This window comes from Pseudochaenichthys georgianus, chromosome 13 (assembly GCF_902827115.2).
Source record: "Pseudochaenichthys georgianus chromosome 13, fPseGeo1.2, whole genome shotgun sequence".
NCBI classification, from domain to species: domain Eukaryota; kingdom Metazoa; phylum Chordata; class Actinopteri; order Perciformes; family Channichthyidae; genus Pseudochaenichthys; species Pseudochaenichthys georgianus.
In genome coordinates this window covers 24,104,802-24,233,804 of record NC_047515.1, presented here as the reverse complement: position 1 = coordinate 24,233,804, position 129,003 = coordinate 24,104,802, and the positions used below count along the sequence as shown (strand labels likewise).

The following is a 129,003-nucleotide window of genomic DNA, read 5'->3' as shown; positions in this document are numbered from 1 at the left end:
AGACCGAGTCAGGCTAGCTGTATACTCTCTATGCCAAGCTTAGATCACAAACTGGTTCTTTTACCATACAGACATGAGAGTGGTTTCCATGTTCCGCCTACTCTCAGCAAGAAAGTAAAACAAAAGGTTGTACTTTACGTTTAACTGTCATTAACAGAAATAGGATGGAGCTGTCTGTGTTGTTTTCGATAACTTATATTTTGTAAGCATTTTTTAAGTCTACTGTCTTTGAGACTGTTGTGTCTGGGGCGTGTTTCATTATCATAAACAATGTTCAGGTGTGCTTTGTTGTTTAATTTGCAAGAGACCATGCTCAGCAGATCTGTGTTCATTATAGAAGAAAGATTAAAGTCACAACAACAAAGGGATTCATTTTCTAGAGTCACCACTTTATTGCACATAATTACATTAACACACACACTGCACCGCAACCTCACAGCGTGGCGAGACTGTTTACAGGCAGAAGCCTCGCTGCTGCTCCTCCTCTTCCTCCTCTTTCATCCTTCTGTCTCTTCTCCTGCTCTTTGTCCTCTGCGTGGGTGATCATGTAGTTAGGGCTACCAGGGACATCCAGAGGGAAGTTTAAAACATCTGATTCTACTGCAATCAACCAGGTATTTTGCACTTTTCTTTTTTTATCTTCAGCTCTGTGATGATAAGAGCTGTCAGGTTGGCAGATAAAGAGATCACACATGCTATTACGTCTACAGACAAATACAGAGCTGGCTTTTGCCATTTCAATTAGCTCATCAGAACGGGGAGATAAGTGCGGTTATGTATCATTGTCATATATTCCACTGGCCTCTTAATGCACCCTTTCATCTGTGCTTTGCCTGCCTGTTTCTGTCTTCCTCCTGATGTTCCCCCTCCTCCTCCTCTGTCTGTCTCTCTTCTCTTGTTTTTCCTGTCTACTGAACAGAGACATGTTGATATGAGGCCCGCTTGCACGGCCACAAGGGAACAAGTCTCTGGTGCTTTTGATCAGCTGCAAGATCAGACATGTCCACCGCTCCCCCGTGTACACTCCAGTGACTGATCATGCAGTATAATGGGAAGGCACAGACAACCAAAGATGCACACCCACACACATGTTCTCTCTGTAGATGGTATAACCATGAGTACACACACACACAGAGGCATACATACAAACACACACGGTACAAGTGTTGGCTCTGCTCACAGTGGGGTGGCTTGTTTGCTGGGCACGAGGGAGTGAGAGAGAGATGGTGTGTGTGATTTACCCTTTCTTGCCCCCTTTTTTTGCCTCTGACAGTAAGATGGATGATTGCAATCACAGGAGCCATCAGTGAGACAGAGTGGAGGTCTATGGGGCAGTGAGACACAGCCATGGGAAACCAGCCGTCAGATTACTGCACCGCGCTGCCATGGGAACACTGCGCTGTTTATTTGTCTGGGGGTTTGTTGTTTCATATGCATTTTCCTCTCTCTTTCACCTTCCCTCTGTGTGGCCTTTTGATGTGCAGAGCGGGGAAGTCAATATGTCTCTTCAAACCAGTACAAATGTGACTGATTTCATAGCGATTAGACTGGTCTCTTTGATCCCATGAGAGAATGAGAGGCAGACTTTTCACTCCCCAGTCAACTGATGTTTTTAAGAGAAACATCTGTTGCTGTACAAATGAGATTACTGTGTCTTTCGCCAGGGGCCATGTAGGTTATGAATGGCACTGTTACTGAGGAGGGGGTCTGGACAAGAGCTGAGAAGGATATTTGTAATAAGCTGTAGCTGGTAGTTAATGGCTTTAAATCAAATTAAATTGCTTCAGATTCTGGGTATTCATCAGTGCTCACCATCAACTTGTTCAATGCAATCGCCACCGCAGGAACCTTTGAATCACCCTCTAACATTGATAAATCCAATATTTCACCATGTTGCCAAGCAACAACTCACCTCATCTTCTGTAAACTTGTCATCCTATGACACGGGGTGATATGTTATCCTGCAGGAGAGAAACAGGAAAGATAAATAACTGTTCCTATCTCTTTGACTTTGAATTCAATGTGATCTGTATTTTACTGACCATGACAATCTGCATCCTGATTTTATTTGATGTAGTTATATCGTAATTGACAGTGGCCTGACTGATTAATTCCTGTGAGGGGCATCTTTAGCCACAACGTAATTTATGTTGTTTAGGTGGAGACAGAAGAGCAACACACACTTCTTCTGTGCAGAAATATTGCACACTGCACTGATTTATGTTCAAGTGATTTTATGTGTCATTAATGACTGTTCTTAGTTGAATTGCCAAGTTTCTACTTTAATACAAACGCTATAGCTGAAATAACATTATGATACTGTATGTGTCGGTTTTCATGCACCAATTCCTTCAATCCAAGACGAGTCCTTTGGGAGACCTTGAAGCAATGCTTGACTTTAAACATGACTAGAACTAAGCATGAATAAATGATCAATTTTGCTCTAACCAAACTAAAAACACATTTTAAATATTCATTTAGATTCCGAGTCAAAGTGAACTACCAATTGTATAGTATTCAAGAAAAAATGTATTAAATGTAACTACTTAGAATAGATTTCCATGATGTGTTCATGCACACTTGAAAATACACAAGTATTTCTGTAAAGAAAAATAACAATCCCAAACTCCAAATCCAAAGATAAAGAAATAAAAAGCACACTTGCATCACAACACAACCTCGGTACTCGCTGAACTTTGACCTTTGTCCAAAATGTTAAAGGAATACAGCCAAGTTGAGCAGTCCTGAACAAGCACCCATCATCTCACCTTGCTCAACGTTACGTAACATTAATATGCCATTGTATTACGATGGCATGCAATAGTTAATGGCAGTCAATGAGGGTAAGTGCACAGCCTCTTAACCATGATGTGATTTCTCCTTGTTTTCTTTAATGTGTACAGATGAGCGCTTGAGGAACAACAACTGGAGCTCCCATTTCTGTCCAGACAACAGACGCAATGCCTAACATGATTCAATCTAAAGGCCTGACTCCTTAAATAAGGACAAGTAAAACAACCTTCGAGACATGTCGTGGATCTATTTTGAAAGCGTAAAGTGTGATTTAACTCCCAGTATAGATATGCCTATAACTCCCTCGTGTACATGAATAGGATTATGACAGGGATGAGGGGTCTGTCTGTTCTGGCCGTCTGAAAGCATTATTGCTGATAGACGTCAGCGGTTTCAACAGCTGTTGAGGCATCAGCTCATTATGAGGAGCAGCAGTGTTCGCTGCCCTTGTGCCTGCAGGAAATGTCTCATTTGACAGGCTAAAGTGTTAATTCTGTGTCAGGGCACTAACTCAGAGGTGTACATTTAAATGATCCACATCACAGCTTCTGAATCCTTCATCAAGTGACTCATAAAGCGCATGTTTTCTTCCTTCCTTTTCTCATTGTTACAAGGTTTTCCTGCCCTATTGCTGTAGCCTAAGATATGACAATATATAAAGGATAGAACAAACATCAGCAAAATGAGCATGGCTGTGTAAATAGAAACGTTTAATGAAACAGTAGAGGATGTGTGTTAGTACAGCTGTCTTTCTCTCTAACAAGTCTACAAGAGGCATGAACAGCACTGAAAAAAAGGTTTGGGGTCTAACAACACCTTTAGGGTCTACAGTATATAACACATATAAAAAATCTCCTTAAAAAAGATCCAAGGCATATTTCAGGGTTTATGCAGTATTAAAATGTCTTTTTTTTGTTTACATTGCAGTGTGTATATAAAATAAGCAATGTGTTGTGACTCATGCAGATCTTCATCAGGTTCATTGTCAGCAGTAGGTAGGTACTTGGATTATTATTAAAGGAGACTTGCATTTCATATATTTTCAAGACCTTATTCCACCCATGTAATTAGCCCTTCACAAGCTGGAATAAGCACAGTATGATCCAGCACCTGTATGCCACAACAAAGACACAGCTGCATTTATACTGTCAACACCTTTAATAAGGTCATTCAGTCCAGCGCTGCAATGAAGCGGTCAATGATGTGCAGAAACAGAATGCTATTTTAGGGATGCTTGGCACAGGCATCGACCATGTATGGTGATAAGCTAATAGCAAAGCAGATCCAAGATGATTAACATGGCTTTGTGCTAACCCCTCATAATGTACTTTGGAGATTGGCTCAATAATGCCTCACTGAATCAAACACTCACACCCTGAAAACATTCATTATCTCAATCATACACTCGTTGAACATACTTGATTTTATAATATGAAATTATATTTTCTTGATATTATGTATGACTACTTTTAAGACAATGTGTTTCATTCAACCATTCAGGCCCTGATTTCCATTGCAATTCTGCATACTTCGTGCCAAGATTGACAAATTGCATAAGTAAATTGTATCACCTTATTATTAGTCAGTCTTGTAGCACCATATAACTAATGACATAACATGATTTACTGTGATAAACCAGCTTCTCAAAATCTGTCAAACACTATGCATCATTATACAACATAACTGCATTTTAGTGTTATGATTGAAAGTGAAAGCTGTTGCCTATATTTAACTATACAATGTGCGAGTAAAAACCCATGAGACAAGTGGAAAATAGCAATAAAAAAAAGCAATAGCTATACATTCTCTGTGCGGAAAATCAGTGTAAAACTCTTTAATTGAATTGTGTTAAATTGCATCATCCCTATCAAGAAAGACAATCATTCAAAAAGTTAAAATAAATAGTTTCCCAAACAATAATGGTTGCTGATAAATACAGGCATGTTGTAAACTTTGACAGCTACAGGTGGGCAGTGAATCCCACTGTTTCAGAGTCTCTCATGAGTGTCACGAGTGGAACCATCGTGTCAGGTCTTGGACCGAGTCTGCCCTGCCTCTGGTCCTCCTCACCGCCCTGCAGACAGTGCAGTAGTGTTCGGCCCAGAAGGCGGGCTGGTGCAGGCTATAGTCCCCTCTCCAGTCCAGGTGCCGCCTCAGCCGGGCCGGATTCCGCCTCAGCATCAGCAGGTACCGGGCCAGCCCGCGCACTGTGGGGAAGTCGTCCACGTGAATGAAGGCCTCGGGGGGCAGAAAGCGCTCATAGTTCTGCCGGGACGGACCCAGCACCACCGGGACGGCACCGGCCCGCACCGCGTTCCACAGCTTCTCTGTGATGTAGTCGGTGTGCTGCGAGTTCTCCAGCGCCAGGTAGAACTGGTACCGACCGACCAGCCGCACCACGCTGCCGCCGCTGTCCTCCGGTAAAGGCCGGCCAGCTCGCCCGAACACATCCACCCGGATGTAGCGGCGGAGCTGATGGTAGAGGGCCACGCGCGCATGGGACTCAGACCAGTTGCTGACGACCCAGGCCACGAGGCGGGGCCGGAGGAGGTGTGAGCGCGAGGGGGCGAGGAGCGGGTGCGCAAACCGGTCTTTGAGACCCTCGGTTTTTCTCCCCCGGGGGAGTAGATACCCGTACGGCAGGAAGATGTCTGAGTCTGTCCGGTAAGTCATGGTGAGGTTGTAAACGCCCTCAAAGCGCCACAGCCCGGAGGTGTGCGAGGGGGACTCGTAGTTCATCCATACCCACTTTTGTTCCAGTGGCCGCGGTTCCGGTGGCAGATCAGCGGTGCCGGTTGCAACATCCCGGTGATGGATGACCACCGCGTCAGCCTGCGGGTATACATGCACGTCGTCTGTGAGCGTGCACCCGCCGATCTGATAAAGAGCAGAGCAGTTCGGAAGTTTCCGGTTCCGTCCAAACGGGTGCGTCCATATCAGGAGCGTTACCGCGTGTTTCTCCTCGGGGACAAACTGTTCCGGCTTGTACGGGTCCGGTAAGTACAGCAGACTGACCCCCAAGAGAAGCACAAAACCCGCGGTGGCCACACACACCGAGAAGCAGGTATTTCTGAGAACTGGTCCAACACATTTCCGCTGCTGGGACAAACCTGAGCGCCTGTCTTCCCGGGGAGCTGCTCTCCAGTCAGCCCCAGCTCCCATCGACTTCAATTTACAGTTCCCATCAAAAATCTCTCACAACACGTAGTGCAATATCGCAGGAAATGTGGCCTGACGACTGTAATAAAAGCTGTATGATGGCACACCTTTAAGTCGGCACACCTTTAAGTCGGATAAAAGTCATTGTCTCGAGATAAGAACTTAACATGAGGTCAGATTACGGAGTTTACACAAGCTTCTCCCTGCATTGTCGTTTATTGCCCGATCTGTCCTCTTCACTGGACAAAACCGAGTAAAACATTTGGACCAGTGCTCTATGTTGAAACATTTCGACGTGGCAGCGTTAGTCTGGGGTTCAGTTACCGGTGAATGGGGCTTTTGTGCGACCTGTTGACGCTTGGTTGGCCTCCCAGGCACTTTCAGGTTGGGTAAACACTTGTCCTATGAAGTAAGCAAAGGGCATAGCCTACAAGGAATATTTTAGCTTGTAAACAGAGGCATATAGAAGCAAAATGTTACTCTTTTTTTTGCCCATTTTAGAATAATATATTATGTTTTGATTCTAATTATTGATGCATTAATATGCCTATCAAAGCTGGTAAAGGTGCAGCTTTGCATTGTTTAGCATTAATCTAAAGAACAAAATATATGAAATTGATGTAGTGGAGCAAAATGTACCTCTGAAGTACAAAGTAGCAAACTATTTGAATACTTAAGTAAAGTACATGTCTCTCAAAATTGTAATTAAGTACAGTAGCCTACTTGAGTATAAGTAATTTACTATACCAGTACTTGTAAATCTCTGTTTGTTCAAAAGCATATTATTTGAGGTAAGGGGTCAAATCAGATTTAACACTCTTTTGTTAAACTAATCAACAAATTATACCTCAGATTTTATGGGTATACACTGCTGAATATTTCTGTACTCAAGATGTCTAACAATGTTAGAGGACACTGAATCTTCTATGAATCCCCTTAAACGCTACACATTCCCCACTAGGTGTCTCCCTACACAAGCCCAAAGAGAAGCGTCCTGTGCAGCCTGTGTTGTATAGTGACATTAGGATTTTCTCAAAACAAGCATGAGTAATTCGGCCAATGAATAAACATTTCATCTCAAAATTAGGCAGGCAGCAGCAAGGCTTTAAAAACGTTTGTCTTGAATGATTTATTTATTAGACATTGGCCAGCATTGCAACACCCTCTAACTAGTCATCTTAATAAATGACTCAGTTTTAATTTAATGATCTAACCTAAACCTATACAACAACAACAGAAACTCAGATAGTGACATGTTTTCCTTCCTGAAAGAGGGCCAACTGTCCAGGTCGTCGTTATATGAACGCATTCTCATAAAAACTCATGAAAAAATGATGAGGTGGCTGGGTTGGAAATCCTACACTGTGTGTTGTGTCTGATCTCTGGTGGGCAGGAAAAACACGGCGTGACTGGGACAACATTATTCCTCCCCACAGACACACAGTATGTCATGAAGTCTGAGCGTGAGCGGAAAAAAATGGCAGGAGGAGTGGGAGGAGATGAAGCAAGAAGCATGTGTGTCTCCACAGGGTCCTCCTCCTTCCTGTTACATCCATTCACTTTTCTTCACTGTGGAGCAGAAAAAAAATCTCTTTGTGTGTTTGTATGCGTGTGTGTGTGTGACTTGTTATCCCCATAAGAGGTTTTGTATTCTTTCTGCATTATTTATCCTTCCTTTCATCTGAACAGTTCTATTTTCAGCCGATCATTTAAGGTCCTGCCCGGGGGTTGTCTTGAGCTGGGAAACTCAGCAATCTCATAAATTACCTTTCTCCGAAATAGCAGAGGTGGATGAGGTCAGGAAGTGACACAGGAATGCGTTTTGTTTGTCTTCTTTCAGCTCGATTTTTGTTTATTTTAACCCTTTTTACAAGGTGGCACAAATCCATGCAAATGTTACTGGAAATGTTTCTTTGTTTGGTGATGTGGTGACATTTTGTTCATCTCAAATTACAGCTAGGGTAACATTTTTAATTTTTCGCATCTCTCTTGCTGAAAAATTACTTTCTTTTGTCATCAAGCTCTTTCAGTTGCGGATCCAGACCTTGAATCTCCACTGAGGGATCGATATTGTGCATTTCTCTGTACAAACATCACTGCAGAAACCAACCACATATGGGGCATCTCAGGTCATTTTATATGGACAAAGTCAGCCATTTTAAGGTGATGAAACTGCACTTTTTACAGGACAAATACATAAAAAAACGAACTACATATTTTGCTACTTTACACATTTCTTTGTACATTTTCCAAGCCCTTGTTTACTGCTACCTTCCTGTTTGTCAGAAGTAATACCACTGTGTACGTGTATTTGTGTGTATGTGTGTGAATCATACCAGCACAGGGAGAAGCATTCCGTTTTTGATGGGACCCCCAGGTCTTCACTCATCTTCCCTATTGATTTTCTCTTGCTTTCCTTTTTACACTCCCAGGGGATGGGATGTCTCAATTGGTCCCGGCCGGTGAAAGAGAGTGTGAGCGATAGGCAAACAGATAGAAGATGAGGGACTAGAGAGAGAGAAAGAGGCAAGAGCAGGGGGGGGGGAACGTAAAACATTGAGAGAAATAGAGGCAGGAGAGGCCTCGAGCTCGCTGATCACAGAGGCCCTGGCTGACCCCTGACCTTGATCATGACCTCTGAGGTTACCCCACAGGTCAGAGGTTGTGTGAAAGTGCCACTGCAGCGATTCACTTCACTGCTGGGTGATGATGATCTTATGCAGCCTCCCCAGCCTGTCTGACATGATCAGTGTTGCTCTTCGCCTGCAGCTCCCAAGGGCCACGCATCCATCTCTAACCCGGCCACACAAGGCCCGCTAAAAGCACCTTGCAGGCAGAGTCAATGAGCAGGAGGAGAAGGGACACAAACTGAGAAAAGTGGGAAAGCTAAAGGACAGAATGGCTGTTTTATTTTCTACCCTGTAGCACTGTGGGTATATAAGATTTAGTTTCATAATGGCACTGAGACAAAGCATGTGTGTTTATCTCCCCATGTTTAAACTAAATGTACATGAGATGATGAGGCTTTTAGGAGGCTAAATCTGTTGGGCCCCAACATGTTCCCTGTTGTCCTTATCAAGAACAATTTACGCTGTGTTTTTTCCCTCCTTTCTAATTTTAAAATAGAGTGTAATAAAAGATGAGTGAGGGAAAAAACCCCTTCCAAGTCATTCATGCCAGACGTGCACAAGCCACTGTGGCAGAAAATTATAATTTGTAGGTGGATTGATAACTTGGAATCTTACTTGTTCCGACTTACACTGTGTACCCCCTCCCGCTTCAAAGTAATCCAGAGCCTAGTGAAGCTCCACTCACATCCTTATGGAGATACTGTGTGCTCAGTGAGAGAAAAGTGCCTGGCAGGAGAAAATACACTGATTTATAATGTTCACGATGACGTCTTCATTAAAATAATGTATCAATATTTAAGTATTACTTGAAGGATACAATCAAATCAATCAAAAATATGGAGAAACAATGTAGTCGTAGCCTGACACATGATCTAACTAAAAGTCAATCATATCTTAGGTAATGTACCAATAGCTACATATTTAATTATCTCTGCAAAGAGAAAATGTGTTGTCTCTTGTGTGTTTTACATAGTTTGAGGATGAAGTCCATTTCATGTTTTATTGTTCATTGTATGATGATTCAAGGGTTGCACTTGAATAAAATGTACTCTGTTTCTGATGATTTCTTTGAATGGATGAAAATGAAAACCGTGAACTGTTTATAGGAAGGACATTCTTTTTTCTTTGTTTGCACTGAAATGTTTTATGAAGAAAGTTATATTCATGTTTCCCCACTGAGCAGGTTTCTTTTAAGCAGGGATCTTTGAAGTATGTGAATAAATAAAGTCACTTTATATATTTGAAACATTGAATCACTGTGTAATTTTATTTTTTGTATGAAAAAAGTTAAAACATGCAACATTTCTCAGGACAAATACTTTGCTTTTTGGAGTCACTTTTTATTATATGTTAGATAACATTTTGTAGAATACTTTTCATTTTATCAGTGCCATACACATATCTACTGTGTTCCTTTAGTTGTGTGTTTCCTTTGTGTGACAGTAAGAGAAAACTATACAAACACATCATAATGGACACCGTGCAAAACTACTAAGCCTGTAGGGATTATCTCAGACCTGTATTTCTGGTTTGGCTTAATGATAGGTAGCATCACAAGTCATGCAGGCCAGGCCAAGGAAACCCTGATTAACATGGCGGAAAGGAAAATAAATGAGAGGATTAAACCCAGGATCCTCTGGTTCATGTGCAGTATTTTGTCTAAGAAGTATTTATAATACACTGAGTACTTACTTATGCTAATGAGCTCACTGAATAAGCTCACACATTGCAGATCATTTGTTCATTTTTTTAAGATGATCACGATGGAGAAATAGTTCAAACAGAAACACAAATCTATCTATCACTTTTTTTTCATAAAGATTATTTTAAGGCAGCTGTTAGTTGTGATTGAAGTGCAACTCAGTACATTTTATTAAAAGGCATGTGACTAGGTGCCATGGTTAAACTGAAGCAAGGCTTTAATTCAGTGTATTATGTCTATAAATGATGTATGAAATAATGAAAACACAATTGAGACTACAAATCAGTTGAGCACTGAGCACCATTCATACTGTTTTAAAAGGGAGACCAAAACTGCTTCAAATCAAATCAAGTAATGACCTGAAATTTGAGCTAATTTAAAACATAAAAAAGGCCCACCTTTGTGTAGTGAAACAGACGTTATTATCTATGGCAAATTCTTGTGTTATTTTCAGTACATGCAATTAAAGTTCAATGGCAGTGAAGAAATGAGAATGATTGTAGGCGGAAAATAAAGTTTTAAAATATTTATTTTAAAAGGCTGTAGCCTCTGGGGGAAAAAAAAGCCTAAGTGTAAATGCAGGCGTTGACTTTACCCAGGCCTCACGACACACTCGGCAAGTCACATTTGGGAACCCACAAAATGCTAAAAATGAAAACAACATGTAGAACAGATGTGTTGCCCTGATAAACCTGAGCAGCTCGGCTCCTCTTTGCAGAGCAATTGGAGGCTAAATCGGATGCATGATGTGTTTTAGGGTGAACAATCTGCACAGTTTGACGCAGGAATTTAGGGCACTCCATATACAGTACAATTAGAAATGCTTTGCATATCCACAAGCTGAAGGGGGGCTGAGGACATGGTCAGCAGGAGTGAGGCCTCAGGAGCAGCCTGGGTTCAGTGTGTTGCTGAAGGTCACTTCAACAACAGATATGTATGCATGCTGACATTCTAACCACTGGGCTGCCCTGCTGCTGCAATGATCTGACTAGATTAACAACCATCTTATTTGAATAACTAATCTGATTAATATCTGTGGAGCAAAAATAATGCCTCAAAGCAGTATGTAAGGATGTCTTATTTATGATACTTATCTACAGTGTAAATCCACTCCATCCCCTGTTTTGTAGGCTATGAGTTTGTATAGATCCTTTATTATACTAAAGGATAATATAAAATACATGGATTATGAAATGTAAGATATTATGGATACTTTTTTTTGTATTATTGATTAGATGTGAATGTTTTTGTTAACAATTTAGATGGACACTTTAATCCTAGATTATATTTAGTTTACAGTCATATTTAACCATTCCTTTTAAATTGCAATTGTCCTTCATACACTTCCACAATGGAACAAACATAACATCATTTCAATGGGATCAGTAAAACAGCTACAAAACACAAACAAAGTATTCATACACTAGATTTAAATGGTGTTCCTAAATTATGTAGGCTAGCTGTTATGGTATAAATGAGCAGATACAAAAAATCCAAGTGTATGAAACAGAAATCAACTCTTACCGATTGACATTTTATATTAAAGGTGGGATAGGTACGTTTGAGAAACCGGCTCGAGATACACTTTTTGTTATATTCCATGGAATGCTCTTAACATCCCGATAGCAATGAATATCTTAAGTGCTTTGACAAAAAATCCATAAAAAAAATGTCATCTGTGGAAGCCGTGGTACTGTAAAAAGAACGATCAATCATTTTAGCCGGTCCGGCTAAAATAACTGGATGGCCTACCTGCCTGTCAGCCTTCCATCTGTGCACAAACGTATCTAGTGCCCTCATTGGTCATGTGCGCGTTCGTGTGTGTTGGAGGAGGGGCTCTGTAAGGAAGTGGCAGATTTTTTCCGGCTGTGTATTTTCAAATTCTAGCGCACTCGAGCTGGTTTCTCCAAAATTACCTACCACCTTTAAATCTATCAGTAAATCAAATTTTGGAGGAGTAATTATGATTATTGGTGAGATAAATGATAACATTGTCTAAATTATCATTTTGCACAGCTCCACACAGCTCAAATGAATCATTGCTCCTGCATGCCCTCCTGGTGTGTTTCTTTCTTTTTAGATATGGCTTCCAAATAGCCTCCTGGCATTATTTTTGGTATGATATTTGCTCTCCATAAAAAACATAATGATCACTTTAGCTACAACACCAAACATTGAATTGACTCATCCGGCTCTCACAATTGCGTGTATTTCAAGGTAATAAAATGACGAGTAATTTAACGTTCGCTCTGTTATTTACCTGTAATATCTTGATGTTGATAAAAAGCTATTTAAGCAATTATAATGGCGTTATTAAGGCAACACTGCTGTGAGCTGACTCCGTTCCGTACACAGGCTGATACCCGGATGGAGGTGGATGTGATCCGGTCCGGGTGTTGCGGCCGCCCGGTCCTCTCCACTGAACTCCAACCCCCGCGCTCTCTATCAGCATCTCATTCCTGTCTCAATATGTCTCAAGATGGCGGCCAATGCAGGATCGATGTTTCAATATTGGAAGCGCTTTGACTTACAACAACTACAGGTCAGTACAACCTCTGTTTTAACCGTCTCTCCACTATTCTCTTCGGACGCTTTGCCTCTCTCGGCCGCTGTGTTTTGTGTTTTTTCCGCGGTCGCCTCGTAGGTGTTTCGGAAGAGAATTCAAGACCTCTTCCTCACATTGATGAAAGTGGCTCTCTCGCTGATCAGAAATTGATCCTCTTTGTTCAATTCAACATCGATCGGACACTGCAACTGGGCAAGCCGGGGCGACGCCGCGGGGATGCACCGAGATGAAAACAAAACGGCAGGGCTTTTACCGGAGAGCATTCGGTTAGCTATCTTTATTGCGTGTTCTTCAACTTTTACCGGAGCGAGTAGCCGTAGTTAGCCCGACGCTTAGCCGCTTTAAGGTTGGATCATTTGGGGGAAAAATAAGTGCGACTCATTATACGGTGGCGCTGTGGTGACACCAGCCGTTGAGACGGGCAGACACACAGCACCGCTTCGCTCGTGTGTTTTTATGCTTTTCACTGACAAATTGGTAAGTTTAGTAACAGGCGAATGAAAACATTAGCAACCTTATCGGCTAACGGGTTTGAAGCAGTTTATACTGAAGTCCGTGATTATGGTTGATCAACTCGGCTTTTTCTCTCGCTTTCCCCTGACTGCAATTATACACTGAGGTTTTTTTTTTACAGACATTGCCACGTCTGTTGAAGTGGACGGGACGGGACAGTGTTTGTTGATGCGATGCAATTAAATGAAACGATAGTAGAAATATGAAAGATCGTGACCTTGTTAATTATGATGAACTCCAGAAATGTCCCCAGCCTCACGCACGTCACTTATCTCGGCGTGCACGGAGGAGGTCCACGGCACAGTGCAGGATATGAGGAAAATATTGGGCCTATTCAGTGTGTGTGAATATAGCCTGTGTATGTTAGAGCCTGTTTGACCTATCACAAGACATGTAGACAATGGCACTGTTGTGTTTTCCCGTGGCATTTAACGTGCATTGCTGAATTTCAAATCACAATTTATGAATATTAGTAGACCAGTCGCCTTGGTAATTAACATAAGATTGCATTATGTAGGCTAGCCCAATTGTTCATACATCATTTTGTACATGGCACAGGCTTGGGATTTAAAACTTTTATTTAGGTCATGATGCCCCTATGACTGGGTAGACAAAAGGACAGTGAACAAGTCTTCCCAGCGGGCTTTGTGTTGCACTTATGCCACATCATCAAGGCTTCACTTCTCCTATTTATTTGATCCTGTTTGGTCCTCCTACTCGTGCCCCCTTGTTCATGCATTATGTAAAAAAATTGAGACTGCTTTCTCTTTTCTTTCCTCACTATCTATCTCCCACCCCCTTCCTGCCAGCCCCCCCTCACATCTTCCTCTCCCTCACTTCCCCCTCCCCTCCTTTTAATTTTGTTTCCCTCTCACTCTTCTCTGGCCCTTCACCCTGCTGTCACCCATTTCGTCCCGTCTGAACTGGTGTGTGTGTGTGAATTTTTCCGAGATCGGTCTTTTTCGTAGATTGACTGCCAGCACGGACAGTGAAGGCACTGCCAGCAGCCAGGACATGAAAAATGCATCGCATAAGTTTGTGATAAGGCCCTGGGTAATTATGGCAAAGGCCCCTATCACAAGCGATTAGTCAGGACAGTGAATCTGAGCGTGTGCAAAAAGCCTGGCGGTTGGCAGGCCTGTCTGCAGGATAGGAATCAGTCGGAGCTTGTGTGTGTCTGTGTGTGTGCGCAGAACTGCTCAGAACATTCACTGTCTATTATTGATGACATCTTATTTACTCTCCCTCCCACTGAGAGGCTCCTAGAGGAAAGCCTTCAGAGAAGACCTATTTTTGTTATCTGTTTTCTGAGGATAATGCAGGGTTAGTATGATATGATCATGGTCTATGTATGGCCTTGTCAGCCGATTGCTCTCTCAGTTGCTTCTTCCTTGTGATCCAATGGACATTGTAGATTCACAGTCTGTTCTTGTCTGTGTGCGAGGTACCAGCAAAGGAATGTTTTCTTTTTTTTGTTCCGTTTGATGATGAAAATCCAACCCAACCTAAGATGTCAGTAGCTTTAAGCCATCCTAGTGTCTACTCCTCAGGCTCCAACTGCTGATGTTCATTAAAATCCTATTTGATCAGTGTGTCCCATTCCCTGTGTGAGAAACTAGCTAGGTGGTTGTTACAGGACAGAGAGTGCTTTGAAACAGCACAGCGAGCTGTTAACTTGTCTTTTCTGCATGCTTTTTTCCTGCTCCTTTCACCCCCCCCGCCCCACCACCACTACAAACACAAATGGGTGCAACAGTGATGCTTTTAGCAAGGTCTCGCACACTTGCAAAATGGATCAGTGATTCAGTGATGATGGCAGTGTGACAGTGAATTACAGATGGAGGAGGTTTTAACGTCTGTAATCCCTGTCCGTCCATTACAGAGTTGAGTTTCTTTAGAGGGGATCATCACTCTTCTCTCCTGTTGTTTTTTTTTCTCATTTTTTCCCCCATTTTTTTTTTCCTCTTCTTTTTGACCCAGTCAAGCAGTTTGCTGGAACATTGTGTTTCTACTTGAGAGACTGCGCTTCATTACAGGCAATCCTTAATAAGAAATGAGCGAATAGCTGAGCCTAAACCTATATTTTATATTTTCCGCGTAAGCTCGGAAAATTAAGAACAGACCTTTCTGCTGTACACAATTCCCAAATTAGGCCTAATAGCTTACATCTCACTTCATAACATTTCCTGGAACAAAGCACCCTAGAGCCATTTTGAAAAATAGTACAGCTAAACAGTGACTTAGGTGAAAACGGATCTAGAACTCGTTCCCGTTCAGCACCTCCTAATGGGTACATTTAGGAAAGGGGTTTTGTAAGCTGATCCCAGAGCTGTGGTCAGTGGCAACCTGAGTGGTTTAAATCTCTCAGTGTCCGGCCCGCTGTTGTCTGCAGGAGTTTTAGTGTTAATTTATGAGCCGGTTGTCTGAACTCACTGGTGGGATATTTTTACCCCTCTGTTGCTGCACAGGCTGGGGGAACATAGAGGAAGGGGCATCACGTCATGCTTTTACTGTAGCCAACCGCTTCTCTGCCCAGTGACAAAACCTGGCATTGGGACTGAGGTTTCACTGTGTGTTGGTGGGTGGTGAGCGACTAAGCATGAGCGACTATAAGCATGAGTCAGAGTGAAGGACGAGTGCATGTCAGGTCTTTGGTCTGCCCTCGGTCTACTTTGGTCATGGCCATGTCATCCCACTTTCTAAGACGCTCTAGTGTATCCTTCTGAGCGATACACTCCACAGGACACAGAGGAATGTGCAGCCCTGGAAAAAAAACTTCTCTTCATCTACCTTATCAGTGGCTAATTCTCACCGGAGGCCCATACTCCCCAAATCCTCAGCGATTTATAGCACGTCACACTCGGCTCAGTTTCTTCACCCTCTCTCTGCTTTGAGTAGTGTCTACACTAGGCCCAGTTTATCTGATTTTACTACCAAAAGAAAAATGCATTTCACCATCTTAAGTTGATACTAGAACATTGAATTAAACAATTTTCTCTGTCGTAAAATACATTTTAACCAATGTCATTTGATGTTTGACCAAAAGATAAAAAGCACTTAACAGAAATCTAAAAATAGGGCTATCCAAACAGATGGAGTCGGCAGCTCTTAATGCAGGCTTTATGCAAACGTGTGTGACAAACGGACATGTTCCATATAAAACTTGAAAGTGTGGAAGTCTCTGCTCAGGATAAAAATATCACACAAATGTGTTTTTCTTTCAATAATTAGCAATTTTATATTAGCAACACTAAACATTTTTCCTGGGCTGGGTCTCAGATAAACGGTCTGTCATTAACAAGTTACAAATGAAGCAATGAAATACCTCAAACTTCTTTCCCTTGTCGTACGATTTAAAAAGTCTTAATAATCCCGTCCTTAATAATTATTCTCACTCGATTACTGTGAATGTGTATTTTTTATCCCAGAAAACAACTCTTTCGTTTTTCTTTCTTTTACTTTTTGTTGTACTTACTCTTAGGTAGTTTCACTTTAAAATGAATCATCGTAACACATTTTAATTGCAGAATTCCTTCACAGGCCTTTTGTGGACTTAACTAAATACGAGAGGGCCCATGTTGAATTTCAGTGTTATAATTTTCTGCAACTTTTAAACATACTAAACCATTTCAGTAATACCAATATTTCATACATATATTTCATTATCTTGTTTAATATGCTATTCAACACTTTACATGCTACAGTGTACAGTTGCTCTACATTACCAGCTGGGATCAGTAACTTTAGAAACAAATTGTATTTGTTGTTGCTCATAATCGTCCAAAAATGTTGCTATATTTTTTTCGATTTGATCTCCACTAAATACTTAAAAAACACTTAAATGCAATTACACAGACTCTCACCCAACAACCAGTAACAAAAGCTCAGACGGCAGTTTCCAGAGACCTATTTTCAAGTGGCAGGCATTATTTACAGACCGACTTGGAGTCTCTCTCACCTACAGCATCATGGAGCTTCACGGTATCTCGTGACAGAAGCATCCATTATTCTGCTGCTCTGTATTCCAGCAGAGAAAGCCTGGGCTTCAGTGACTGGACACTTCAGGCTCACTTTGGATAATACTGGCTGTTTCCACTTGTAAGTTTGAAGATGATGCCCACTTTATTTAGAAATAAACCGTAGACTTGAAACAGCACCTCCAAGGCCGATGTAATCTTGTATAGTCTATTTCTCATCTTGTAATATTAAGCCTACGGATTTCAGTAAACAAAGATCTTGCCTTCCCAAAAAAATGTCTGTTGTAATCTATAGTTGACTGGTAAAGTAAGAAGGTGCAGACCAGCACTGAGCTTAGCTTTGGTCTAAACAAACAACACACACTCTTTTCTGGTTGCTTTTGTGTTAATTGTTTTATTTTTCTTACACGTTTTCAACCGTTTCACCTTCATAATGGGGAAGTAATTTAAAATTCCAGCTTTTTCCAGTTTGTTTTCAGCGGTATGTGACCTACAAATAACTATTATACTACTACTATACAACTTTATTGGTCACACAGTGTAGTAAACAGTTTAATTGAAGCTGGAATTAAGGATTATTAGTATTATTGATTTATTTACGTGATAATTGAATAGTTGTTAAAAAGTAACAAAAGTAACCCCTCTAGCCTTCAATGACATCTACATTGCCCTTTTTTGTCCAACAAAAATCTAGAATATAATAAAATCCTCACAACTGGGGACCTTAAACTTAATGACTGTACTGTAAATGGTCTAGAAAAACAATATTTGTCAACATTTCCAATTTATGTTATGTAATTTGAGTTAATTAATCTATCTGTAATAAATCATTCTTGCGTTTATTTTCCATACTACAGAGTCATTTTACACTATACATGAAGAACATGAGGATTAGATTTAAGTGAGGAAACCTAAGAAATGTGTGGTGGGAATAACTTTGAATAATGACAACTCTGGTGAAAAATTAACTTAAAGCAGTGGGGGAATTTTGAGCTTTTGAAAATGTTTGTTTGGCTGTTTAAGGTGCAGATTTCTGATGATCCAGCAAGCCGGGCCTGGATGAGAGTTAACAGTATTTTTGAGGCGCTATACAAGATGTTAACATGGAAATATAAACAGAGGCAATGGACCAGAAAACGAAATGGAGTCCCATTTCCACAAGGTACCACAATGGGATAATTTAGACCAACTGCAGGCGGTCACACACTGGGAGCCAGTGTTCGAAACGTTTTTGACAAGTTTGGCTGAGCGCATAGCTGAGTTTGAAGCTAATGCAGGGTTTCATTTTGTTCAACAAAAGTGTCCCTCAGCATAAGCCTGCCGAAATGTGTTTCTGCAGCAAACACTCTTGTGGCCTTCAGCGTCTGGTGTAGCCAAGCTATTGGTGAACCACTCGCCCTGACTAATTTTAGTGTTGTTTATCCCACTGTTATCAAGGCGTCTTGACTAAATAAGGCCCTATGTGCAGTCCTCTTTCCATGTCAACCCATGACTCCAGTATCAGTGTCCTATTAGATCATTGACCATAGGTATTGAATTCTAATAGGCCTATTGGTGCGTCTTAATGGTCTGAGTATTGAATTATGATATTGGCAAGGGCTGATGGCCTCAGGATTGAATTATGATATTGGTGTGCTGCAGGCTAATGGTTCTTGGCATTGAATTATGATATTGGTGCACTTTGGTGGTGTCGGGATTGAATTATGATATGGCCTGCTATCTGCTAATAGCTCACTCTGTGTAATTTTCAATGTCAATCATGGCTTCAGTTGCCAGATCCATAGTCGGCCTTCAGGCTCAAGCCATCAGTCACAACAGATCGGAATAGCCTTCAACCTTTATCCAAAGTTCTTACTCCAAGTTACTCTCTCCCTTTTTAACATGTTTTTGTCTTGTTTTGAGTCCATCAAGGAGTTTGTGAGTTGCTACCACAAGGATTTTATTAGTCTAAAATAAGTGGTTTTTCTGTAGAATGCTAAGGCAAGCAGTTTATTGTCCAATCCGCTCTCTTTTTTACACTATTACACGGTAGACGGTGTGAATCCCTTTTTTTATATTGACTCGCAGTGTTAATAGTTATGTTATTCTCCTATAAGTGTGAGCATGTATCATCACAGCTATAAAATGACGAGATGTTTGATGGTTTAATGTGTATTATAATAAGGAGCCTAATGTCAAAGTAATGGTTCGGAATCGGAGCTAACTTTGTTTCTGTAAGTGTCCACACCTTTTGCAGTGTTTATGTTGAGATCATTCCCATTTTGGTAGTTTATAAGCAACCAGAGCTGTGATGGTCCTGCTGCCAGCTCACAGAGTAAATGGACGGCTCGCTTCTGTGTCAGCCCTCTAAAAATAACACAGACTGCTGGCTGGGCTCAGCAGAAAACTACCACCGATTATATGATGATTCAACTACCCTGTATTCACAGGTGCGTGGATGTGTGTGTGTTGGATGGAGGTGGTTTTTGCTAAACAAATGGTTCATTGCTTTCAGTAAGATATTTCACTGCTTTAGTTTTGCATCATAAGTTGGAGAACTTTGCCCTGTTAGAGGAACTCAGTTGAGGCAGTTCACGTTTGGCTGCTTATGTATTTCAGTAAAAACAACTTTATAACTGACTGTTATCCAAATCAGTGTAATGCTTGAAATACTAAGTTACATTTACAAATCACGAATCAAATTAAGTAGTTTGAACTACCTGCACCCTGTTTTTATTACTGCATGATTAAGAAAAGTAGTAACTGGTCCATGGCTTTGTCTCCAAAATCGTTGGGTATTCTCTTCTATCTGTGAAATTCATTGGACGTCCTCAGACGATACCTTAACCTCTCCTTGACATTTGACCTGAGCAGCTGTCCAGCTGGAGTCAGGGTTCAGAAACAGTCTGACCCCGCAGACCTCAGTATGACCTGGGCTGTCTGACTGGTCTAACCTTTACAGCCAACAGATGAGGACTTTGCCATCTGTTTTGCCTTTAATGGGTCTGGCATCCTTGAACTTGAACTTGTTTGGATGTCGAAAGAAGAAAAAAAACAACTAAAGACGGTAGAAAATGTTCTGACAATTAGCACAGGCTGCTTTCCTATGCATTTGTTTTAATTTATAAGGATGAATAAATGCAAGGTCAGAGTTTCAACCTCCTACTCTTTGTTTGCTTATTTTGGAACAAGTTGTGAGCTACTGCTTTAGTTGGAGGATTCAAAAGTGTTAAACTAAATGTACATTTCTAAACTCTGTAGCCTCATTTTAAAAAGTGAGAGTTGTCCTCTTGGGGAAGGGGGGGAAGGGAATATGTGTTTAGTAGACACAGGCTCATCCGCTGACTGCTGTCTGACCCTGAGTTCAGCTGTATGGTTATTAATAGGCCCAGAGGCCTCAACTTCCAGGAGGCCCTCTGATCAGCTCCAGATGTGGAATGAGAGAGGACAATTGTACGTTTAGCCTATATGTTTCACGTGAAGCAGAAAGTAGGGAGATAGGCATTTGGTGAGACTGATAAAGAATGAGGGAGAGAGGAAGGGAGGGACAGGAGACCTTTCCACAGCAGGAGCGTGTTTTGTGAGTCTTTGTTTTCATGTGTGTGTGTTTTTTCGTTTATTACACTCTCTGCCCTCAGACCAAAAGACCATTAAAAATGTATGGCATCACCATGGTGACCATAATAACTGCCTATAAAACAGCGTGTAAACTGTGAAATAAGACAAACAGACCAGAACAGCCCTGACTGGCTGGCTGGCTGAATGGCTGCCTTCCGCCATAAAACTATTTGAGAGCCAGACTGAAGGAATGCCTTGGAGGCTGCTGTGGCTGTCACGACACATGAAAGGATTAGGCTATGTGTTTTATCTCCTCTTTATCTGATGGTAATGGATAAGCTGAGTGTAGCCTATCATCTGACGCTTGGGCCGGGGGTTTGATGTTTTAGTTGGGTGACGGTTTGTTGAGTTGACCGCTCTGGTCTATTGATTGCTGTTTGATGGTTTTGATATGTAGGCTGTGTTGAACAGGTCAAGTCTTTTATGCAGTGGAGGCTCCAAATAGCTTTTAGCTGTCCTTCACTCCTCCCATTACTCCAGCGGTTCGTTTGATGTTTGGATCAATCAATAGAAAGAGCTCTTACACATGCTCCATCCTACGTCCCACTGAGCTCAATTCCTCTTCCTTCATTGTGCATGCTTTATATCACATTCTCTCAACACAGAATAAATGATATAATTACCACCCATTACATGGCCTAATGCAAGCTAATTATTCTGTCATTACTGTATGGGATTAGCTATGCTCATTCTTTCTTTCTCACTGTGTTTCTCTGCCTTTTTCTCACAAAACTCACGCAAGCCGAGCAGAAAAACTCTTACTCATAAAGGCTGAGTAAGACTTAGCCCCAGGACATGCTCTGTTGACGTTGATCGTATAGACCATGGGTGTCAGACTCAGTCAGAAGGCATGCTAGAAAAAAAGTGACAGCATGTGTTGGACACATTAAGGCGTCTAGATTTATCTAACCTAATGGAGCATTTTCATACATGCTTTTGATTAATGCGTGGAAGTCAACATGCTGCTTTTATAGGCTGTGGCACAACTCCCGCTGATGTGTCATCATCAGGCGTCTAGAAAATTACTGGCTACAACAGATAGACGAGGCTAAATTAAAATGTGGAAAAGGACATCACGTAGAGCGGGGATTTAATGTACCAGAGGCGCATGGGAGTGATGCAGACCCCATTTCACCGTACAGTCACTGTGCCAATAGCATGAAGCTGCGTGTAGTCCTTAAATGGAAATCTTAGTGAATTACGACAAATCAAATAGGCTAACGAATTGTGAGCAGATCAAATCTTAACCAAATTAGAGCAGCACTAAACACTGCTCCATTGTTGGGGGTCAAAGACTTTCTAGGCCAAAAAGACTCACATAGTGTAGGATGGTGTGTGGATGTCTACACCATTACTATCCTGCACCTGTGATCCTGCCACATGGTTACTTGCACTTGACGTTACTTAAAGTAATAGCGGCGGCATCAATTGCTTAACCGAGTCCTTGAGACACAGGCTTGTGTATGTGCTACAGGGCCTGGAGAGCCCCACTCTTCTTCCAGACTTGATTAATCCCTATCGCCCCTCTCCATGATCGCAGTTTCCATTTTTTAGTCCGTATCTGTGCACTCATCCCCTCCCCAATCTCCTCTCACTGGCACAGAGAGGCTGGCAGAATGGAGGCATTAATTCAGGGATGAGAGGTGTGATACTCTCTCTCTCTTGCTCCCTCTCTCTCTATCTGTGCTCTGTTTGTAATGCGTGGCCTTTATCGAAGCTGAAACAGCTCACTACCCTCTGATCCTATCTCAGATCTCAATATCCTAGCCGTTCCACCCTGTAAACGCAGGGATGAAAAATCTTGCCCTTTCACCAATGCATTACACCCTAGCATATCGCTGTACCCCTATCCTCCCATTGCACCCTCCACACCACTCACCCTTTGTGACACAGGCCTCTAGCTAAATTCCAACTCTGTAAAATGAGACCAAGCGAGTTCTACGTCCTCTACGCCAGAAACCATCTTAGTCTCATTATCTGTGTATTTAGGCTCAGGCCTGGCCTCTGAAACCCCTCGTTAGACAATAGGTTGAGCAAAAATAATGACTAGCTCTCAGTAAGCTTCGGGAGAGTTCAGGCTTGGATGTTGGGGAGATAAAACAACAACAACAACCAGTCTCTCAGCAGAGAAACACGGATCAATACAAACGAGGCTGAGGTGTAAAAAGCCTGTTTTTGATCCAGGCTTGCATCAGTGAGGTGAGTCTTGACAGCTCCTGTGCTGTTGTTAGATATGGATCTGTGTTCAAAAAAAGGAGCAAAATGCTCAGGGACCACAAGCGCCTTGTTAAGATGTGAAGAGTGGTGGGCTGACCCCCGCCCCCAACCCTTTGCACACGCACACACACACACTATCGCACACTCGCGCAAAAAAGCGTTAAGACCTCAGATGTCATGGTGAAACTATTGTTAGCTCACGGATAAGAACACTTAGTGGCTTTGACTCCAAAGGGTGAGAGGTAAAACAAAAACAGAGATTCAGGAGGATATGACTTGCGTCTTCAAACCCTGTGTGGTTTGTGAAAACAGCGTCTGGCTTCTGTTGGCACATTTTAAAGTTGTGCCTCCTGCTATGGCAGAGGTAGCATGGCAGACAGGCAGCCAGGATCCTAGTGTCTTATCTGTGCGGTGTTCTGAGGGGGCGTGCCTGTGATCATGTACCGTGTCGTTGTAGCAAGCGCGGCTGTCGCTCCTGACTGAGCTGCCACCCTGCGACTCCACCCCCCCACACCGTAGGTTTGGCATTCAGAGCAGTCAGCCGCATAGGAGCTGGAACGCCGGGAGGGGAGATGGAGGGGGAGTTTCAGAGGTAGACCTCGTAGATTTCAGATAAGACATCTTTCCAGACACCTTTTGACTGTTTACTATCATAACCACATAACAGCCTCAGACATGTCGAAGATAAAAGGAAAGATTACAGACTGCACGGGCAAGACAGAAAACTTCATCTAAACATCTGTGTCATGTAGCCGAGTACAGAGGCTGTACAAAAAAGGCTTTTCACTCTGTAAAGCACACAGCAAAGTTTTATAACAAAATATCAGCCTCTTTTGTACTGAGACTAATACGCTGTTAGTGTAACCAAAAAGAATGAATGAAATATTGTCCGTCTCTTTCTTAGCCTGCCATGAATTCAAGAGTAGATCTCCATTAGATGAATGTGTAAAGCATGCACCGATTGTGAAGCAGTTAACCTACATTGTGTTTGGACTAAAGAAGTGGTGGCAGACTACTTGGCATGAGGAACTGCAGTCTATGTGTAAACAAAGTGTTTCTAGCAGTTACATTCCCAATTATTCCACAGAGAATGAGATCTGAAGCAAATCCTTGTGTGGTGTTCTCCCCTCTGCGTGCACTCCTGGTCACTGTGGCGGCACGGACGGCAGCTGCAGATTGACTTCATACTGTGTACATAACAATAACTTTGTTGTCATTCCACTAGTCTATCTGTCTCGGCATCGTCGGAGCGTGAGGGCAAAAGGAATTCCATGAAGTTTTGATACCTCAATTAAAGTGCGTCTGTCTCCTGTTATCTCATTTAGTCGGTAGTCAATGTGATTGGCATAATCAGACATGCCTGATTGGTGCCTCCCATTTAATTAATCAGTCTCACTGTATCATCACCTGTGGCTCATTAGAGTAATTAGAGCGAATTAGTCAGATAGAAGGCCTCTCTCTGCCTGCAGACGAGTGGAAGGAATTTCATTAGGAGAGATGAACACACACGTACACCTTGGGTCGGATGGCCAGTGGTAACAGGATTTGTTTACCCGTGACTGTTATCAGTGATTAGTATTATTACCACAGTTGTAGGACAGGGAGAGAATCATTTCCGTTTGGCCCAACCTCCCCTCCTAACCGAGAACATAGCTCCCTATGCCAAATTTCACTAGGCTAACATGTTAGCAGATTTCCCTTTTTGAAACGCAGTTTAAAAGAATGTGGAAAGACTGGGCTACCCAAGTTACTGCAGTGGCTTGTCTGTGCATTCATGTGAGAGCACACGCGTGTGGAGCAGTGTGCGGGAGGCTTCTTGGCCAAGTCGGTGTTGATGTCTCTCTAGGGAGTGTTGGCAATCTGTTCCAATCGTCTTTACAGCTGACCAGACGACCAAATGAACCAGGACAGGGACTGCTGCTGTGGGCCAGTCCAGCCAAGGGAAGCAGGGGCTGTTACAGCATTCACAAGGACAGTACAGCACACTTAATGCTCCCCTGCACACACCATATTCCATCCTCTGCTTAACTAGACAGTGCGGTCCTAACCAGCCATTCCAAGATTTTAAAGTAGTGCTGAAGTGAATGTGAAATGGTTAAAATAACTAATCATTGGTTAATTAAACAATTTTTTAGATCTAGAAAGTAAAACTCTTGACAGGCATGCCAAGGAGAGCCAGAGAGGGTTGACCTCAGAGACCCAGGCCCGGGCACAGAGTACACAAGTTTTTCATGCATTTTGACCGGGGCTCTGTGGTGCACTGCGGGCGTTACATTGGAGCATCAACACGAGTGCTAGTATTTGAACCTTGCCCCTGTAATTAATTATATTTCTTGTTACATTAGTCATGTACTGTGAAATGTAGACTTCCTGCATTTGCATGTTGGATTTTGTTAATTAGTTTCTTCATGTCTTGGCTTCTTCTCCTAGCTGTCAATTTGTAAGTTTTATCAAACTAGCAAGATGTTAATCATTGATGTCAAACATGATAAAAAATAAATTCTCAGTGGTATGCCAGATGGCAGAGCCCCTGTAGAGCAGCCTGGCCTAAAGTTAACAATATTCAAATCCAAAAGTTTGGAGTTTGATGAAGCAATGCTATATTTACTTGCAGCTATGGGATGCTGCTTCATAATTCTGAATTAACCCTGTTATAAATGTTTACTCATCTTAACTTAATTAAGGATCCATAGATATGCATTATTTTAATTTTGATTCTGAAACGTTATAGTTATTCAATATTTAACAAGACATGTTTGCACTGCTTACCTCTTTGATCAAACATGCTCAGTCCAGTGTTTCCCCTAGGATGGAGTCTTAGCAGTGGTGCTAAGTCACGTGGGCCCAGTATAATGTGAGCGCGGAGTGCGTGGAACTTTTTAGTGCGTGCAAAGTGCACCCCGCCAATTTGTTTCTATGAGTCTGCCAGCACAAGAAAGGCTCTTGAGGCCTAGTACCAGGGCCGGTTCTAGACAATTTGCTGCCCTAGGCGAGATTTTATATATAAAGATTAAATGAAAAATCTCTACAAAAGACAAATACACTACAAAACAGAAACGTATTGACATAGGTAATATACGTCATAAATGGCTTCAAATGTATTCAGTATTGTATGAACATGTTTTAATTGGGGGGTGGACGTCACATCCTCTAGGGGGGTCCGGGGGTATGTCACCCCGGGAAGACATTTTAAAGTAAAATGCTTCAATCTGGTGCACTTTGAGCACAAAATTACTAGAGACCTGATCTAGGGTGTACTGTACAACTCTAAAACACCCATATGAAAGAGACTGGTTTACATTTTAATAATCAAATAAGTATGTGAACATAACCAATAACCTACCATAGCCAATAACAAATAAATGTAACTTTTATTTTTGTTGTTCATTTATATCTTATTTTACCTTAACATTTATTTATTTATGCATATTTTTGTATCTCTCCAACTTTAAAGGATATTTTTGGTTTACTGTCCTATAGTATACATTGGAATGATTTCCAACCTCTTTTTAATTTGTAAACACATATTGGTTTGAGACCCACTGAGATAACTTGGACTAAAATGAACTATCTAAACACTCAGAGTCCCTAACCTCACCTGAGCTGTTTATCTCTCTCAGTCTGACAGCAGAGGACTCTCCTCCACCTTGTTGTTGAAACAGCTCCTTATGTCTTTTAGAGCGGCTAGCTAACCAGATGCTAACAACAAAAATACAAGTAACCGGTTCTCTCTCTCTCTCTCTCTCTCTCCTCTCTCTCTCTCCTCTTCTCTCTCTCTCTCCTCTTCTCTCTCTCTCTCTCTCTCTCCTCTTCTCTCTCTCTCTCCTCTTCTTTCTCTCTCTCTCCTCTTCTCTCTCTCTCTCTCCTCTTCTTTCTCTCTCTCTCCTCTTCTCTCTCTCTCTCTCTCTCTCTCTCTCTCTCTCTCTCTCATTAAAAAAAAAAAAATCGTGTGATTTTGTAACAGATGTCATCTTTCCAGTCATTATAAAAATGAAAGGTCTTCATCTTTCTATTTAGCCAGCTATTAATCTAGCTATCTGCTATCTTTAGTCAGGGCAGTAATATTAAATTGCGATGTGGATGCTAGCATGGATCAGGTTGCCGGGCTGATCCTCACTGCAAAACATTCAGACAGATGATACATATTGAAAGTCCCCATTCTCATATTAAAGTAAAGCTACCCGTTTTTACAGTGTAACCGTATTAACAGAAATTGTTGTAACCTTGAGCATATCACCTTGTGAAGAAGTTGCATCTGTTTTTCCTATGTAAATGTTTTGCAACCAGTTTCAGAGGAAGCAGAGAGTCTGTTTGACATAATTAATTCAGTTCACATTTGGCTATTAAAACATTTTTTGCATAGGAAAAAGCCTGTTGCAATCTTTTTTTAGAAAACTTGTGGTGTTTTATAGTTTGTCGACACAAAGAAAAAAGGTATAGGGTGAAACAGAACCTCTCCTGTGACCATAGTTGAGTCAGCACCTTTGTTACATGTAAACTGACCACAGAACCCACGTTCTACAAAAACAGGGTTCAGCAGAACAAATACCCAAACATATTTGTTCAGTATTTCACTTAAGGTACTTAAATGTGACAACCTATCGTGCTTATATGTGGCATACAGTGGGAATAGGAGCGGTCCCCTAATGGTCGGTGAGATTTGATGTGTGTGAACAACAAGGGGTAGGCAGCAGGGATTGTGCACTTTCGGATGTTACGCTCTATCAGCAAGATGAGTGTAAAGTCTGCCCGTGTCTGCTGATGTGGGCAAAGAGTTTGCTGCATAGTCAACATCTGACTGAGTCTGAGGATCCTTTTTTTTTTTACTGAGAAATAATTACTTGCCCACTTGGCATTGAATCAATCCTCTTTCATGTGTGATGTGTTTATTTAGCTTAGCAGTGAGAATTTTTTTGGAATGGGGATTTGGTAACACAGTGGGATATGTGAAGGGTTTTGAAAAGGGATTGGACAGAATCAAGGGCGTCAGGGATTGGCACATGACCTCATAAAGCAAGACTATAGTGGAGGACTGTGTTTATTTCTGTTTGCTCTGAAACGGAGCACACTAATCAATTCATAGGAATAGATTATTGAATTTCTTTTAACGTTTGGAAAACTAGTTGAGGATAAATGTACCTGAAGTTGGCATATTTACTCATTTGCATATCAAAGATAAATCTTGCGAGTTTAATAAAGAGGCTGTTGTTTTCAAGGTTATTTTCATTTTGAGCTGTGCTTTTCTTTCACCGTCAATAGAAAGAGGTTGTATGAAGGTTATTTCCTTTTTTCTAAAAACTCATAGCTGATATGAGAGCATTTTTTTAGAGGCAAGACAGACGATGACAATAACAGACAAAGATATGCATGCCAAACTAAAATGTTTACACACACACACACACACACACACTCTCTCTCTCTCTCTCTCTCTCTCTCTCTCTCTCTCTCTCTCTCTCTCTCTCTCTCTCTCTCTCTCTCTCTCTCTCTCTCTCAAATCACAAATCTGTACTAATCGGCCATGGCATTTAACTTGCTTGGTGAATCAGATTATATACTCTATATTTTCAAAATACATTCCTAGTGTTTAATATCACAGCTTGAATGATTAAAGCCATTATCTCCTTGTATTTTTGGATATACCTAAAATTTTCCTGGCTGTTGCTGATGCCTTCTAAATTCTGATCAGGCTTTAAAATCAAGTGTTCCAGTGAGTTATATTTTTGAATGATTTAAAATGTATTTGCCCTTAAGGCCTAATACTTTACATTTTGATTAATATCTGACAAGTTTAATGTTAGTATCTTTAACCAACTGGGCCTTATATCCGTGTTCCTGTAGCTAATCTTTACCAATATAATAATTACACCTCTGTTCATGAACTGGAGCATTACTTTTTTGACAATTAATTTAACGTGATTAAAATTTCGAAGGTTCCTCCTTTCATCAAGCGCTGCACAAGCTTCTGCGCACGCTCAAATTCACTAACAGATAGTGCAGCTGCTCCATGGCCATGGGCAGGCAGGCTGCTACATCAACTGCTCCATGGGCAGCAAGAGCAAGATAGCATGTAAGCAAGCGAGCATTTTTTATTATTTTTTCAAACGTCCTTTGCTAATGCGTAAAATCCATTGCAGTCAAAAGTCGAACAACATTTGTTATATATTGTTAATGGTTTGTGGATAAAACAAGATCACGGCTGGTCAGGGAATTAAAGTTAATGCTGATGGGGGGGGGGAAATCTACTAATTAGTACTTGATCACACTATTTCTTTAGAGGGTTGTATTTTCTTGTGTGTTGGGGTGTGGGCGATGTGAGGAGGTGGGCATGTGTGTGTGAGTGTGTTTTGGGACCTTGTCAGCAGACTGAGCCACAAGGGCCCCTGTGGTAATGTGTGTATTAAATGATTAGTGTGTTAGTTAGCATAACGGCCCTTCAGCAGCGTTTAATCACTCTCAGGGGTGGGCGGCCTCACAGGAGGTGGATGGGAGGGGGCAGACAGAAAGGGGGAGGCGGAGTAAAGGGAGAAGAGAGATTTAAACGGGGGAGAAGGTTCTACTGGTTGAATGGGTGAGTGGATGATCTGTAGAGAGTATGAAAAAACGAGGGGAAAAAAGGAGTGAGCGTGACAGGAGGCAAGAATCCAACAGAAACATAATCCAGCAACACTCAGCAGAGAGAGATACAATCTTTACAAGGCCTGAACGTCTTGTTAATGTCAGCACTTGGCCCATCATCTGGAAGTCCCATAAATAGCTATTAATAACAATGCCAAATGGATATGGATAAAGGCGGGCCCTGCTTCACTCTTGACAACACTGATGTTGTTGATAATTGTGCAGTTGTAATGGGGAGGGGTCGGGTAGTCTGGTGCAGACAGTTAATAATTGTTGTGAACTGTGTGTGGAGTAGTAGTAGTCAATTCTTGCAAGCGCTCTCATGCCCGTCTCAGTGGTAAAGACATGACTGACAGGCTGAATGGCTCCAGATACGGCCTGCGCTGGTAGCAGATCAAACTATCGGTGTAGACGGGTTTTTCTTGGCGGGGCATCGAAGTTGTGGTACTGCTCTCGGCCTCTGCTGCTGCGATGAACTTGCCAAGTTCAGCTGAGGCAGGATGGGTAGTCTGCAGCACGCCAGATGGTTCAAGTAGTCTGCTGTCTAGTCAGAAAACTGCTCCTGACTTTTTATTCTCAATGATAACAACAGCGCTGTTTATAACGACTAAAGCAGTAATGGTAAATGTGATAACATTTGCCGCTCTCTTCTTAGCAAACTAAAAAAGTTGTGCGTTTGTTTTGCAGAAAGAACTAGACGCCACCGCCACACAGCTTGCCAACAGACAGGACGAGAGTGAACAGTCCAGGAAGAAACTAATCGACCTGAGCCGCGAGTTCAAGAAGAACACACCAGAGGTGAGAAATCAGATATTCACAGACACGCACCAACACACACAGTCATGCATATATCCCACAATTATTTTGACAATCATAGTGTGCCTCGTTGTTTCTCTCTGTCTCTTCTCCTCTTCAGAAGTGTAGACGTTATTATTTACTGAGAAAGCAGGGGAGGAGGAGATGGCGCAGAGATGCGGGCTTGGCTCCCAAAAATAGTCTCTCCATTAGTTTCCCTGAAATCCTAAAGAGACAAAACAGAAAACCCCTCAGGAGTTTGTATTATCTGACCTAGTTTTTTATGCGTGCAGAAAGTGTGGTCTGTGATGGTGTGTGTGTGTGTGTGTGTGTGTGTGTGTGTGTGGGGAAGAGAGAGAGAGAGGCAGAGCAGGAGGGAGAGAAAGAGGGAGAGAAAGAAAGAGTGTGACAACACTACTAAGTGGGATCAGGAGGGAATTCTGTCCTGTTCCTGTGTTCCTATCACTCCTCCTGGGAATATTTGTTTCATCTCCGTTACCAAGGCAACACATTTTTAACCACACAGCGAAAACAAAGTATTGTTGTGTTATTATTGGTAATGTCACCATGGTGAATTATTGATGGCAGTATGAATTATGTATGAACAGAGTAGACTGTGGATAGAAAATCGTCAACTCTCGGTGGAGTTGACAGTAGGCCTATTATAGCTACCACAGGGTGAGGATTGTGACGATTGACTTCAGCTTGTAGCCCACCCGGCGTAGAGGAATATACACTAGAGGAAACTGTACCTGCATACAGAAGATGTTCATTTCACTTTGCCCTACACATTCATCTCTAATCTCCTTTTCAAGTTTAACCACATGCCTTGCAACACACAGAGGTGGAGAGACACACACACACACACACGCACGCACACACACGCACACAAAGAAAACATGCAGAGAAGCAGAGGCTCGTGCAAAAACACACAGAGGCAGATAGCCTAGATCAGAGAACAGGACACACACATTCATCAGTGTAACAAGGCTGTGATTTAGGAAGGCTCCTCTGGCGTCTGTGTGGCCCCTGGCATCTCCCTGGTATGTGGAGGAGGAATCTGAGCCAGGCCAGACGAGCGACAGGATTCATTACAGGGCTGTAACGGGCTCAATAGGAATCGGCATTAAAACGCCTGCAGTGTGGAGGTGTATTAGCACCAAAGATGCCTACTAAATAGGCTGGTTCATAACGTGTGATGGCCTGATTAAAAATGCCTCAATCGTCCTATGTGCATTCACAGGGCTGTGTTTTCTGTCGTGTCGTGGCTGTGTGCGTGTGCGTGGTTGACCAGCATATAGAGCGAGCTGTCAGCTCTCTGTGGTCTGCACCAGTCAGTGGAGATCACAGTCACATCAGATCAGACTGCATTAGGCTGAGCGGGAGTCCGTCTCTGATCCATTATTCAACAACCAGGAGACCAGCCCATGTTGACGGTGTCTAGTCTGTTGAGCTGTACTCGACGTGAACTGCACCCATGGTCTGCACGCACGCACACACAGGCAGGCTTTTGTAGCATTTTAAAAGTAGTGCAAAGAAATGCAGTGTGAAAACAAAGTTTTCATAATTCATCAGTACTGACACACTGTTGGAATTTCTTTTTAGGCTACATCTTACTGTGCTTCCTAAGTTAGTTGCCTGAATTATTCATCCAGTTCTTAATTTCCTTTTACTTAGTCAAGACTCCTATAGCACACTGTTATGAAGGAAAGGGTGGGAATGGTTGTAGCATGTCCCAAAGATTGCTAGCCAGAGGCAGCGGTAGTAAAACAACTGTGTGTGTGTGTGTGTGTGTGTGTGTGTGTGTGTGTGTGTGTGTGTGTGTGTGTGTGTGTGTGTGTGTGTGTGTGTGTGTGTGTGTGTGTGTGTGTGTGTGGTGTGTGTGTGTGTGTGTGTGTGTGTGTGTGTGTGTGTGTGTGTGTGTGTGTGTGTGTGTGTGTGTGTGTGTGTGTGTGATGTGTGTGTGTGTGTGTGTGTGTGTGTGTGTGTGGTGTGTGTGTGTGTGTGTGTGTGTGTGTGTGTGTGTGTGTGTGTGTGTGTGTGTGTGTGTGTGTGTGTGTGTGTGTGTGTGTGTGTGTGTGTGTGTGTGTGTGTGTGTGTGTGTGTGTGTGTGTGTGCGTATGCACACACTCACATTTGTGTTTAGCTGCAGGGCAGACAGACAGCGAATGGGAGTTCCATACTCCCCGGAGGATTCCTCGGGCTGGCCTGTCTGCTGTCTGCCGGCAGCTCACACACCAGCCAGCCATCCATCTCCCGCTGCCTGGCCCCCTCCACTACACACACACACACACACACACACACACACACACACACACACACACACACACTCTGACCATGGTGTCTGTGTGCATTGTTATGTTATACGGTCATAAATCTTTGGAAGTGGCGGGGGCCGGGGGGAGGAGCGCTGCAGAGTGGACCAACAGGGTTCAGAGCTGGGCTGAGACAGCAGTGGTTCGCCTCTGCATGTTATTTGAATGTGTTTTTGTGGGTTCTGTGTGTTTTCTTGAGTGTGTGTGTTTGTGCACAAGCTTGTCAAACTGCACTGTTTAGTCTAGAAAACTGCAAGATAAATGATAATGATAAAAACATTAAATGTCTAAAATCTAATAACATGAGGAATTACATTTAACTGTAAATCAATACAGAAACTTAAAACTAATATGGAATTGTAGCAGCGCAGTTATGAGTTATACAAACATAATAATTATTGCAGGATTATACTGCATTCCATTGCACAGAGGTTTCTTTTTTAGCCATAAATATTAACATACGTTTTAAAACGCAATGATCATAACACAGGTCACAAACATGGATACTGCTCACCAAGGCTGACAAAACAATAGAAACTAAACTTAAAGAAAATACAATTTTAAATAAAATAAGAACTTAGTTTATGATAGTTAAACTAACCGAAAGGAAACTGAAACCTGAAATGGAAAATTAGAATATAATCTAAATCTAATGCAAATGACAAAACGGACAGCAGTATGGTGGGGTGTCGTTTTGTGCGTTTATTGTGTATGTGAGAGAGAAGGCAGAGCTAGAAGGGGGCCGGGGGTGGAGCTGGGGGCGGGGTGGAGGTCATTATCCCCAGCAGGGGAATATTGAATTGGCCCAGACAAACAGCCACAGCGACCCCTGATGAGGTAACAATGGGGCAGGGTCACCGAGGTCATGACCTGTCCTCAGCCCCAGACAAGCGGCCTGTCTGGACCAACCTGGGATTAGGCTGGCCCCAGACACTGGTCCCAGACACTGGTCCCAGACACTGGTCCCAGGCCAGTTTGGGATGCACGCTCTCTGTAGCATCGGTTAGGCTTTTAGGCGGAGGTTTCTAAAAGGCGCCGAGTCTCCCGAGCACACATCTGTCGGTGCCCTACTTCACATCTTCATTAGGCAGCTTTTTGAGTATGTGTGTATCCACAAACTGTGCAAATGAAATGCGCTTGTACAGAATGTCCTATTCTACCACGCTTTTTACCGTACGCTCCAGTTCAGTTTGTCCGGATGTAGGCTCAGCTACCAGCATGGTGATTTGCATGTTCCCCTGATACATACTCGACTGGCTATCTAATCTGAAACCGCTGACTCGTACTGAAAAGTCATGCAATGGGACTCGCGGGATAAAAAGCATTTGCTTTATAGTAAAAACTTTGTGCACGGAGACAATTTGCATGAACTGTAGTCCTCATTCACTCCCTGTCTCACACGCAATAGGGGTGCCTCTGGGTGGCCCAGGTGGTGCTGCACCTGTTCTTATGAGAAACGCAGTCCGCCAGAGCACCTCGGGGTGCAAACCTGGCCTCCTCCCTACCCTCATGTTCATCATTCGCTCACGCATCACTCATTATTCATCAGCAGTTGCAAGAACGTCCGCTAGTTGATTTCAATGATTGACCCAATGCGGTCTTCTTCTATATCACTCAGGAGGTTTTCACAGCTTCTGTACATCTCTGCCACATACTCCTGTGTATTATCTGTTGTTAAAGCAGTGAACATGATCGGTTCATTATCTCCTTTTGGAGAATCGCTAACCTCTTCCTCTCTTTGTCTTTTAGGATTTCCGGAAACAGGTTGCCCCTTTGCTCAAAAGCTTCCAAGGAGAGGTGAGTGTTGAAATTCCTATTGACACACATACTCTAGCACAGCATTTATCTTTGCATTTTATAAAGCCTGTTTGACATTCGTTGAGTGGTCTTGTCGTGCCTTCACTCAGTGCCCTTCTCTCCTTATTCCGCCTTGGTCTTTCCTCTTTAATTGTCATCTCTTCCCTCTCTCCTCTCTTCTCTCTGCCATCTCCTGTTCTTTCTCTTACCACTATCTAATTTCCTCTCTTTCCTCTCCCTCTCTTCTTCGCTCTGCTCTGCTCTTGATTTTCTGTCCTATTCATGAAGTCCTGTAGCCCGAGGGTGTGTTTAAATTGCATCCTGCAACAAAAAAAAAGGCACCACAAAACCCCGGCTCCAGCCAGTCACAACTCACCAATGCTATTTCCTCAGACTTTGTTTGTCTGCATGATTCGGTGGGGTTATTTGTTGATCTGGTGATTCAAAAGCCATTTTGGTTCATTGTGGCTCATATATTTACTTTCAATTTAATGTAGCGCCTTAGGTTTCTATGTACCTTGACCTATAAGAGGTGACTTGTGTGTGCTATATTATACTCCCACCGTTCGCCTCTATCTCCTCCTCCATCATTTTGGCCTATTTCCATCATGACTCCTCCTGTCTGGCAGCCACCCATTTCCAGTTCACTCCCATATGTGAAAGTCAGAGGGTAGGAGTGGAAGCGGCTGGTTTAGACTGGGGCGTTATTTGGGGTTGGAGTGGGTGGACATTACGCTCAACAGTATCTCTTCTCTATAAACACACACACACAGAAACACACATGCTCGCAAACAAAATCATCTCAAAAGATAGTGATAGGGTTTCTTAGCTACTGGCCATAGAATATTACAGTTTAACACTGGGTTAGTTTCCATATTCTTGTGTTAGAGCAGCACCCACAGCCAGTGGTTATGTAAAAATGCTGTAATTTATAGTGGTCCCACCATGTTCTGCTGATGATCCAGTCTATTTAGAGAATAGAAACGGCAGCAATATAATTGTGGCTTTGTCAGCTGTTTCCACCATCCTCGTGTTGACACACCTCGACGCCGTGCACACCAGTACACGCTGAGACACATAGTGGGTGGTCGCGGAACTGAGAAAGACATTATCTTATGATTATTGAGATAATACTGTACACCCGCGCCAGTCTCAGAGCAGCCCATCAATCAGTCGACTATTTTGCGCGCTTGCATGCCACAACATGAGCAGCGCTGAGAATGTGTAATTTTAGCCTGGCTTTGTTTGCTTACCCCTCCGTGCTTTGATCAAGGACAAGACAGGCACCAGAAAGCAGAGGGTCTTCCTGTTGAACTCATCCTTAGGCTTTTTACCCTGTGAGCCTGAATCTTTACTAAGTGAATGTGGAACTCGGACAGAACAATACAAAGTTTTATCCCAGGAACTTGGAGGTCTTGATACCGTGTTTAATCTTTGTCATTGAAAGGTGGATGCCCTCAGGTCACAATTATTACCAATAACAGTACTGTTTCCACAAGGCCTTAGTCTGGTAAACGGGTTGTGTGTGTGTGTGTGTGTGTGTGTGTGTGCGCGTGTGCGTGTGTGTGTGTGTCGGCATGCTCAGTGTTCCTTGTTGGTCCATCGATCAGATAAGCTTTTCCATTATCCAAGGCTTCAGTCTCTGCTTCCCATAGCCTCCCCTTATCAGACTCCACTGGGGCCACACACACACACACACACACACACACACACACACACACACACACACACACACACACACACACACACACACACACACACACACACACACACACACACACACACACACACACACACACACACACACACACACACACACACACACACACACACACACACACACACACACACACACTCTCCCAGGTCAGCCTGATGCCCTTCACACACTATGGGTTAGATAGGGGAGCGAGGCGGTGCTGAGTGATGGTGGCACAAGGTGCTGACGTGTGTTTGTGTGTGTGGATGTGTCAGGGATACCTTCTGCAATTGCAAGCACTTCTCATTGGTAACGCACTGATACTGGTGAGGTATCATTTGTGTCACTTCATTTGTTTTGCTTGGTCTGTGTGTACGTGTGTGTGTGGGATGGGGGCAGGGAAGCATGTAATAGCAGATGTCATTGGGATTGGTTGAAAGAGCTGCAGTTTGGAACAGCAGGGTTGTATTTGCAAATCCTGGGTGGTCTTCTAATGGCTCTGGTCCTGCAGTTAACCTGCCTCTAACTGTAGGGTGTGTCCTACATTAAATGTCTATTTCCTGCCTCCCATGTTGGGCTATATAAAGCGGCTGTACCACTGACCTTGGCCCAGTCATTGTACAGTCACGCAGCCAGCTTCCTTCATTGCCATCGACAGATCATTTTGTGAGCGTGTGTTTCTTCTCTATCATGAGATTGTGTTGTGGTGCTCTGATCACATATATGTATATATTTACACACACATCGCACACACATTTCGGCACTGATGAACAGGTTTGGTGATTGTGTGTGAGAGGTATTAGTGCTCAGCATCAGTAATCCCCCATTAGTGGCCTTGCATTTGAGGATCCTGATCGCTCAATGTCACCCAGCCCATCAAGAGGGTAAAGTACATGATGCAGCATGATGTGAGAATGACATATATTAGTGTGTGTGGTGTGTGCCAGGGAGGCAGAGAGGCAGAGAGGGGGAGAGACAGAAGCACTGTATATGCCAGATAGACATGACTGTGTGACACGTGAGAAAGACTGACACTGAAAAAGATTGAGCGAAAGAGAAAAAAACCGAGTCAGAGAACATGGAAGTGACAAGAGGGAGAGACTGAAAGACGTGGATAAATAAGGGGGGTGGGGGAGGGAGGGGTGCTGGCACCAGCCTACTCAGGGCCAGATGTTTTGCGGCTAAAAAACTAGAGATGAATCAAAGCCATGTGAAGAGATTTATTAGGTTCCCATAGGAGCCCAGGCAGTATTACATGAAGCCCGCTCTGTTTACAGTGGCAGGAACCCCTAAACCACCCATCAACTACACTACTGGCTTGGCTGGGAATGTGAAGACTTTATATTTGGACTTATATAGGCTTTTGTCTTTATTCCTTTTCTCTCAGTGAATGTGCTGGAGGAGTTGGAAGAGAAACACAAGGCTGTTTAGTCTGAGTGCGTGAGCCAGAGTAGTGAACTGTAGCTCTGCCCAGTACAGTAGCACCCGCTGAATGTCTTTATTTGGCATCTGTTTCCCTCCATTTAGAGTTGATTTCAGATGCGTTTCGCCTACTCCGTCTGCTTCACATATTGAAGTTTGACACAGAGACTGCAATACAACTGGCTGCCTAATGTTTCAGGATTTCATTGACAGAACAGTGAAAAAGTTCCCCCATTTTTTAATTTTTTATTAATCTCTTATGGATCCAATCTAATGCCTTCCATTTCATAATATTGGTGAGAGAATGCATGCCGTGCCCTCTTGTGTTAATGGCTGCATCAGTAATGGATCCACACTGTATTGCTGCTAAGAGCTGACTGAATAATCTGCCCCTGCTGTGGCTGGAAAGACTGAGCCAGCTGTTTAATGATGTCAGCGTGCTGGAGGGGAAACAAACGAACACACACACACACACACACACACACACACACACACACACACACACACACACACACACACACACACACACACACACAGTTAGGCACACACACTTGAGGACAGACAGACGCGGACACGAGGCAAACGAAACGCATCCGTCATCAGCTGAACAGCTGAACTGACTTCACGGGAAGGAAACACCAACGCAGCCACCGTCAGGAGAACCGCGATCATATGCAGCATACCGACGCATAGTGAGGAGAGACAGATATGTAGAGGAGTCCCACTGTGAAATTAATGGGCCTGCCTTCCAAGTGTATGGATGTGACTCTCAGTTGTGAGGAGGTGTAACCAACAATTAACAATTGTTTTCCTTTGTTGTTGCAGATCGATGCCTTGAGTAAAAGAAGTAAAGAAGCAGAGGCCGCCTTCTTGAACGTGTACAAGAAAATAATCGATGTCCCAGGTAAGACTACACTTTATGTCTGTGCTGCGTGTGTCCTTTGTGTCTCTGTGTGTTTGTCTAGACACCTCCTGAGTCCAAGAACATGATCAAAAGAACCACTTCTTACATGCAGACGGTACCAAAGGAGGAAAGGGAAAAGCGCACGCCACCGTACCTCTGGTGCTTCTTCACTGTGCATCCAGGCGTGTGCAACGCCTTAATGTGTCCCCACGAGATCTCATCCCCACTGGTGAAGCCTTTATAGGGTCTTAACAGAAGGTGCGTCCTGATATGGATGACAAGTGCGCCCACGATTGGCTGGCGTGAAGTGCACACATGAGCAGTCACGTTCAGCGCACTGAGGCCGAGGAGGGACACGCAGCACAGTGAAACAGAACACACACCGCCACAGAGCCACTGGGTGGAGGTTTCAGCTGTATGGGAGCCCTGGAGAGGCCGTGTATGTAGAAATGAGAGAGGAGCTGGGTTCATCTATAGCGTAAGGAGGTCATCATATTCCCACATGGATAGACCTACAGTAATATCTTTGGATTGTACTGCTCCCAATAAGTCAGCGCCAGCTCTGACGGGGCTATTCTTAACTTGCAGCGAGACAATGATGTAATGCCTGATGCACACACGCACACACGCACACAGACACAGACCAGCCTGACTAATGCAGCAGTCTTGAAAGAGGAAACAGTGTGTTTTGTTCTGTCTTCTATCAACTGAGGGCCTGGTTAGTCAGCCCAGTGTGCTCTGCTTTAGATTAAAGGTGTCTGGCGAGAGCGCTCAGCACCAGTGGCCCACAAGTCAAACTGCTTTTAACAGGCTGTAGAGTTGATTTGGAGGGGGGGTGGGCTATGTGAAGGACAAAGGTTTGATAAGAGGGAGAGAAAGTTGATTTTCAAGGGCGCCGCAGCGCTGAGTCCAAATTCAGCGCATCGCGTTATGTTCCTTAGTGTTTGTTTGTTCTTGTGTGTATTTGATTGAGACTATGCAAGTGTGCACATGATGTGTGTTTGTGACAAGGTGTGTGTGCCCTGCATGGTGTGTCACCTTGACAGCACAAAATCAGCATGAAATTCCCCAATCGTTCTCCGCTGATCTCTCATTAGCATAGTTAAGATATCTAACTGCGTCAGACACACACACACACACACACACACACACACACACACACACACACACACACACACACACACACCCCTTACCCCCAGCTGTAAGTTGTCAGTTCCTGTTATCTATACAACACACACGCATAAACACACACACACAAACTGCTCTTTTAGCTGGCATGCTGATGAGCGTCGCCTGCGTCTCTTGGCTGCCTGTCACCAGTCTGCCACCCATGAGCACCAATCAGATGTGATTGGCCTGACTGACAGGGCTCTCTTCATCACACTGACAGTTAACCCTGCTGTGTGTTCACAGAGATGTTGGTGAAATGCCTCGAGAAATGTGTTGTCTTCCGTCTGTCTCGTGTTCCTTTAATCTCTTATTTACCTTTTGCCTTGCCTATTCTGTACGGCTCCACTTTGTCCATCTGTCTGCTCCAATGTTTCTCTTTTTTTCTTGCTTTCAAGCTGCATCATAGCGAACGCTTTCACTGATCATAGCCCAGTAATCTCTGTTGTTAATGTGTCTCATCCGCTGTCTGTGTGTATCTACGAGTATCACTTATCCAGTCCTCCTGCCGTGTCAGCAGTTGACGCATTTCCCCCACATACAAAAACAAAGTTATCTTGCACACCGACAATAGTCACTGTTGATACAATGCTTGATAGTGTATCATTCAATAACCTTTATGGATAAACAGAATGTGGCTGAACTGACTTCGACCTTTCATTGTTGTAGCAGGCCAAATCTCCGTTCTGTTTTTCTCTTTCCGTTCAGTGAAGTGCACAAGTGTTTTATAAGTATTTACAGTACAGCATTGCCAATAATGTACTTAAGTCGATATTTGAATATATTTGAAATTAACATTACATTAGCAATGTTAGAATGTATCTATCAAGGTTTGTTAGTAACGATAGGTCCAGTGTAGGACATTTAGCTGTTGAACATTAATCATACTTATTTACAAAAAACAATTGGCAGCTATGGCATCATGTAGAGTTGTCATCCACCTATCCGACCGGTTGGTAGTTTTAAGTAAGAAAAATATAGCAGAAAGAAACCAGCAAATGTGTCATCTGAATTTACTGCAGTACAGTTTATTTTTTGCATTTCAGATCCCTCTGATGAGGAATTTAACCACGATAATCCAGTATCAAATGATAATGTCAGTTCTGTAAATAAAGTCAATCCCTGACCTATAGCTGTGTGATGCATTAGTGACGGTAACATATAACTCTCCTTGTCATATTATTGCTAGTATTTGGGATATGTTTTGGTCCTAGCAATAACCAGTCATTCTCCACAGGGAGATCAAAGGTCAGGGTCAGCTGCAGAACAGTTCTCCTGGAGCTGCAGGAGATTCATTGCCTTGCTCAAGGACACTTCACCAGGGCAAACTCCCGCTCTCACAGGGCCTTGGATGTAGTTATTCCTAGCTCACTAGGCCACCTCTCCGCCCTTGTTTGGGTAGTCTGTTTTGCAGTTTTCAGTGTGTTTAACGCGGTGTTTTTTGTCTCTGCCAGACCCTGTACCTGTGCTGGAGCTGGCTCAGCAGCTGCAGCTGAAGCTCCAGAGGATGCATGACATTGAGACAGAGAACACCAAACTTCGAGAGACACTGGAGGACTACAACAAAGAGTTTGCAGAGGTTAAAAACCAAGGTAAGGGACAGGACACATGCAGAGCCACACATTTGGGGGTTTTACTGACTCTGAGAGGGGCATGGATGTAGGGCAAACAATTAATCATAGAGGAGCACATATCACCATTCCTTATTTCCATATTTGTGTGTGTAGTTTGGCAGGTTTTTAATATTCTCTTCTCTTGTATTCTGCGTTTGCTTTACCATTATGGCCAGTGAAAGTGCAGAGTACACTTGTGTGACCAAAGCCAAACTAAGATGGTGTAGCAGGCTGCTTCAGTGAGGAGGGAAAACAGCCTTTTGGCTAGGAAAGGCACATTTACACTGATTAATAGATGGGAAGAAAAATATACAGACGAGAAATGAAGGTGAAAAGACGGGATCTGTCCTAAAAATGGAACATATTGTTTAAGGTCATCAGTGTATTGTAGTTGGAAATATAAAAAAACAACAAGATGAAATAAAAATATTTTAATCAGTTTGGTAATTGACCACCACAAAAGTAAATATTTGTTAAGACATTCAAACTGCTGCTACTCTGAGAACACTCTCAAAAGTAAAAGTAAATAATGATAAAAATGTTCACATGCAAGATAACAGCAACAATGTGTTTGTTATGCTTGAAGGTAACCTCACCATTCCCACCAGGAATGGGATTTTTCTTGATTCCTCTAGATTGAAGACAAATATATATATTTTGGCTTAAGTAACCTTAAAAAAATGTCTGTCAGACGGAAATGTAGAGCGGTGAAAAATATTCTAAATAGATTTAATTGTTTACAGTAATAAGTGAAGTTGTTTTTTTAATAATGTGAACTAATGTGGCTCAACTGGTTTTGCTGCTGCCAACATCACAGCTTTGCTATTGTTTTGGTACAAATGCCTGCTGGGGTGTGCGCAGTGTTGGGAAAGTTCACTTTCTACATGAACTAGTTCAGTTCACAGTTCACAAATTTTAAAATGAACTAGTTCAGTTCATAGTTCATAATTCAAAATGTTGAACTAAAGTTCATGGTTTCAAAAATGAACTAATTTATAGTTTATAGTTCTTTTTTCAATACGTTGCTGCGAGCTATTATTTGTCTCCTGTACGATGTTAATGGGCTTTGGGTGGTAGTGGATCTGTTTTGGCTCTCTTTTTTATTCGCCACTCACACATACTGTGAAAGTACAAATTATTGACCTCTGCTTAAAAAAACTAAAATCACAGCCCATTCATTTCATTCTGTGCAAAGACAAAGCAACCTCTTAATCCAGATATCTCACCATGACTCGCGTATGCATGCACGTGCAGGGTGTGGCGTGCTCCCCTGGGAAGATTTTTTTTAAATGTTGAAGTTAAAAGCATCAATCTGGTGCACTTTTAGAGCAACATTAGGAGATCTATGGACACATCTCTCAACACCCAAACACAACTGTAAGCAGATTTTCTTTTAATTTATGGATATTTGACAAATCACTCTCCTTTCAAACTGTATTCTTCTTTATTAATAACTGTCATATAGTATTTTATACCCGTTTACTTTATTCTCTTATTTTTTTTATAACTATAATGATCATATAAAGATGTGCCTTTACCTCACTGGTTGTAGAAAAAGCTTCTTATATTCGTTAGCATAGCTAGCTAACCAGATGCTAATGATAACAACACAGTTATTGACTGTCTGATCAGTATGACAGATTAGCAGATCGCCACTGGGCTTTCAACTAAAACACAGACACGCAGAAACTGCGGCATGTGTATGGACTTATCGGTACTGCAATTTCTGAAGTGCTGGAGTGGCGTTCTGGTGCTCTCCGTCAGAACTGCACCCCTGTCAGTCGAGACCATAGACTGTATATATAGACATATCGAGACATATACCACGTGATGACACGTTAGGCTCGTGTTGTGTTCAAGGACCCTGATCTTGGCCAGGAAAAACAGGTACTCGCTTGTTTAATTTTGTTGCGGTCTAGATTTCTTTCTTTTTGCGTGTGTTTATAAATTACCTCGAGGGCCGTACCAAATTGTCTCGCGGGCCGTATACGGCCCGGAGGCCCGAGGTTCCCCACCCCTGCCGTAGAGTCTCACTCTGAGCGAGTACTGCTCCAGCTGCTCTCGGCTTCGTCCATACTAATTCATTCATTCATTCAATGCTCGCCGGTTCCGCGGTTCCACATTGTTTGTTGTGAGGAGTCTGACATATTTAGTATATTTATATTTTAGTGCGACAGCCAGGGGTGACAGGCGCGTACGCGTCACAGGCAGCTTGCTGTTGCCAGATTGGGTGGTTTTCCGCATTATTTTGAAGCCTGTTTACGGTGTGTTTTAACTGGGTTTTCGGCTGAAAGGCATATGAAATCTGGCACAATTTTGAACGCCGTTATAATACAGTGCTGAGAATGAACGCACTTTTGAACGCCGTTATACAGCGCTGAGAATGAACGCGTTCTCAATTACGTTCATCTAGCGGAAATACAGTACGTTCAGTTCACGTTCGCCCAAAATATGAACGCGTTCATGAACGATCGTTCATTGAACGCGTTCAGGTACATCACTGGGTGTGCGTCATACACGGAGTATGAGCAATTACGTCATACAACCCTACTTAAGAATTTGGAACTATCCCTTTTATATTGAGCTCTAAGAGTGGTGCTCCAGAGGTTTAATAATTGCTTCTTGCAAGTTTCTCCACTCAAAGAAAAAACTCAATAGGGCTTTTTGTTTGTGGCGTGGGAGGATACGGACACTCCGTATATTTTCTTGCTTATTTGGACCTTTGCCAATCACATTTCTGCATTATGTTTGCATGTTAATGAACTGAAATATAAGGTCATGGAAACATATTTAGCCCTTTTTCAAAGATCAAGGGCAAATTTGAACATATTCGAATGCCTTATAAATGTTTCAAACACACAAAATGTACAAGGTTTTACATTTTCAAATAGGTTTCAGGGGGAAAGCAACACGAGGCGCAGTTTCATGAATAAAAAACGACAGGCTACCTCGGGGTAAAGAAAGACGGAAAAACTGACAGAGGCAAGAGATGAGTGAGAAGCAGCAATAAAAGTGGTATAATTTTGGTCGAAAAGGAGGAGTGAGCGAGCGAGCAGGCAGTGTTTTGGAATCCCCCTTTCCTCAGCGAGAGTTAATTGGAACAGCTCGATAGCGGCAGGGTTCCATTTTGCCATTGATTTTCCTGTTCCCTCATCCTTTATCCCTCCTTCCCGCCTCAATAGATGGGGGATATTAAAACCCCAAAACACACTGTGGAACTCCCACTCCTGTTAAACGCAGACCTGCTCGCACACACAGAGTGCAGGGGCCATTGATCCCCGCAACCTAAATGTTTAAAGTTCAGTTAAGCAGTTAAGGGGTAAGAGGGCTCTGAGGGGACTCTCCTCTATTGATTATGTGTCAGAGCAGTGAGACTGGAGTTTAAATCACACACACACACAAACGCGCACACACACAAAGTGCTAAGAGCCCTCAGTCAAAGGCAGCAAGCAGCAATGCTCTTTATCATTGTCTCACTCACTTATATCTTTCTCTGTGAAACACACACACGTACACACACGGAGGCCTATTTATTACCCCAGTTATGTGTTAGATTTATTTCAGGCTGCCCCATACAGACCTCAAGCCGTCAGCAAGTTATGGGGTTTCAGCACTAATGCAGTCCTAATGAATACAGCATATCTGCTGCTGGTGATCGGTGAATATCCTATACCAGTCATGGGTGTAAAGATTAGGCCGGAGCCATAGGGGCAAAGGCCTTAGACTGTGCTGACAGAGGAAGAATGTGGGATATGAAAAGCTGTTCCTTAAGCAAAGGTCAAACCCCCCCCCCCCTGTCAGAGGGATTATTGTCATCACTGCCATTTAGCACATCTAAGAAACAGCTATAGTCTGGTGTCTATATATTTAGCAAATTGTCTGTTTTTTAACTTTTCCTTTTTGTACGTTCTGCTTCACCCTCTCCAGAGGTGACCATTAAGGCCTTGAAGGAGAAGATCCGTGAGTACGAGCAGTCTCTGAAGAATCAAGCCGAGAACCTGGCCCAAGAGAAGCAGCTCCAGCTACACAACGACTATGCAGAGAAGGAGAGGTGTGTGTGTGTGTGTGTGTGTGTGTGTGTGTGTGTGTGTGTGTGTGTGTGTGTGTGTGTGTGTGTGTGTGTGTGTGTGTGTGTGTGTGGTGTGTGTGTGTGTGTGTGGTGTGTGTGTGGTGTGGTGTGTGTGTGTGTGTGTGTGTGTGTGGTGTGTGTGTGTGTGTGTGTGTGTGTGTGTGTGTGTGTGTGTGTGTGTGTGTGTGTGTGTGTGTGTGTGTGTGTGTGTGTGTGTGTGGTGTGTGTGTGTGTGTGTGTGAGATACTTGTGGGGACCTAAATCTGTTTACACAGTCACGTGTGGGGACTCGCCTCCCTTATGGGGACAAATTGGAGGGGAATCATTAATTTTAGGTTGAAGACTTGGTTAGGGTAAGGGTTAGGCATGTGTTGGTTATGGTTAGGATAAGTCTCCAGGAAATGCATGTAAGTCAATGTAATGTCCCCTAAAGTGTGTGTGTGTGTGTGTGCGTGTGCAGTGGTGTTTCAAGTAATAACCTCTGCATTCTTTTTCATTTAAAACCTTTGGGTCATTGTGCCCTTTGAACAGATCTGCTATGATTCCAATCTTTGAAGGATTTAAGAATTCTGGCTTTTTTTCATTTTATGCAGAGCTATTCATGACTTAATTACTTCTTCTCAGCTAATAGTTCTTGGACTTGTTCCTCATGGTTATCGGTTCAATCAAGAAATTGCTGCTTGTTGGCACTGCCTTCCTTTAAAACATGAATGCAGGGATGAAAATACTGAAAAGACGAAGCCAGCATTTTTGTCATGTGGGTGCTTGCCATTGTTGTCTTGATGGGAATCAACACCTCAGACTCCTATTTTCTGTCTTTACCACATTATCTCCAGCCTTTTTGTTCAGAATAATTGCTACCACAAACCTCTATTGTCTCTGAATATATACCCCACTGAATGAAACCCACTAAATGACTATGTAATGATAGAAAATATGCTTAGGTGTCATTTAATTTTAATCTAAAGTAATTTATTCTGATTTAATAGCTTACTTCCTATCCAACCCCATTTTCCTGGCATTTTGGAGTCTTGTTTTTTTCAGATGCACGGGAAGCCTGTGGCAATAATAAATAAGCTCTCAATTACTGCCAGATAATAAAAAAAACATGAAAAAACAGTGAGTACGGGAATGCTGTATTAACTCTTTGAAAGGCTAGACAGTCACAGGCAGGCAGCATCATAATGTTGCTTCACTTATAAACTCAAACGTGTTGCTCAATGAATCAATAATATTATGCTGGCCAGGCCAAACTGAAAACACGAGGTTCAGTTTTTCAAATGCAGGTGGAGAATTGACAGGTCAACCTTAAATGAAGTTATCTCTGATAGCAATGATGCTCCTATTTGGAATTAAAGGGATGTATAAACGTGTGCAGAGTCGAAGAGAAATGATGAGCACTCGTGCGATTTAGCTGGAGCAGCCTCGGGGCTTAAAGAGACGGCACATCTTCACTGAGGGTGAGCAGGAGTTAAAGGTGGTGATGGATGCATTAAAGCTGAACATGTTTCTAAACTTGGAAATGAAGCACTGCCAAAATCAAGAAATCAATAGAAAAGTCAATATGGTGGGTCATAGAGCTCAACAACACATGGTAATGTTCAGTGTTGCTCACGCGCAGATATAATGATATGTTAAGTGTTGTAATACTGGGTGATGGAGAATGATTTCTGAATGACGGCAAACAGAACACGGTAGTAGAATGCTCTGTCTTTTCAAAGGAAAACAAGTAAAGAGGAATATATTTTCAAATGTTTTCCACTGCATTACTTTATTTGTTTGAACAGGAAGATACTTTGTTCTGTGCTGTTTGATCATTTAGCTGCATTTTGGATAACACTTGCAATCCCGTTTTGACAATCATTACCTGCATATGGGTTATCCAAAAAGTTTGTCATTGTGAAAGTTTTCCTCAAGACAAAAGATCACTAGTTTGGATTTCTTCCAGTTGCATCATATTCTCATTTAACATTTCGAGACATTGCCAACAAATGCTACAGAGTTTTTTTTTCTTCCACACACTCCCTACAGTCATTAAAACACTTAAGAAACTTTCTCAGTGATCCTTTTTTTTTAAAGTCTCTGGCCCACTTGCTGTGTGTTTATTAAATGTTCAGTACAGAGCTCATATTTCCCCTCGTGTCAATCATCATGTTTGCCGTGAAGCCATGTTAAAGCTCACTGCTCCTTTCAGACGTGCAGCAGAAGATCAATTGTCCAACTGTATTTCCTTTACGTCAGTGTTTTATAGGCCTCTTCCTGTCTGCAGAGAGCTGACTTCCTGTGTCTGAGAGGGGCAGTAAATGGATGGCACCTCTGATGCATTTTATCCTGCAAGGAGTGAGGGAAGGAGGGAGAGGGAGAGATGAAAGGATGAAGGAGAGGGCTGAAAAATAGAGATGACAGGAGAGACAGATTGGCGGAGAAGGGGGGCATCAAAGAGTGCCATAAAGACTGTCTTTTGTGCTAGATTATTGATGTTTTTACACGCAGTGGCAATTTCTCAGCAGAGCCCAACTTTTTATATGCTAAGAATGAATCTATTTTATCCTTGTGGTTTCTGACACCCCCTTCCCCCTCTCTTACTAAACCCTTGCTCTCCCTCACTCTCCCCCTGGGTGCAGTGTGCCCCAGTGGCCAGACATTCCTCCCTAATAGGGCTGCTTAATGAGGAGTGGGTTGTGTTGGGAGGATTTTAGTGGGGAAAACACTTCAGAAATGGTGGGAAAATAGAGAATAGTTGCAGTTGCCACAAAGTGTGAAAGCAAGATGTACTGATACAGTACCTCTAGCTGTGACTTCTTTCTCCAAACTCTTATTTTCCACCTTCTGTCTGCCTCTGTAGGAAACTCCAGGAGAGCCAGGACTCCATGTCCTCACGGTTGGAAGAGTCCGAGCACAAGGCCCAGTCCCTCCAGACAGGTACGAGCCTTACACAGACCTGAGAACTGTTTTAGCCCGCTCAATTAAAATGGCAACCTTATCACTTAATATTAGGTGGAGCTGGCTTTAAAGACTTGCTTTCAACTCTTAGGTATTTTTCACGGAATGTACATGTTTGAAAAAGTTTTGAAGTTAAACACTTAATCTGCTTCATCTGAACCAGGTGGGTGTGGTTTGATCAGATTGACAGTGGCCTAGCAACATGGGCAAATAACACCTTGACGTCAGGACAAAAGCACAAGCTGTACAGAAATCTAAGGAAAAATATAAAGTTAAAAAAAGTGAGGTGAAGGAAAAATGAATCGGAAGAAGATCTTTTTTCTTTAGACAAAAACGTCTAAATCTAAATTTTAAGAATAAAGTTGATATACCATTTAATAAACCTCAAACTACCAGGGGTATCATATATATTGTACGTTTTTATTTTAAATAACCATAATCTTTATTTACAGAATGCGTAGAAGCAAGCAGTTTTAGAAAATATGTTTTCAGGGTCTTTGAAAAGTATTGTTCCTACTTGGTTATATATTATTTATTTGAAAGTCGACGATTGAAATTCACAACCGACTCTTTTTCCGTCTTTTGCAGCACTTGAAACAACTCAGGCCGAGCTCTTTGATTTGAAGACCAAGTATGACGAGGAATCCACAGCAAAGTACGTGTCCTGGTGATATATGCGTGTGTTTGCTGGTGACTTCTCCCCTCTGGCTCCTCCATATTCTGTTCCTGCCTGGAAACTCCCCCTTCTCTCCCCAACAGCTGGATTGTCTCCCACAACACTCGGCAAAATCCAAATCCCAGCATTACCCAACGCACTGTAAATACTGACAGGGATTGTAATGCGTTCTGCAGCCACAGCAGCACCGAAATAGGGATCTTCTGTGTGTGGTGTAGGCTAAAGCACTCTCTGATTCATCAGGGTCCTGAGGAGGAGGAGAAGCTGACGAGGGTCGCTTTGAGATCTCTGACTAAAAGCCACGCAGGCTTCTAACAAGACCTTTAAGATAAGGTGGCTTCAATTACGTGAGCTGTAGGCATCTATCATTATCGATCTTATAGTAGTGGCGAGGATGAGAACAGAAGCTTTTCCATGTCAGCACTCCTCACTGTGAAGTGGCACTTTATGACATTCACACTCTTTGTTCCCTCGGGGTTAGTAGCGAGAACCAGAGCCACTCGAGCACCCAAACCAGCATTCAGAAAGTTAAAATACTGACAAAAAAATGAAGCCTTTTATGGTGTTTTATTGGTAATTGGTGAAAAGAACAGATCACTGTTTCCTTAAAACATCAACTCTTTTTTTGATATCATTTATACTATTTATAGAAATGTTCAAAGGTTCCGTGCGTGCGCCCTGCCTACAGAGAACTATCAACTTAGCTTTTAAGGTTCCCCCCCTCGCCATTTACCCTTCCCCAAACTCACTGTGTGTCTCTCCATTAACAGAGTTGTTAAATTGATTGGCTGTTAAAAACAGATCAATCCCTCTCCTCTCCTCTCTTCCTCAGGATACTTTTCCCCCTCGTTTCTAGCACACTGTCTTTTTCCCCTGCACTGCGAGTGTAAGAGGAAAGGCTACCAGAAGATATAGCATGCAGTATAATGGCACTAATCAATAGGCTCATAGTTTATCATAGAAGCCCCCCCGCTTTATTTTTGATTTTTCATGACTATATATCCTCTACTTTCTCATTTCTTTACACTTTCTTATTTGTTTTTGCGTCCTTGTCTGTTCCTTTCATGTCAGAAGAAACACATTTTGAAAAGACATATACAGAAGGTCCCATTTGCTTACAGAAGCTAATAAACACATGCCAACACACACACACACACACACACACACACACACACACACACACACACACACACACACACACACACACACACACACACACATCCTCATACAAATACACACACACACTCGTGAGCCTGAGGCAGTCAGGGTCCTTGACTATGTGGCGTGCTGTGATCTGAAATTTTAATGCAACGCTTTAAAGCACACACAAACCCTCTCTAACCCTGCACCCTCCCAGTCCTTGGAGTCCTTCCCCCGTTTACTGCTTGGCTGAGCAAATCGCCAGTGTTTGGCTGAACACAACTTTTAACCCTTCGACTGCATATATTTTGGCCCTGCAAAACGCAAACTCCATACATATCATGCACTTTTTCCACACATACACACACACTTCAGCTCTAAACTTTCCACTAAGGAGGACATTGCGTGACAAATCCCCCATCCTCCTGCTGCATTCGGGTAATCTGCCTTTTAAAATACATTTACACACACTCAGACACGGACGTACACACTCAGAGAGAATTTGGTCGATGTTGCAGTGCCCGGAGTGTGTGAGCGGCAGCGGGAGGCGGGCCTGCCGATGTAGCGTAGCCCCCTGTGTGTGTTTGCGCTGTGAGGGTCTGGCTGGCCGCATTTTACCCGTTTAGTCCCTGTTAAAGATTAATGATATATTGATCCAAATACAAAAAGGATTATATATATATGTGTGTGTGTGTGTGTGGTGTGTGTGTGTGCTGGTGTGTGTGTGTGTGTGTGGTGTGTGTGTGTGTGCTGTGTGTGTGTGTGTGTGGTGTGTGTGTGTGTGTGTGTGTGTGTGTGTGTGTGTGTGTGTGTGTGTGTGTGTGGTGTGTGTGTGTGTGTGTGTGTGTGTGTGTGTGTGTGTGTGTGTGTGTGGTGTGTGTGTGTGTGTGTGTGTGTGTGTGTGTGTGTGTGTGTGTGTGTGTGTGTGTGTGTGTGTGTGTGTGTGTGTGTGTGGACTGATAACATTTTGGGGAAAAACATTACATTTCTGATAATTAAGAAAGAAAAGCCTTTTGACTGTTGCCTGTGTCCACCACAAACAAACACAAAATGGCGCACAACATGCAGACACACTCTCACAGCTAGCTTCTTTTTAAGCCTCCTTGAAATCCCCAAGGTAACACGCTGTGAAAACGCAATGTGGAGAAAGCTAAGGAAAGAAAAGGAATGGAGTGATGAAAGCTAGAGGGCAAAAAGCGAGTCAGAGGCTGGAGGCTCCAGCGAGGAAGAGGGGATAAGAGTGTGATAGAGGAGGGAAATGAAAATCTAAATCAGGGGAATATCCTGCTGGCACTGAGGACAGAGGCCGAGGAAGAGAGGGCGAAAGATGAGAGAGGGGAGGTGGAAAGGGGGGAAAAAAGATGAAAGGAGGAAAAGTGGAGGGGAACGGGTTGAGGAAGGCAGGCAGAGGGTGAAAAGGAGGGTTGAGTGAGGAGCAAGCGAGAGAAGATGATAAGAGATGAAAAGGCCTGTCTGCGATAGAGGAAGTACAGTAGGGGCTTAGAGGCTCTGGGCTTGTTCTGAAGTCCTACAGTGCTCACTGATGTCACTTGTGCAGCCATTGGCTTTCATGATACAAAAGCGTGTTGTTTGTCTATGTGATTTTCCAGTGCAGCTGTGCGTCTGCTCTATAGCTCCTCCCTGTGGCTGCTATATTAAGCCGTGTAGGTGTGTTTTAGTGGATTTAAATCAGATGTTTACCATTAATAAGGACACTCCCTTTACTGTTTAGTGTTTGAATTAATTCCAGCATCAGCTGGCCAAGGACAGTTCCTGCCCGGCGCAGCGACTGACTGACTGTATCAGGATATGGAGAAAATCCCTTCCCTGTGATCTGCTTTGGCCCTCAGCCTCTAGCTTTGCCTTTTATAATTCCCAAATACAGCCAAATCCAAAGGTTATTTAAGAAGACTTTGTGCATCTGTACTTTGATTAAATGATCACATTTGGAGCAGGAGCGGTGGTGTATTTGGGCTGCATTACTGCCCATAAACGCTCTCCATTACAAGCTTTTCTGGCTTGTTGGCTCTCTGACCCTACATTTGTGTGTGCGTGAGTGCGAATGAGCGCGCACACTATAGCTTAAGACAGGATAAAAGCCGCCGAGGTAGTGTATTATAATGTTGCTTAAATGCATACTAGATCCTTTTAACTGTAAGGGAAAGAATAACAGCGTAGAGTGAAAAGCTCTCCCTCCCACATCTGATTCTTTTTGCTGCATTGCCTGTGGCACAATGTTGACCTAATATCAACTGTGTCTGTTTTGTTAAACATATTTAAATCGGTAGTACTCAAGCCTATGGGACATAACGCTGTTTCTCATACTGTGACACACAAATACAAAAGCTGCGTGGGTTATTGGGTTCACTATCAAAAGATTGCAGGGAAATCAAAAGGTCTTAATGGACATGGCGGTGCACATATGCGCTCACATCTTTGAACTCAATGCCACTCTTGTGTTCTTATCAACATATAATGTCTTGAATAAAAACTCATGCACACACTGTGTCTTTGCACGGCATTCAACACAAACATGTTCATGCATTTTTTTGTTGTAACCTTATACGGCAAAATGTATTCAACATTTATCCTGGAACGCACGCTGACTCACAACTCATTAGCAGAAAGGGCCATCTTATTGTTTAACCATGGTGCATACCTATGCTTTTTGTAAGTCTTGGAAGAAATTGACTTTCAAAGTTTGCTTTCATTCATTGTTAAGTGACAGGGTTTCACGTCACTCATGAAAGAGGGTTATACATTTTTTTTTTTCAAGTTCAGAAAGAGGTGGTATTATGGGGATGTATTCTTGCTGTGTGACCTCTAGCAAGTGAGAGGTGAACCATGGCCCCTATCCAGACCATTAGTCAGACACAATCACACAGCTTCATAGCAGATTAGTCGGCTGTATTAGGACTTAGAGCTCTATTAATGTAATCCCTCTGTTTTAGTGTAGCCTGGGTTTAGGGGCTTACATGCGCACACACACACACAAATACATCGATGCATGCACACATACAAGCTGTTTGGGTTATGGAGTTCACAATCGATGGATTAAGGTGAAATTTAGACTGTAGCTTAATGGACACGGCATCAGCCTCCTAAATGAGTTCTCTAAACAATTGCACTCACACGTGATGTGTGCAGAGTGTACTTCCTGGGATTCATCTGTCCATTTATCCATTCTTTCATATTTGTTTTGAATTTGTTACAAGCGCTGTCACTTCCTGTGTTTTAACAGTACATGTCTTTCTCAGGGCCGATGAGATTGAGATGGTGATGACAGACCTGGAAAGAGCCAATCAGGTAAACTTCATAGCTGAACATTTTTACACAGCATTGTTCAAATACTCCGTCCCACTATCCTTCAATATTTGTATTATTAAAATATAGACAAATAAACTGAGAGAAATGTGTTTAAATTGATGCATGTACATTTTATATAGAGATTCTAGTGATATTCTATTTTTTTTCTTACCGTCAACAAATTTCACAAAAAGACCGAAACCAAATTTTTTTCAAATGTCTTTGAAAGGTCTTATTTTGCTGATTGCTCTGAGACAAAGAGCTCCATTGTTGTCCAAAACAACGTTAAAAACACATTAGTAAGCCACAAAGTTGCACTGGGTGACGTGTTCCTGTTTTTAAAAGGTTAAACATGGGAACTGCAGTTTTGTTTATTTGTGTAGTCAATCCCACGTACACCATCATGCTGTTGTATATATCCACTAGAACAGCAAGCATGTTTTCATTTGGTTGTTAAAGTAGTCCTCGACGTAAGCACTATTTACTCCTGTTTGAGTTGCGTTTGTTTGAAACGACATTCTACTTTTAAGTATTGATTGATGGACTACACACTGGTGGTTTGGATCTTATTTTAAATCAAATATGTTTCAGAAAACCATCAACATAGAATATCCACAGGCTTATCCGTTAAAATATAATTATCCGTCTCTTCAGAATCTATGAAATGTGGCTTCCATGAACAAATAGTGACTTCTTACTGTGAGGGCTGCTGTTTGTTTTACATGTTTAATACACACCTAGAAACCCACCCTGCTGAAATAAGCCCCCTGGCGTGCTCTCTGCCCTTGTGTTGTAAACATTCCTGTGGTATCTGTTAATGTCATTGTTGTTAACTTTCATTATTAGCCCAAGAATATGATTTGTGGCTAAAGGGGTAGCATAGGCATGTAATGTTAATATTAGCCTAAAGGTTAGCGCTCCAACTATAATGCCACACACACACTATTCACACTTCTGATTTGAGGTTTACAGAGGATGACAGCATGGCCTCCAGCTCAGTCAGACTTTTTATACGCTTTTATAAAGAGAAAATGGAAAACAGGATTTCTCTCTTACATCAAACAGTCCAATTCCCACCCAGTCAATAACCGCTCTCAATATGGTTGCAATTAGGAACAGTGTGGAATCGGCTCCCTGTGACTCTTAATGATGGCAAGTTGGCCGGTGTTGCAGATGATTCTCAACTGGAGCTTGGCGGTTTGGCCATAAACACAAAGCAGCGGGTATCTCTATCCCAGGACTCATTTAATATTTTCAATTAAGGAAAAATCCCCCCTCCTCCATCATCACACACTTACTTTGCGTTCTCTCTGCCCTCCCTCCACTTTGTAGTGCATGTTTGTTTTTGCTGCGATGGGGTGGACTTCCTTTCCATAAAGACGCACAGTAGGCCGTTAGAAGGTGGTGGTCTATTTGAAACGTTTACTCCTTCAATCTGATTCCCTATTTGGTATGCCAAACCCTTGTGCAGTGTAGTCCATTCATCCGTTTACTTTGCCGAGCCTGAAAACAAATGTTGAGCTAATTATTAGTAACGTTTCATCACCAACATCAACCTCCAAAGTACATTAAGTTGCTACACATGACGCTCTCTCCCTGTAAATGTTTTGGATTGGTTTTCAATTGCTCTTGCTCATGTGTGTATGCCAAAAAAGAACATTAGCTTTTAATTGACCATTAGATCGATCATTTATGACAATGTTTGAACCTCTTGTGGATTTTCCCTAAACTTATCCTCCTCTCCTCCCAGCGAGCAGAGGCAGCTCAGCGCGACATGGACTCGCTCAGAGAGCAGGTGTCCTTGAGCAGCCAATCCCTGCTGGGCAGCCCGGCCAAGGCCGACCCCGACACGGTAACACATCTCTGACACTCTGATTTACTGCATGGCTGACAAATAGGAATTGATAGTCTAAAGATCAGCTGGGCCTTTTTTATGCTAGAGGCGATCAACTTATCTTAAAGGTCACACATCGGTGTCATCAATGGTGTATTGATTTGCAAAGGAAAGGTTGCCAGGGTGGCTATAAGTGATTGGTGTATTGATTTACTCATTTATTGGGTCAATTCAACGACTGCTGAGGTGAAGTTTAGTTGGTGACAGACGGCCACACCAAAGTATTTGCTTCATTGATCCTCAATTTTGGGTGGTCGTTATTAATTAACGCATCACAAATATGTATTGATCTAAAGGAAAGACCTTTTGAAACAATAATCAGTACATTGACCCGCTTCGGTAATGATTTCTGTAATGATTTCTGTAATGATTGTTTGAAAGTATCTGAAAGCAGGACTTCATCTGGCTGTGGTATTAGTTTTATTTTGCTCATTTGATTAAATTGCTTTCTATTTGGCTTTATGGAACAGCAGACGGAGGGGGCATCCAACTCAAGTCAGGAGGCGGAGCTACGGGCCAAAGAAAGGGAGACAGCCCAGCTGGTGGAGGACGTCCAGAGACTGCAGGCCAGCCTGACCAAACTCCGAGAGACCACCAGCTCTCAGATCGCACAGCTGGAGGAGCAGCTCAGCAGCAAGACTGCCACTCTCAAGGTACAACCAGGAAACACCGCTGCAGTTTTTAGTTTGTCATTAGATTGATTTTAAATATTAATTTTCGCTTATTTTATGAACTATTTAATTCATTTCCATGTCATTTATCTACAGGAATTGGAGGAGAAAGTGCTTAAGCAAGCTGACTATGAGGAGGTGAAGAAGGAGCTGAGGTGAGGAGAACACACGTAGAGGAGTACACACAGACATATATATTGCATTAGTCTGATGTCTTAACAATGTTAAACATGATGTGTGTCTGCCCTTCCATTCTTTCTTATCCTCGAAGAGATACAAATAGAAAAGCTAGCACTGTCGATGTGTTTCTTTAGTAGGAGGTTCATGTGTATTTTCTCTCTCCTCAGCATCCTCAAGTCCATGGAGTTTGGGACATCTGACTCTATGCAGGTAAAGGTTACAGTTACAATATACCTTCACATAATTTTGTAGCAATAGTTATTTAAATAATGATGAAACAAATCATACAATTTCACTTTGAACCAGGACTCCTCCAAACCTCTGGAGGTGCTGTTGCTGGAGAGGAACCGCAGTCTTCAATCTGAGAGCGCCGCTCTGCGCATCGCCAACTCTGAGCTCAGTGGTAAGTCTGCCAACATGTACGGTTATAGTAAGGGCCGGTACATCAACACTGCCCAGTCTGTCTTCCCAAAAACCTTCACGTAGACCAGCACAACATGCCAACAGAATGGGAGTCCAGTGTTTATTGGAGCTTAGATGAGGGGCCAGCTGCAGGTAAGGCTGTGCAGGTACAGCTATAACAAGAGATAGCAGTTTAATGTATACATACTTAATGTATGCCTATAGATTCTGTTTCTCTGAGAATACTTAACCATCTAATAATGTTTTGGGAAATGATTTGCAACATTTGGTCCACAGTAAAAGGTGTAATCCTGGTACAGAAATGTCGTTGCTTTAGTCACTCACATCATGGAGAGGAAGAACGTTTCTGGTATCTTTGAATACCGCAGCAGGAGGTCAGCCTGAACCATAACAAAGTTGCAGTACACAAAATCGAGGACACCGAACGTTCGCCCCGAGATCGAGAATCTTGCCCTCTGCAACAGTGTTTATACGTTTGAAATGTCATAGCTTTAGGCTTGAATAGTTGAATAGCTTTGAATTGATTAACATTCACAGTAAGGGTTGCTTACTGTCTTACTCAATCATGTCTCAATGGTTATGCATTAGAATATTATTTCTCCCAGCGCTTCCATCAAGATGGGTTCTAGTAGTTAAAAGGCTGAGTAAATTCAGTTTATCTTTCTTTTTGTTTTGGTGAATGTATGAATGTCTACCCATTGAGGAAAGAGGTGAAGTAAGGCCTAAGAGTCAGCAGAGCTGTGTAGTCACTGTTTTTTAGTGACATGCGTTTTCTGTTCAGCCATAAACACTGTTTTTCAATTCAGTTGTATTGCTCTGTTTTCACCTGGATGTATTTTTAATGAAAGACTCTGATACTGCATCTACGAGCGGCAACATCGTGGATGAGGACTTGCATGCTGTATTGGCTATCTGTGGATCATTGTACCCTGTCCACTTACTTCCACTTTGCCTGCGAGAGAGTGAGAGAGGGAGAGAGGGAGCCTGAGCCCTGGGCCAAGCTAATCTGCCTCAGTGGCACAGTGTCAAATGTTTTTGTTTGTCCTTTTTTTTCTTCCAGGCTGTGTCTTACAAGAAAGGTTGAAATCACAAATGCATGGGCACTTTGTCTGGGGGGCTTGGCAAAAAAGGAAAACAAAGTTCACTAATTTGGAAAAGACTTGATTAAGATAACTTTTGTTATTTTTTTTCTCTCTCTTTTGGAACCCCTTTTTTGTTGACCCCCCCATAATGCATGGTGTGTTTGACCTTTCTTGTAGGGTCAGCCGGGCGGAAAGGGACAGAAGAGTCCACAACGAAGGAGGAGACCATGCCCAGCGATCCCTCTTCCTCGCCCCCTTCTCCCCCTCCCTCTCTTCCTTCCTCCTCCCAGTTCCCCCTGTCTCGCACTAAGACGGACACCCTAAACACTGCCACCAACACCAGCAGTGGCGAAGCGCACCCTTTCAGTCCTACGGGCATTGGACAGGATTTCTACTCCCCTGTGTTCCCTCTGGTGGGTGGTAAGATGGCTTTGAACTCCCTGATCCAGCGGCAGCTGCTTCAGACCTTCTACTCCAAAGCCTTGCAGGAGTCGTCTGGGATCCCCAGTGGCGCTCTGCTGTTCACGCCCTTCACTCCAACCCTCAGCTCCATCCCTACCTCCACCCCAGGCTCTGGGTCAGCTGCCATCCCTCTGGCGGCCAGCAGCCCCCAGCCACCTCCAGCCAGCCCAGACATGGCTCCTGTGAATGGGAGCAGCACCGCTGGCAGTGCCCCGTCCCCGTCACCCAGCCACTCTGAGGCCACCACGGGAAGTATTTTGGACGGGGAGGACATGGACACGGGTGAGATTGCCCGACAGGTGAAAGAGCAGCTGATCAAGCACAACATTGGCCAGCGAGTGTTTGGCCACTATGTGCTGGGACTGTCCCAAGGATCGGTGAGCGAGATCCTGGCCAGACCGAAGCCGTGGAACAAGCTAACCATCCGGGGGAAAGAGCCTTTCCACAAGATGAGGCAGTTCCTCGCCGATGAGCAAAACATCCTCGCACTGCGCAGCATCCAGGGACGGCAGAGAGGTGAGTCAGTGTATCTTTAATGTGTGTGAGTGTGTGTGTGTGTGTGTGTGTGTGTGTGTGTGTGTGTGTGTGCGTGCGTGTATGTCTTGCATGTGTGTACAGCCCTGCACAGAGCCATTGATTTGCTTGTCAATATGGACTAGCTTTATATTTTTCTTTCTCTTTCCTAACTCCCATCCTGTGCCACACCTGTGTGTTTTCAGTGAGTTCCTAGTCACGCACCGATCCCAAGAGCCTCTCCTAGCTATCGTGGTCAATAAAGAAACCTTTCACACATCAATAGTATTGATCGTGGGAACCAGGAGGAAGGCAAGGGTACTGTTAACTACGGGTAGATTCGATTAGCCTGGGCTTGCTTTTGTTAACGCGTCAGGACATTTGTGATTGAAGGTGGTCTCAGTGGTACACACAAATATAACCACCCTAGTACTAGAAAAAAAAGAATGCGTTAAAAATAAGGCTGCAGTTAGTATGTCCCTGTTTAACACTTCTCTTTTAAATTATTTTATCTCTCACTATTTTGCACTTCTTTATAATTCCCGATAGAGGTCGAGTTCTACTAGGGGCCACAGATGCTAAAGATCAATGCATTTATGGTACTATAATGTGCACTGGATGGAAGTCCCAACAAAATTCCATATATTTGCACAGGATTATAGGGCACCATATAGTCTAGCGGTAAAAGACGATAAAAACACACCAGAGCTGTAACATAGTGTGTGGTATATTGTTTTTAACAGAGGGCTCAGGCCAGCCCCAGCTTAGCCGAATGTTTCAGGATGTTCCGAAGCGGAGAGCCCTCTCCAATACAGCTTCACACACAGGTCTGTCCCCTTACACAAACAGATTTGAGCACGTTCTGTCTGTGTGGCATGTTCGTGTTGGGGTGAACCGTGTCTATGATGTGTGCGTGTGTGTATGTGAGTTGGCATTTATTAACTTGTGGGAGGCATGCATATATATATGTGTGTGCCTTGAAGGTAACCGCACAGTTCCAGTGACTTGCGTCAAAGCAGAAGCCAGCATGTGTATTTAGGGATTTTATTGATAGTTGTTATTCTGTGGGGAGCATTTACTAAACAAACCCTGTAGCACGTGTGCATGTGTGCGCTCCAAAGGGACCAGAGAAAAGATGAGAAACCCTTCAGTGTAGTTGCCTTGTCGCTCAGTGGTGGGAATGTTGTTCGTTGTGCTATGGTGTCATTATTCAATGTTCTTATATCGACTGTTATTGATCTCTTCACCTGCTCTGTGCTTGGTAATCTCTGCTTCCAAATCTGACATGAATGTTCACCTCCTCCCATTCCCTCTTCTCTTCCTTCCAGGTAACATTACCGCCCGGGTCCGCACCCCAGAGGCTGGTTCGGATGAGGCTATCAAGTCCATTCTGGAGCAGGCCAAAAGAGAGCTGCAGGTGCAGAAAGCTGGTGAGTCGCAGTTTTCTTCTCCTCTCCAGGGGACTTGAGGCATTGAAGATGATGTATTGTGGCTGTGAGTGTTTCTCGGTGTGACTTATGATGCCCTTTCTTTCTCCTCCCTCCACAGACTTGTCCCATGCTCAGCCTTCATACACAGGACTGAAAGGCGGGGGCGGCATGGGCGGCCTGGGTGGCATGGGCGGCATGGGAGGAGGAGGGGGCCACGGGTCAGATGAGGCTATCCGCTCCATCCTAGAGCAAGCGCGCAGAGAGATGGAGGCCCAACAAACTGCAATGGAGCCCCTCCTCAAAGCGTCATCTTCGTCTTCCTCCTCACTACTATCACAGAGGGACTTCCTAAACTCCTCGCTGACCGCTCCCCTTCCCCCTTACAACCCCCTGGCACTCTCCCTCAAGAAGCCCAGCAGCTCCTTCTTGTCCTCCCCCTCATCCCCATCTCCCATCCTGGACTTCAGCTCCAGCGTGAAGAGAGAGGGCAGGGGTTCTTCAGGGATGGACCTGTCTGTTGAGGGAGCTCTCAGGCTGGGTCGGAGCTCTGAAGGGTCCGGCCGCTCTGGAAGTTCTGGAGGAGTGGGTTACTGGAGAGAGCAGTGGTGGAGCAACATGCACACGGACCCCCGCAGGGCCGCAGTCAGCCAGACGGGAGAGGACAACCACATGCAGGAGGACTCCAAAGAGGTGAGGCGGGGCGCAGCCAAAGGAAAGGATTGTGTGTGTGCCCTTCTCTGCTTTTACTCTTCAGTGGTTGCATGTCTGAGCCATTCTCTGTCTGCGTGTAACAGGGAATATTGAGTGACAGTCTGTCTCGACACAAGCCGTGGAACAAGTTGAACCAGAGGAGCAGAGAGCCATACCTCCGCATGCAGCCGTGGCTCAACGGAGACCAGGGGCAAAACGCACACATCCAGCCAGCTCAGCACCAAGGTAAACAAATCACACACACACACACACACACACACACACACACACACACACACACACACACACACACACACACACACACACACACACACACACACACACACACACACACACACACACACACACACACACACACACACACACACACACACACACACACACACACACACACCAGCTCATAGACTACATGGATTCACATAACCAGGCTCTGTGGGCTCGAGCATTTCTCTGAAAGCCTGATTAGAGCTAGTGGCTAGTTGTTACTGTCATTTTGTCACTCACACAATCCACCCCCCTTCACCCTCCCTCCTCCTCCCACCATCCCCCCATCCTCAGTGCTGTGGCAGTGTCAGCCAGCAAGCTGCTGGTTTGTCATGTCATAGACAAGTTAGTGTTGCAGCGCCAGATGGCAGCTCTGTGTGTGTGTCAGCGTGCACATTTGCGTGTCTCTCTTTCTCTCTGGGGGTGTAAACAGCAGCTAATGTACACTGACAGCTCCTCATGACTGCTCTCTTCCAGCCTGCTGAGCTGCACAGCAGTACTACACAGACACAGACAGGGAGATGAAGGAATAGGAGGAAGAAGCCAAAAAAGCTTCAAACTTCAAACTTAAGCACCTTTAATGTTTGCTTAACAGGAATTAAATGAGTTGATTTAGTATAAAGGAAGTTCCTCCCAAACCCAGCAGGGAGAGGAGATGAACCTGTGCTACATGGTGACATGTCTTCTAACCTGTGCGACGTTCTCACCCTGTCTGTTCTCCTCAAGCAGAGGGTACTCCCAAGACATCTGCCAGCTGCAGCCCTGCTCCTGAGTCCCCCCTCAGTTCAGCTGAGGAGTCTGTCAACGGTCTTGGAGGGGATCCACTCGCTTCACAGTCCTCCAGTCTCAAACCTGCGTCTGAGGATCCCTCAGGTGGGGAGTCCCAGCCCGGCACCCCGCTGCCTGTCCCCGGTCATTCGGGTCTCAGTATCCAGGAAATGGTTGCCATGTCTGTCGAGCTTGATACTTATGCCATCACCAAAAAGGTTAAGGAGGTGCTGACTGATAATAACCTAGGTAAGAAACACAGGAGGTGCTGTCTGTGCAGTTTAGTTGCTTATTCTTTTGCCCTTCCCCTGCATCATGATGAATTATTCAGCCTTAGAATCAGTTCTCTGAAATGACCATTCCATTTTACTCTCTCTCGCCCTAACCAGGCCAGCGTCTGTTTGGGGAGACTATCCTGGGTCTGACTCAGGGTTCTGTCTCAGACCTGCTGGCCAGGCCCAAACCCTGGCACAAGCTCAGCCTGAAAGGCCGAGAGCCATTTGTCCGTATGCAGCTCTGGATCCAGGACCCACACAGTGTGGAGAAACTCATGGACATGAAGCGCCTGGAGAAGAAAGGTGTGTGTGCTAAAAGCTCAATCATGAGAAATATAGAGCAGCGTGTCTCCCCAAATAATGAACAAAAGACCCTGACATAAAAACGTTCATGTTATCTGCTTAAGCAGGCATTTATTTTATAAACAGTCACAAAAAGACAGCAGCCTTTGAATTACACATGCACATCTGCACACACAATATACTTTGTGCAGGACAGCAGAGCATGTTGTGCAGATCACAGTCATCTTGGTGTGATGTCAGTAACAATCAGGACTGTAGACATCACATACTGTATTAGATGTGACAGCTCGGGGACTGCCGGGGGCCTGCTTACTCAGTCATCAGCACTCCTCTTCATCATCATCCTCATCATAATAATCATCAGTGTCTATAAGTTTGTATTTTTATAATTTGTTCCTGCATCGCCCACTCTATCACTCCATCATTATGTATTCCCCTCTGTTTGCATGATGCGGTTAAGAATCAGCAAAGCCAAAGGGCCTCACCCCGCTCGCTGCCTCACAGTGACCCCCGATGCCCACTTGAAGCCCTCTCTGTAGAAAAGAGATACGCCTATTTGAACCAGCCAGCAGGCAGCAGCATCAGGGGTCAGTTTAGCCTCCTGATATCGCAGATAAGGCACAAGGGCAAAAAACAGAACTGACCTTACAACAGTGAGTTTGGATTGTGGGTGGGTGGGGTTACTCTCCATTCAACTTTGTTTCAGATTACTGACCCCAGAGTAATGTATCTGAATAGCAACAGGGAATAGTCCTGGCTGACAGCACAGCCCAGAGGAAAGACATGGACCTAGTCCAGAGTAACCGCATTTGACCTCTCACCCTTGTGGCACAAGCCTGCGAGGCAGCACACAACTTTCAGAGTGGTCTAACCTTGCTCTGAGGGGTCTTTCTCTGCAACACTAATATATCCGGCAGCATATATTGGGGTTGAAAAAATGTCAACCTCATGCAAAGCTGCCATGAGCTGTTGGGGTTTAGCTGCTGGTGCTCCGTGTGAATGGCTCTGCTTGTTCGCTTTAAAATGGACGAGATGCTTTCATTGTTAGCTCCGGAGAAAGACAATAGCACCACCTAGTGGCTGTCAGAGAAGATAGAAGAAGAGTGAGAAACCGGGCTGGATAAAGAAAAACGATTTAATGTTTTTGCTTGGAATATTGCCGTAACAGTTATTGATCATACATGTTAACTAAATAATAACCTCTTGTCCATTCAGCTGATCCATAGTAGTTTTTCTTCACATAAAGATTGCTTGTCATTTGTCATTCTAATTCTAAACAACTAGAACTTGGTGATTTAGGTGAGAGCCTCAATCTGTTGCAGATATAATGTAATATTGTCATTCTTCTTGATTATTTATATATATATATTTATCAAATCATGTATTTTCTGAAGCACTGATTTCCACTTCTTGTTTTTTATTTGCTGTTTAGCTTACATGAAGAGGCGGCTAAGCTCCCTGAGTGATAGCCATCCTGTGGACGTGGGTTTAGTGGGGCAAGATTACATGCAGGGCTCCCAGAGCCCGGTTCATCAGCATCTGAAGAAAGCCAGGGTGGTGCTGGGCCCCGAGGAGAAGGAGGCCCTAAAAAGGGCCTACCAGCAGAAGCCCTATCCCTCCCCAAAAACCATTGAGGAGCTGGCCTCCCAGCTCAACCTGAAGACCAGTACTGTCATCAACTGGTTCCATAACTACAGGTGACCTATTGCATATCCTTACATAAACCTATGTGTGTATGTGAATGATGGATCCATATTGTATTGTTAAATAAGTGGACATTGTCTAAGGAAGGGCTTTTGTGCCTGCCCTGTTTTAATAAACATCACATCAGTGCACTCATGCAGTATTTTAAGATTAGTTAAATGTAAAATGTGTTGCGTCTGACAGATTTAATTTCAGGATTTGGGTAGTGTGACTGACTTCTGTGTCTCTCTTTAGGTCACGCATCCGGCGAGAGCTCTTCATAGAGGAGATCCAGGCCGCTGGAGGGTTAGTAGGGCATGGCAGTGAGGGGGGCTCCCCGTCCCTCCGAGGGTCCAAATCAGGAGAGGGGGACAGCTGTGATGGGACAGAATCTGAAGGCACAGTGGAGACACGCCAGGGACTGGGTATGGGCCTGGAGGATCACAGAGGAGCATGCAAAGACGACATGGAGGTGGAGTCTGAGGCAGGGGGATCTAATAACTCCCCTGACCAGCTAGACTGCACCGGGCCAGGCTCCAGCTGTGGTCTGGGGCTCTTCAGCCTCACAGAGGCATCCTCCAGTGGCTCTGCCTCTAGTACTAACATCCCAGCCTCTGGCCCTGCCAGAAACCCCAGGGACAACAATCTGCGCAAGAAGAAAGCTGCCAATCTCAATAACATCATCCACAGGCTGGAGAAGGCTGCTAGCAAAGAGGATCCCTCAGAGTGGGAGTTCTAGCTACTCCTGAGCATCCTGCACCCCTCTTGTCTCATAACCTCACGACCTCTAACCTTGGACCCCTCCTGCTCTGTTCCAGTTGGAGAGTGGACACAGCCAAAGTCAAGCTCAGCAGCCATTTTTATTACAGAAAAGCTTTCCGAAAAGAGGAAAGAAACAAAGAGCGGTTGGCAAAACCCTTAAAAGAAGATTTACTGAATACCTAGAAGAACAAAATAAGAGGACCTATGCGTCTCTCCGTTTTTTTTTAAACTGAGTTTTGTTTTTGTACTGAGAAAAGCACTTAGCCGTCCTGCTGGCCTCTGGCCCTGCTGTACCTTCCCCTATCACCAGCCACTGGTGCACCAGACTGGTTCCTCCTGAGCGTGGGTCTGACCCACAGCTGAGGATGAAACCTGGACTCAGAAACACAGGCAAGGCCTGACACAGCAGCTGTCTCAGTGATAGACACTGTTAGATGATAGATAGAGACAGGAACTCTCTTACAAGAACTCTCACTTTCTTAAAGGAGATTTTTTCCGCTCTTCTTCTCACCTCCCAAGTGTCCACAAACCTCCCCTCACTCAGTGAGACGCCTCATTTTTCACACTGTAGAGTGACTGTTACAAACCCTTTGCCTTTTTCACTCACTGCGTGTGTGTGTGTGTGTGTGCGTTTTTGTATGTTAGGGGTTGCGTCAGTGTGCACCTGTTTGTTTGTGTGTGTGTGTGTGTGTGTGTGTGTGTGTGTGTGTATAAACACACCCAAAAATGGTGTGTGTGTGTTCTCTTCTCAATCGCATTCACACCGCATTCACACCGCAGTACAGAACGGCAGCATGTTTTCTTTTTCATCTCACTCCTACCCTCTTAAGAGGGTAGTGGAAGGCCTGCCGGCTGAGCTGCCATGGTTACTGATGTAAGAGAGATGAACTTTGACCTGTTGTGTCCCATATCCTATCCTGCTGACAGCCATGTGATGGCCAGAAGGATCTCTAATTCCTCACAAACACACGCTCATCTGAAGAGGAAGGATGGAAAGAACCCTCTTTTGCCTCCTTAAACCCGTCTTTAAAGGATGATCTCTTTTTTTTGATATTGCAATTTGGTTGCCAATAAGAGATTGCACAGTCTATTGACTCTAAAGAGTACAAAATAGGGAATTCTAGGAAGCATTTTAATTAGTACAAAATAAGAACAGAAAATAAGAGAATAACAAGTTACTGTCTTTTTAAAAAAAAAAAAAACCTGATTAGAATGGAATAATGTTGCGTTTTTAAAATACGATACAATGAAGTCACGTAGTACTGTAGCTTTCTGACATTGATACTTCACGTGTCTCTTGTTGTTTGAGGTCGTGCACGTCACAGCTTTTGCCCAGCACTGGACCTGCTGGGTGTGTGTGTGTCTGCACCACCAACACATTTTCTCTGTTCACAAACACATCTTTTTATAGGCCAAATCAGGAAGAGTGTGTGTGTGTGTGTGTGTGTGTGTGTGTGTGTGTGTGTGTGTGTGTGTGTGTGTGTGTGTGTGTATGTTTGTCTGTGTGAGCGTGTGTCTGTGTGCATTTGTATTTGCTTGCATGTAAGTCAGGGTCGAGGTCAATTCACTCAGAAGTAAAAAATTAAGAAGAAGTTTATCAAAGACATTTTTGACTGAAATAATGGGTTTTATGTAGAATACTTGATTAATCTGTACTTTCTGGTGTCTGCCGTCAAAGTGAATTCACCCCCACCCTGGTGTGAGTAGTTTCCACTCTCCTCCAGTCTATCCTGTATCCAGGGATGTTTTGCATTGAATTCTACTGTATACACTACAAATTATAAGGCATATCACCTCCTCCCTGTCCCACACAAGCCCTCAGTGCCTGTCAGCCTACTGCCTCCCCTTGTGTGTGTGTGTGTGTGTGTGTGTGTGTGTGTGTGTGTGTGTGTGTGTGTGTGTGTGTGTGCGTGTGCGTGTGCGCGTGTGTATGCGTGGGTGCATGTACACACATGCCTGTCAATACATGCGTGTGCACAAATGTGTGCGATTGAGGAGTGTTCAGTGTTTCCAATGAGTGGGGTCATATTTCTTATCTACTTGCACACACTACTAGTGCACAACTGACACCCTTCTTTAAGCTGTTTGATGCGTTACCATTACATTAATCTTCTCACAAAGTAGTGTAATACTATGATTTACTGTAGCTTGGTTTTATTGCTATTTTGCATTTATAGTTTGGTTTTTGTTCTGCTTATTTATAGGTGCTGTATGTTTTTCATTTAATGTCTTATCATTTGAGTTGTCTATTTTTTAAGGGATTATACTGTTCCTGAGGGCAAGTAACATTTTTATTAGACGTATAGACTGCCGGCAGTATTGGTTAATATTTACAAAGATGTACTAGTTCTCGTTTGTTTGTATGTTCATGAATCCTAAAGTTTAGTGTCATTTCAATAGCTTTGAAAAAAATGTGTTTGCTACAGTCCATGCTCCCGTAAGCATTAAGCTTTTACCACAACAGTTATGCTCTTACATTGCTAGCTAGAGAATCAAAGGACATATCAAGATCGGTGAATATATGATGGCATATCTCTTTTCCTGTTTTCTATCCTTCTACAATGTTCATTTTTGTTTGGCTGTTTCTTGGGCAAGCCCGGCACCAACGTCCGGCAGGGCATGCAGCTTTCTTTAGATGGAGGTCGCCCACTCTGTAATCACGTTACCATAATTATGCAGGTCCCATTGTTTAGACTTTGTCAAATAGGACAAATGAAATTACCTAAACTTGAAAACAGAAGTAACTTGAAAGAGGTCATATCTGCCAAATTGAGATTAGAGAAGTATACCAGCTAGCAGGGGTGCTACGTCAGATTGAACAGATAGCCAGCCTATGATTATGCAGAATATATATTGCAGTCTGTAACAAAGCACTTATTAGGATCTTTCTGAAGACTTACTTGGGACAGGGTCTGTAAACACTACGACAGAGTACGAGCCCGGGATCCTGGGAAAATGTTTGCCTTTTTCAAAAAGTGGTTGTGAACCAAGCACAGACTCTTCTCCGCATCCGAACACTAAAATTAAAACATAAGATTGCTGTATCCATGTTTTCTAAATGATAAGCTGTAGTCTATTACAGTAGCCCCTATTTCAAACTCCCGATAACTGCGTGACAGAAAGGGCCTTTGTCCTGTACAGTTGTAGATATTATGAGTAAACTCCTGTTATGGTTTCTATCCAAAATGTCCTCAGTCCATCCTTAAGCCTCCCCTTTCCCTGAATGTACACCCAGATGTATTGGCAGCCTATCAAAAGACACTGATAACCTCATTGCACTCTATTAGGATGCATTAGGTAAAATTGGATTTTCCAGTGTATCTAATAATTGTAAATTCCGCAAACATTGGCGCTTCCTGTGGACGACTGATGTGAAACATCTGTCTTCTGCAGAATACTGAAGGCTTCTTGCCTTCTGTTGGACTGCTCGGATTGGACAACCACAGTATGTTTAATTGTGATGAATAGCTACTGTAAAGTTTATAAGCACTTAACCCATTTGCCATTTTATAGCCAGATCCATCAACTCACCCAATCCATGTGAGATCATCAGATTTGTGCCTTTAACTGCCAAGCAGGGCACCAAACTAGTGATGTCATTAGACGTAGATGATTTCACCTGATTTGTTCATAATATATCCCACATCTTGACCCAAATTAATTTCCCATGTACTTCATAAATATTGGTACTTTTGAAGTTGACTTGTCTCAGCTCTCTGGAGAGGGTTGTATATAATTCCTGGAGTGTAGTGAAAGAGTAAAAGGAGAACAGCGAGCTTGTGTATTCTTATGACTGACTTGCAGACATGTTTCCGTCCGGGTCTTATTTCAGACAGTTGTTTTCCCACAATGCATTTCTTACGTTGTACATAACCTGATCTAGCAGCGAAAGGCCAGAGCATTGAATGAAGGAGGAAGCATGCAGAAAACAGCATACACTGTAATAACACTGAATTTATTCATAGGGCATTTTGTATTTTTCTGTTTGTGTCAGGTTTGCTGTGACATTAATAGTGGCACTACAGGTATTGATTATGACGTGTGCCAATTCAAATGGTTATTTGGAAAAGAGACGTGTAAATACAGTCGATCAAGTAGCTATTGATTCACTTTTGTCACAGTATGCTTTTGTTTGAAGGCAGGAGGAGAGAAGGGACGATTCAGGACTTTTCCATGATCCACAGATATTTTTCTACAAATTTAAATCAGATGATTCTATACACTGTTGAATAACATTGTAAAGGTGTAACAGATGCTGTATGTCATATCATGTTTTCTGAAGTCGTAAAGCTTTACTGTATGATCTGTTGAAGTAGTGGTTATTCATTTTGACATATTAGTTGTAATGGAAGCCCAAACAGCAGCACTGGTCACCATATTCAGGAAAAAAAAAGAAAGAAAGAAAAACCTCAGATGTTTTTTGTAATACTTTTAGAATATATCTTATGAAGTGGGTTTTGTAAGGAAACACTTTCGGAATCAGTGGTGCTGTATGCATAGCACACTCAGTAATACATACACACATAATACAGCACAATACACTCACCCCCCCCCACTTTACTTGCGTGCTTTTTTATGTTATTTTTCGCTCATCTCTCACATTGGCTAATTTTTAAGTCTTAAACCATTTCCTCTTATCTCATCAGTTATTTCATGCTTAACTGTACAGTTTTTATCACCCAGAGACCGACTCCGGAGTGCTAAACATTTCAGCGACTGCTTGCAAGACTTAAAAGAGGAAGCATAAAGCCAAATAGTGAAGTTAGTTATCCACCACTGTTGAAAGGTTGCTGACAGTTTTCTGAATGTTGCTACCTTGTGTCGTGGCTTCAGTTCACCCATAGCGAAACCACAGTGTAGTCTGACAACCAAACGACCTGGGGAGATCTTCTTCCCCCTCCTTTTGGAAAGCTTTAAGATGCTTGTTGAGGCTTTAGCAATTCAGAGTGGTTTTAGATGATTTTTCCAACCTTTGTCATCAACAATGTGGAAGTAATAATTCTCATAACTTCTCCCACTGCTTATTTTGTGAGTGTGAGTGTGTGTGTGTGTGTGTGTGTGTGCGCGTACATGTGTGTTGTAGTACAAAAGGCTGCATGACTGTAAAGGGATGGTTAAGATGTTTTTTGAAAGATGTTTCCCTAGCACCTCTGTCACTCCTGAGATGCTTTTTTCTCCTTGTTGGGGTCTCCTTCCCTTTTGTTTTTCCTCATGTATCATTGTTTCTTTATCTTTCTATTTACTAAACGTATCATGTTGTTTGTTCTCAGCACTGTAAAACAGTCCCTTCTACAACATTGAAAAGCAATATCACTGTATGAAACGTTCACAATGTATTTGTTATGATTGACATTTGATTCATCATCATCATTATTATTCACATGCACCCTAGGTGTGATAATTGAAGTAAATCTCTTTTATACAAATACTAAAAGTGTACTGTGGTAGTTTTTTTTTCTTTGCGAAATGTCTTGTTGGAAATGTCTTTGTTGAACCTGTGCATGGTTGATAAGTATTCTCAGAGAAAGAGATCACTTAGAAAGTCAGGGAAGAAAGTAGGTGTAGCGGGTTTCAGTCATGTTGGGGATGTTGGACAGCTTCTGCCATTTACAGCCACCACAGGTGAGTTACTTTGGGAACTAATACAATCTAAAAGAAACGGGAATAAAACCATATTCAAATTATATTTATCTCTCCTCTACACCCTCACAGGCCGCTATGCAGAGCTGCAGTTGGAGTTTTCAGCTGCGGTTTGCACCAGTGCGGAGCAGAAGGAGCTGATCCTGAAGCTGGAGCACGACCTGAGCACCATCCAGGACATGTCCACCCTGCAGCGGCCCGACGCCGACGGCTCCGAGTTCAGCAACATGGAGAACATCCCGGACCCCGTCAAAGAGGCCTCTGCAATGTTTAGTGGTATGTCCCCGGGTTAAAAAAAGCTGTTTAAAGGACTGTACAAAAATGATTTGAACCCTCCCTGTGGCTTAATACCACAATGTGATTGAGCAGTTTGCTATTGACACAGTTAAGTGTATACGGTGGTGGCGAAGTCGATAGGGACTTGGCTTGGCAACTGAAAGGTCACCAGTTCAAGGCAAGACCAAGTGCCACCGAGGTGTCCCTGAGCAAGGCACCGTTCCCTACACGGCTCCCCGGGCGCCGTTCAAAATGGCAGCACACTGCTCCTAACACTAGGATGGGTCAAATGCAGAGAAACTATTTCCCCACGGGGATTAATAAAAGTCCATCTTATCTTATACATCATTTTAATCGACATTCCACTTTATTTAAATGAAAACCTTTCATTTAAAACTTAAAGGTTCAGCTAGAAAAGTAATCTTTCCCCAAGAAGCCAATATACTGTATCCATGAAGCAAACTCATAAGAAAGGTAATGTAAAATGACCTAAGCTAAAACATTTTTGCTTGAGTTCAATTGTGTCTAAAGGAGTCTTTACATCAACTTTGTAGTAACTATTGACACACTTGATCCGGAGAATTATTATATTATATAATCCCTAAAACCATTCCACACTTTCCCCACAAATGTAGACTACTCTATACAATTCTAAATGATTACTTAATAACACACTATTAAGGTTATCGCTGGTAGTTATCATTTATTGAGTCATAATCTGCTCCATAAGGACAGTGTGGATGGGGTTTGATGAAGTAAAGGTCCCCAGATCACTTCCTCATTGAAAATGCTTTTTTCTTAAAGAGAGGAGACCCCGTGCATGTGGTGTCAGTCTGAAACAGGAACACTTCTCTAACTGTAATGTTTAACCTGCTGAAGGTTTGTCAGAGTTAATACTAAAGACTAGCCTGACCAGAGCGATTTAATAGTTACATTTTCTAGATATAGTTGATCATATAACATGCCCTTATATGCATGTTAATAAAGGAAGTGACTTATGGCAATCGGGTAGGGATTAGAATTTCCCCTTCCGGCTTTTGTAAAGTATGCATTTATTATCTTTGTTATTATTATATAAGAAGTGTATTTTCCCTCCAGGTGCGGGCCCCCACCCTGAGCTGCCTCAGGGCCAGATGGACTCTCTGCTCGCCATCATCTCCAGCCAAAGGGAGAGGTTTCGCTCCCGCAATCAGGAGCTCGAAGCTGTGAGTCATGATCACGCACACACATACACACATACACACACACTTCCTCTATTCCTGTGTTTTTTTCTGGGAAAGACTAATTTCTCATCTATTTGTTTTGTCCCCTGCAGGAGAGTCGCTCCGTGCAGCAGACCATGCAGGCGCTGCAGAGCGAGCTGGACAGCCTGAGAGCAGATAACATCAAACTCTACGAGAAAATCAAGTTCCTGCAGAGCTACCCTGGCAGAGTGCGTGCGTGTGTGTGTGTGTGTGTGTGTGTGTGTGTGTGTGTGTGTGTGTGTGTGTGTGTGTGTGTGTGTGTGTGTGTGTGTGTGTGTGTGTGTGTGTGTGTGTGTGTGTGTGTGTGTGTGTGTGTGTGTGTGTGTGTGTGTGTGTGTGTGTGTGTGTGTGTGTGTGTGTGTGTGTGTGTGTGAATGATTGCACTCTCCATGGGTGATGTTTTGTTGATTTGTCTAAAATATTTAGCAGGAATATTAAAGTCAGTGTGTGTGTGTGTTCTCTGCGCTGCAGGCTGGAGGTAGTGACGACACCGTGATGCGCTACTCCTCCCAGTACGAGGAGAGACTGGATCCGTTTGCTTCTTTCAGCAAGAAGGTACAAGACACACACCTTTTTAATATTTACACAAAAACACTCTTCCCTTAATCATTCTGAAACCAACTGCCATATGTTGCATCATTTTGTTTTTTACTGTCATAGCTTCTTTCTCTGATATCTGACCAAAATATTTAAGGCCTGATGAAAGTTGTTATTTGCTGATACTGTGGTTCAACATTCATCAAAAACAATCAAAAGGATTTTTGAGAATAAGAGCCAAGAGCGAAACACAACATGTTGTGACCTGAGTAAGGGCATGATTCAAGAAGCTCCTGATTGATTCTTCAAACCAGGAAATTAGATACCGTTTTGCACTTCCTGTTGTTGTCTTGTAGAAAATGTATTGACATAAGGTCTGTGGTTAACACAATACTACATATTCAGTAAATACCACTAAGATTATTTTAAAGAGGTTTTATTTTTTTACTTTTAGCCAATTGCATTTATGCTTAAAACTCTATAACATTTGTGTTCAGTTCAGGTTATCTTTAATGTTGAGCGCGACTCTTCTGGGTTTCAGGAGCGTCAGCGCAGATACCTGAGCCTCAGCCCCTGGGATAAAGCAACTCTGAGCCTTGTAAGCCTCAAACACACGCACACAAACACACACACACACACACACACACACACACACGCGCACGCACGCACGCACGCACGCACACACACACTTGATGTGTTTGGTGCAGTCTCTTCACTAATCCTCTTGTTTTTGTCTCTCAGGGTCGTGTGATTCTCTCCAACAAGATAGCCAGGACCATTGCTTTCTTCTACACTTTGTTCCTGCATTGTCTGGTCTTCCTGGTGGGTCTCCTTTCAACGCAGAGGAGCTCCTGAACCTTAATGAAACAGATCCTTTTTTTTATATTCAACATTTCTTTAAAAGTTAAAACAAGGCGACCCAAACAGACAAGGACACATTCACTTAAAAGGATATCTATCAGAAATAGACTCCTATATATATATATATATATATATATATATATATGTACAAAACAAAAAGGGAGTTATGGTTAACAGCAGTTCATTAGTCGTAATGTATTACTTAATTGATCTCTAAACAGATTGCCAAGCAGGAAATGTTTAGCTTTATTATGGCATATATCAATCCAGTTTTTCAATAGAGAGTATGACAGCCTCTATTAGAGAACCGCAGTGACGCGTCCTAAAACCCGGAATTAAACTCCTTCCGATTCCTTCGACAAAAGCCAATGCAATTTCTCCATAGGATTTTGGACAATAGCTGGAAATAAGGTCTGTGGTTGAAACACATTTAAGAGACGGATCACGTTTTGTTCAGCCGGATAATATCCACATGTCTATCCTACTTTTATAATTTTCGAATCATAAATGTAGTCGCCAGAAGCAAAATGATAACGTTATGCTATAAACGAACTACAGCAGGGTCGCTGCTTCAACGTCACGCCGACTTAAGATCCATATTCAAACATACAGATTGTAAATGGTACAAGTTGAAGCTTTTGTTTTAACAGTTTGCGAGAGCGCAGGTACTTGCTTTCAAGCAGAACAGGGCAAACAAACTTAGCGGGAGTGTTTCCGTGTTCGGTGTAATGACGTAAAACGGCCTCGACAACTTCTGTAGTCCTATTCAGCCACATGGTTTTTCAGACACGTAAAATCTTCAAAAATCACCAGCGTGGTCACTGCTGATGTATTTAATGTCGTAGAACAAAACGTGATCTGTCTCTTCAATTTGTGTCAAACACAGACCTTATTTCCAGCTATTTTCCAAAATCCTATGGAGAAATTGCATTGCTTTTTGTCGAAGGAACCGGAAGTGGTAAAAATGCTAACTTACTTCCGGGTTTTAGGACGTGTCACTGCGGTTCTCAGAGCCACGGTTGCAGCCCATTTGTAATATATGTGTGTGTGTGCTGTTCCTCGTACATTAGGGAAACATCCTTACTGGTATTTATTTATTTTCAGGTCCTGTACAAGACAGCCTGGAGCGAGAGTATCGGCAGAGACTGCTCCGCTTTCTGTGCTAAGAAGTGAGTGTGTTCACCTCAGGGTTTTAACATCTCTAACATCTCAACACGTATGATTTGATCATAGTATCAAATACTTAATGTAATCTTTCCCATTTTTCTTTTATTCCTCTCCCAGGTACTCTGACCACCTCCACCAATTCCACGAGAACGACCAAAACCTTTGAGCTGGTTCCACATTCAGCAGCATGCATGTCCTGCTCAGAAGAGGTCCCTCTTTGAGCTCCTCATGAAGACGGGGCTTCACTTTTCTTCTTGCAATAGCTTTTAATATCCACTAGGGGGCGGTTTAAGGCTGTAAATCCGACGGTTGATTCAAAAACAGATTCTTGTTTTTTTTTCTCTAAATATAATCATAAGGATAATATATATATAAGTCTAAAACTATAATCCTTGGTTTCCTCTTATACTCTTAACATAATAAGGAAAGCAAATAATTGATCATGTGATGTCATCTGTGCCGTTGAAGCACACATGAAATGAAGTTAATATTGTGTGTATCTTCCCGTACAGAAGGGACTAGAGTACAAGGATTATTTTTGTTTTGTGATTTATCCTGGGTTTAGCTGGAATTTAGAATAATTAGATAAATGTAATCATTAGAAATAAAGTTAATATAAGATTAAAGGTAAAATGGTTGAGGTTATAATTAGATTGGGGAGTGTTATGTATAAGTATAAGGGGCCTTAATGAGGAGGTGGTCGTTTTAGGAGGTTATGGCGATGGAACAATATATACAGTAGTTATTCCTAGGGCTCAATCTTCTGAGATTTGTCCTACTTGAGTTTGACTAATATCATTGATTCATTCGTAAAATTCGTTTTTAATGTTTAAATCATTTAATTGTTACTGTTGGATATGAAGAAATTAAGAGGTGAGGGTGAGGGTCACTAATACACTAATGGTTACAGACTAAAATAGCTTCCTCATATTATTCTCTTGAAGGATCACTGTGCATGCTTACCTGCTTACTTCTTTCTCTTCTCCCTGACATCGCAGATATATTCCAAATAAAGACTATGCAGCATCGTTCCTGGTATCATTTTAATTGAAAATGTCTTGTGAGCAGTGTGTTGTAGTGAAGCTGGCAACATATTGATATGTTTGTTTTATAATGTGTGCATGGAATGGAATATATTAATTAGAATAGTTATATTAGTCCCACACAGAGGAAATGTACATCGTTACAGCAGACAGACAACAATAATAAAGACAAAAATAAAATGGTATTACGGTTTTGAATTTAAGTGGCAGGCACACATTAATAAAATAAACATTAAATTGGTAACTAATGGAGAGTAATGAAGTAGCTGCAAGATGAAGGTAAGTATTGCACATGTTTCTTATTGTTATTACACTATTTAGTGTAAAGTTGAAGACAGTTATAGCAACACTTGTGCTGTTGAATGACTACTAGATATTGTGGATTTATTTTTAATTGTCAATTAAATCTCAAGAAAAGAGTAAAAAAACACGAGTGAAGTTGTCCTAATGGCTGGACCAGCTGATTCCTGGTTTAGCTCCACTGTTTGGATATTACGAAGAAAATTACTCTCTGATTTCTTCTTTAAGTTGACAGCTGATTTCTAAAAGCTTGCAACAATGACAGTGAGAGGGTGTGTTATTTTTCTGCCCCTCACATGAAGCCGGCTGCCGACAGAGAAGCCCATCATGTGGTAAAAGGAGGTGAGATACTCGATGGAGGGAGATAGCATGTTTAGTCAGATGACAGTCTTTGCTGTCCGGTCGTTGAAAATCATTGTCGTAAAGCTCCATTGTTGTCCAAGAGTTGTCAATGAGACGTTTCTCAATGTCGAGTAAACCTGCTGCAGAGCCACTATTTCAAGTATATTACGTCATGGAGAAATGAGAAATGCCCAGCATTCGGCGCCACTCGTAGTGGCTCTGCAGCAGGTATACTCGACATTGAGAAACGGCCACTGTGACATTTTCCCTGAACACAATCACGGGGGAAATGTTGAGGTTACCTGTACATTTTTGAGTTTTAACTTTCCATTCCACTTTAAACTTCCAATCCAGTTAATCTCAGAGTTAAATATTGTCCTTTTTATCATGTATCTGTCAACTTTGGCTAGTTTACAAATTAAGATTTTACGCTACAAACAGACACTAATTATTTTGAGAATCTATCATTTTTTCCCAGAATACTTTCATGACGTAATTTATTGAATGTGAAAACTTGTTTTAATGTCAGGGTTTGTACTGTTGGTTGGGTAAAACAATACTTTATCTTTGGGTCATTGCAAAGACATATCGGTACCAATTTACAATAACACTACCCTTATAAAGGGTTTATAATTAGGTTATTAATTAGGTTGTAAACACTTTATTGATCATTAAGAACCATTTATAAACCAGTTCTAACATAGTTTCCATACATCAACACAGGCTCACTATTTGGCCAGATGACTAAGCCTTATATTGGCTACTTTGCGAGAATCAACAACAGATCCCAAGGATGCTGGCTGATGAAGAAGATGAAGTAAGCTAAACAGCCAATATAAGACTTAGCAGTACATATAAATGTGGGCTCACTATTTGGCAAGCAACCGGTCACAGTTGCCCTGTTTATCTCATGTCTTATAAAAGCTTATTAATGATTTATAAAGTGTTCACAACCTAATTAATAAATGAATTGCAAACTATTCATACACCCTTTATAAGGGTAGTCTTATTGTAAAGTGGTACCGACATATAACATCTCATTTTCACTGAAAAACTAAGAAGATAATCAGCTTGATTCATAATGAAACATACCCATACCATTTTAAACAAAGAGTAATATGCTCTCTTTTACACAAGTCATGATGCTAAAGAGACATGTCGGCTGACGGTGAGCACATGAGGAAATATCTGTTAAAAAGCTGAACCCAGAGAGAGGTATCGGGGTCTGAAGGAAACACAGAGGAACAAATGTGCTGATTCAAATGTCAAGACCCACTGATAGCTGCTGGTATTTTAGTATTATGACTGAATCCGACTGCATTTTTCATGAGGCGTCCTCTTAAAGAGTACCTCAGCTCACAGCCATTAAAGACCCCCCCCCCCCCACACACACACACACACACACACACACACACACACACACACACACACACAAAATTCCTCCTTGTCCTGTCTCTACCTTAAGCCAGTTTTTGCTTATCAATCACAGCAGACTCTGAGCAATCTCAGCACAATTACCGCCTCCGGAGAAGCATTCACCTTTGACCCCAAACCTCGGATTCACACACCTTCTTCCTCTCCCCGCCCTCCATCTTTCTTTCCTCTTTATCCTTCATCTCGGCTCCTCCAGCTACCCATCCTCAGCTCCATAAATATTAACAACCTCCATCTGCGGAATAACAAAAGTCTTAAGTAAGCCTGTAATTGCCTGAGGTTATTTTTGCTGCGGAGGACGGGTCACTTTGTGGACTAATCTTTGTTCAGAGCTTTCTTTAATGACGGTACATTTGATGGGTCAGCGTTTTAATTTCTGCACTGTCATGTTTGTTTTGAGACAGTTCCAAGGGGAAAATGTCCCTCTGCAGCGAGCAAATGAAACGTTCTGTCGAGGCATGCAAAGAAAAAATGGAAATGTTCCTTCTCTCTTTTACAGTTGTGGGTTTTCATCTCCATTATGGGTTCAGCAGAGGGCAGTAAAGTTATGTTTGATTATGAAGATGAATTATTTAGCTGACTCGTCTGTCTGCTGGCAGCTTCCTCCTGTTTCGCCTTATCCATTTTCCACACTGGGTGTATGTTATGTTATACAACACAGCCCCTTTAGTTTTAAACATTTTTAATGAGTGAATGTAATAAATGTTTTCCTTTATCATCATCTGTAAACCTATTGACTGAGCGCTTTAGGGATCCGACTTATGATTTGTTTTCAAATAGCCGTCATCAAATTCTTATATGCTGAAAGGTTGCTTTACCTGATGACAACAATGTAATTGGGCATTTTAATCACATTAGTTTTCTAATGTGTATTCTACATTTGTATTCTTAGACCTAATATCTTAAATGCCTCCGGTGTTAAAGAAGTACATCAAATTGAAAGAGGTTCATTGTTAGACTAATTTTTTTTACTTTAAACCATATAAAATACACTATTCAAGAAATCAACTGAACAGATTTATTTCATAAACAACATTTTATTTTGTTATTTTGAATGAAGTTTAATATGCTGAAGGTTAAAAAAATAACTGTATGCTCCAATGCTTGGGGGAATTTGGACATATGCTGAGCTCAGCATTTTAATTAATCAACTAACAGCCAAAACATATTCGGTTTATAATGATTAAGAGGCTAAAAACAAATATGATTTGGCATTTTTGCCTCATAAGGGACAATTGTTAAAATTGTTGTTTTTTTTATTTCATCATTTGGCTGATGATGTCCTGAATGAATGAACAGTTTTCAGTTCTAGCAGTTTTTCAGTGGAGCAGTTATGTAAACATTGAATCCTGCGTTAGATATTTTTTCCTCGCATACATTGCTCCCATTCAGAGACATCCTCCTCATTCATTCTCTGTAGCTGTGAAGATCTCATTCAGCGCATTCACAGAACCTACACACCATTCAGGATTCATCCTTTGTGTCTCTGAGTAGCTCAGACCATAAACTGCAGAGGTCTGTTGCATGGATACAGAGTGTGTGTGTGTGTGTGTGTGTGTGTGTGTGTGTGTGTGTGTGTGTGTGTGTGTGTGTGTGTGTGTGTGTGTGTGTGTGTGTGTGTGTGTGTGTGTGTGTGTGTGTGTGTGTGTGTGTGTGTGTGTGTGTGTGTGTGTGTGTGTGTGTGTGTGTGTGTGTGTGTGTGTGTGTGTGAGTGAGAAAGTCTCCTGTTTGTGTTTGGAAGGTGTCATTCGTTTTATTTTGGATAATTCATTCAGTCATAATCCCCGTTGGAAATGTCTCTGTTCCCTCTCTCTTTCTTCTTCTTCCCTCTGTCTGCATGTACTCGGTTCACCCCCTTCATCATCACCCTCCCCCCATGAGTGTTGCTATGGAAACAGGCCTCCTCTGTCAGGTGGCCCCATACTGAACGCTCCCCTGCTCTCTGATTTGCTCTGACATCGTCTGGCTGACTCTAAGCCACGTGATCTCTAGTCCGGATGCTGAATATGGAGCATGTCTCCCCCCCCCCCCCCTCTTAAAGACCCTCCCCACCCTGCCTTCCTCTCACCTCGTCTGGGGAAGGTGATAGATAGTGACGGGTGGATTTACATCACGTTAATTCACAGACAAAAGATTATACAGTCATTGCGAAGAAGAAAATACATGATTAACATATTCAAATGATTTGATTTACAGCCTAATTTCTACATGAATCAACCCCAATGTTCAGTTTGTGCTAAAAAAAAAAAATGGCATTGTTTTCCAGCATTACCTCCAATATCCATTAGTATATTTCTATTTCTGATGTTGAGGTTTTTGACAGTTGTTCATTGGAAAACAAACAATCACAGGTATATAAGTAGTTATTTGTTTATGCATGGCCCATCATCCTTCGAAAACACGCTATTTCCTTATTTAATTTTCCTTATTATTTATGATTATTTCTTCACTTTTATCAAATGTGGAAGCTCAGTTCATGGCAATGAATATATTTTGAGTTGTGTTAGCGTCTGAGGAAAAACAAGATAAATGTTCCCGTACTAAAGCAAATGCAATACCTCAATGCAGACGTATACCAAGATACCTTTACAATCCTGCATTATACATTCACTTAAGTAAACAGTAATAACTTGAACTTCAGGTATTCAAATGTAAAATGGAGTTTATATTTACTCCCTTATTAGTTGCTATTGTTAATCTTTACAGCACATGTTTTTGTTTGTAAAATCTTAATCTTGTTTGTAACCACACTGAAAAAACTTTAATTAAATGTATAATGTCAACACGCTTCACATAATTGTATTACGTTAGTTGAAAGCAATACTATTAAGTTGAACCTATTCTTTTTTATTTAAACGTAATATTATCTTATTATCTTAGCTTTCAACTAACCTAATACAATTATGTGTTTTCTGTTAACGTAATACATTTATTCAAGTTAAAGTTTCACATTTTTTTGAGTGCAGTAACTGTAGCTGTGAAATAATTATGTTGAAGTAAAATGAACATTATTTCAGTCTGAAATGTAAGAGTAAAAAGTCATACAGTCTGAGTAAATGTACTTATTTTCCACCCCTGCCTTATGTTTCCTAGAGCACCCCAAAGTTTATAGCAGTTTATTTACACCAGATAACTAACGAACGTGCTTTCCTTCCTGTTGTTGTTTCCTCGTGTTGTTTACAGTGTCACTGGTCTATCATGGGCTGATCTCCAGGAGAGGGGCTTGGATGACATCATCACACATCCTGCATCATCTCCTGCCAGCTCAGCGGGATAAACACAACCCCAGGTACACAGTGACGCAGAACACACACATGCACACTCACACACCAAGCAGCTTGGCATCTGAGGATCAACGCAGCTGATTTATTTTCACCTCCGTTCAAGTGGTTGCAAGTGAAAGTTGGCTTGACTCAGCTGGCAAAGTGACACTTCTGTGATCGAGTGATGAGATCTAAGATCTAACTGGGCTAAAACTATACGACTACTAATAATAATCATAATAAAACTACTATGTGTGATGTTACCACACACACACACACACACACACACACACACACACACACACACACACACACACACACACACACACACACACACACACATACACACACACACACACACACACACACACACACACACACACACACACACACACACACACACACACACACAGAGGAAAAAATGCCTTGGGTTTGTTAATCAGGGATACTGCAGCTTGACCAACAACTCCCAGCAGGGTAGGAATACCATAATATCTAGTTTGGTTAGGAAATATTTTATCCGAGGAATAATTGTGAAATTCTATATTAATATACTTTTAATACGGTTTTATGACAATAATTTAATTTTAAAAATAGAGTGGCATAATATTGCAATTCTTTTCAAAATAAAATGTTTTCTAAATAAATAAATCAAATCATTAACAATGTAAATATCCTAAATAAATAAAGTCTCACAGTATCATCCTCAGGCTAACCATGCTGTTAATTCTGGCTTTAGGTTAACTTAAAGGTGGGGTATGTAATTTTGGAGAAACCAGCTCAAGTGCGCTAGAATTTGAAAATACACAGCCGAAAAAAATCTGCCTCTTCGTAACTTCCTTACAGAGCCCAACACACACGAACGCGCACATGACCAATGAGGGCACGAGATAAGTTTGTGCACAGATGGAAGGCTGACAGGCAGGTAGGCCATCCAGTTATTTTAGCCGGGCCGGCTAAAATGATTGGTCGTGCTTTTTACAGTACTACGGCTTCCACAGATGAATTTTTTTATGGTTTTATTGTCTAAGCATTTAATGTATTCATTGCTATCGGGATGTTAAGAGCATTCCATGGAATATAACAAAGTGTTTCTGAAGTGAATTACATACCCCACCTTTAAGTGTTGGTCATATTTGTGTAAGTAAAGACAACAGGCAATATAGAGGTCGACAAATATTATCAAAGTCACATATTTATCATGGCAGGCTAACAGTAGGGCCCTAATAGCTCCTGGTTCACTGGTTGCGGTCTGTGTAGGATTTAGCTGCATGTTCGTGTTTTCATTAGTGTATCATTACAGTGTTAGAAAATACTTTGTTTAAATGTGTGGTGTTTTCATGTTTGACAATATGATTCCCCTTTGATCATATTTCATTGTCTCACAATGTATCCTAGACAACACGTCGAATTATTTTAACATAGGTGCTGATATTGGTCCATGCTCATCCTCACCGTCATGATGTAGCGATTGAATATAAAGGTTGGTTTGTGGTTGTGAGGAAGTAGGCATCCCTCATTTGTCATGTAAACTTCCTCCTATCAGGAATGTTAGAAAAATATCACTCGTCACTGGCTTGATCTTCAATATCAGGATACATGTATTTATTATCCTTGCAAGAATGGAAGTAGTCATCACATACAGAGCATATGGTACAAATAGTTCCCTGAATAGTGTCCTTGGCATGCTTAGAGTGTTACAGTCACAAGATGCAGAATACCGGTTCAAAGCAGTATTCAATGTTTAGTTCAGATTAGCTAAGGCCTGCATAAACTGGCAGATATTTCCCTGTGTTCAGGTGACAGAATAAAAAAAAAGTGCATTCATGTGTGCGCACTGTTCATTCACACATTTCTACAAGGGTGCAGCCGTGGTTTAGAATGATCTCCCTTTTTAAACACAATGGCATCTGCAGAGGCAAGCCACATTTTCTGTATCGCTCAAAGTGTGTTTTTCTGATCAGGAGACAGTGAGGGGCAGTTTCTTATAAAAGCCTGCTGACACATTGATCTTCAAAGAGCCTCAGGAGGCCAATCTCCATCCCAACCACTTTAGATGCTTTCACAGGAAACCAGCTCAAAAGCATCTCTTTTTTTCTCACTTGTCTTTCAGCGTGTCTATATTTGAACTCCTGATCAATGACGCCCACCGAGGAGGCCGAGCTGTTTGTGTGCAGTGTTACGTTTAGAGTACCTGCTCTGCCATCGTACTGTACTGTGTGTCTTCATGAAGGGAAACAAGTCTCTGAAAACAGTGACCTTTGGGGCAGAGATGGGAGGAATCAAGAAGCAAGGTGATCAGTTGATGGTGGATCAAAGGTTCACAGAGGTGATGTGGGAGAGACAGTGACAAGTCTGAAAATGGCCATGAGGTTGAAGCAGCCCCTGCCCCCCCCCCCCCCCCCCCCCCCGAGGCTCCCGTTGATTCATCCTTCCGGCAGGAAGTGTGTGAGGATCAATAAGAAGCAAGGGTCTCTGGAGAGACACACAGAGAGAGTCCTCACCCAGCCCAGGTCTCTTTTTGCTTCATTCAGCAGCTCCACTCTGGGTTTGAATTGATCGTAATGAGCTCAAAGGTTTCTGTCGTCACCATCACAGTTAATAAAACAACTTTGGTGGCTCATCCTCACTTGATCCCACTGAATAGATTTGATTATTTTAGATCTGAATGAGATTCAATTGAACTTTGTTGTCATTGCCCAGGGTACAAATACTGGGCCAACAACATGCCGTTAGCATCTATCAGCTGTGCAAAAGAAGCAGTCTAATGTATAAGTATAATATTATATATATAACAGATATGAAAACGCTAATGTAGTATGAACAGTAATGATGTGTAAACACTATAACCAGAATTATATATATTTAATACACTGTCGAGGTAGTAAAAAAGAAAGACAGTCCAATAAAGACACTATAGACAGTGGTTCCCAATGTAAACCACTATATTAGTTTTTAACAATGTCATAAGGGATTAACAGGAATACAAGTAATTAACAGGAAGTGGCTTTATTTTCCGTGGACCTTTTCACAGAAGATCATCTGTAAAGAGTCTGTTGTTTTGAGTTGGGAATCCCTGAGCTGTTTCCTATTGGGACACTTTGAGATATAAAGCTGGCAACATTTCAATGAAATGCTTTACTACTGCTAATCATTACGAGGATCGGTTAGAGCTGCTTAACAGCTGAGAAAATAAATTGGCCAAACAAGATCAGAGTCAGAGAGCTCTGACTGAGAAGCAGATGCAGATTATAATCGGAGTTTTTAGAGCTGCTTCTCCTCTCCCACTGCCACCTGTCTCTGGTCTGACCACGTTATTCTTTAGCCTTTAACCCCGCCAGGAAGCCACAGATTCAATCCTCTCAAAGTGGATTAGTAGTGAAGGTGTGCGTGGCTAAGTGATGTTTACCACTCAGTTAGCCACGAGGAAAGGTCTCATTCAGCCAAACAACAACATGTAAGTGTAATTCATCAAAGAGTCAGTTTAAAAATAACAAGTGAGAAAACATACAAGAAGGCTTTATCCATACAGTCAATACTGTTAGTCTAGATGGGTATATGTGTATATGTGTAATATATACACATATACACAGTGCCTTTTCAAAACACTCACGAGTTCCTTTTTTCACAGTTAAGACAACAATAAAAAGGGCGTGGTCCTTTAAGGTCAGTCATCGCTGGCTGTTAATAGATCACACGCACGCGCGCACGCACGCACACACACACACACACACACACACACACACACACACACACACACACACACACACACACACACACACACTCATTGGATCTGCACACGCACTCACGCCCCCCAGTGAAGGAAGCTGCGGTCAAGAGACAGACAGAAAATGACAGTTCTTGATTGGGCCTTCAAAATAAAAGCCGACAGAGTTTTACCAAATGTGACTCATCTATTAGGAAACACACTGTGACACCATATTACCTGAGAATGGTTCCACTTTTTTTTTCTCCTGGTGGCTGTCTGAATGGCTTTCTAGTAGCGTTTCTTTAAAATGTCAGCTTTTCAGGAATCAAAACTCAATGCATTATTTGTCTGGACCACAATGTATTCTCAGTTCACGATATCCATGTGAATATCCATCTTTTTCATTATCTGTGTGTTGTAGTCCCTCAAATGATAGTAAACAGGAAATGATCATATACAAACAGTTTTCACAAGCAACATACTCTTACACAGCACAGATTCATCATGCAAGTAGAGTGCTGGAATATCAACAACTAGTTCTGTTTCAAAACCCATAATTATTCCCACATTTCAAATGTGTTCAGTTGAAATGATGAAATTAAACAAAACTGAATGACAATTCAGTTGAATGGAAACCATGGTAACAGTACCTATCGTGTATGTGCGTGTAGTAGATGCCTTAAACACATCTCAACAAGAGTAAACGAGAACAATTGTGGTAATACAAGTAATTACAAGAAGGAAAACACATTTTGTGTTAACCATATCTCTACTGGCACGATTATGTATAATATAGAAAGTAATTATGGGAAAAAGATGATTTGATTCAATGCACAGCCAGTTAGCTATGCAATAATGTAAAATGTCATAAATGAGTACTTGATATCTTTTTAATGTCCAACACCGTACAGCTCCTCATTTCGAAACATATTTGTATTTTTATACCTTTGTTATTTAAGTACGTCAATCCAGTGAATTACTACGTCAGTTGCCTGCGACAAAATGACCTAACATTATTTACATTTATTGTATGGAACTCTCGCCCCTGGACAAAAAAAAAAACAGCATCTCTTTGTCCCCCAAATGCAAAAAACATCATTGGGTTTCGTATTTGACCAACAACTTGGAGGTTTATTGTGAAAGTATTTACCGGAAGTAGCATTTCGTGTGATTGCTTGTGACTTGTGAGTGTGTGTGGACAGCAGAGCCAAAGGTACAGCCGCACAGTGCGTCGAGCTGAGAGATGGAGCTGACCGGCTGTGAGCGCAAATAAACCGAGGAGGACACCAGATGAAGAGAGGGAATACAAACCATGATTGATTCTGACTAGAACAAAAACAAATCTTCACATCTAAAGCCAGGACCCCCTCAGAGACAGCAGCGTCATGACACCAGTCCTGCATTGAGGTGAGAGCCGCTGCTGCGTTTTATGTCTTATTTATCGCGTCAGGACCATCCTGACATTAGCGATGAGACATCTTGCAGAGCCTTTTCATGCGCATGTGTTGTACGGAGAAAGAGCCGAGCATCGTGATAACAACAACAACAACACACCTCCAGGTTGCTGTGTTTTGGTGTTAAACCCGATTCATCCCCACGCACTGTCCGTGATGAATCCTCTGTTAGGAAGCGCATTTGTGATGGCAGAGAACAAGTGCGATCGGCTTGTTTTTAAGGTGTTGAAAACAGAGGCTGTGGGTGGCTTTACGAGGGTGTATAAAGGGGCTTTTCCGATAATCCATTTAGTCTAATAGCCTTTAGGGGTTAAAGTCTTGTCATGCACAGGACACTCATGGGCCTGATGTGATGTGAGGCCCGCTCGAGATGATCCAGAGTCAGAGTACCGACTCGTGACTCCCATTCATCTCCTGCTTTCTGGACCTGGAGCTGTGAGCCATTCAGCAGCAGCCCGTTCCCATTCATGAAGTCCATTACGCAGCACAACGATCCACTGTTGGCTTTAAATAGGCTCTCTGGGCCTGCAGTAGGCCTGTTTCTGGCCTGCTATTGACTTTCTCTCATGTATCTTTTTATAGTCTACATGAGACAGTCAGTTAATATGAAGCCTAATAAGAATGATTATAACAGAGTACAGGCCTGCTGTTATAGAGAACATCACATCACTCTTATATGATACTCCTGTACTGCGACTCTGGCACTATGTTGTAATAAATGTCTCATTATTTGCCTTTGTTATAGACATTATGATAATTTGCTATAGCTGTACGTTGTTTTGTTGTGATATTTAAGCAGCGTCCCTCAAAGATCTAAATATAAAATATATCATTCACATCAAGTTGAGTTTTTTAGACAGAATAATAAAAACACCTTACAATAAAATGCAATTTGATAGATGACCACAAAATGTATTCTAGGCCTTAAAATCACTGTGATATTCTGACTTTACTCCTCAGTAAGATTGTATGACTTATTGGTACAGGTTAGTATTGACTTCCCTCATTTTCACCCTATATTGTCTTATATTTGAATATAAGCTTTGATGTAAGCAACATCCCTCTAAAGCATTTTATTACATTTTACAATTTTGATAGTTATTCCGAGCTGACCCAAGGTTTTATATCCTTCATAGCGTGGACAGAATAACAAGGGGATCCTATAATGCAATCCAATACATAACAATGTATGTAGTAGGCCTTTACATCATATATTTTATTTTGATGGCATAACAGAAGGCAGAATATAAATATAAACACCTATAATTATTGATTTATTAAAAAATGTGAAGTAATTGATCAAGCCTAGTGTGAGGCTTTGCTGGCTTTCCCTAACAATACATATATAATATGTTTTGAGATTAAACTGGACCCATAGCTTTTGAAGACGTCACCTCTTTTTATTCTCTCTCGCTCTATTTTTCATAAATATGCGACATTATACAGACCAAACAACAAATAACTAATTTGTATGAATACACAGTTTGTTATTGGCTATGATTAGTATACAAAATCCAACACCAAGCACAAAGACTTACGATGTCAGAAAGTGCAAAAAGCCATGTTGCGAGAACCAATCTAGATTATTTTTCGGATATTTTTTATCCCAGCTCCACTCTGCGTCCCCAAATAAAAAAAACATCTGTTTCAGTAAATGACACTTGATGCTCACACAGGTTGTGCACAGTTTCCCCTCTGCGAGAGGCCTGTGGTCATCTGTGAAATTAGTTAGAGCCGGTGGGTGAGAGACAGGAAATGGAAGTCGGTGGCGGAATGTGCATCTCCCACGCGCTGCGTCCTTTATCACTGGCCGCCATATGGAGGCCTGAGCTCACTCAATATTTACATTGTCGCCGCTCGCCAGAGAAACCAGCAGAGAGGGCCTGCTGGTAGAGGACACGCTGATTAATGTATTTAATATCTGCGTGATGAGGCCATGCTACATATATTGGGAAGTGGTGGAAAACAGCCCTCTGGAGAGATTGGGTCAGTTTGTTTGTGTTCAGGCTTAGGAATCTCCATCCTCTCATCAAGTCTGGTTTATTATCACTGGTCCACTCTGTCACACACAGATAGCTTTAAGCAGCCACACGTATCAATGTCTGGACCAGTGTACTTTCATGATGGAGACAGTCTCCCCTCTGGTGGTCCTGTGTCGCATCCGGACTGATGCAAACTCTCCAGACAACATTAAGGTTGAATCAGGGAGGGGCGAGGTTATCAGGGGTTAGGTCGAAGGTCAGTGACCGGCTGCTCTGAAGTGGACGGATCAAAAAGAGGGGCTCTATCAGTGCTGACCCCTACGTCTGCTCTTCCTCCTGCTAGAACGTCTGATCCCCATCAATCATCCATCTCTCTATCTGAAATGTTCTCCCTTCTGGTTTTTTTAAAATCATGTGGCTCCATCTCTGCTTTTCCTTCCACTTCCCAAGGTGCTCCACAAAGTTTCCTTCTATCTCTCTCTCTCTCTCTCTCTCTCTCTCTCTGTGTCTCTTGCTTTTTCACACACACCCACACATACACACACACACACACACACACACACACACACACACACACACACACACACACACACACACACCTGGATGTCAACTGTAATATCCTGTCTTTTGACATCTTGAGTAGAGGCGCTTTTCTGTCAGGGTGACTTTGCCTCCTGTGTCAGTCTATTTTTCTTTCGGTTCTACTTTTGCATGTTTCTTCTGATTTCTGCATCTCTATCACCTATATGTTAGAGCTGCAAATTGAGCCTCCATTTTGCTTTTAGTATCTGAAGTAGTGAGTAGTGACTTTTTTTCATATTTCATAGAGTAAACAACCTTTTCATTGAAAAAATAATCATCAGACCAATTGATAATGAAAGAAATTATAATGTAAAGCCCAATTACCAACCTTTTTGCCTCAATCTATTATGTTCTTTAAAGAGTTTCCCATAAAAGGGAATATGCCAGCAATTCCTGTGAGATGTTTGAATGATTATATCAAAAGGTTATCAAAATCATTTATTAATGAACCAATTAATCAGAAAACCAACATGAATACCATAGTTTTGTTTTCCTGTTTAACCTTGGTGTGTCTAACATGACATATCTTATGTGTACATCTTATATAAGAAGGGTTCACATAGCGTTGGAGATGTTCGCACAGATCTGTACTGTACTGAGTGCTGCTAGCTGTATGCTGTGCTTTGGAGCGGGCTAATCTTAGAAAACATCGCAGGGCCTAACCTCCCCGGGGCCAGAGCACAACATCACCAATCATCCTCAGCAGCCAATCACCGAAGGCGTACTGCTGGCATGAAACTGCAGCATGTGTTTAGATATAACTCTGTTAAACTACATATATGTAGTGTTTATTCCCCTAAGTGCAGGGAGCTATGTGTACACACAGCTTTAAAAATACAAATCTGTGTACATCCGCTATGCTTGGCTACAGCATCACTTCCTCAGTAGCCACAACACCGCAGTATTAATCAGGAGAATAGTTCAGTCCTGTGAGGCTCCTCAAACTACATAAAGTGAACGTTGTGTTTTGCAGGCTGCATTTGATAGCTTCCCCCCACACAGTAATGTTTCTTCCATCTCCTTCCCGGTCAGTTTACTGTTACAGACAGAACTCCCAAACATCTGACAGAGATATCAGCCCTGCTCCCCGGGGTAAAGAAGCAGCAGCAGGAGGAGGAGGAGGAGGAGGAAGAGGAGGGGGCACAGGAGTGGTAGCTTTTTACAACAGATAGGGAAGAGAAACAGGAGCCTGAAGGATGGAGGTGAATATTTTAACGATCCTCTCGACATCTTCAATCTTGTTTTATGGTATTTTAAGTCCATCAATGGTCTTAAATACAGAGGGGAGTCGTGGGGATGTTAGACTGGACATGGTGCCTCTGCTCCCCCTCGTCCCTTTCTTTACGCTCCCCTTGTCTCCTCCACCTCCACACTCTCACTGATTCTTTTAGCAGCTGGCCTATGGAGCAAAAACATGCCCCCCTCCAGTGGGGGAAAATACTCATGTCCTTCACTTATGTCAAATCCATCACAATCCTACTAACAAAATAATAATAATGACTTACACACCAATGACTTGTGAGTTGAGATGGACTTGAACCTTTTAAAGTGAAAATACTTGATACTTTCGGAACTTGTGAGTTGACTTATAATGACTAAACCTATATAGTGATGTCACATGGTCTGCACTTTTTGTTTCTGCAGGTTTTAAACAAAACAAAGTATCCTAGAATAACTTGTTCTGTGGTAAAATGTCCCCCGTGACACACACACACACACACACACACACACACACACACACACACACACACACACACACACACACACACACACACACACACACACACTCACACACACACTCACACACACAAATAAATAATTTCTTCATTTTTTTGAACTGTTAGATTGTTGCATTTTGCTGCTGTTGCTGATATGTATTTCAATATATGTTTTTGAAATATGGAATTAGTTACTTTCCAGCACTGCCCTCCCTATAGTCCCAGACATTATTTAGTTTATTCCCTCTGCAGTATGTATTCTGCTTCAGCGTGCTGAGCCTCAGAAAACCTTAATGCTGTCCACTTCCTCCAGCGACTCAGGGCTTAGGTTTCATGCTGACTCTGTGAGTGACGTGTGTGTGTGTGTGTGTGTGTGTGTGTGTGTGTGTGTGTGTGTGTGTGTGTGTGTGTGTGTGTGTGTGTGTGTGTGTGTGTGTGTGTGTGTGTGTGTGTGTGTGTGTGTGTGTGTGTGTGTGTGTGTGTGTGTGTGTGTGTGTGTGTGTGTGTGTGTGTGTGTGTGTGTGTGTGTGTGTGTGTGTGTGTGTGTGTGTGTGGTGTACTGTTAGTTCAGTTTTCTAGAGAGAGACACATCCTCATCTTTGCGGAAAGACAGTAGTTTTGATAAACACACCTCACTGGGTTGTTTTTTTTTTTTTGTGGAAAGAGGGCCCAGTGCGGGTTTTAAATAGCGGAATGGGTATTAGCTTCCTCCCAGGCAACACACACACACACACACACACACACACACACACACACACACACACACACACACACACACACACACACACACACACACACACACACACTTCACACTTTAGCTTTGGTGTGGCTTGGTGGAACAAAGAGATGGATGTCTGGAGTCATTGATTCATGAATGAAATGAAGCTGGAAAGTGATTTTAATTGTATCTCTGTACCACTTTCTCATAACTCTTTTTAGAATGAATCTTTTAATAACACATTGTGGGTAGCCAGGTTGTAAAATATCCTATTAGCTGATGTTTCTCTTTTCTTTTTGGTTATACATTAGTTACTGATAATTCACTTTCCTAAATGGAACAGATGTTAATAAGTTATCTGTACATGGATTATGGTCCAGACATCCTCTGCAGCTTTTCTACTTTTGGGAACCCAAATGTTAATTATTTTCAATGGTAAATTATTTATTCGCCATTAATTAAGTTTAACAACAGTTTAATCCAGCTCATCCAAAATGCAGCGGCTCGTCTGGTCTTCAACCTTCCTAAATGTTCCCACACCACGCCGCTCCTCCGCTCCCTCCACTGGCTTCCGGTAACTGCTAGAATTCACTTCAAGACACTGGTACTTGCATACCATGCTGCGAATGGATCTGGCCCTTCCTACATCCAGGACATGGTTAAACTGTACACCCCAGCGCGTGCTCTACGCTCTGCATCAGCCAAACAGCTCGCTGCACCCTCACTGCGAGGGGGACCCAAGTTCCCATCAGCAAAAACACGTGGGTTTGCTATCCTGGCTCCAAGATGGTGGAATGAGCTCCCCATTGATATCAGGACAGCAGAGCCAGAAAGCTTACACACCTTCCGGCGCAGACTGAAAACTCATCTCTTTCGACTCCACCTCGAGCGATAGAATTACTAACAAAGAACTGCTAACAGAGCACTTATATACTAATAAAGGACTGGCTTATCTACAGCCAGTTGAGTAGCACTTGAAATACTTGGCTCTATGAAACCTGATGTACTTATATGATTCTGTTTTCTTCAAGGTTGTGTCTTCCTGGTCGAATGTACTTATTGTAAGTCGCTTTGGATAAAAGCGTCAGCTAAATGCAATGTAATGTAATGTAATGTTTAACAACTACATTTTATAAATGTCGTATCTTTCTTTCTTCTTGAGTTATTTCTGTCACAAGATGTTATGAAAGCGCTCCTGACCCGGGACCATTGGCTGTGATTCCGCCTTGTTGGCAGACCATGGGAGAAAACAAACCAAAACACAGTGCCAATCCAAACAGCTTCATTTGAGACCCCCGACCACCCACTTCTGCACACTAGTTGAACTTAAATTGAGCTAAATGACCACAATTTGGCACATTTAGATTCCCCTGGATAAGGGAGACATTTACTTTGTTGGCTTATTATTCTTTAGTCCCACCCTATCCTTTTCTTCTACCAGGTGGCCACATCCAGGAGATTCTCTTGTGAAGAGCTGACACTCCTGTCACTGTGTACTTCCCCTCATAATTATCCTCTCTCTGATCTGGCATGATGTTGTTTCAGATCTGCAATAGATTTAAAGAAAAGGGACTGAAACAAAGATATTGGCTTGTAGTTAAAAGTGTGTGTCAGACTTCATTCCAGTACAGAGTTTTTTTCACTAACCCTGAAACTAGGGCCCACATGGATGCTTTTTGAAAATCACAATAACGCTGCATGCAGGAGTAATTCCAGGAACCACTGCAGTGCAAATGTATGCATGATTTGGTTTCAGAGTGCAGGAAGCAAACATTTGAGCAAACATTGTGAGCGAACTGCCAAGAGCAGCACGAGCAGCTCTGAGAATAAGCTCCCACAGCTTGAGGAGTGTTTGCCATCAACCGTGCGTATGTCACTCTGCCTGCCCACTCAGACAATATATTTGATCTCCGCGATTTACAGACAACAATAATCAAAGCAACATTTGGTTGATTGCGCAATGACATCCACTGATGCTGTATTAGTCACTGATGTGTTGAAGCACAGAAAGAGAGAGAGATGAGAGGGGTGAAAACTGGCCTTGGATGTTGCTACTGACACAATGGTGGTGAGCACAGAGAGAGAGAAGAGTGTTATCAGTGCTGTGATGTGGTGTGGCACTGATCTGCCAGAGAAGGCTGAGTCATACGACCACACACACACACACGCACACACACGCATGGTGGGGAGCAGAGGAATGTAAGGATGATTTGGCGATAGTAACTTCAAAAACTCAAAACAACAGAGAGTGAGATGGAAAAGCAAAATGCGCTGTATGGTCAGTCCGTGTTGAATCTGAGTTGCTGTCAACCTGCTCCGACAGAACTCAATTCAGACAATCCCAGTGCTTGTCAGAAACTATCAATTGGTAAGTGATGGAGACTCTAGCTTTCTGGATTCCTGTTCACTTCTGTTGTCACATCGAATCTGTTGAAAAGCGGATTTCAAACCTTCAATCACATCTTCAACTGTCCGAGACTCTGGACTCTGGATGCTGACAAGTAGTGCTACTGAGGACAATGAGTGCATCATAAATGTTTATAATGATCATAAAGACAAACATGCTGGTTCAGCAGTCTGCTTCATTCACACATATGTTATTCTTTTCAGCATCACACATGCAGGCCGATCCACATGTGTGGTACGTCTGATCCAGAGCCAGGAGTTGCACACATACACGCTGAAGTATTTCACTTGAATCCACACTGACTCTGCTCTTCTTCCTCCTCTGTAGCCTCTCCTCGTGGGTTGGCATGGCCCAGCGATGAACGGAGCGGTGGTGCCCGGTAGCCCGGAGCTCTCCTCCTCGTGCCCGCTGCCAGACTGGCGAGAGTTCTGTGAGCTCCATGCCAGAGCCTCCGCTGCAGACTTCGCCGACAAGTTCCAACGCTTCCTGTTGGAAAACCCGATCTACGACTCGCCTGGTGCCGATGCCAGCTTCTCACAGCACTTTGCCCACCACTTCCTGGAGTGCTTCTCTGCCGCATTGACCCAGGCCCGGGAGAACCAGGCGTCCTCGCCGGGAGAGGACGGCTCCAACACAGTGCCCAAGTACAGCATTGTTCCTTTCCTGGGAATCCAGGGCTGTCCGCTGTCCTATGGTCACGACATTTATCAGAGACGCAAGGACGCGGGGGCTTCAAGTGAATCCCTGGACAGCATGGACAGCGGAGGGGGAGGGATAGACGGGGCAGGCAGTGCCACCGCCTCCCGAGGCCCCCAGTCCACCCACAAGGTGTCCGCTCTGGGACAGTCCCGCAGCTCAGAGGATGTGTCGGTCAGTCACCCAAAAGCTCGCTTCAAGAAAGGATTCTCCCTGAGGAACATGAGCCTGTGTGTGGTGGATGGGGTGAAGGAGATGTGGCACAGACGGGCCTCCCCTGAACCTGAAGGACCCTCTGTACTTAGAAGGGCCAACGGGGGAGTAATGGGAGCAGCGGGAGGGGGAGTGGAGGCTGCGGTGGGAGAGAAGTGGTCCAATAAGCTGCGGCTTCCCAGAGGCTCCCAGGGCCACAAGGCTGAGATGCTGGAGATCCAGAGGGAGGGAGCGCTGAGGTTCATGGTGGCCGACGACACAAACTGTATGGGGGCTGCACAGTGGCAGAAGTGCCGCCTCCTGCTGAGGAAGACGAGGAGGGAGGAAGGAGGCGAGAAGTTCCTGCTGGAGTTCTACGTGCCACCCAAGGTACACAAACACATGCAGACATGAAAAACAATTAGGCAGAAAAACATGGATCATTAGATTAGATGTTTATTAGGGGATTTGTTCAAAGAAACATGTAGAGTAAACCCTAAATAGTGATTGAAAAAAATTATATTTCATGAAAATAATTATGAGTTGTAGCCCTCCTTGAATCCCAGAAACAAATCCAGCTTGATCCAACCCCTCTGACCCCAAGTGCAGTGGAACCGCTCTCAGAAACTGTCACGTGGATTCATGCACACTTCACTTTTTTCTTTATGGGATTTCCAGGTCATTGCGCCTGACCTTAAGAAGGCCATGAGGCTGTGCAGCTGGGTGTGTGTAAATCTGCCACTGTCCTTTGATCATAGCTGGTGGGAATGTGGGGATAAGCCTGCTGAGAGGGGGAGAGGGGTAAGGACAGGTGGGAGGAAGCCGTGGTGAAGGGGGGTGAAGGAGATGGGGGAGTGACCAGAGACTGCCATAGACAGAGAGAAAGAGAGAGAGAGCGAGAGGAAGCTCTTACATTGATTTCTGTGAAAAGGAAGCGACTAGAAAAGATTCCCCCTTCATGTGCAAAAAATAAATATTGATTGGTTCCTCATCTTAGCCTAACAGTCTCCAGTGATAAACTGAAAATAGGGACCAATATAGTTTTTGTGAGCCATTAAAAAGCTCTGCCAAACTCAGAGAGGAAGCCACAAGGGGAACATGTCAAATGAAACTTAATAATTGTGCTTCAGCAGTTTCGTCTGTTATGTTCTATTAACATTCACACATGGGACAATGATTATGAACTGATATTAGAAGAAACTTCAGAGCGGTTACAGCTGAAGTGACACGTTAATTAAACACACTTCTCCATAGGCCCGCCCTGCAGACTCTCTGACATGTTTTATCACTGCCGTCTTATTCAGGTCTTACAAATCATAACAGTGCTGAGTCAACAGTGTCGGAAAGATAAACCGGCTCATAAAATCTCGCTGCTGGCCGACTGGCTGTGGCTCCGTCCCTGCCAGTGCCATCAATCTGTGGAGCACACTGCATCACGCTAACTGTCTGCATTATGACACAGCAACAGGGACGACCCACTCTCTGCGACACACCAGCCAGAGCAACATGCAATAACTAAAGGGTAAAAGTAGCTGAAGCACATCAAAAAGGACACATTTTTACTTGCCTTACATAAAAGCAATGTTTTTGCGACAGCACAAATTAAATAAAAACCCATTACTTTGGAAGTTCAGATAATCAAAGACAAAAAAAAAATCATGAAGGTCGCTTGGTTTTTACTGAATGCTAAGTGCTCGTGCCATGAGCTAGTAGGCTAACGCTTTTTTTCAGATTATAAAAAAACATTAAATGTCCACGACCATCCTGGCTTTATTGGAATGAATGGGAAATGTTTGATTTTTGACCATTTCTCTAAAGATAGTTTGAAGTCCCAACATTATACCAATTCAGAAAAAAATCATTTATATGCCCAAATTAAATCCAACAAAACTCTCCTGGATCTCATTTGGTTTTAGTTGCTGCCTTTATTTCCTGTGAGGCTGTTACTGCTGTATGGTGGAGCACATGTTCAACGCTTAGATGCTTAAGTTGGTTTGTACCATGTTCAACATTTGAACAGACGTTCGCACTGAAAAAGGGTTTGTGCTATCTGCAGTAGAGACGTACAGGAAATGGTCAACAGGAAGTGATTTTTAACATCTGCTCCAAATTGAGGAATGGTGGGTGTGGATGGCTGCCAGCTGCACAGCAGATCAAGAGGAGAGCCGTGTTGCTCCAGACAGATCAGCTGATAAAGCTCTGCCAGACCATCAGTCAGCCTCCTTCTCGCTCTGCCTCTCCTGACACACACACACACACACACACACACACACACACACACACACACACACACACACACACACACACACACACACACACACACACACACACACACACACACACACACACACACACACACACACACTCATTGGATCTGTTGAGATTATGGCATGGGTCCAACTCTCTGCAGAGGGCAATCTGATGCCAGGATGTTTTCTGTGTTAAGCCACTTGTAAACTCTTATGTTTGTTACGGTCACTCAGAAGGAATAATTGCTGAGAAACGCATCGACAAATAAGAGACTGCATTACATCTAAGTTGTTGAGTCGTTTTTGCAGATCGGAAATCTTCTGTAAACTCTTCCCTTCTATTTGTAATGTTTGCCTATTTTCGTTAGAATTTTATCTCAGGAAACAGTTAATTGCTCTTCATGTTGCCCCATAATTATTGTTTTAGAGTTGGGTGTGTTTCACACTAAACATAGAGGCTGCAGTGAAACTATTTTAAGCTGCACCCCTAATTAAAAGCTTTGTAGAAAAATATAAAGTTTCTCCTTTACAAGTGACACAGCTACCTCCTACAGGATGTAATGAAGGTTTTAATTTAACTTTGGACCGTCCTTAAATACTTATCTTGGTTTTGAAGGAAATACGCTGATGGAAATTACAGTATCACCCAGGGAGTAATGCATTTTCTTTTAGATTTGTTGCCACATAAACAACAACAATTTACTGTGATATGCAATCACGGGCAGTAAAGCAGTTGCTCCCAATCTATTTTGCATATGAAACCTTTAAACATCTTTAAATGTTAAGTTTATAAAAGTTTAAAGTTTACATTTAAAATGTCATAACTAAATAAGCAACAGTCAAAGATACAGTAAGGCAGCATCAGATTTGAACATGCAGATTCAAAATTAAACATACTGTCGAACCCTATAGATCTTCCCTCTGGTTATTAACCATTAGAAAAAACATTAATTTTGGTTAAATGTAAACTTTTATCCTTTGTGTGTCTGCATGTTAACTTCAGTCCTCAAAGCCTAAAGTCAGCATCCCTCTGTCGGCCATCGTGGAGGTGAGGACCACCATGCCTCTGGAGATGCCTGACAAGGACAACACTTTCGTTCTTAAGGTAAAACTGCAAACCCAGTGCACCTTCCAGAATATGACACTAAACATGTTGTTGGAAAAAGTGTTACCCCGTACCCTGGCTGAGTTAACATTGGATCTGTACCCTGATGTGGTCCTTTGAACAGAGCTCAGTGTGTGATCGTGTTTGGCTGCCTCAACAGGTGGAAAACGGGGGAGAGTACATCCTGGAAACCATAGACTCCCTGCAGAAAAACTCCTGGGTTGCTGACATCCAGGACTGCATAGACCCCGGGTAAACCACCAGATAAATATTTGCTGTTGGCTGAAGATGGAGGGAAGACAGGAATGAAGGGTGGTTGGGAGAGGGAAAACACACAGTCATTAATCATCAAATTAGTGGACTTTTTGACTGCTTGCTTTAGCACAAACATGGGGAAGCTCGCACCACTAACATTCCTCCTCAGTTTCCTGAGTTGGTTCAGGACGTAAACAAAAAGATTATTTGTGTTTGTAGGATGTGGATGAGTGTTGGAGTTGTGTATTAGAACACGTGTGTGCATGTGTTTATGTTCTTGCGGTTCTCCTGACCTGCCTGCTTGTGTACAGTGACAGCGGCGATGACATCGAGCTGGCGTCCTGTCCTCATGGTCAAGCCTCCAAAGACTGCTCTATGGTGTCCTCCTGCAGCTGTGAGCTGCTCTCTGAGGGTGAGCAAATACTCTTTTCTGCAGCACATGTAACATAACATTGAAATATGTTGATCCACGTACATTTGTTGTAAATATAATTAAAACATTTGCCTAGGTGTGTATCGAGCTCCGGAGAGGCCGTGTCCTACAGCAGCGGAGCATTACAGTGCCCCCTCGGTCCGTTGCAGGGAACCCCCCTTCACACAGCACCCGTCCCACATGCCTTTGGAGCGCTTCCTCCAGTCCCCGGAGGCTCAGAGCTCCAACTCTTCTGCAGGTAACACAGACACTCAATCCAAGCTTAAGAATCCTTAGTAACAAACAGAAAAAGACAATACGTTGATTTGTTCTGACTCAGGTGGCAGTGAAGGAGCCAAAGAGTTGGACGGGGATGCCAGCCTGTCGAGTTACCCATGGTTCCACGGTACTCTGTCCCGTGTGCGCGCGGCTCAGCTGGTGCTGGCAGGCGGGGCCAGGAGCCACGGGCTCTTTGTGATTCGTCAGAGCGAGACGAGGCCGGGGGAGTACGTCCTCACCTTCAACTTTCAGGGCAAAGCCAAGGTGAGACAACTATACAGCAGAGAAATGGCAATATGTAATATATTTCAGAAGAAAGGGGGATATAAATGTAGTTTATCAGGTTGAACAGTTTTGTACGGATATATATTCAATGTAGTTCAGAAAACATGAAAATCAAAAAGAAATGGCTTTGCTATGCTGCCTGAGTGAAAATATCGTTCTTCATTTTGATTCTTTTGTCTGACCTACAGTAACAAATTGTTTTAAATTATATTAATTAAAAAGGAGGAATCTGACATTCTAACCAACAATTTTTTTTTTTTTGCAAACCAAACCAAAAAATCAATTATCCAAATTGTAATTGATGATTTTTATGTTATTTAAATAATGAAATAACATTCATCTCACCTCCCTGCTGCAGTTCAATGAACTCAATGCCTATTCTTGTGACATGTTGGGTTGCACCACAGCAGCTAATAGCAGACAGAGTTGTTCTGGCCCTGGAAAAGATGCAGTAATGTTTTGTGTTCTCTTATGTAATACTATCCCTGAACATCACATCCTGCCAGCCGGTAGTGTTGAGGAAGTGTCAGCTGCTGCCTCTTCCTCTCGTGTCAGCCTTGGCATTCACTCTGTTCCCACAGCGAGACTCCTCAGATAATGTCCTGACTTCTACCTGTTTCTCACACAGCACTTCTCTGTCTTTTTGTTGTCTCTTTTTTTACGCTTTTATTTACCATCCATCTCTCCCTCTTCCATACTTTCCCTCACTTGTTAACGTCCTGTCTTCCTCCTCTCTTCCAGCATTTGCGTTTGTCGGTGAATGAGAACGGGCAGTGCCATGTCCACCACTTGTGGTTCCACACCGTGTCGGACATGCTGAGACATTTCCACGCCCACCCCATCCCCCTCGAGTCCGGAGGCTCTGCTGACATCACACTACGCTCCTATGTGCAAGTGCAGCGAAGCTCATCAACAGGTAAACAACACATAAACGAAAACTGCTCACACACCACCTCACACAAGCTTTGACTACAATTAACTGAAGAGGTCGTGCATGTTGATTTGACCAATTATTCCATATATTCCTATTAGAAGCTTAAATAGTGGTATATTTTATATCAGGTTTGCTGGAAAGGTCAGTACATTCAGACCACTATAAGTGAAGGGCTCTGGACACACAATACAGGTGTTTTTAAATATTCTGGATGATGAGGCATACTTTTACTCATTTCAGTACACTCAAGGGTTTTGTTGCTACAGCCTCAATTGGTGTGGAAAGACTGGCAGCTTCTGGTGGCTAACGTTAGCCATTGTTTGCAAAGTAAAGCTTGATATTGCTGCGTGACAGACATTACTGAGTCAGCAATAACACTTGACCTATCCCTTCAGCTGCAACATTAAAGTGATTAGTCATTAACCATTTATGTTCCAATCAGTTTGAATACAAAATATAAAATTATTCTGAGATGGGCCATTGTACAGGATAAGTACTTCAAATACTTTGTGATGGTAATACTTTGGTACTGCTACACAAGCCAACATCTTAATGAGGATATTTACTCAATCTGAATTATTATTATTATTATAATTATGAAATATTATCATGTTGGAAATCATTTTCGTGGTTTCAAAAAAGTGTCTCAGATTGACAAACACTTCTCAAGATCAAAAGGATAATGGAGGAGGATAAGACACTTCCAAAAAGTTATGTGTGTTGATGAATAGCTGAGAATTGTCCCTTTAGCTGGAAGATTCAGAGCTAAAACTCACTGAACCAGCCCCCCCCCCCCTCCTCCTACTAGCCCTGCTCCTGCCCTCTGCTCTGCTGGCATGGGATGAATGCCCTCCTGTACAGGAGAGTGAGGGGGCGATTATACCACAGGAGTTTTGCATGCAGGCCGAGTCTCCGGCCCTGACACACCCTGCTGGTCACAAAGAGGCCCTCTGTTTCCCCAACGCTGGACCCACACACTCATGCACTCCCTACCCTACACATACTTACATAGAGCGAGGGTTTGATTCAGGGCGTAAAAGACTTCACTGATACACTGGTCAGGCATGTTTGGCATCAGTGTGGTCGGTGTTATTGCCCACCAAGAGAAAGCATAATAAAGGAGGCCCACACTGCCTGTGTTTACATGCTCTATGAAGGAGCCTTAAGATGGCAGCTTTTCAGTATAAACCAACAATTATCAGCCGAATGGATTCATCTGTTTTAAATATATCTTATTGTGGCACTGTACTGTCTCTTCAAATTGATTTGATTTCAATTGAATTATACGTATTTGTTCTCCCTCTGGCAACCTTCTACAGATGTGTCTCTCCCTCCCGTCCTGACCCCAACCAGGGAGACAGGCTGCCGGACTGATTCTGCCCAGACTCCTCTCCACCTTTCTGGGATCACAGCGCCTGCAGGGGCCCCTCCTGATGCCCCGCTCTCCTCGAGCACCTCCTCCTCACCCACCACCCTCCCCTCCCTGTCCCGCAGTGACCCAGGTACTGGAGGAGGAGTAGGAGGAGGGTTACAGAGCCGGAGCAACAGCTCTGAGCGCCTGCTGGAGGCCTCTAGCGGAGCGTCCGAGGACTACCACGACGCTGACGGGACCCGCAGGGCCCGGGCGGTGGAGAACCAGTACTCTTTTTACTAAACGACCCGGGGTGGGTTTAGTTATGTATCGGAGATGACATGGGAGCTCTGCTGATGATGAAAACGTTCCATATCACTGGATCACCCATCGTTTTGTTTGTTTGTTTTAGTTTCAAGGCAATTTCCTGTGTCTCTGATTTAGGAAGGGTGGTGAGATTATGGTGAGCAGAAAGATGAGTGTAGGCGGAGAGAGCAATAGGAAGTCTTCAAGTGGAGTCATATGGCTTTGATTCATTTCTTCTGACCACTTCCTGTTCACCCTTACAGTTCCCTGGGAGCAGAGCCTGTGTCACCACCCTAGTGAAGGATTGAGGGTTTGCAATGACCCTGAAGAAACACCCCCTCCCCTCAGAGCCCCGAGAGCATCCCTTAATGTTTTTAAAGCTGCTTTGAGTCTGTCCCGGATATCCTCACTGTCCCCGCAGGGTTTCCCTAGAAGGTCCTGCCCTGGGCGTGTTAGCGTTAGCTCGGACATGTTTTTCTTCAAACGTCTACAGCCTAAAGGGTCTTAGTGCCTGACAATTACCTTGGACTTGAATAGACTGTTGGTCATAGCGTTTGCCATCTCACATAAACTCAAAAAACCCTAAATGTTACGCAGGTAATTACTATATCTTCAGTTTCTGCTAAAACACACTGATCATGCATATCTCATCATAATGAATTGGCTTTGTTTCTCACAGTTTCATTAATGGCTGCAACACATACCCACACACACACAGGTGGTCATATGTTGTTACATATCACTTTAGAAACACTGAAATGGTACATGGACACATGTTCAGTTTGTATGAATACGGCCGGGTGGCTTACATTTTGCCGTCATACCGGGTTATTTGTATAAGAGTGTGTGATGGTGTATTAGAGCTCAAATATTTTTAATGATCGGTGTGCTGCAGTAGTGTTTCTAAAACATGGTTTTCGAGGTCCCTCCATCTGGTGCTGGTTCTGTATTCAAGCTTATCATATCAATAACCTGTAGATTAGATATGCTGTTAATATAGGAGTTCACTTGAAGTAATGCCTTGAAGATATTATTATTATACCAAATCCAGCATTTATTGGACGGACCGGGGATTCGCTTTTTAGAGAGGCAGCAGTATTTGGTACTGTCAGTGCGGCCTGGTGTGGACAGGCAGTAAGTTAGGGGTAGTAGATGGCCATGTTTGAATGGGAAGATGTGATGTTTTTGCTTTACTTTATACTGACAGAGTGATGGGCTTGTTGAGTAATTAACTCGTAAGAAAAACACAACAGAATACTCATGCTACTGTAAAAATGTACATCACAGACATTCACTACAACACAATATCAGTCCAAATACCTTCTTAAAGGAAATGTTTGACATTTTGGAAATGCTTTGCCAAGAGTTAAATAAGAAAATGGTTACCACTTTTATGTTCAATGGAGTGGTATCAATCCTCTGATCCAACATAGGGATGTACTTCCCACAATGTCAAACCTTTTTCTTTTTAAACTGGCGAGGCCCACCTTACAAAATGAATAGAGAGCAGCCAGATTTCAGATACTGTACTTCACACATATGCAAACTTTTGTTCGGAAAGAATAAACATATCAAGAGTCAACATTGGGCTTTTCAAGCACGGCCATTTAGCTTCAATGGTGACGTTTAAATTTCAGTCGAGGAGAGAACGGAGCAGTTCATGTGCCAATTTGAATCCTATTTTTGAAACATATTTATTCCTCAGCTGTTGTAAATTACATTTTTCCTATCGAGTCTTATTTATGTACAATTGATTGATTCTTCTTGATGAAACATCCTCAGTGGAGCCCATCTCACAGATTGCTCATGCCTCCCTTTTATTTTCTTAACACTTCTTAAGCTACATTTTCTGTTGTCTGACTGAGTTTTGAAGAGTCTGTGCAATTTTGTACAAAGTGATGTACTTGACATACTACTTTATATTTCTGTGAATAAAATGTGAAGAAATGTTGCACTTTTTCCTGCGGTTATTCAACACACGTCACCAACAGCATGACATACAGCTTAAACAAGTTGAAGAGTTTGGTGTTACAAAAATAATCTGATAAAGTAGAGCTCTGTATAGAGATCATTTGTTTCACATTTTACATTCTGTATTAACTGAGGTGTCAAACGTGAGGTTGCGTGGTTTTTATTTGTTTCAGTTTATATTATTAAATGAAACAGAGTCAGCCTATCTTCCATATTCAGGCCCTAATGCTACCACACTTTTGCATTATGAGATCTAGTGCAGCAGTATCATAGTTCAAAGGGTTTGACTTGCTTGACCACTACAGTCAGTTTAAACACTGATAACTTGAAATAATTCTTTACCAACAAAATGTCCATTTGATTCTTAATGACTCAACCCATGTAACTTTGAATTCTTGAATAAAACATGTATCTTTCATGCAAGTAATGAATTTAAGTTTTGGGCCATTTAACAACAGCAAAACTGCATCAAAACATCAGAACTCTCAACAGTCTAATCCAAGTCTCAATTTCATTCCCAGTTCCTTCAAAATACATTTAACAAAACATGTGTATTACTATTTTTGCTTGAATCTTCTATTTAAAAGAGGCATGCCTGCACAAACTTAAGACTGTCGATGCAGAATTGTCTTAAATAGTAAGGGAAATACTGAGAATACAACTGGATAAATGAGACATTACATAAACTACTTTCTATTACATAGGTTATGGGAGTGAAAATGTTTGGATATAGTTTTACTGTTGTGAAAGTTCAGCCCCATATACTTTCATTAATAATAATAATAATTCCTTACATTTATTATAGCGCATTATCAATGACTCAAAGCGCTTTACATATACACACATTGCACATCATACATGCAATGGTCAGATACAGATTACAGACAAGTCTTTTTTTAATTATTCGTTCACTATAGGCATATGGAAACAAATAAGTATCCTAGAATTCAAGGTAATTGACAAATATTCCTTCTGTTGGCGAAGTATTCCTTTAATCCCAGAAATGAACCATGTTGGAAGTTTCCACTGGGAAGCATCTTCAAGGAAATAAACTGATGTATTATTATCAGCAGACTTCCATACCATAAATGAGTATCGTCCATTACAGACTTTAAACACAGAGGCCGTTTCTCAATCTCGAGGAAACTGGCTTCCATGCCAATATTTCAAGGATGCTACGTCATCGAGTGCCGCCGAAGGACTGTTCCAATCTCCAGCATACTTGGAATTCCACCGAGGCCGCGTCTTTGGTTTGGGGGTAATTTCGAGCCTGCACATGGGTAGACTTCGCGTCCTTAAAATCCCCACAATGCTTTGCGCACGGACCAATTTCCCTAAATCTGTGGTGGAAAATGTAAGGCGGGGCCTCTCATATGACGCCCACCTGCACACTTGCTAGCCTGTTCCACTCTTCATTTTCCGAATACCAGGAAGGATTCTTTCCTAGCTTCTGAAGCAAGTGACTCGGAAGACATGTGCTACCAAGCAAGCATCCTCGCGATTGAGAAATGGCCAGAGGCCTCCAACTGAAGCCTATGATGATTTGGATGTGCTCAGGCGCCCTCTAGAGGTCAAATCTTATAGAATTGCAGAAAAAAACACGCGCAAAGCATTCTGGGTAATCACCAACTATGATCTTCATTGATAAATAAAACTATTTAAAAAATATGAATCAAACTGTTGTAAGAGAGTTAGTTTATACAGTTACCCCTATTCAAAATAAACAATTTAACAACATAATATACAGTAGATCGATACACTCTCAAAAACCTGGAAGGTGTATACATATGTATTCTTTTTCTAATAATCTTAAATTTGCACACTTTAAAGTGATTTCCTGAATTACAGATGCAGTGTGTAAGGAAAGGCAAAGGCATTGTGCGCGTTCCAGCCTCAGACATTCAATGTTCACATCCTTGTGCAGCATGTGGGTGAAAGGACTTAAATGAGAGCTGCCAATAAGGGTGGTTTGGCTTCAGTCTCTATGGAAATGAAATAAATAAGTGCAGACACAGAAACTTCACACCTGGTGGTACAGATGTTGATGGCACAAAAACTAAACCTCCATAACAGTCTACATCAGCTTCTTGGGATACGGAGAGTGACCATTTGACAAGATTGTAATGATGACTCTGAAACAGGTTCAAATAAATCAAGAGAAAGCCATTAAGAGTGAAATATAATATTACCTGTACATACGATTTGTAGATGTTCTCTCTCTTGACGTTTCTGATTTATGATCATTCAGCACCCACTTTTTAGGTAAGTGTTTGCAGTTTTTGTTTCTGCTGGTTTTTACAGTCTTAAAGTGAATGAATGAGGAAAAGTAATATGCTCAGTTGCTGTTTTGAAACAATCAGCTAATGACCAATCTTTGGCCTATAACCAGTGATTCAGCCTTTGTTTGCTCCTTAAAAACACACTAAATTCAATCATCTTCAACTGTCAGAAAACCGTGCAACACTTGCAAAACACTCTGAGGTAGCACTCTCTCTCTCCCCCTGTTTCTCCTCCCTGAGAGTTGTAACATGCAACCCCAGAGAGGCACCCGCCAAGGTGTTGCATCTATTTCAGGATATGCTGAGGTTCACAAAGAGAACGCCTGCCATGACCATCAGCACTATCATAGTCAAGTCCAACTGTCTTCCCTCCTTCCACTTGTTGAGGTTCTCCTTCTCCTGCTCCTGCAGGCGCTGCTTCCTGGCTCTCATGTCCTTCTCCCTCTGCAGCTGCTCCCCATAGTGAGCCTGATAAAAAGCATCGAAATCAAACATGGCCTTCTTCCCAGTTTGGGAGAACTGCCTGGTTCTGAAGTGTTGCTGATGTGGGGGGGCTGTGGATTTGCTCATGGTCTCTTTAGAGGAAGGTCTCCCTGCACTGTGAACATCTGACCTGCTGAGAATCCCACGGTCATACTCCCTCCTGAGGCCAATGTTTCCCAGCACTGTGTAGGCCTTGCTTATATCAGAGAAGCGCTGTGTGGCCTCATCGTTCCCTGGGTTCTTGTCAGGGTGGAAAAGAAAAGACTGCTTGTAGTAGGCTGTCTTGATCTGGGACTGTGTGGCACCAGGGGACACTCTGAGGATGTCGTAATAAGTCGTCCTTGCTCTGTACATAGTCGGAGCCTCCTCTGAGCTGCGGTCACTCCTCCAGCTGTAGCTTCTGGTAGATACCTGCATGGTATTAGGATGGGCTTTCAGACGCCTCCACCTGTCTGACCCCTGCCCTGACCTGAAGGTGTCAGGGTGGATGAAAACAGCTCCTCTGCTCCAGGATGTCATCTTGCCGGGCAGCAGCCTCTCCTGCTGCCTCGCTGAGAGGTAGAGGGATGTTGTGTGAGTGTTAAGTCTCTCTCTGATACACCGGGATGAATCCAGCTCCAAATACCTGACACAGCGCAAAGTGCCATTTTCCTGTGGACTTTCACTTGTTGTCACTCCGGAATGTTTCTCTGGTTTGTGTCGTGTTGCTTTGCTTCTTGACACTGGCTGAACTTCACGATGTTGGTCCCGGGTTGACTGCTCTTTACACCGGCTGCCACTGAGGGAGTTGACCAGCAGAGGACCGGGACTCCCTCCGGTGCACACCGACCAACTCTGGCTGTTTCTGAGGGCGGACAGCCGGTAAGCCCCGGTCCCCAGCCTATGACCGACCTCTGCCATTTTACCGAGAACGGAACAGTGAGCCGGCCGGAAAAAAACATGCAACATCCGTGAACGTCAAACGACGAGAACCAATCAGAGTCAATGTTTACAGGAAGTACTTTCATAGTCGGCCAATCATTTCGCAAAAAACGATTCTATAACTTTTAGCCTACTGATATGTTATAACCTTTATATATACAGTCTATGGTTATAACCTTCCATAACAGCTCTGGTATTGCACTAATAATAATAATGATTGTATAAACTAAATAAAAATATTACTGAAAGGGGCAATTCTGCACAATGAGTTATTTATATCCTAATGCTTTAGGCATACTTGATTGGTTTGATCAGATGACCTAAGATTTTCATCGCCATAACTACACTGTAGCTATGTTCGTATGACAAAATAAAAACCTTGAACCTTGAACCTATACTTTTCCTTAGGTAACATTTTGTTTGAAAGACTTTTACTTGTAGTATTTTTCCATTTTTGTATTTTATTTTAAATAAAATACTTCATCCACCACTGTAAACGATACACTGGCAAAAATATATACAGTAGATATTTGACTTGTTCAAAAATGTACCTACCTGTGTGACCAGTAGATGGCGTCTGATTTTAAGCTGCTTTTAATACATTTAACGAAGAAGTACTTTTTACGTCGCTTGAATGTGACGTCATTGTTCTTCACGTGTGGACCGTAGGCTATCACAACACTTAGCTTGTTGATGAACAGATATTACAAGTTAACTCTTCATCTCTAGATACAAACACAGAGACAAGGACAGCCATGACCTCCAACTGCCGGCGGCCTGAACACACAGCCCCTCCCGAACTGGTCAGTAACCCGGATTATAGTAGTTTTCAGATGCTAAGCTAACAGCAGCAGTTTGGTTCTTTAAAGGGAACCCTTGGTATAATAATATGACACAATGAGCGTTTTAATAGGGCACTGACGTGATGTTTACGTGATGATTGGCTAACTATTGAGTAGTTAAGTTATTGTTGTAATGGTGTAATTAACTCTAGTTTAGTAGTTTTTGATCAACGTGTTGTGTCCTTTCTTGTGAATTGAAGTATTTTGTAATTGCTAGATATAGAGAAAATAGTTCAAAGGTATTTTGGTAAAACCAAAAGTTACGAACATGCTTAGGCCTACATAAAAAAGCACGATGTTCTCACTGACTCTAACGTTATAGCTTAATGATCAAGTCACAGGCTGAATAGATGAGAACGGGAAACTTCCTCTGGTCTTTGCTGCAGGTTAATACACATCTAGGAGGACAACAGGTTGTGTGCATTTAGTGAGTCAGGAAGAGTCAAGAATGAAACTCATTTTTTTAATTGTCTTTATTACACTGAATTCATTGTGTGAGTGTTAAATGTCTGTTCACAATCTAGAAATGTGTTGTTGCAGTGACTGGCTGGTTATTTGTAGTTTTATTTTATGTTACTACTTAGGTCTCATTTTGTTAGCGAAAGTGTCTTATAAGTCTAAATAATATACAAATGACATATAATGTAATGAAGATACACGAGACACACATTTAGATGTCTGCTGACAGTTGTTTTGAACAGTTGTATTTAATTGAAATGTTAATAATGTGCTCTTATCCCCACAGTTCTACAATGAAGTTGAGGCAAAGAAATACTCTCAGAAGTGAGTCTGATGAAATGTGTGCATAACTTCCTTTACCTGTGGTCCCTATGTTCCCAGGACCCCATCCTATTCTATTAGTAAATACGTTTTTTTCTATAATATGAGCAGCTCAGGTGTATTTTGTAAATAGAAATCATTCAAAAAGACAAATAATAGTTTGGGCAGCAGATACATTCAAGAGATGCTTCACAGAAAGAAAAATAATAATGGAGCAGGGTGGTTAAATCTCAAACCATGAACGTTTGACTGGGATAGGGACACTGCTAAAAGCCCCACACGAACCTAAAGCTAGTTTGGATTGAAATATTATGTCATTTTATCACAACATCACACAATTAGCAAGTTAGGGAGTCGATTGTCTATGTTTTTAGTGTATACATTCACTTAACTATTAAAAGGTGTATGTATACAAATATCTACAACTATTTTAAGGATGGATATTCCCTTCCAAAAGAACAATAAACAAAAAAACATTCCCTGTCTGATTCATCAGACCTGAGTAAAAGTTGTTTTAGTTGCGTGTTGAGACCTGGCTTAAAATCTATTGAACCCAATATCAATTATGATAGCACTTAGACACATTTAATGTTCACCTTCATAGTTTAAAAAGGGCCAGAAGTCACATATGAACCGTTACTCAAAACTCTGTGTGTTTTGTTGCGCCACAGCTCTCGAATGATTGAGATCCAAACCCAGATGTCCGAGAGAGCTGTGGAGCTTTTGAACCTTCCCGAAGGACAGCCATGCTTCCTGTTAGATGTGGGGTGAGTGACGCTGACTTTGTTTGTTTGTTTGGCTAGTTAACAGTACTGCAATAGTCTCGCAGTGTTTGAGAATCACCTCACCTTTTGTTTGTTTTGTAAGGTCCAGAATACACTTATTATGTGAGATTGGGATTTTAAAGACTTGTCTCTCTGTCTTTTGTCTCAGGTGCGGCTCTGGTCTCAGTGGAGACTTCCTGTCGGAGGAGGGACACTACTGGGTCGGAGTCGACATCAGCACTGCAATGCTTGGTAAGTTTAAACTATCACATTCAACATGAAGCAACGAAAGCATGGGCAGGACGATGAACCGGTTTAATATTGATATTAAATAAACCTTCATCTCATCTTTCAATAGACCTAAAACAATAAGTGTGTCTTCTTTTAAGTTCAGTGTTTTGCATGTTACACAAGATACATCAGAGGTTTCAGTTGTAAGCTTCTAAGCGACATTTAAGGAGACACATTTCTAAAACCTTGATCAAACCCTGTCTTTCCTGTAACAGATGTTGCACTGGACAGAGAAGTAGAGGGAGACCTTTTAGTGGGGGACATGGGCAACGGGATGCCGTTCAGAGCTGGGACATTTGACGGTTGCATCAGGTGAATAACAAAGCATGACTTTTTGAAAAAAAAGAAAAGAAGGTATCCTATTTAATTTTTAATAATTTCTGACTCTGTTTTTCATTTAACGTTTGAATTATTCCACGTCAGTATCTCTGCTCTGCAGTGGCTCTGTAATGCCGACAAGAGGTCACATAGTCCTCCGAAGAGACTCTACACCTTCTTTAGTACTCTCTACTCTTCTCTGGTAAGGTTTTTATACAAACTTCCAGATACCATATTTCAAGATGGAGACAGTTCCTCTTATTGTTCTTTGTCTTTCAGTCAAGAGGCTCACGTGCCATTTTCCAGCTTTATCCAGAGAACTCAGAACAGGTGAAATAATGTAGTGCATAGTTGATATGAAATATGGTGTTTTTTCCGGGTTCATTTTCTTACCATCAGTCTTCCTCCCTCTCTAAAGCTTGAGCTGATCACGACGCAGGCCATGAGGGCAGGTTTTGGTGGAGGTATGGTGGTGGACTACCCCAACAGCAGCAAAGCCAAAAAGTCAGTACCTTTCAGAAGCTAGGCTTTTATTTTGATATATTTAGCTGCAGCCCTCTTCAAGTGATTCCCTCTTAATGTCCTGTGAAATTAGCAGCAGTGTAATTGCAACAAAGGGCTAATTAGAACATATTGAATGAACTGTTTGTCACATTAGCCTCTTAATAAATGATCACACATTAATACGGTTGGCCTGATTTACTCCTTCACTTACACACACGTTTATTTTGTTTCCAGGTTCTTCTTGTGTCTGTTTGCTGGAGTTACCGGTTCTCTTCCCAAAGTAAGAAACAAAATATTTAGTGGGTTTCGGGGCATCTGTGTTTCATTATAGCTACATCATTATAATTGTTATCTTTTTTTGGTCTTTTCAGGGATTGGGAACAGAAATGTCAGACAGAGCTGTATCAAACCAGGTCCAGTATTCAGGACAAAGGTAAAGATATTTAGACAAATACTGATTATTGTAAGAGTTTGAGTAAACTGTTATCTTGGTTGAAAGGAGCCGAGTTTGTTTGAGTAAACAGTGTTTAACAAGATTTATTTTGTAGTAAATGTAATTTATTCAAAAAGATGCAGAGTGATGAGATGTACCCTGAGCATCAAATGACTATTGTGAAACTAGTGTGTTACTTACTGCTGTAATCTAAGGCCTTTGTTAATACCAAAGCATTTTGTGAATTTCACACCTATACATTTTAATGAATTGTTTGCAAACTGATTACTTTATTTGCTGATTTTTTTTTTATCTTTTATGAGAGTTTTTTGAAAATCCCGACCCATTTTTTGGAATGAGAATATTTGCTGGGCAGAGCAAGTCATTTATAATCGGGCTCTGAGAAATTGTGATCAACATTTTAAATGTAACCAATGAATACAAAATGTTTTAGTGGCAGCACTACATTTCTCGGACAAGGATAGGCACCACTTTCTTTATTGATTTGTGTTAAAACAGCCTTGTAAAAAAAGGTCTTGGCCCTGATAAATGCAGGTTGAGTCATACCTGCTTTAAAGAGGCCTAAAGACCGAGAGAAATCTCCAAAGGGTTGTCGTCCTGCCTCACTTAAAACCTGTCAGGCAGCTTTTCCTCCCTTTTACATGGTGATGTTGAAGTTGCTCCTATTGATTAAACCAAGAGAATTGATGGAAAAACATTTAGCATAAGATCTGAGGAGTTTTGGACGTGGTTTACCTCAAAGACCACGGTGCAATTTAAATAAGCTAATCATCCACACTTTGTCTTTGTGAAGATGTCGGTTTAAAGGCATGAAGGGGAAATCAGCAAAGAAGGGACGCGATTGGATTTTGGAGAAAAAGGAGAGGAGGAGAAGGCAGGGACGGTATGTACAAGACTGTGGTTTAAACTCTTTCAGGACAAATAATTGTATCTTGTGCTGAAATATTCAGGCTCTAAATAATGTTATATCATTAGGTTATACTTAACTGAATCCCTGATTGGCTGTAATCTGTAACATTGCTGACGCCTTCTCTCTCTGCTTTGTGTTTGATTTTCAGGGAGGTTCGAGCCGACACAAAGTACACTGCACGTCAGAGAAAACCTCATTTCTAGCTCTGACTCATGCAGCTGTGCCTTCATTAGCTCTCGTCTGTACCACCCTGAACACAATCACCATTCAAACTGCAAAGTGTTTGGACGTAATTGTACCCACTCTTTAAAACAGGTGGATAAGATAAGAAGTAAAATGCTATTATGGCTGATCCATTTTACATTTGGTTGAGTGTATAGCAATTTTTCTCACAAATGTTTGTCAAGATTGCACTCTCCATGTTCTGGTTGGCTGGACATGGACAGAAATCTGTAAAATCTTGCAGAGGAGAAAGATGTAGCTTTGACGGCAACAATAATCTCATAGAATTAAAACAATTATCAAATGTCACATTTTCGATATCTGTTTATTAAAAACCTATAAAAGATATTTGTATTATACTAACTTTTATTCTCCTGAATATAGAATCAATTTAACTAACAAGCATTGAGGTTGTTAGTTAAATCCCTCCTTTTTGTAATCCTGTGTCACAAAAAACACTCTTTTATGGAGATATGAGATGTAGAAAATGACAATACACTTGAAAGTTGTCCTATAACTAACTGACAGCTCATTATGAGGAAGGTTACAAAAAGGAGAACGTCTGGATGCCCCAAATAGTTTTGCACATAATGGGGAAATGGAACCAAACACATTGCTGGTGCAACTACTTTTACTTACGTTTTTTTATGATTTATATAAACTTTATTGTATCAAATGATAGAAACATTTCGACAATTGATAAGGTACTTATGTTGGGTATGAAGGAAGAAAACAAAAGATACTATAGTTATGGATACACTTAAAAATCCTAGCTAGATATATGATGGTATCTTAGAAATGATAACTATACTTTATTACACAGTAGTAAAAGCAATTCTAAGAAATATTTCAAAGTCGGTAAGTAGGCTTTTATGTAAACAAATATTTAAATGTTGAGGCCTTTCGCTGTTTCCATAAGTGTGCCTCACATAAGGCCAACAGAGGTCGCTGTGAGCTTTGGCACGAGGGAAGCCATCCACCTGGGCGTTATCTCTGAACCTGCTCAATAGATAATCAAACCCAACACCGATCCACCAGACTCTCTGAGGAGGCGGTCACTTACTGTCAGTCGTGCTTTCAATATGTTGGATTGACTTTAACGGTAACAAATCAACTTAAAGCGGGGAATTATTTCAAAAGACAGACCAATTAGTGCGGTTTGAGGAGGAAGTTGAGGGTGTGTAATGGGTTAACGTCGGCAGGCCTCTCCTCACCTTTAGTGCGCGTCACCCGGCTCCGTAAAGTGGTCCCACCATCCACACGGAAGGGGCGAAACACCGCCGCCAGACGCGCACCTCTCCTCGGTCTGACTCGCATCATCCTGCCGGTCTCCGCCCCGCTGCTCCATCACCGCACGCGAATCACAAAACACCGGGAACTGAAGGAATAAGTGTGATTTACCGCAAACATGAAGGACCGCATGCAAGAACTTAAACATGTAAGTTACTGTTTCATTCTTTTAAACGATCACTATCCACCTGTTCGTGGAGTAGGCTAGATGGTTTATAAAGATGCTTTTATATGATGTAAAAGCGTCTTCTGACGGCACAGAGCTGTGTGCGCTCACTGAGCAACAGTTGTGACGCTCAGGGGTCTGATGGAGGCTGAAATGTAGGGTTTTATAACAGGCAACAGACGCTTATTACTGCTAGGCATTACTGTATGGGTAAAACGGATGAATGATGTGTGGTTTTTAATCCAATTAAAAGTAATTTCCTCCTAAATCTCGAAACAAAAAAATCGCTGTGATCTGCCTGCCTACATTCTTTAAGTAATGTGTATGCTATTAAATCTCTGGGACTCAAAAGGGAGATTAAAGCATAGACATTCCTTTTAATTCATAGTGTTTAATCACGATGTGGTCTTTCATTCAATATGCAATGTTCAATTTCAGCATTGTCTGTAATTTAGAATCAATTAGCTATTCAGAAGCAGTTCAATTGTGAGTTGTGTGCCCTGTGAGGAAATATATTATAGTGCATTAATAATTGTTCTGCGTGTGCGGTTTGATCGATCTGTCCAGCCATGGGTGTGTGATTTGAAAAAGGAAATGGGTCCCAGCTCGCCCATTTCACCTAAATGTCAGCCCTCTGCGCGTCACAGGCGCTCTCATCAAAAACCTTTAACCCACACCGAGCACAATGTTTTGTCCTTTCTGACATAAAAGAGATGGGGGTTTCATTGTGAAATATACTTTTACCATATATATCTAATCTCCGCAATTCTACCCTCATCATCTCCAACATATTCATCCTCGTGAAAATGTGTATGCGTGTGTGTTAAAGTGACCATTGTCAGATCTATGTAATTGGCAGTTAACCTGGGGAGTCAGTCGGGCAAACAATTTACGACTTCTCAGTTTTTAGTGAAGATCTAATGAATTGGCCTCAAGGGAGATAACAACCATGTGTGTGGTGTGCAGGGTCGGTGTGTGCGTGTGCCTTACTCAACATCTTCACTGAGAAATCAGGATCAACTGAAATGTAATACCGGTTGCTGATTATATTTTATTTTATTATTTTTGATCATATCATTCATGTCTGAGAATTGGCAGTGGGAGCAGGCCCAGCCAGACCAATTTCATCAAATACAGACCAAATAAAATTGAAGTGAATTGCATGTCACAGACTGTTATTTCCCATCAGCACTAGGTTGATATTGTTTCCCATTTGCAGCTTGACTCTCATGCAGATGTCTCAGTGTGTCAGGCAATGTCAGGACAGCACATTACCACAGTGTCAGATCGTTCTTATTATACATCCATGTGTCCGATTCATGGGATTGTATTTAAATGGCTGCCTAGGGCTGCAATTCATCATTATTTCAATATATAGGACTAGTAGTCTAAGTTTATTTATTTGCTCATTGCAGATTTACAGTTATGTTCTTCACTGAGACTTCATCTTTAACCCTTCGCTTCCACCTACCCTTGCTGGATTGTCACTGGACTTTGTTTCAGATGTTCTAACTGGAAGACGTGTGGCTTTTCTAAAAAATCAATGAAGAAATGAACATGCATAATATATATTCATTAAGAATACATTTGTGTTGTTGCAGCCTTGTGCTTCATTGATCAATAGTTATTATAGCTTTAAATAAGAATTAGGAGTTGGAATCCCCTCCAAGAAACAATACCTTGTTGAGATGGAAGAAACATTTGTTGTCAAAAAACAAGGCACTTTCACCCAGGAGACTGGAGATCATGTAAGCCGGTGTTGGGTTATTTAAACTCATCTGTCTAATAGTGTTGGACGCAATTTGCCACTTCTGAGAGTGGTCGTGAAAACAACTGATAATGCACTACAATTGCTTCTGCACTATAATCAACTGTGGTTGTTTTGGGGAGATAACACAAGATGATGTTTGCTACCATTCATACACGTCTTCAGCTGTGTCCACCTACATTTGGCCTTTTATCACAAGACACCCCCATCCGAGAATGGTCACAGGTGATAGTACCTGCATGTTTGTCTTATGGTTAGTCTCTAGGTGGTCAACTGGCAGCCCAAACCTCATCTCTTCTATTCAGCTGCAGACAGTGATTGCTCTTTTCGGTCTCATTGGTGAATTCTTTGAAGGTCCCTCTTTGGGCCTGGCCTCTGACTCCTACTCCCTCAGGAGCTGTGCAGTTGAACCGGTTACAAAACCCCTGCATACCAACTCAACTGGACACACTTTTATATTCCTGCCTCGAGTACCATCTGCCTAATGATGAAGACACACCAGCAGGAGTGGCAGCAGAGGTCAAGATCTGGCATTTCCCAGTCTTTAACTGCGTTTAGATGGCATGAGCTGAGAGACAACTTCTTAGCCCTCTGTTTCTCTTCTTCCTGGATGTTGGATGGAAGGTGTGGTCTGGACATTGTAGCCATGGTGGTTAGTCTCTTGCCCTCAAGTTTAGCTCTAACACCTTAGTTCTTTGTTTTCTTGCCACGTACATCACACTTGTGCTAGGCTCGTGACCAATGTGTTTAAAGGGCAGTGTGACTTACTGAATGTGATGGTGGAAGTATTGACTTTTATTAGGAAAGTGATTCAATTAAACTGATTAAACTCTCTCTTATTCTGGAAGGTGACATCTGGCCAATATCAGTGCTGTTACTGAATGGATTTATTTTATTTCCATTTGTTACATTTGGATTGTGTACTGTTTTCTCCATTACATTTGGTTTGTCTAGTTTGAAAATGTTTTTCTGTGTAAGAGTTGCTTAAATGGTTGTAAAAATCAGTCATTTCAGAAAACATATTACAAAGATATCACATCATTTTCACATAAAACCAAGATAACTGAGCTTTACAGATTGCGTAGCTTCTGTGTTTGTTTTGAAGAGTCACACTGCTCGTTGAATCACCCTTTTTATGTGTCATTTTGGCAGGAAATTGAGTTTTGCTCATATTTGCGTGGTGGAGGTTCTGCCTCAACATTGCATATGCATATGAAGCTGAGCTCAGCACCTGCCTATGACTCTGCTCTTCCAGAAGCTCATTAGATTGCTGCCTGAAAACTGTCAGTTTCAATAACTAAAAGGCTCATGCAGCCTCTCCTTACCTCGTCCCATCCTTCCCAGTCGGCCAAACTTGATTTAGTGACAGATGGCGCAGATGAGAGGTTTTTCTCTGTAGTCTTCAAGCTCTGGAACCTAAGGTTGATATCTGGTGAAAAGGTTATTGCAGATTTCACAAACACCAGGAACTGTTATCAATCAAATGTGATTGCTTATATCTGAATTATTTCCTGACGTTTTATCAGCTCTGTCTCTTTCTTCTAATTCCGTCTTGTCGTTTGATTGACCGTATCTGCCTCTTTATCCATCTCAATCTCTTCTTAATAATAACCTGCTCCTTTCTTTCATCCTCTCGGTAATGCTGAGTTTCTCCGTTATTGCTCTTTGCTCTCGTCCTATCCGCAGTTTATCAGATGGATTGGCTGCCCTCCCCTTTTCTCTACTGTCTCCCTTCTGTCTGCTCCGTGCAGCCTTGCTAGGCAGTGTATTGGAATAGGCAGCTCATATGGCGGAGTTCTCACTGTCTTTGCCTGTTTGGCATTAGAGTGACATATCAACTAATAGGATGGATGTGAAGCCCGACTGAGATATTCTGTGTCTTTTACATTTCAATATCCCTATCTTTTCTCTTCCACTTGTTTCCATGTCCTCACCTTTTTTTCTTCTGTCCTTGACCTGTGTTGACACTTTGTAAGTGACGCAAACAGGGAGAGATAGAAAAATCCATGCTGACTGCTGTTAAATTGCACACTGTTCTTAGACGGTCGAAGGTTTTATTTATCCTCATTGAAGATTCAAGCCTCTGCAAACCGTTCAGAAACCAGCAACAATCTGGTTGTGCTCCGCAGATGGGCTTTTATCCTTTAAATCAGACACAGAGAGAGTGAAACAGCAATGCACTGTCACCATCCTACATTATCGTTATTAGTCGTGAGTAAGGCACAAGCATACGCATGTTATTCATCAACACATAGAGGCTGCATAATAGCAATAATGAGCTGTGAAAGGAGTGTGACTGGTACACCTATCTGTTGGCTGCTAATGGTTATTTTTTAAATGTGTGAATGGTAGACCCATTTAATCATCCTGAACTAGGCTATTCTTATAGGCATGACATGAGGGCTTGTGTTAATGGACGTTTCTTGAGCTGACTTTTACCTTTTTTCTGAAAATCAATGCCTCCTGATGGGTTATTGTTGCTTTTTCTCATAAAGACTAGCTGCTCCCTTGGCATTAGCTAATGGATATCCTGATAATAAATGCTGTTATTACATGGCTTAGTTGAATACTCGATTCTGATTGGTCAATTCAGAACACGTGACACGTTGTTAATACCGAACAGACAGACCGCTGTCAAGGACTTATTGACCGTTGTTAAGGACGCTCACATCTTCAGAAAGAAGTCCGGTCGATTTAACTGTATACAGTTGGGCCGAAAAGCAAACTGCATGCAGTTTGCTTTTCGAACTGGGACAAGAAAAACAGCGGAGAAGTAACGGGGCAGAAACCCTCCTTTTTACGCAGCGGTCCAGACATAGACATCAAACGGCGACACATATTCACTTGCCAGTTACTTTGTCATTAGGGCAGGGATATCTAGATACTTTCCAAGGTTTGACATCATGAATTGTGCTACTTTTAAAGCAAGGAGCGATGTTTTCAAATCTGTAATCAAAAAGCTCCTCAAAAACGCAAGCAGGTCCTACCGTTGGCTTTTCAAACTGACAAGAGACGCTCTCACTGTTTTTCAAATGTAACAGTTTGAAAAGCAAGCAAACTGTCTGATTGTCTTTAGTTTTCCGCTGTCGTGTGATAGCAACATGGAGGATTTTAACATTCATTTTAATATATTTGGAGAGCACAGTAATTTGGAGTAATAGTTAGTGGCTGATGAGTCCCCAGTGAAGAAAAGAAAAAGACAAGAGGGACAAGAAAACAGCGGAGAAGTAACGGGCAGAAACCCTCCTTTTTACGCAGCGGTCCAGACATATACATCAAATGGCAAAACATACAGTGTGCAGTTACTTTGGCATCAGGGCAGGGATATCGAGATACTTTCCAAGGTTTGACATAATGAATTGTGCTACTTTTAAAGCAAGCAGCGATGTTTTCAAATCTGTAATCAGAAAGCTCCTCAAAAACGCTATCGAAGCAGTTCCTGCCGTTGCTACGTTAGTTCAAACAGTAACATCGGACTATTTTTCTTCGCGGATGCATGTCAATTTAAATCAATACATACAGCTATTTTTTAAATCAATACAATCATTTTCTAAATCCATAAAAGCATTTCAATTAATATTGGGAGTCATAACGTTACTTTGTTGAGAATGTGGCCATGTAATAAGCGGGATAATGTGCAGCGACTTGGTCATTATGGGGAAAAGAACACCTTCATGCCGATCTAGATCCCTCCGCTTCGCGTCGGGCTCCTGATCAGCCTGTCGGTGTTCTTTTCCCCATAATGACCGCGTCGCAGCACATTATCCCTTACTTAACAGCATTCCCACTAACTGTTATTCTACGGACGAAAAGTTTATTATTATTCCGCCGACTTATTTTGGCCCTCTTCTTCTCCCGCATTGAACATCGCAGAAACTCCGTTCGAACAGCAAAACGTTCAGCTCGGTCGGGAATCGATGGCTATTACTTTTCTCATTCATAACTTTCATAATTCCAGAGATACATCCCATAATACATCACATTTTTAACCATTGAAGTCAATGGAGAAATTCTTCAACTTTAACAAATCTTCATGCGACTTCAACTGCTAACTGTTCATTCATACTTTCACTCAGAAACCTCATTCCAACTTTAAAATGTTACACATCTTTCTGACATTATTCGCGTAAAACAACTTTTAAATCTGATTCTTACTTTTAGAGATATTAAACATTGTTCAGACCTTGTTTTAGAGGTTTTCTTCAGATTTTAACATTAACTAGAGTGCGTGATGTTACAGCTAGAGGGTAGGAAATCTTGAAATTTGCCTTCATATATATTTTTTAAACTGCCATAATTCCCAAACCCTACATTCCTGAGACATAATTTATCATGACAAACGTAGGAAAACATCTCGTAGCTTGAAAAAGGACAAATAATTAAGCAAAAATAATTAAACAAAATGCCTCTTGAGGGCATGAAGTGACAAAAACGTTCAACATTCCTCCATTAAACCCCATTGTAATTTCAGGCTGATATTTCCTCACGGTAGCAGCCGCACACCTTGAGTTAAACTGCCAAAAAGGCCACATTATTAACCCGAAAGTACACAAAAATTACACTTCAGATACTCAACTTCCTTGACATGCTTCACGTTTTGAAATTTCACAGATATCTGTTACGGTTCTTCCGTTCATATGTAAGAGGTTTATCTCTCATGCAGAACAATGGAAACCTGTGGTCTCTGCACACCTCGTTAGTTCAAATATAAACACCTGTGTCATGGAACACGATGATGTCATCGCTCCAACTGACATGCTCAGAGCAGCAGACTTCAGATAATGGTTAATGGTCCTGCCCTCAACAGCTCTACGTCAATTATGGGGTGTCATCATCATATGACGAAGGTCAAGAGAAGAGAGAGAGTTGAGAGAGAGGGCGATCAAGAGAAGAGAGAGAGTAATGTAATTAAACACGGTTTTCTCACAACTTCAGTGAAACTGCTCCAAACGCCCCAAAACTTCACAGATTTGGTAACAATGCAGCCATCAACGCATCTAAGCGTATTATGTGGTGTCATCAAATGCCGTTGGCATGGCGACAGATCATTCACCATCAAGTTAGTTAAAAAGTTTGCAGTTCAAATATTCTGCTGCTTTTCCAAGCCTTTTTACTTTCTTTTCTTCTCTCATCACACAGTGTTCATGTATCATTTCAATCTAAATTCTTCACTTTCTTCTTACACATTACATTTCAGCATAGCAGTTTAGCGTCAGCTTTTCAGCATAAAGCATTCCCACTAGCAATTTCTTCAGGAATTGTATTCTCTAGTTCTTATTTACACTTCTAGCAGATACAGGGAATATTGGCATATATTTGGAGTTACATATGAATTCACCTTTTTAAGCTACATGCTTCACTAAGTTCACCTGCTCAATGTGTTTCTCGGCTGTTTGGGGCGGAGCAGCTAGCACATGTTGGCCTTTTACAGGTTTTCCAATGAAAACATCTACCAGTTGAAGCTGAAAACATAAACAAATTAATTCCATGGCTTTTCTAACTAGTCACACTATGTCATCCTCACGTCCACAGAAATCCTAATTCCTACTAGCTATTTGCTGAAATGCTCTACGCTGGTATGAGGTTTTAGGGTTTTTTAGACATCACCTTGGACTTTTGGAAATTGTGAGGGGCAAATATAACATTTTTCAAAATGTTGCATTTCTTTGCCTCTTTCCGCCTCTATTTTTTCTTTAACACTTTTATTGGCTTTTCTATGCATTTCTTCTCCTACTGTTGCTGCCCCCGTTGAATCTTTTCCTGCCATGCATTGTGTTACATTCCCCCATATCTCCAATATAATTGTGTTATCGGCACACTGGTGCTATCATAATGCTTCATGGTCAGCGAGGCTCTCTGAATATGCCCCACAAAAGAATAGGGGGAAGGGTCTGCGGGGTGAGGAAGAGCCATGGCATTAGTGGTGACAGCACAACTCTTTTCTCTGCCTGTGATCTGTTATTAAAGTTCAGCTGAAGCTTCTGACATTTTCTCTCTCGCTCACACACACACACACACACACACACACACACACACACACACACACACACACACACACACACACACACACACACACACACACACACTGAGCAACATCAAAGTAAATATCCTCTATTTAGTGTAAAAGGTCAGTCCTCTCATCAGAGGAATTAGTTATCAGTGTGAGAATTGGCAGCTGCAGACATTTGGATTATTTACTGGAAATGATTATCATTAATTGGTATATAGACACACTATTATTGTGTTATAACTTAGAGATTATTTGAAAGTTGTCTATTTAGACATGTTTCAAATGGAATCTCTTTGATTATTAACTTAAAGGTGGGGTAGGTAAGTTTCAGAAACCGGCTCGAGATACACTTTTTGTTATATTCCATGGAATGCTCTTAACATCCCGATAGCAATGAATATCTTAAGTGCTTTGACAAAAAATCCATGAAAAATGTCATCTGTGGAAGCCGTAATACTGTAAAAAGCACGACCAATCATTTTAGCCGGCCCGGCTAAAGTAACTGGATGGCCTACCTGCCTGTCAGCCTTCCATCTGTGCACAAACCTATCTCATATATCTCGTTCGTGTGTGTTGGAGGAGGGGCTCTGTAAGGAAGTGGCAGATTTTTTCCGGCTGTGTATTTTCAAATTCTAGCGATCTCGAGCTGGTTTCTCCAAAATTACCTACCACCTTTAAGTTCAGATAAATGTAAGGTAGGCCGAGGGCGGAGAAAGATTGGATGAAACGCAGCTGAAAGAAGAACAACAAACAATGTGTAAAAAGAAGAACAGAAGAGGAAGAGACTGCAAGAGGAAGATTACGTTTATTTGTTATTCCAACCTTATCGACATTGAAATATACTGCAACAGTATAAACTGTTTCTCTCAGACAGAGACTCAACGTAAATCAAACATCATTCATTTCAGTTTCGTTAGATAAAAGGTTGTTGAAGTTATCTTAAGGAAGGATAATGAGATGTTAAAGAAGAAAAGACAAACACAAAAGGATGTGTGAGAAGGGGGTGCGAGACAAAGGTAACAGAGTCCATTTTGTGTGGGCCAGCTGCTGTAATGTTCAGTAGTGAAGCTGAAGTCTGGAGGAAGGAGGCGAGAGAATGACAGAGAATGAGAAAGAAAATGATTAAAAGGGGAGGACGTTGAGGAGGATTGTTAGGATAAAGACCATTTTTGCACATGCACACACCTTGACTCTCTGCTCTCTCTTCTCCTACCCACATTGTTCTTCTTCGTTACTGCTGAACCCTGCTCGCTGCCGACAGGGCTGAAAAAACTCACCCTGTTAGCCTCGGACAGAGCGTTTTTCACTGGAATGCAAACCAGAAACTATGCATATATTTGAACAAAAGAAAAATCCAATATAGAACATTTCAGCAAAATGATGTGCATGCAGAGCAGAGACCGCCAAGAGGCCTTGTGGCCCCTTAAAGAATGACAATTACCTCTCCTTCATCAGTGGATATTCACTGAAAAAGAATACTCACATTCAGCATTGAAACGTTTACTGAGAAAAAATGTGTCTTGTTTAAATTGCAGTGGGTTTTTTTGACAAAAAAACTAGTCTGTATTTATCAGAGATGTTCACAAGTCTTTTTTTGCAAGTCCAAGTCAAGTCTCAAGTCTTTGGTCACGAGTCCAAGTCAAGTCTCAAGTCTCTAAAAAAATAAAAGTCTCATGTCTCTTCTGGTTGTAATAAGCCTTCTATTGTCTGCTGCTATCCAGTCTGTTAAGAATACTGCACGCTATATCTAAGAAATTCAAAGCATTTACTGTGTTATTATCACTCCTATATATTAGCATACAGTATCAGTACTGATTAGTTGTTTGTTATATGATCACTTTAAACAGGCTATTGCAATGCAATATGAGGAAAAACATCACACTTTAGCTAAATGCAAACAACTTATAAGCAAAACACTTCAGAATCAGAAATCAGTATCACAAATACAAAGCTAGTAGCAAGCTAAGTTAACATTACATAGCTGATGCTGAGCTAAACATGTTTGCTAACCGTCCATATGCGTTAATGTGACTGACCTCTCCGGGTGAGTTTTCAAGTGCCTGATGAAATTCTACGTTGTTGCGCCAGCATCCTTGATTTTGATATTGCAGACTTTGCAGTGTGCGCTCCTTCTGTTGGTGCCGCCGGCGTTTTGTTCGAAGTTTTTGTAGTTGAACCTAATTACAAGCGGTACAGCCGCAGGTGTGCCGCCGGTCACCATTGTGTTACTACGAGGTAGTAACAGAGGCGCGCACGTCTGCGTAATGAGCCTGTCAGCCTTCCATCTGGGCACAAACTGATCTCGTGCCCTCATTGGTCATGTGCGCGTTCGTGTGTGTTGGAGGAGGCGGGCTCTATAAGGAGCAGCCTCTAGCAGATTATCTCCGGTTGTGTATTTTCAAATTCTAGCGATCTCGAGCCGGTTTCTCTCAAACTTACCTACCCCACCTTTAATACGCCAAAAATAGAAAACACAATGATTGTTCACGAGTCCCAACACACGAGTCCAAGTCGAGTCTGAAGTCTTTTGGTCACGAGTCCAAGTCAAGTCTGAAGTCTCTGTGTGTGCGACTTAAGTGCGACTCGAGTCCGAGTCGCAGACTCGAGTCCCCATCTCTGGTATTTATATCAGAAAGTTATCCATAGGAGTGCATTTATCAACTATAGTGCACATTATTTATTTTATTATCTTATTTTCTTCAAAGCTTGCTCCCTGCACGGTCATTGAAAAGGAACTGACTGAGTTTTACATTTGGCTGGCTCCATCAATCACTTCCTGTGTCGTCTCGTTACCCACCCTGCTCCTTGGTTGTGTAATTATCCTGTCTCGATAGCTCCACTATGTCCTCCTCTTCCTTCAGCCGCTCATTTACTCTGACAGTCAGCCGGGCAATCAGTCATTAGGCGCGTTCACACCGCATTACTTTTCCCACTTTAGTTCATCAGAACTAAAGAGTTCTCATGAACTAAGTACAGATCGCGTTCACACCGGAATAAGTCCCTGGGGGTGGATTAGGCAAATGAAGCCACTGACGTCACTTCTTCTTCTTCTGCTTTGGGTTTACTGGCAGGCCGCAAACAACTTCACGGCGTATACTGCCGCCCAAAGTCCCCGGCCGGAAGTCACCGGAGTTAGGGACTGGCTTCCAAATAAATCGCCAGAACGCTGACACCTCCTCATCTCCACCGCTCCCATGTTTTATTTTGTGTTGCCATAAGTTAGTCTCTCTGCGTTTCTGCGCTGGGCTAATGCTAATGCTCATAATGCAATGCGAGGATAATAAAATGGCGGCTTCACAAAACTTTTTGGGAGTTTTACGGGGTGTGGTTTGCAATCCGCCCAGCCAATCAGACATAAGAACCTTTTTCTCCCACGAAAGTACGTGCTCTCTAGCAGGGACGGAAAAGGGGGTAAAAAGGTTCTCATGAACAAATTTTAGTTCCAGCTCTTTTTGGTGTGAACGCGACATTTCGGAGCTATATCGGAACTAAAGTGGGAAAAGTACTGCGGTGTGAACGCGCCTAGACCAGTGCTAATTTGTGGTTCTATTTTGTATATGGCTTCGCCCTCTAAGGCTATTGCTATTGGGTAATCCCCCTGCGCCCCCGCGCAGCACTGAAACACTTGTAGTCCACGCCCACCCGCAAGGTGGGCCCCACCCTCGGGCCTCCTTCCGGTATAAATAGGAAGGAGGCCCGACAACCTGCTCCCTCTTTTCTTCAGCAAACCACAGCAGTTACTGAAGCACAGAACGAAATTAATCATCATGAGCAACAACTGCGTCCGAGATTGTCCCTCATGTGGCTCAGGATATATCATGAGCTATGACCAGCACGCAATGTGCGAATCCTGCTTGGGGCCAGAGCACGCGGACGCGGCTCTCAGCCAGCAGGTCGCTTGCTCACATTGTGCCCGTCTCCCATCAGCCGACAGGAAGCGAAGAGCGGACGCTCAAGCTTCTGCGGCCGAGGAGGACGATTGGCCCGTCCAGGAGCACGTGGATGGCAGCATGTCCCTGGAGCCGAGTGCCGGGCAGGAGTCGGACGACTCCTACCCCGTCTCCCTCCATGGTTCACCATGCGGTTCTCCCCTCCCACAGAGGCGGAGTGAGGTGCTGGTTTGGCTGCCGAGCACGCGGTCCCCTTCTCCGTTGCCACGGCGCTGCCGGCGTTAGGTGGCATCATGGTGGAGCTGCCGGAGATCATCTGCAGGGCGGCCGCCTGCAGAGGTCTCCCTGTTCCCCTAGGTCGGGAGAGGGTGGCTCTGGACGACATGGCCGGAGTTTTTTCCCGGGTTCATACGGGCAGGAGTGATCCGGTCTGGCCGCGCTTCTCCGCCATTAGGAGGTATCAGGAGGGGGTGGCGGCGAACCCGAGGACCCTGAGGGCTCCGGTGTCCACCTTTGTTCCCTTCACTAAGGTCGAGGGATTCACGGAGGATGGTTTCCCAAACACCCCCTCTCTGGAGCCGAGCCTGATGGCGTTCTTTGGGGTTAGGCAGGCCAACTTGATCGCCGGACGGTGCCCTACGTTGACCTCCCCCAAGGACCAGTATGTTGCCCGCCAGGCTGACCGGGCGCATCAGTGTGCGTTTCAGGCGTCGGCGGTGGCGAACAACATCGGTTGCTGTCCAACTCGGTGGTGACGCTGGTGGAGTGATCCGCCACCTTGGCACCAGAGGAGGTGGAGGAGATCGGTAAGGTGGCCAGCACACGCCGTGCGCGTCTGTTGCGGTCTCCCAGGCGAGTCACAATAACACGGTCACAATAAGCCCATGAGCGCCGTTGTAACGCCTCATGTGGACGTCACTGCACACACCTCCACTCATCCCCTGAGCGTGTACGCGCTTCATGATGAGAGTCGGAGTGAAACGCAGCGTGCGGAGGCTTCCTCACAGCCCTTTCGCTCTAGGCCCACCTTGGGTTGCCTCACGGGCAGCGGCGGCAAGGGCTCTGGCACAACACATCTCGAGCATGCGCGCCCGCTCTCAGTGTTTCTCAGAGTGGCAGCGCGTGTGTCTGATGGACAGATGGATGAGCAGGCTGATCAGCAGAGGGTACACCCTGCAGTTCGCCTCCCCCCCACAGTTCAATGGGATACAGGAGACACGCCTGTCATCCCGGGAACAGTGTATTGCGCTCCAGTCAGAGCTACTGGAACTCCTGTTGAAAGAGGCTATTTCCAGGGTTCCTCAAGGGGAAGGAAATCAGGGGTATTACTCCCGCTATTTTCTTATCCCGAAAAAGACAGGGGGAATGAGACCCATTCTCGATCTATCAGCTTTCAACGAGGCGATAATGAAAAGGCCTTTTGACATGCTGACGATCAAAAGGGTGCTAGAGTGTGTTCACCAGGGAGACTGGTTCACTTCTATAGACTTGAAGGATGCATACTTCCACGTACCCGTCATCCCACAACACAGGAAATTCCTGCGGTTTTCATTCCAGGGAATATCGTACCAGTACAACCGTCTGCTGTTCGGTTATTCCCTGGCTCCTCGCACATTTTCAAAGTGTGTAGAGACGGCGCTGCAGCCGCTACACAGAGGAGGGATGAGAGTACTGTTTTACCTGGACGACCTGCTCGCTCCAGGGAGGAAGTTGCTTTACAGACAGTACAGCTCGTATCGCATCTGTCAAAGCTGGGTTTCGTAATAAACTGGAAGAAAAGCTGCCCTCTTCCCTCCCAGAGTATTATTTACCTGGGTGTGGAATTAAACTCAGCCCGCATGAGAGTGCGACTCTCACGGCAGAGAGTGGAGGCACTGATAGCTCTCCTTCGACGCGTCACACCCCGCAGCGTGGTGACAGCCCTCTCCGTGATGCAGCTGCTTGGCATGGCAGCCGGTCACGTGGTGATTCCCCTGGGTCTCCTTCACATGAGGAGACTCCGGAGGTGGTATATTTGCCTACGCATCGACCACGTGCGATAGAAGAGGCGCATGGTGACCATCCCTCCTTCCGTGGGTTCAGACTTAACCTATTGGAAAAGTCCCCACGTCCTGTCAGCGGGTGTGGCCCTAGGCAGAGTTACGTCACACATCTCGGTGTTCACAGACACATCTCTCTCAGGGTGGGGAGGAACGTGTATGTCGCAGGCAGTGGGGGGACAGTGGCCGGCTCACATGTCCCTCCGCATAAACGTGCTGGAATTCCTCTCCGTACGTAGAGTAATTCAGCATTTTCCCCCGTTGCTGCAGAATCAGCATGTGTTGATTCACACAGACAACAGAGCCGCGGCAGCCTACATCAACCGCCAGGGCAGAGTACACTCAGCGCAGCTTCTGAACACAGCCAGGCGGCTATACAATGTATGTGCCCGGCGAATTGAACAAAGGGGCAGACCTCATGTCCAGAGGAGGTCCTCGCCAGGGGGACTGGAGCCTACATCCCGAGCTGATCGCCCAGGTTTGGAGCCGGTTCGGGAGAGCAGAGGTGGATCTGTTCGCCGCACGCGGGAACGTGCAATGCGCCCTCTGGTTCTCCCTGACAGCGATGTGCGATGTGCGATGTGCGAACGCGTCCGCGTCCAGAGGGGGGTGGACGCACATCGGCCATGGCCCAGGGGACTGTTGTACGCTTTCCCACCAGTCCCGCTGATCCCTCGGTTCCTGGACCGAGTGCAGGAGGAGCGGCTGTAAGTGATCCTAATTGCTCCGGAGCGCACGGGAGCTTCCTGGTTTCCATGCCTACAGCGTACGCTGTCAGGCAGGCCCTGGGAAATTCCGTGGCGCGGGGACGCTCTCTCGCAGGTGGAGGGAGCGATCACCAGTCACCCAGTGATAGGCCAGCACTTATGGGCATGGCCCCTGAACGGGAACACTTAGAGGGATTAGGCCTCTCTCAAGATGTTGTACGTACCATTCAGGGAGCCAGGGCCGCATCTACCAGAGCGTCCTACACAGCCAAGTGGACAGCGTTCCAGCGTTGGTGTGTAGAAAGAAGCCTGGACCCCATTACGTGCCCCCTGCCTCATGTGCTGTCATTCCTCCAGCTGTTGTTGGACAGGAATTTGACCTTCAACACAATCAAGGTATATGCGGCTGCCATATCATCTTGTCACGTAGGTTTCGGGGCTGGGACGTTGTTCGGTCACCCCCTGACGAAACGTTTTTTGCGAGGAGTACGAAGACTCAGACCGGTATCACGCGCACTGGCGCCTCAGTGGGATTTGTCTTTGGTGTTATGCGCACTAAGCAAAGCCCCATTTGAACCTTTAGATCAGGTTCCCCTTAAAATGTTATCAGCCAAAGTAGT

At 42.8% G+C, this 129,003-nt stretch overlaps 6 protein-coding genes across 13 annotated transcripts in view; 4 read left to right on the top strand and 2 right to left on the bottom strand.

Moving 5' to 3' along the window:
* Window positions 1-3,486: 3,486 nt before the first annotated feature.
* Window positions 3,487-6,219, bottom strand: LOC117457660 (alpha-(1,3)-fucosyltransferase 4-like). Its single transcript, XM_034097852.1, has one exon. The coding sequence runs from the start codon at window positions 5,953-5,955 to the stop codon at window positions 4,801-4,803; it is 1,155 nt and encodes a 384-aa protein (XP_033953743.1). The 5' UTR covers window positions 5,956-6,219; the 3' UTR covers window positions 3,487-4,800.
* A 6,418-nt stretch (window positions 6,220-12,637) lies between these two features.
* cux1b (cut-like homeobox 1b) lies at window positions 12,638-75,789 on the top strand. 5 transcript variants are annotated; one of them, XM_034097481.2, is made up of 22 exons: window positions 12,638-12,826; window positions 30,457-30,567; window positions 34,629-34,676; window positions 38,620-38,698; window positions 41,320-41,457; window positions 45,406-45,529; window positions 48,393-48,469; window positions 49,079-49,145; window positions 53,564-53,612; window positions 55,363-55,464; window positions 55,977-56,159; window positions 56,274-56,332; window positions 56,525-56,567; window positions 56,664-56,760; window positions 58,040-58,840; window positions 60,166-60,267; window positions 60,386-60,957; window positions 61,062-61,203; window positions 61,969-62,259; window positions 62,400-62,588; window positions 64,021-64,285; window positions 64,527-70,615. In XM_034097481.2, the coding sequence occupies exons 1-22, from the start codon at window positions 12,764-12,766 to the stop codon at window positions 65,008-65,010; spliced, it is 4,086 nt and encodes a 1,361-aa protein (XP_033953372.1). In that variant the 5' UTR covers window positions 12,638-12,763; the 3' UTR covers window positions 65,011-70,615. The 5 variants fall into 5 exon arrangements, with proteins under 5 accessions (XP_033953372.1, XP_033953371.1, XP_033953369.1 ...); XM_034097480.2 differs by having other exon boundaries at window positions 12,672-12,826; window positions 55,980-56,159; XM_034097478.2 differs by having other exon boundaries at window positions 12,673-12,826; window positions 61,972-62,259.
* A 10,262-nt stretch (window positions 75,790-86,051) lies between these two features.
* Window positions 86,052-103,725, top strand: LOC117457390 (SH2B adapter protein 2). The gene is made up of 9 exons (XM_034097456.2): window positions 86,052-86,256; window positions 94,038-94,988; window positions 97,851-97,952; window positions 98,113-98,204; window positions 98,519-98,619; window positions 98,717-98,878; window positions 98,960-99,162; window positions 99,925-100,099; window positions 101,437-103,725. Exons 2-9 carry the CDS (start codon window positions 94,068-94,070, stop codon window positions 101,769-101,771), a joined length of 2,091 nt encoding a protein of 696 aa, XP_033953347.1. The 5' UTR covers window positions 86,052-86,256; window positions 94,038-94,067; the 3' UTR covers window positions 101,772-103,725.
* A 73-nt stretch (window positions 103,726-103,798) lies between these two features.
* dnajc30b (DnaJ (Hsp40) homolog, subfamily C, member 30b) lies at window positions 103,799-107,436 on the bottom strand. Its single transcript, XM_034097506.2, has one exon. The coding sequence runs from the start codon at window positions 107,405-107,407 to the stop codon at window positions 106,316-106,318; it is 1,092 nt and encodes a 363-aa protein (XP_033953397.1). The 5' UTR covers window positions 107,408-107,436; the 3' UTR covers window positions 103,799-106,315.
* Window positions 107,437-108,065: 629 nt separating this feature from the next.
* bud23 (BUD23 rRNA methyltransferase and ribosome maturation factor) lies at window positions 108,066-112,861 on the top strand. Its single transcript, XM_034097530.2, has 12 exons — window positions 108,066-108,231; window positions 109,016-109,053; window positions 109,722-109,817; window positions 109,984-110,066; window positions 110,321-110,417; window positions 110,529-110,625; window positions 110,703-110,753; window positions 110,842-110,927; window positions 111,162-111,207; window positions 111,299-111,360; window positions 112,175-112,264; window positions 112,440-112,861. Exons 1-12 carry the CDS (start codon window positions 108,184-108,186, stop codon window positions 112,492-112,494), a joined length of 849 nt encoding a protein of 282 aa, XP_033953421.1. The 5' UTR covers window positions 108,066-108,183; the 3' UTR covers window positions 112,495-112,861.
* Window positions 112,862-113,550: 689 nt separating this feature from the next.
* LOC117457272 (syntaxin-1A-like) overlaps window positions 113,551-129,003 on the top strand; it is a 58,559-nt gene continuing 43,106 nt past the window's right edge. For all 4 annotated transcript variants that reach the window (XM_034097243.1, XM_034097245.1, XM_034097244.2 and 1 more), the window contains exon 1: window positions 113,551-113,951. In XM_034097243.1, coding sequence (XP_033953134.1) covers window positions 113,922-113,951 — 30 coding nt within the window. In that variant the 5' untranslated portion in view covers window positions 113,551-113,921. The remainder of the gene's footprint in view (window positions 113,952-129,003) is intronic.

Excerpts from the sequence above, each read along its gene's own strand:
- LOC117457660 (XM_034097852.1), bottom strand. The coding sequence starts at position 5,955 with ATGGGAGCTGGGGCTGACTGGAGAGCAGCTCCCCGGGAAGACAGGCGC.
- cux1b (XM_034097481.2), top strand. The coding sequence starts at position 12,764 with ATGGCGGCCAATGCAGGATCGATGTTTCAATATTGGAAGCGCTTTGAC. Across the intron at positions 62,260-62,399 it reads GCTGACTGATAATAACCTAG|GCCAGCGTCTGTTTGGGGAG; the intron begins GTAAGAAACACA and ends CGCCCTAACCAG. Across the intron at positions 64,286-64,526 it reads AACTGGTTCCATAACTACAG|GTCACGCATCCGGCGAGAGC; the intron begins GTGACCTATTGC and ends GTCTCTCTTTAG.
- LOC117457390 (XM_034097456.2), top strand. The coding sequence starts at position 94,068 with ATGAACGGAGCGGTGGTGCCCGGTAGCCCGGAGCTCTCCTCCTCGTGC. Across the intron at positions 99,163-99,924 it reads ACTTTCAGGGCAAAGCCAAG|CATTTGCGTTTGTCGGTGAA; the intron begins GTGAGACAACTA and ends CCTCTCTTCCAG. Across the intron at positions 100,100-101,436 it reads GCAGCGAAGCTCATCAACAG|ATGTGTCTCTCCCTCCCGTC; the intron begins GTAAACAACACA and ends AACCTTCTACAG.
- dnajc30b (XM_034097506.2), bottom strand. The coding sequence starts at position 107,407 with ATGGCAGAGGTCGGTCATAGGCTGGGGACCGGGGCTTACCGGCTGTCC.
- bud23 (XM_034097530.2), top strand. The coding sequence starts at position 108,184 with ATGACCTCCAACTGCCGGCGGCCTGAACACACAGCCCCTCCCGAACTG. Across the intron at positions 110,626-110,702 it reads GTACTCTCTACTCTTCTCTG|TCAAGAGGCTCACGTGCCAT; the intron begins GTAAGGTTTTTA and ends TTTGTCTTTCAG. Across the intron at positions 110,754-110,841 it reads ATCCAGAGAACTCAGAACAG|CTTGAGCTGATCACGACGCA; the intron begins GTGAAATAATGT and ends CCCTCTCTAAAG.